A 121896-nucleotide genomic window follows, 5' to 3' on the forward strand; every position below is an offset into this window, starting at 1 on the left:
TGCTTGGGCCCCTGCACCCGTGTGGGAGACCCAGAAGAAGCTCTGGCTTCAGATTTGCTCAGCTCCAGCTGTTGCAGACATTTGTGGAGTAAACCAGTGGATGGAAGAACTCTCTCTCTCTCTCTCTCTCTCTCTCTCTCTCTCTCTCTCTCTCTGCCTCTCTCTGCAACTCCACTTTTCAAATAAATAAAGTTTTTTTTTTTTTTAAAGATAAGGCCAGGCCAGCTCTGCAGCTCACTAGGCTAATCCTCCACCTGCGGCGCCGGCACACCGGGTTCTAGTCCCGGTTGGGGCGCTGGATTCTGTGCCAGTTGCTCCTCTTCCAGTCCAGCTCTCTGCTGTGGCACGGGAGGACAGTGGAGGATGGCCCAGGTCCTTGGGCCCTGCAGCAGCATGGGAGACCAGGTGAAGGCGCCAGGCTCCTGGCTTCAGATCACCACGGTGTGCTTGCCACAGTGTGCCGACCGCGGCGGCCGTTGGGGGGTGAACCAACAGAGAAGGAAGACCTTTCTCTCTGTCTCTTTCTCTCTCACTGTCCACTCTGCCTGTCGAAAAAAGAAAGATAGAAAGAAAGAAGGGAAGAAGGAAAGAAAGAAAGAAAGAAAGAAAGAAAGAAAGAAAGAAAGAAAGAAAGAAAGAAGAAAGGAAGGAAGGAAGGAAGGAAGGAAGGAAGGAAGGAAGGAAGGAAGGAAGGAAGGAAGGAAGGAAGGAAGGAAGGAAGGAAGGAAAGGAAAGGTACGGCCAAGCTCCATGGTCAGCTAAGGATGGCACATCCCAGCAATGAGCCAGGACCAGGTGGGGGCGCCTACCAGACACGTCCTGACAAAGGGGCCCTGAGGGCGCACACACGGGGAGAAGCCCACACGGAGGGTTCATTCGCCCGCGGTGTCGCCAATAACCAGACTCCCCAGGAGCCGCTCAGGGGAAGCTTTGCTTGTGAGGGCACAGGGGACAACGGGAAGGTGGCGTCCCGAGGGCAGTTTGCCAAGGTGGTTTTGTTTTGATTTCCAGTGTCACAGGGAAGGTGGAGAGACACATCTCCTGGCCGCCGGTTCACCCTCCAAGTGGCTGCAACAGCCAGGGCTGGGCCAGCGGAAGCCAGCAGCCTGAGATTCAACCTGGGTGTCCCGCTGGGCGGCATCCCCGGCTGTCTCCCAGGTGTGCCTCAGCAGGAAGTGGAACGGGAGGCAGAATTGCGGGGACTCCAAGCTGGGGGCATCCCAGTGCTGCTGGCCGTGGACGACTTTGTCCTGGTCCCGTGGACGCCAGTGGTTTGGGGACTGCGGGAGCCTGCTCGCCCGTGGTGGGCCCCTTTCCAAGCTCCGGCTCTCTCTTGGCCCCTCCTGGCCCGAGAGCTGAGAAGCAGACCAGCCATGATGCTGTCGGCGAGGTACGCCACCCGCACCCCACAGGGCACGGCCCACTCACTCGCGGCCTCCCCGCCCACCTCCCAGGTGCTCCCCAACTTCCTTCTGTCATGACCACAGGTGCCCTGCCGGCTGCCCTACTTCCAACCCCTGACCTGGGACTGGGGCCAGGCCCAGGGGAGGAGGCTCTGCAGGAGGCCATGCTGGCTCCGCCCCCATGGTGTGGCAGCCTGGCCCCTCCCTGCACACTTCCCAGCAGGACCGATGTCACAGGACGTCCCTCCAAGACACAGGGCCTGGCTGGGTGACGCCAAGTGAGGGTGGGAGTGCCTGCCCGACACAGGTGCCCAGGGCAAGGTGGCCTCAGCCCTGGGCCTGCCTGGGGGGTGGGGTGGAGACTGGGCTACAGGTGACTGGGGCGAGGCGTGCCTTTGGCTGCTCCCATCAACAGCAGGTGAAAGGTGAGGCCACACCCGCTCTGCTCCCGCAGAAGGAAGATGGCCACAGAGCCTGAGAGAGGCAGAGGGCTGAGCAACGGGAAGCCTCACTGGCCGCCAGAAACCCCATCCATAGGACAGGCGCAGGGTCCTGAGGCCACACTGGATTTCCGTCTTTCTTCTGCTGCAAAACCGAGGAGGCCACGTGTGAAGCAGACACGGAGAAACCGCTCCAGAGGCTACAGCAAGGACCCGTGGTGGGCCTCGGGCAGGACCTCCAAGGCGCCAACAGCGAGCAGGACCCTGTGCTACACTGAGCCCTGGCTGCAAAGCCACTCCAAGACCACCCAGGCCAGCTGTGCTGGAGCATGCTCTAAGGAGTTCCGCCTCACTGGTGAAGTACAAATTCATTACCCCTGTTTCTTTAGCGCACTGCCAGTACCACTGATGATAGCACAAGCCGTGGTGGTCCTAGACGATGCCACCAGGGGGCAGTGTTGTAGCACGGTGGGTTAAGCTGCTGACTGCAATGCCTGCATCCCATATGGGCGCTGGTTCAAATCTAGATGCTCCACTTCTGATCCAGCAGTTAATGCCAAGTCCTTGGGCCCGTGCTACCCACGTGGGAGACTCAGAAGAAGCTCCAGGCTCCTGGCTATGGATCGGCTCAGCTCTGGCCATTGAGGCCATTTGGGGAGTGAACCAGCAGATGGAAGATCTCTCTTCTCTCCCTTTCTGCTCCTGTATCTCTGTCACTCTGCTTTTCAAATAGATAAATAATTTTTTTTTGACAGGCAGGATGGACAGTGAGAGAGAGAGAGAGAGAAAGGTCTTCCTTTTTGCCGTTGGGTCACGCTCCAATGGCGGCCGCGGCTGGCACATCGCGCTGAAATGAAGGCAGGAGCCAGGTACTTCTCCTGGTCTCCCCTGGGGTGCAGGGCCCAAGCACTTGGGCCATCCTCCACTGCACTCCCTGGCCACAGCAGAGAGCTGGCCTGGAAGAGGGGCAACCGGGACAGAATCCGGCGCCCTGACTGGGACTAGAACCCGGTGTGCCAGCATCGCAAGGTGGAGGATTAGGGTATTGAGCCACAGCGCTGGCCCAAATAGATAAATAAAGTTTTAAAAATCAGAAGCTTGGATGGAGACCCAGGGAGTGACTGAATCCTCAGATCCTGTGACACCAGCAGGTGCACCCAAGTCAGAGACCAAACTCTTTCTCGATGGCTTCTCTGTGAGCCGTGGCCGCTTGCTGGGTAGCTGGATGGATCTGGGCACTATTCTCTGGATCCTGATGCATTGACCTCTGGGGTCTTGGTGACCATGGAGGGACCGTGTCTTCCGAGTTAGCCAGTTCCTGGAGAGAGTCACTCCCAGGCAGCATTGTCAGTGCAAATCAACTGATTACAAAGCCACAGTCCAACCCCCTGCTTTATTAAGGTTTCACGGGGCCAGGGACCCAACAGGTAGGGCAGCCCGTGTGCCCCGATCTCCTGTGACTGTCACAACCCAAGCCTGCCACCTGCCTTGCCTAGCTCCGCCCATGGCCCTGGCCCCGAGTTCTCCCACTCCCTCCACCCCAGGGTATGCTACAGCACTCCTCTTGGGAACTGTGAGTATTCAACTCTCTCTTCAAGGCCAATCATTTCCTGACCTGCCGGCCTTATCACGTGTCAGGTGTTGTATGAACACTCTGCACTTAGTTTTATATGTTCATTTATTCATTTGAAAGTCAGAGAGGGAGAGACAGACGGACAGAGGATTGTCCACCTGCTCGTCCACTCCCAGATGCACACAACAGCTGGGGGTGGGCCAGGCCCAACCTGTCAGCCTGGAACTCCAGCAGGGTCTCCCACACAGGTGGCCGGGGCCAGGCACTTGAGCCATCAGGAGCCAGCTCCCTGGTGCACACTGGCAGGGACTGACATGGGACGCAGGTGTCTCACGGAGTCCCTTAACTGTTAGCTCACACGCCAATACGCTATACTTTGGAAGAGTAACTCTTTTCTTGGTCTTGGTGCATAGGAAAAGGCCGGGAGTTTTTTCCTGAGCTGGAGGTCGCTGGAGGTGACATGGGGACAGAGTGTGCTGCTTCTGTGTGGCAGGAGCAGGCCAGCTGTGCCAGACAGGCTGTGACGTGCTGTTGGGGGATCCCCATCCCCAGGGAGGGATCCCAGGTTGAAGCTTGTCCGGCTTCAGTCCCAGTGGCCCAGCATTTGCTGGTCTCAGTCCCCAGGATGAGGTGTGGCCCCCGGAGAGATGTGGCGGCTGCAGGGTTCACCTAGAATGGTCCTCCATCTTCTCCAGGAGCGTTTGGTCTGGGAGCAGCACCTCCACGGTGTAGCTGACGTGTTTCGAGTGAACCAGGCTGAAGGTGTTGTCAAACCTCAGGACATCTGGGGTCCAGGACAGACATTCGGACAGGAGCCCCTCCCCCACCCCAGCCCTGGGACCCCTCCCTAATGGTGGGTGGTCAGGGTTTGGGAGACACTGACTCAGCCCTGTTTGTGCCTACTGGAGGCAGTGGCCACCACCCGGCGGGTCCTGGCTGCACATCTAGGAACCCTCCTCCCACCCCAAGTCCAGGCGGGACTCCCCTGACTACACTCACACACGCCGGCCTCCGCACAGGTGAGGCTCCCGTCCTCGGGCACCAGGTGGGCGTTGTAGCGCTGGCTGGGCAGCACCGCCGTCATCTCCCCTGCCCGCTGCCGCTCCCCCATCTTGGTCTTGAGGAAGACCCCGAAGCCGATGTCCCCGCCGTCCGATGCAAACTGCCACCTGCAGGCGACGGAGCCCCACTGACGCCTCCCTGCCTGGGGTGCAGGACCCCACCCTCACCCCCACCCCTCCCCCACCGCGGGCAGGTGCGCCCACCTCAGCACACAGCCTGGGAAGAGGATCTCGTTCTCCACCTGCTGGGAGGAGCCGCGGCCCACGGACACTGTGTGCTCGTACTGCAGCCTCACCTGCTGGCGCCTGTGGTAGCTCTTGGGCACCTCGCCCCCGTAGTTGATCTGAGGGTGGGAAGGGGTGAGCCATGGACCACGCTGTCTGCCTACCTGCCTGCCCCTGCCCCGTGTCTGGGTCCCTGTACCTTGGTCAGGCACTTGGGGTTGCCGTCGGGGTCGGTCATGGTCCCCCCAAACACCGCGGGCAGCTGGTCGGGGCTGATGAACTTGTGCAGATCCTGCTTCCAGTTGTCTGCATGGGGGGGGGGGTGACAGAGGAGTCTGCATGGGAGGGTGGGGGTCGACAGAGGGCGGGGCTGGCTGAGCCAGGAGCTGTCCTGGAGCTGGTGCTGAGCGGGCCACACTTCCAGTGCCCCATTGTCTGGGGAACAGAGGCTGAGTGGCTCTGTGTCTGGTCCCTTGCTGGTTCCTCTGCCCACTCTCGCTGCTCCTCCAGACCCTGCCCCTTCTTTCCAGGGGCCACGTCCCTGGGGACTGAGACCTGAATATCCTAGGCCCTGGGACTGAGACCGGGCAAGCTCCAAGCTGGGCTTCCCTCTCCCTGCATACTGAGTCAGTTCCAGCCCTTGACTCCCAGGGCTCCAGCTGTCTCAGAACTGCAGGGCCACACCTAGGGTAGCTCCCCCCAAAACTGCTGTGATATGCGCAGGGGTCTTCCATAGATCAAGGGACAAAGACATCAGAGGAACAAAGTAGGAGAAACCAGAGATGGACACCCAGTTGGTCGTGGAGTAGGAATCAATTGTTTAAGTACACAAGCCACGAAAAAACAAATCAAAGAAAAGTCCCCCCAGGCTGGACATAAAAACATAAACACAACACTCAGTAAAAAGTCAGATAATAGACTGACTGAACTGGGGAATGTGTTTGCCAGGAATATTACAGGGACATATCTATGCACGTGATATGTAAAGCGCATTCGTAAATCAATAAGAAAAACACTTGATTAGAAAGTGGGCAGGAGATAGAAGGAGGCGATAAACAAGAAATGAAAAGAGCCGATCTGGGGGCTGGCGCTGTGGCGAAGTGGGCTAAGCCTCCACCCGTAGCGCCAGCATCCCACATGGTTACTGGTTTTGAGCTGCTCCACTTCCAATTCAACTTCCTGCTGATGGCCTGGGAAAGCAGTGGTGCATGGCCCAAGTGCTTGGAAGCAGCTCCTGGCTCCTGGCTTTGGGTCGGCCCATTGTGGCCCTTTGAGGGAGTGAACCAGGGGATGGAAGACCTCTCTCTCTCTCTCTCTGCCTCTGCCTCTCTATAACTCTGCCTTTCAAATAATAAATAAATAAATCTTTTTTAAAAAAGCAAAAAAAATCTAAAAATATAGGTGACCTAAGTTCAGACGTTGACTGAAGTGGAAAACGTTTACCCCCTGATAAGCGATTACGAAAGGGTGGTGGCATGAGCTCGTTTGTATTTTTTCAAACGAAAACAGACAGGAGGCGCTGAAGCCGCTCTCAGGACCAGACTTCTCTCCTTTCTTTCTTTTTTTGTATTTGCCAAATTTCTGTCTTTTGTTGTTGTTAGACATATTCTTTTCTTTCTTTCTTAAAGATTTATTTACTTATTTGCAAGTCAGAGTTACACAGAGAGAAGGAGAGGCAGAGAGAGAGAGAGAGAGAGAGAGAGAGGTCTTCCATCCGATGGTTCACTCCCTAGTTGTCCGCAACAGCTGGAGCTGCGCCAATCAAAGCCAGGAGCCAGGAGCTTCTTCCAGGTCTCCCACGTGGGTGCAGGGGCCCAAGGATTGGGCCATCTTCCACTGCTTTCCCAGGCCATAGCAGAGAGCTGGATCAGAAGTGGAGTAGCTGGGACTAGAACCGGTGCCCATATGGGATGCCAGCACTGCAGGCGGCGGCCTTACCCACTACGCCCCACGCCGACCCCTGAGCTGTCTTCATCGTATCATTTGGAAAACCTAGACCCTGTTCTCCCCAGCTGAGAGATTAGGAAACCGAGATGCAGCTCAGATGACGCAGCCCATTTGCGGCTAAATACTGGCAAAGCCGACCTGCCATTGGCATCTCCCAACCCCAGCTTCCGACAGCCCCACCCCGTCCCCGAGTCCTGCTGCTCCGGGACAGTCTCCCAGGCCCCTCCTGGCCCCTCTGCCCTCTGACGGGTAGGCACAGTGGCCTCCGCGATTGCAGTCAAGTGGTACACCCTGGACGCCCTCTGTGTCCCAGGGCCCCGGTTTCCGGCTGGAGAGGGGGCCCGGTGCGGCTCACTCACCTCCCAGAATCACCACCTTCTTGCGGGTCTCCTCTCTCAAGCACGCCTTGACCAGGTTGAATGCCACGGGGAACAGCTTGGGGGCTGCAACAGGCACAGAGCTGCTCCCCGAGGGTCTCTAGTGCCCCCTCCGCCCCCCGCCCCGCCCCCGTCCCGACTCACACTGCTCTCGAGCGGGTTCACTCACCTTTCACTATAATGACACGCTTCAAAAGCTCAGGGTAATTCGCCTCGAGTGTGGAGAGAAACTGGAGAGTCAAGTGCACCTGCAGTCAGTGTCTAAACACTGCCCCCTGGTGTCCCCTCTCGTCCCCTAGGTCTCCCAAGGGCGCAGCCCTGCAGTCCTCCAAGTCGTCCCCGAAAGCAGCTGCCACGAGCCCAGACACCGGGACCCACCCATGCAGTGAGCAGAGACCACCCACAGTCACCTCCCTGACAGGCAAGAAAACCCCCCATCCAGCACTCTGCAAGCTTCCCTCCCACGTGGCCCGAAGCATAACAGCTTCCAGAATGAGGCAGATTCTCTTTTAGCACAATAGGCAAAGTTGCAAAGCATGGCTCTTTAAAAAAAAAAAAAAAAAAGTCAGACCTAATTCCCAGGCTATAAATCTCCCCCTTTTAAAGTCCACAGTCCTAGGATTGCTCTTCCAGTCATAAGATTGTGCATCCGTCACTTCTACCAAGCTACAGACATTTAAAATGTGTGTTTATTTTATTTGAAAGGAAGAGAGAGAGAGAGAGAGAGAGAGATTGAGAGAGATTTTCCACCTGCTGATTTACTGGCTGCAATGGCTGGGACAGGACAGGCAGAAGCCAGGAGCTTCTTCCAGATCGCCCACACAGATGCAGGGGCCCAAGCACTTGGGCCATCTTCCACTGCTTTCCCAGGCACATTAGCAGGGAGCGGGATCGGAAGTGGAGCAGCCAGGACTCGAACCAGCATCCGTCGCAGGCGGTGGTTTAACCCATTGTATCACAATGCCGGCCCCTCCAGAACCAAGGAGCGCTCCCTCTCGATTCTGCATCTCTGGGTTTGACTGTTCTGGACACCTCCTGCTCTCGCGAGGGAGTGAGGGTTTGTTAAACCCGTTGTGAGTTGGAAACTCTCTAAGTCAATGTTAGTTTGGGGGCAGGCACTCAGTACAGCCGTTAAGATGCCGCTCAGGATGGATGCTGCAGCCCACGCGGGAGTGCCTGGGTTTGAGCCTCAGCTCTGCTCCTGACTCCAGCCCTTGCTAATGCACACCTGGGAAGCAGCGAGTGACAGCTGGGGCCCCGCCACCCAGGTGGGAGACCTGGATGGAGTTCCTGGCTCCTGGCTTTGGCCTGGCCCAGCTCCGGCTGTTGCAGGCATCTGAGGGTAAACAGTGAATGGGAGACCACTCCCCTACTCTCCTGCCATTCAAATAAATAAAATAAAAAAGTTTTAAAAAGTTTCGTTATTTCAGGACGGCGCTGTGGCTCAATAGGCTAATCCTCTGCCTTGCGGCGCTGGCACACCAGGTTCTAGTCCCGGTTGGGGCGCCGGATTCTGTCCCGGTTGCCCCTCTTCCAGGCCAGCTCTCTGCTGTGGCCCGGGAGTGCAGTGGAGGATGGCCCAAGTGCTTGGGCCCTGCACCCCATGGGAGACCAGGAGAAGCACCTGGCTCCTGCCATCGGATCAGCACAATGTGCCGGCCGCAGCACGCCGGCCGTGGCGGCCATTGGAGGGTGAACCAACAGCAAAGGAAGACCTTTCTCTCTCTCTCTCTCTCTCTCTCTCTCTCTCACTGTCCACTCTGCCTGTCAAAAAAAAAAAAAAAGTTTTGTTAAAAAGTGCATTTAATCCAATTAATGGACTGAACATCCCAGCTCAGATATGTGGTACCCTGGGCAGGCGTTATGGCTCCATGGGTTGAACGGTCCCTTTGGGACAGGTGCATCACACGTGGGAAGTCTTTGCCTTGTGTGACAACTTCCTGCCAATGCACCTGGGAGACAGTGGATGACGGTTCAACTGCCTGAGTCCCTGCCACTCACGTGGGAGACCCGGGTGGAGTTCCTGGCCCCTGGCTTCCACCTGGCCCAGCCCTGGCTGTCAGGGGCATTTAGGGGGTGAACTAGTAGATGGAGGATCTCAACGTCTTTCCCTTTGTCTCGGTCACTCTGCCTTTCAAACAAATAAAACACATCGCTAAAACATGTTTTAGGTTCTGGGCTATCCTGGGTGGAGCAGAAAGAAGGGGAAAGGTGGTGTGGCTGGCCCCAGGGCTCCTGCTGTAACTCAAGCCCCTTCCCAGAAAAGCAGCAAGTGGAAAGTCAGGGGCTAGAAGGCGAGGGCCGGCCAGGAGGAGACGGAGGGCATCCTGGCAGGCCTGGGGACCAGGCCCCGTGGTGACATGCTGGGCGTGAGAGGGAGACACTGGGGCACCACATACAGCAGTGGGAGGCTGTGGCTTTGACGATATCCCTGTGCACAAGCAGTGTGGGGGCGGGGAAACACTTAGCGATCCTGGTCCCATGGCAGCAACCGGGGACAGAGAGGAGCAGAGACCCCCTGACGTCCGGCCCTCACCTCCTGTGCAAACTCCACTCCCGGCTTCCACAGGTGCTTCAGCCCCAGCCCCTCCATATCAAACACGGTTGTAACTCGCTCCACCTTCTTCCCCAGCTGCAAGGGACAGACGGGGAGAGCGAGACCCTGGGAGGGACAGCGGCCCCCCTCCCCCGTACCCAAGATGGCGCTGGCCCTGAGCCCGGCTCACCTTGGCTCTGCCTGGCAGAGAGATTTCACACCAAGTACCCAGTGCAGGGAAGGGGGGCCCCCTCCCGGTGCTGTGACCAGGCCTGCCCCTGCCCTCCCCACCACTGTCCACATGTGATATCCCGTCCCCAGTAAGGAGGCCACAGGGAGAACGTGGCCCAGTGGAACCAGTACTGTGTGTCCCTGGCTCAGTCTCTGGATTCTCTGAGCCCTCGGACCTCGGAGCTCAGGAAGGTGGGTTCTAGGGGCAGGGATCAGGTGGTTGAGGGGTGCAGGGCAGCCTGGAGGGCTGGGAGGTGCAGGCTGCGGCTGCCAGGGCCCCCTGGCTCCCCACCTTCCGACTCTGCTCCTCACAGTCCCGCAGCAGCAGCTCACAGCTGCGAAACCTGTCTCTGAGCAGTTGCTGCTTGGAGACGGACAGGAGCAGGCCCTTGAGGTCGAAGTCTCTGATGATGTGCAGCCACACGGGGCTGCCCTCGCTGTCATGGCCGCAGATGCTGCTGGCTGTGTAGAGCTGGACCACCTGCACGCAGGCGACATGGGCTCAGCGCCTCGGGCCCCCGGGGGAGCCGGGGCGGCCAGGGCGGGCGTGAGCGAGGCTCACCTGGGGCGGCTGCCACTCGAGGATGTGGTCCAGGTCCTGTTGCTTCCGGAACTCCATGTGCTGCGGAGACATGGGGACGCCAGGCCAGGTCCTGCTGCCTGCAGCCCCCTGGGGGCTCCACCGCTTCCAAGGGGGGATGGGGACAGGATGGGAGGGAAGGGGACACGGGCCTAAGATGGACAAGGCCCTAAGACAGGGCCAGGTGAGGCCGGTGCCCTGCTGCTCCCTGCACTGCATCCCCACACGTCCACTCCTCGGCTTCCAGTTGCCCTTAGACAGAAACCTAGACTCCCTGCAGAGGCCCACAGGGCCCAGCTGATGGGGCTGGGCCACCCATGCAGCCCAGTCTCTCCCTTTCTGTACTGCAACACGGCCTCCGTGTGCTCACGGAGCACCCCAGTCCATTGCTACCCCAGGGCCTTTGCACAGCCTGCACCCGCTGGCTCTGCTCTTTTGGGGGCATTTATACCCCAGGTGAATATCCCCAGTCTCTCTCTCTCTCCCTTCCCTGTTTCATTGAGCTCTCCACCCTCCCCACTCTCAGGAACTGCCTTGTTTCTTTGTCTCTCTGGTTTCATTTTTCTCCTTGTCAGCTCTCTCTCCCAGTGTCTAGCACAGGGCCAGGTTCATGTTCTGTGAGTGAATGGACCTGAGCCTCGTTGTGGGATAGGAGACGAGGCCGGGCCAGGCCGGGGGCGGGGTGCCGTCCTCACCTTCCGCAGCATGTCCTCGCATTTCTGCAGGTCGAAGCTCCGAGCTGCAAGGGCACCACGGGCAGTGCTGAAGGTTCCAGAAGCTCGACTCCGCCCCCCCCCCAGCCCAGCTTTGCCTGCTGCTGTTCTCAACACAGGGAGCCACAGCAGGCACCCCAAGTCCCAGGAAGACTTGGGCCCAGGCCAGCTGGCTCCCCGAGCTCGGGGGTGGGGGTGGGGGCTTGGCGGTGGCAGGAAGTCTCCCCCAGGAGGAGAGGCTGTGCAGCCACCGTCAGGGGCTCAGGGCCCCTGGCCTGCTGTTCCAGAAAGGCCGTCCAGAGAGTGGGTCCTCCAAACCCGGAGGGACCACAGGGCTGAGGGTTGTTCCGATCGGCAGCTCACAGCCGTGCTAGCCTCAGGAGCCCTTTCTGAAGCTGCAGCTCCCCCTGCAGCTCTCAGAGGGAGGAGGGGACGTCTCATCTACCCCGCAACCTGGCCCCAACACCTGCTCTCCATCAGCCCCGAGATCTCCACTCGTTCCCTACTAAGTGACACCGCATGTCTCATTCCCCCGACCGCCTCTGCTTACATTATAAAAAGCAGTGATCTAACAAAGACTTGGCGGGGGGGGGGGGGTGTCCACCATCGTGGCGTAGCGGGTTAAGCCACGGTATGCAACACAGGCATCCCAGATGGGTGCCGGGTTCAAGTCCTGGCTCCTCCACTCCAATCCAGCTTCCTACTAATACACCCGGCAAAGCAGCAGAGGATGACCCAAGTCCTTGGGTTCCTGCACCTGCGCGGGAGCCCATGAGGATGCCACCGCACTGGTCCCCTCCCTTAGTCGATTTAAAACTCTCTCTGGCCACCAATATGAGAATCTCCTGCTCTCCGGTTGTCAATATCTGCCCTGTTACGCTACAGAGCCCTCCAATCAGCACTGCCCTACTGGGGACAAGAGTCTGTGAAACCCTCCTGTGCTTTAGAAACCGCTGAGTCTGGGGGCCGGCGCTGTGGCACAGCGGGTTAACGCCCTGCCTGAAGCACCGGCATCCCATATGGGCGCTGGTTCGAGTCCCGGCTGCTCCACTTCCGATCCAGCTCTCTGCTATGGCCTGGGAAAGCAGTAGAAGATGGCCCAGGTCCTTGGGACGCTACACTAACATGGGAGACCTGGAAGAAGCTCCTGGCTTTGGATCGGCACAGCTCTGGCAGTTGTGGCCAACTGGGGAGTGAACCAGCGGGTGGAAGACCTCTCTGTCTCTACCTCTTTCTGTAACTCTGTCTTTCAAATACATAAAATTATCTTTTAAAAAAAGAAAGAAACCGCTGAGTCAGTTTGTGACCCTGTCTGCTGTGTACCCTGTCACCCACATGGTGGCTTCTCTACAAATGTCTGCAGTTAAATGTCCAGAGCTGGGTTTTGTCCTCTGGGCTAAAGATTTTCTCGAGTTTTCTAGGGTTTCCCAGCACCTGGAGAAGGGAACTTAGATCTCAAGCTTCAAAACCTGTTTTAAAGTAACTACGGACTAAATTATTGCATGTTCCTTTAAAAGACATTTTCCTCTTAATTTAGATGTTTTTAGAGGAGTGCTTCAAAAGTTAACTCCTATATCTTATTTTTTAAATATTTATTTATTTATTTGAAAGTCAGAGTTACACACAGAGAGAGGAGAGGCAGAGAGAGAGAGAGAGAGAGAGAGAGAGAGAGAGGTCTTCCTTCCACTGGTTCACTCCCCAGATGGCCACAACGGCCAGAGCTGCGCTGATCTGAAGCCAGGAGCCAGGAGCTTCTTCCAGGTCTCCCACGCGGGTGCAGGGGCCCAAGGACTTGGGCCATCTTCTGCTGTTTTCCCAGGCCACAGCAGAGAGCTGGATGGGGAGAGGAGCAGCCGGGACTAGAATCGGCGCCCATATGGGATGCCGGCACTGCAAGTGGTGGCTTTACCCACTACACCACAGTGCTGGCCCCCTATATCTTTTTTTTTTTTTTTAAACTCATCTGTCTTAAAAGTTCAAAAAAAAAATCAACATTGCCTGTTTCCGTAGCTTTATGTTCCGTGATGTATTTATAAAATCCTATGCTGATGTCACTCGCTGAGGCTTTGTAATCAAGGTTCCTCTGTGTTTTCGTAACTGACCCGGATAACAAAAACCTGACGCATCTTGGGAACGCTTCCCATGCTTCCTGATTGCCCTTGTTGGGTCTGATTGCCTCAGAGAGAGACCTGAGCCTTTCCAAAGCTAACATCGGTGGCTGGCTTTATGGCGTCCTGGATAAAAAGCTGACGTTATCTGCCTGGTTTAAAATGTTTAAGTGATGCCCTTATCACTGAGTGGATCTGGCTCGCAGCTTTGTTTAAAACACTCAGGTTAAACGGATTGTGGCTTTACTTGGGCCAAATGGTTTAAACCTCCGGCGACTCGGAGGCCGCCCACTGGGGCTGGGGGTCTGTGGGCCTCTCAGACAGGATGTCGTCAGGAGCAGGCTGGAGAGCTCTGTCACCAGACCGGCACATCTCCCCCAGTGATAGCTTCTTGTGCTGCATGTGTGACCCTGCGGCTTTAAATCCCACCTCCAGGGTGGTTGCAATCTTTCACCCAGAGCTGGCAGAGGAGGGGGCTGAGCCCCTAGGAAGAGTCAGGTTGTCTCCAGGAGACCCCTCCATCTCCATGAGTTCCAAGCCAATCAATATACAGTATGTATGGGGCCGGCGCTGTGGTGCAGCGGGTTAACACCCTGGCCTGAAGCGCCAGCATCCCATATGGGTGCCGGTTTGAGACGCGGCTGCTCCACTTCTGATCCAGCTCTCTGCTGTGGCCTGGGAAAGCAGTAAAAGATGGTCCAAGTCCTTGGGCCCCTGCATCTGTGTAGGAGACCTGGAAGAAGCTCCTGGCTCCTGGCTTCGGGATCGGTGCAGCTCCAACCATTGCAGTCATTTGGGGAGTGAACCAACAGATGGAAGACCTCTCTCTCTCTCTGCATAACTCTGACTTTCAAATAAATAAACAAATCTTTAAAAAATATGTACAGTATGTGAAAGCTCTCTCTTCCCCCATCCAATGGGCACCCATAAAAGCCTTGGGCACTCTGCCTGGTCTCCTCTCAGATGCTTTTTCTGTCGCTTGCCAATCAAATAAAAGTATCTGCTTCTTTGCAAATAGTTTCCTGACACTTTATTTCTATACTGAGCCCAGGAAAAGAACCCAGGAAACTCTCTCTGGCATCTGCCCTCCTCTCTGTGACCGGTGAAAATTCTTTACATTTAAAGCTCCAAACTGGGGACTGGTGCTGTGGCACAGTGAGCCAAGCAGGAGCCTGCGACATGTGCATCCCGTATGGGCGCCGTTTGAGGTCCTGGCTGCTCCACTTCTGATCCAGCTCTCTGCTGTGGCCTGGGAAAGCAGTAGAAGATGGCCCAAGTCCTTGGGCCCCTGCACCCACGTGGGAGACCTGGAGGAAGCTCCTGGCTCCTGGCTTCGGATCAACTCAGCTCCGGCTGGTGTGGCTATCTAGGGAGTGAACCAGTCTGCAACTCTGCCTCTTAAATAAATAAATATCATTAAAAAAAAAAAAAAAAAAACACTCCAAACTGAGACTTTGACCTTGAGGCTTTTCAGTTGGATCCCTGAAACTCTCCAAGGAGACTTTCAACTTAGGAGATAAGAGTTGTTGAAGCTCATCTAGATTGTACAAAGTACATTATATAACGCAACATTGGGCTATAAAACCATGCCAGGCTTGTGTTGTGTTTACACAGAAGTCTGTTACTGTGCACACCAGAGTTCATTGCTGTTTTCATGGCGCTATGGACCCCGCTATGAACCACATAGCCTGTCCTGCGTGCTGTGTGGGTGATGACACAGTACTGGGGATGTCTGCTCTTCCTCCTCCTTAACTTGGGTGTCTGCCCTTGTCAACACCGGGGCAGGGAGCTGGCCACCCGGTCCCCAGCACGCTGCCAGCCTAGTTCACAACCCTCCTCTGCCTGCTCATCCTGCCACCCAGGGTGAACCCCCCAGGGGTGTCCTAGCACACCAGTCTTTGCCGCAGCACCACCATGGCTGGCCAAGGGAGAGAGAAAGGTATCGGGCACTTCTGCCCTGCTCAACCTGCTGAAAAGCTAACCAGGGGACAGCAGGGACCAAACAGCCCCATCAGCCCCCATTACACAGCAAGACCTAAATCAGATTAAAGGGGGCAGGGGCAGCGTCATGGGGGAACCCCAACAAATGGAGAGATGGCATACGGTGATTGCCATGCCTGACCCCAGTTCGAAGGACACAGCTCTTGTGGGCACTGTCCTAACTCATGGGAAGCGGCCATGTCAGAGCCTGCCCGTGGTACAGAGACCCGACAGGAGGGAAACAGAGGCAGTCGGGAGAGGCGGCATGAAAGCCGTCGTTAGGCCTTAGGGCTCCGAAGAGGCAGAGCAGCCCCCCAGGGGTAAAGGTAACGCGTGTGCAGAAGGTGAAGTCACCCTGGGAAGTAAGACGGCTGCGCTTCCCCGCTGTTAGAGGGGAGCTGGAGCGGAAGTGGAGCAGCCAGGGCCACGTACATCCCGGAAACCCCCTCCTGGGATGACATCACTTGTGGGAGAGGTGGGGGGCTGAGAGGTGTTTAACATGGGCCGCCCCGCTCACCGCCAGTCACGTGGGGTAGATCACCAGGCCTCATCCGCAGGCTGAGGGCAGATTCACAGCCCCAGTCCTGTTCTCAGCCCTCCTACGCTCTCTCCAACCCTGACTCTGTTGTGGGGAGCCAGCACCTCTGTACTGCACCCAGGGAAGTTCAATGACACAGCGCCTTGCCCCAATACCTGTAGATTCATACCGACTGGTTCCTCATGGAAACGAGTTGGTGCTGTTGTCTTTTTGTTTTGTTTTGTTTTGTTTTTCTTATTTGACAGGTAGAGATTTAGATAGTGAGAGAGAAACAGAGAGAAAGGTCTTCCTTCCATTGGTTCACACTCCAAATGGCTGCTACAGCCGGCACGCTTCGCCGATCCAAAGCCAGGAGCCAGGTGCTTCTCCTGGTCTCCCATGGGGTGCAGGGCCCAAGGACCTGGGCCATCCTCCACTGCACTCCCTGGCCACAGCAGAGAGTTGGCCTGGAAGAGGAGCAACCGGGACAGAATCCAGCGCCCCAACCGGGACTAGAACCCGGGGTACCAGCACCACAGGTGGAGGATTAGCCTAGTGAGCTGTGGCGCCGGTCGACTTTTACTTTCTTATTCTCTCTCTCTCTCTCTCTCTCTCTCTCTCTCTCAAAGATTTACTTGTTTATTTATTTGAAAAGCAGAATTAGAGAGGCAGAGGCAGAGACAGAGAGGTCTTCCATCCACTGGTTCACTCCCCAAATGGCCAAAACGGCCGGAGCTGCACCAATCCGAAGCCAGGAGCCAGGAGCTTCTTCTTCCAGGTCTCCCATGCGGGTGCAGGGACCCAAGGACTTTGGCCATCTTCTACTGCTTTCCCAGGCCATAGCAGAGAGCCGGATCAGAAGTGGAGCAGCTGGGACTAGACCCGGTGCCCATATAGGATGCCGGCACTGCAGGCAGCAGCTTTATCCGCTATGCCACAGCACCGGTCCCTCCCAAGACTTTTTCCACACAGTCCCTCAAGGGTTTTCTTTCTTTCTACACACAGTTGTGTTAGGACTCGCTAGGCCCCTGGAACACAAATAGTGAACTTCACACTTGGCAAACAAGCCCCAGTTAAGAACAAGGTGTCTAGCCAGCACAATGGCATAGTGGGCTAACCCTCCGCCTGCAGCACCAGCATTCCTTATGGGCACCGGTTCAAGTCCCAGCTGCTCCACTTCCGATCCAGCTCTCTGTTGTGGCCTGGGAAAGCAGTAGAAGATGGCCCAAGTGCTTGGGTCTCTGCACCCGCGTGGGAGACCCAGAAGAAGCTCCTGGCTCCTGGCTTCTGATCAGTCATGGTGAGGGAACCAGCAGATGGAAGACCTTTCTCTCTGTCTCTCCCTCTCTCTGTCTGTAACTCTGCCTCTCAAGTAAATAAATAAATAAAAATCTTTATAGGAACAAGGTGTCACTAGCAATCTTCTGGCCTAAGATTCTGCCCTCTGGCTCTTGCAGCCACACCCTGGCCTATGACTGGAGCTGATGAGGGCACAGGTTGTTGTAAATTGTTGACTCTGATAAACACTTATCAAGATTGCATTCTGGGCCCAGCCTTGTGGCGTAGCAGGCAAAGCCGCCGCCTGCAGTGCCAGCATCCCATGTTGCTGATTCGATCCTGACTGCTCCACTTCCGATCCAGCTCCCTGCTATGGCCTGGGAAAGCAGCAGGGGGCCCTGTACCCACATGGGAGACCCAGATGGAGCGCCTGGCTCCTGGTCCCTGACTTCAGCCTGGCCCAATCCAGGCCCTTTCAGCCATCTGGGAAAGTGAACCAGCAAATGTGGATTCAACCAATCCCAGATAGAAAATATTTTTAAAGTATTCTGCGTGTGCCTAACATTCACAGACTTTTGGGGTCACTTTTTCCTAGGCAGTGCAACATAACCATTATTCCCGCAGCATTTGCCTTGTATTACAGATGCTACGTCGTCTGATTTAAACTATCCAGGCTGTGTGCAGGTTATATAAAAACACCACAGCATTTTATGGCAGGTGCTTGCGCATCTGTGGAGTTCTGTGTCCACGGGGCAGGGGGTGTAGGTCCCAGACCCAATCCCAGCAGATTTCAAGGACCGACTGCACTTCCCTAGCCAGCGACAGGGACCCACGGTGCTCCCCTTTGGTGCCCTTGACCCTCAGCCCACTGCCAGCTGGGGCTTCACCTCGGAGCCAGCGCAGGAGAAACGCATCGTCAGGATTGGGCAGGGTAGGCAGCACATCCCGGATGTTCTCTCGGAACTGGAGACAGAGCAGAGAGAGACCCGGGTCAGGGGGGCTGTGCAGTGCCCCTGATGGCTTCGGGGGGCTGGCCGGCCACCCTCAGGCCTGCGGGCTTCACCTTGTCCTCAGCCAGGGGGATGTGTGAGTGCAGGGGACCTGAGTCAAGTTGTGACAGTGCCTTTGCTGTATCACATGGCTGGTGACAAACCCACTGCACCAAAGCTTAGAAGAGGACTGAAGATGAAGACGGGAGTGGAGATGGTGGAGGTGATGAGCCTAGGGCTGGGGGCGGGGGGACAGGAAGGGCCTTATGGAGGAGGAAGGTCAAGATCTTCGCCCTCAGGGAGCCTCCAAGTCCGATCAGGTGACAGGGTGAGCTTCTGATAGCCTGTGGCTCAGAGAGGTTGAGCAATAGGCCCAGCACCACACAGCCAGGAAATGGCAGAGCCTGCAGACAATTCACAAATCTGGCTTAGAGCCCAGGCCCCAGTGAGGGGCAGCTTGGCCCCACCTGGGAGAGGGTCCTCAACAGACAGATCCCTGGGGTTGGCCAGGGCCGCTCAGCTGGCCCTGTACCCATGCCACAGGTGCCATTCCTGGCGGAGTGTCATTGACTGTGCTGTCGGGGACTCAAGCCAGCCTGCAGCGCTGATCTGTCTCACCAGACAAAGGGCACAGCACGGAGCCAGCTGCCCTGGCTGTCCTGGCCTGGGTCACCCTCCTTCTCCCTGGCTCTCGGTCTCCTCCAAATGAGCCCCTCACCCCGAAAGCCCAGGAAACCTGAGCAGCGCTGGACCTCGGTCCCTAACCCAGGTGGGCAGACTCAGCACAGAACCCTGGGGGCCGCAATCCCCCACCCCACGCTCAGGGAAGGCTGGGAGCCTCTCCGAAGCCCATGCCTGCCCGGGGTTGGGGGGGGGGGTGGGTGGGCGGTCCTTGCCAGGAAGATCCTAAAGATCCCTAAAGAATTCCTCCCAGGCCAGAGACAAAAATGCACCTGGCTCCTGCATCCCCCAGGACAAGGCTGAGGTCATGACCGCCCCATGTTGGGACCGTGGCCCTCGCTCCCCTGGGCCGTCGGAGGTGGGAGCCACGGACGCTTACAACACAGCCAGTCCACGGCGAGAGCTGGTGTGGAGCAGGAAACACTCACAAGATCCCAAAGAAAGAAGACTCTGGGCTGGCGCCGTGGCTCACTAGGCTAATCCTCCGCCTAGCGGCGCCGGCACACCGGGTTCTAGTCCCAGTTGGGGCGCTGGATTCTGTCCCGGTTGCCCCTCTTCCAGGCCAGCTCTCTGCTGTGGCCCGGGAGGGCAGTGGAGGATGGCCCAAGTGCTTGGGCCCTGCACCCCATGGGAGACCAGGAGAAGCACCTGGCTCCTGGCTCCTGCCATCGGATCAGCGCGGTGCGCCGGCTGCAGCGCGCCGGCTGCGGCGGCTGTTGGAGGGTGATCCAATGGCAAAAGGAAGACCTTTCTCTCTGTCTCTCTCTCTCTCTCACTGTCCACTCTGCCAGTTTAAAAAAAAAAAAAAAAAAAAGAAAGAAGAATCTGCATCGCCACTTTCTGTGGATTACAGAGGGCAGTGCTAACCATTCGGCCAGAGTGGGTTAAGTAGAACAGGCTCAGCTGATTAAAAACGAATCCCATGTGTTTCCTTCTATTTGTAATATGGCCGCTGGAAAACTGGCAGTGACACACGTGGCTTGCATCTGTGTTGGGCTGTGTTGGCCAGAGCCGGGGGAGCCCCCCTGCCCCGGTCACCGGGACCCTTAGGATTGCCAAAGAGGTGGGATCTGCAGAGCTCAGAGGAACCCAGGGGCCTGAGGACCTGGCCCCTCTAGGACAGAAGGAGAAACTGTGGCTACTCTAGGGCTCTCTCTCCCCGCACTCACCTGGCTGAGCACCCTCTCCTGGGATGGGCTCAGGTCCCCCACGTGCCCACTCATGCTGTCCGTGGTGTGGGGGGCAGGCTCCGGCTCACCGCTCTGGGTCGAGCCCCGCTCTGTGGCTCCTTCCAGGCGGCCTGCCCTTTGCCCAGCCGGCAGCCCCTCCCACACCTATCTCTGCCGAAACTTGCCTTGCTTGTTGCATCTCAAGTCCCGACCTGGGGTGACTGGCAGGGCTTACTCCTTCCCAGGTGCCCAAGGAATTGGCCCTGAGCTCGGACTGCACAGGCTCCAAATCCTCCTTGTCTTTTGTTTAAGATTTAATTTAGGGGCCAGTGCTGTGGCACAATATGTCAATCCTCTGCCTGCAGTGCTGGCATCCCATATGGACGCCAGTTCGAGTCCCAGCTGCTCCTCTTCCAATCCAGCTCCCTGCTGATGGCCTGGGAAAGCAGTGGAGGATGGTCCAAGTCCTTGGGCCCCTGTACTCGCATGGGAGACCCGGAAGAAACTCCCAACTCCTGGCTTCGGATCAGCACAGCTCCAGCTGTTGCAGCCATTTGGGGAGAGAACCAGTGGATGGAAGACCTCTCTCTGTCTCTCCCCCTCTCTGTAACTCTCTCTCAAATAAATAAATAAAATCTTTTTTAAAAAGATTTATTTTATTCACTTGAAAGGCAGAGTTACAGAAAGAGAGGGAGATGGAGAGAGACAGAGATCTTCTACCTGCTGGTTCCCCAAATGGCCTCAACAGCCAGGGCTGAGCCAGACTGAAGCCAGTACCCAGGAGCTTCCTCCGGGTCTCCCATGTGCACGCAGGGGCCCGAGCACTTAAGTCAGCTTCCACTGCTTTCCCAGGTGCGTTAGCAAGGAGTTCTATCTACCGCCCAAGTGTCCGGAGCAACTGCCCACGATTTGTCACAGCTGTTAGGAGAGTGGTTTCAGGTTGAGAAAGAGACGTCCCAGGTCCAGACCCAAGCAATAGCCCCAAGATGAATACGCGACCCTCAGCTGGACCACAGAAAGCCAGAGCGCATGACGGGGGCGTCCAAGGTCACTCTGTGAGCGTGGGGATGGATACACCGTGGGTGCTTGGCAGGTGTTCAGACAAGTGGGCCAGGGCAAGGAGTTTGTTTTGGGAGGTGACTCTAGGAAATGCTAGCGGGAGAGTAGGGAGTGAGAGAGGATGGCAGGCATTGTATAAAGGAAGTACAGAGCCGCGTGTGCCCAGGGGACTTCTGGGAGACAGTGCAGCTGCTCCCAGCTGAAGGGGAGGGAGCTGGGGGATTTATGCATCCGAGCCTTGAGGGCTGCCCCGACACTGACAGTCTGCCTGTGCTGGGGGCCTGCTGTGCACGTGACCGTGGAGGCGGGACAGAGAAACGGTGCGGGAGATCCAAGGAGGGCGGCTTTGGCACCAGTCAGTGACCATTGGTTGGCCTCCATGTCAGGTTCAAGGCCAAAGCCTTCACGGGCTCTGTTGGGCCCCACACTGTTCTTCCTCATCAGAAAGAGCCTGCGAGAAGGAAGAAGCGTGCCCGAGGCCAGGGAGCAGCCGAGGGCCAATCAGGACGGGTCCGGACCTGGTGCTTACTCACGACACCGGATCACATGCCCCTGGCACCAGCAGGGCCGGCGTGTGGGTGACCTTGCTAAGCCCTGGACGGTCTCCCCTTAGCCTTGTGCAAGAGGAACTAGAACACATCGGCTCCTCCTCCGGGGAGGGGGCGCTCCGCAGCACCCCACAGAGCCACAGGCCGCAGGGGCCAGGCCAGGGGCTCCAGCTCTTCGGCCAGTGCCTCCCCTTCCCTCCTCCTCCTCCCCCTCTCCCTTCCTCCTCTTCCTTAGTTTCCTTCTTTCTTTTTTCAATTTGCACTTATTTTATGCCAAAGTTATTCGCACGCCGTAAGTTGTTTCTCCTCTCTGCAGCCTCCTCTTCTGGATCAGGAACAGTTTGCTCCTTGCTAGTGAGAAGCCTCTCCCTCTCTCCCCGAGCCAGGGCACTCCCCTGTGGGATAATCTGCCCGCAGGCTCCGCAGCTCAGCAAGGCATCGCCACCAACTCCGTGCCGACCCCACCGAAGGGCCCAGGGTGCACCTGCCACCTCCACCGTGGGAGTGACCGAGTGGTGGCCCTCCCTTTCCTTCTCCAGACCCTGCCGGGGCTCCCTGCTCCTCTCAAGAGAAACCGCTTCAAAAAAATGGGGTGGGGGGCGGTGTTGCGGCATAGAGGGTAAACTGCTGCCTGCTGTGCTGGCAACCCATAGAGGCACCCGTCAAGTCCTGGCTGCTCCACTTCCAATCCAGCTCTCTGCCATGGCCTGGGAAAGCAGCAGCAGATGGCCCAAGCACTGGGCCCCTGCACCCATGTGGGAGACCCGGAAGAAGCTCCTGGCTCTTGGCTTTGGATGGCACAGCTCCAGCCGTTGTGGTCATTTGGGGAGTGAACCAGCAGATGGAAGACCTCTCTCTCTCTCTCTCTCTCTCTCTCTCTCTCTCGGCAAAAAGAAAGAATAAGAAAGGATCTTGCAGAAAAGGAGGCATTTTTAAAACTGCTTACCTGCTTTTTTTTTTTTTTAAAGAATTTGTTTATTTACTTGAAAGTCAGAGTTACAGTGAGAGAGGGTGACAGACCTTGCAACCACTCAGTCACTTCCCAGATGACCACAATGGCCAGGACTGGGACAGGCTGAAACCAAAACCCAGGAGCTTCTTCCAGGTCTCCTACGTGGGTACAGGGGCCCAAGCGCTTGGGCCATCCTCCAGTGCAGGTTCATTAGCAGGGAGCTGACTTGGAGCAGAGAGGTGAGGCCTTGACCAGCCTTCCAATACAGGATGCAGCATCCCGAGCAGCAGGCTGACCTGCTGTGCCACGTGCCCGAGGACGTCTTTTTTTCTTTTATTTGTTTATTTGAGGGGCAGAGTTACAGAGAGGCAGACAGAGAGCGAGAGCGAGAGCAAGAGAGAGAGGGAGAGAGAGAGGTCTTCCATCTGTGCTTCACTCCCCAAATTACCACAACAGCTGGAGTTGTGCCGATCCAAAGCCAGGAACCAGGAGCTTCTTCCAGGTCTCCCATGCAGGTTCAATGGCCCAGGCACTTGGGCCATCTTCTACTGCTTTCCCAGGCCACAGCAGAGAGCTGGATCAGCGAGGACTAGAACTGGCGCCCATATGGGATGCCAGCACTGCAGGCAGTGGCTTCACCCACTACGCCACAGCGCTGGCCCCCAGTAGTTTCCTTTTTTTAACACTGAATTGTCAACTTTATTTTTATTTGAAAGGCAGAGAGCGCCAAAGGCAAGGATCTCCTGTCCTGAGGGTCACTCCTCCAATGCCTTTGATAGCCAGGGGTGGACCAGGCCAAAACCAGAAGCCTGGAAGTCAATGTGGATCTCCCGCTTGGGTGGCAGGAGCCCCAGCACTCAGGCCACCACCTGCTGCCTCCCCTCACGGGAAGCTGGCACTGGGAGTAGAGCTAGGACTGGTACCCAGGAGCTCCAAGAGGGGCTGCCGAGTAAGCATGTCTTCATTGCTGCCCCCAACGCCCGCCCTAAGAGGAGACATTTGAAACAGTCCATGGAGAGGCAGGGATGGGACACAGAAGGGCCTTCCAGGAACCAGAACAGAAATGAGGACGAGACAGGAGGCCTGGGCTGTGAAGGGAGAAGGGCAGGAGACGTCAGCTCAGGGAGAACCCAGGCTAAGGGGGAGCTGCGGTTTCTCTCTCTCTCTCTCTCTTTCCTTTTTAAAGATTTATTTATTTATTTAAAAGTCAGAGTTACACAGAGAGAGGAGAGGCAGAGAGAGAAAGAGAGAGAGAGAGAGAGAGGTCTTCCATCCAATGGTTCACTCCCCATTTGGCCACGACAGCGGAGCTGCGCTGAACCCAAGCCAGGAGCCAGGAGCTTCTTCCAGGTCTCCCATGTGGGTGCAGGGGCCCAAAGACTTGGGCCATCTTCTACTGCTTTCCCAGGCCATAGCAGAGAGCTGGATCGGAAGTGGAGCAGCCGGGTCTCGAACGGGCACCCATAAGGGATGCCGGTGCTTCAGGCCAGGGCGTTAACACACTGAGCCACTTTGCCAGCCCCTGCAGTTTGTCTCTTAAAAAAAAAAAAAGATTTATTTATTTATTTGAAAGTCAGAGTTACACACACAGAGAGATGGAGAGGCAGAGAGAGAGAGAGAAAGAGAGAGTCTTCCATCTATTGGTTCACTCCCCAATTTGCCACAAGGCTGGAGCTACGCTGATCTGAAGCCAGGAGCCAGGATCTTCTTCCAGGTCTCCCACACGGGTGCAGGGGCCCAAGGACTTGGGCCATCTTCCACTGCTTTTCCAGCCATAGCAGAGAGCTGGATCTCAAGTGGAGCAGCCAGGACTTGAACTGGCACCCATACGGGATGCCGGCACTGGAGGCAGCGGCTTTACCTGCTACACCAGAGTGCCCCCCCCCTTTTAAAGCGGTTTCTCTTGAGAGGAGCAGGGAGTCCCGGCAGGGTCTGGAGAAGGGAAGGGAGGGCCACCACTCGGTCATTCCCACGGTGGAGGTAGAAGATGCACTGGGGGGCCCATCAGTGGGGAAAAAGAAGGAAACTAAGGAAGAGGAGGAAGGGAGAGGGGGAGGAGGAGGAGGGCGGGGAGGGCACTGGCCCAAGAGCTGGACCCCCTGGCCTGGACCCTGCGGCCTGTGGCTCTGTGGGGTGCTGCGGAGCGCCCCCTCCCCGGAGGAGGAGCCGATGTGTTCTAGTTCCTCTTGCACAAGGCTAAGGGGAGACCGTCCAGGGCTTAGCAAGGTCACCCACACGCCGGCCCTGCTGGTGCCAGGGGCATGTGATCCGGTGTCGTGAGTAAGCACCAGGTCCGGACCCGTCCTGATTGGCCCTCGGCTGCTCCCTGGCCTCGGGCACGCTTCTTCCTTCTCGCAGGCTCTTTCTGATGAGGAAGAACAGTGTGGGGCCCAACAGAGCCCGTGAAGGCTTTGGCCTTGAACCTGACATGGAGGCCAACCAATGGTCACCGACTGGTGCCAAAGCCGCCCTCCTTGGATCTCCCACACCGTTTCTCTGTCCCGCCTCCACGGTCACGTGCACAGCAGGCCCGCAGCACAGGCAGACTGTCAGTGTCGGGGCAGCTCTCAAGGCTCGGATGCATAAATCCCCCAGCTCCCTCCCCTTCAGCTGGGAGCAGCTGCACTGTCTCCCAGAAGTCCCCTGGATTGACTTTTCTTTAGTATAAGTATATCCCATATAATATGTGGGATATACTTATACTCCAAAAAAGATTTATTTATTTATTTATTTTTTTTTAATCTATTGCCTATCAGTAATTCAAATTGAACTAGGCAGCCTGAGCTGCCGGCAATGTGTGTGCGTGGGCAGAGGCCTGGCCTGCTCTGTGGCCGGAACCCACACTGCTTATTATACTGAGCCTCAGTTTCCCCAACTGCTGCTGCTAAAGCCCCCAATGGCTCAGGGGCCCCTGCAGAGAGAGGAGATGCCCCAGCCCCTCCCTTGGACAGGAGACAAAGGAGGAGGCTGGGCATTCTGGGGAAGAGGATCTGGCTTTAACCTGTTTCATTAGGGAACCCTAAAGAGCATGAACAATACGGTAAGGTCTCCCGGCTGCTCCCACCCGGCTCAGAAATGAAAACTGTGCTTGGTCCGCGCCCCTTCCCCAGCCTCTGCCTGCAGCCCTGTGGCCGTCTCTCCCGCACGTGGTTGTCTGCCTGGCTGGCCAGGGCATCTCTGGCCCTGATGGAGCAGACACAGGCAGAGCCCTGCTGCGCCCCCTGCCGGCGGGAGCTCCCAAGGCCCCGGATCCTGACGCTTGTGCCGCTCCGTGCTGCCCCCTACAGGTGCCTGAGATGCCGCCGCCGCCGCCGAAGAAGCGCTGGGAATCCATGGCCAAGGGGCTGGTGCTGGGCGCGCTGTTCACCAGCTTCCTGCTGCTGCTCTACTCCTACGCTGTCCCCCCGCTGCACGCCGGCCTGGCCTCCGCGTGAGTGGCCCGGCGGGGGGCCGAGGGTGGGCGGATGGGCGTGGGCGGGGCCCCAAGACTGCTCACCCCCTCAGTTCCCCTCTTCCCGCGCCCTGTACCACGCTGTGCCCGACAGGAGTACCAGCAAGGGCACAACCCAGACGTATACTCATTGGGCCCATCTGTGAAATGGGCACAGTGACAGCGCCTTGTCTTGTGCAGCGGAAGCATGCCTACTGCCCGCAGACAGGGGCACGGGGCTCCGAGGCTGCACTGGGACCACCGCGGGGGTGACTTGGGCCCAAGAGCACTCAGCTGGCACAGGGCCCTGGATTCGGTGACCCGGGACCCAGGTCCTAGCCACCAGGCTGTGCCCCCTCCTCGCAGGGCTGCCCAGTGTAGACCAGGCAGAGCCGGGGCCCTTGGGTTGCTGATGTTAAATTGAACCAGGGGAAGGGGCTGGTGTCTGAGTACCGTCAGCCTACAAGAGGGCATTTCCCATGGTGCAACCTGATATAGGACAGTGCTGTGGCTTTGAATGAGACAAGAGCCCCCGTGCCTCGCCTTATGTGGTTCTCACAGCCACAGTCCAGACAGGGCCCGCGTCTGCCCCCATTTCTCAGATGATGAAACTGAGACCAGCGAGGAGAAACCACTGGCTTGGGCACCCAGGCTGGGTCCAGGCCCATGCCGTGCGCCCATCCCAGCTCTTTTTAAGATTTTTATTTGTTTGAAAGAGTACACAGAGAGAGACACACACACACAGCTCTTCCATCTGCTGGTTCAGTCTCCAAATGTCCACAGCGTCTCGGGCTGGGCCAGGCGGCTGCCAGGAGCCAGGACTTCCATCCTGGTCTCCCACGTGGGTGCAGGGGCCCAAGGATTGGGTCATCTTCCACTGCTTTCCCAGGCGCATTAGCAGGGAGCTGCTGGATCTTTAGTGGAGCAGCCGGGACTCGAACCGGCGCTCCTGTGGGATGCTGGTGTCCCGGGTGGTGCCTTAACCCTCTGCACCACAACGTCCCCCCACCCCCGCCCTCTTGCCAGCTCCCTCGCCACCACTGTCCCTCCCCAGCAGCCTCACGGGCAGAGCCCAGCCCCCCACCCCAACCTACCCCCCGCACCCCGCAGCCTCTGAGGCGCTCTCCCTCCCCCACCGCCCTGTCCCCAGCAGGACCCCGGAGGCCTCAGCACCCTGCTCCCCGCCCCCAGGTGAGCCAGAGCCGCCCACCGCGCCGCCGCCCGCGGGGAGCGCCTCCAACGGCTCGGGCGGCTGCCGGCCGCGCCGGGACATCGTGTTCATGAAGACGCACAAGACGGCCAGCAGCACGCTGCTCAACATCTTGTTCCGCTTCGGCCAGAAACACGGGCTGCGCTTCGCCTTCCCCAACGGCCGCAACGACTTCGACTACCCGGCCTTCTTCGCGCGCAGCCTGGTGCAGGACTACCGGCCCGGCGCCTGCTTCAACATCATCTGCAACCACATGCGCTTCCACTACGACGAGGTGCGCGGCCTGGTGCCGCCCAACGCCACCTTCATCACGGTGCTGCGCGACCCCGCGCGCCTCTTCGAGTCCTCCTTCCACTACTTCGGGCCCGTGGTGCCGCTCACCTGGAAGCTGTCGGGCGGCGACAAGCTGGCCGAGTTCCTGCGGGACCCCGAGCGCTACTACGACCCCGGCGGCTACAACGCGCACTACCTGCGCAACCTGCTCTTCTTCGACCTGGGCTACGACAGCAGCCTGGACCCGCGCAGCCCGCAGGTGCAGGAGCACATCCTGGAGGTGGAGCGCCGCTTCCACCTGGTGCTGCTGCAGGAGTACTTCGACGAGTCGCTCGTGCTGCTCAAGGAGCTGCTGTGCTGGGAGCTGGAGGACGTGCTGTACTTCAAGCTCAACGCGCGCCGCGACTCGCCCGTGCCGCGCCTCTCGGGCGAGCTCTACCGCCGCGCCACCGCCTGGAACATGCTGGACGCGCGCCTCTACCGCCACTTCAACGCCAGCTTCTGGCGCAAGGTGGAGGCCTTCGGGCGCGAGCGCATGGCGCGCGAGGTGGCCGCGCTGCGCTGCGCCAACGAGCGCATGCGGCGCATCTGCATCGACGGCGGCCAGCCCGTGGACGCCGCCGCCATCCAGGACGAGGCCATGCAGCCCTGGCAGCCCCTGGGCGCCAAGTCCATCCTGGGCTACAACCTCAAGAAGAGCATCGGGCCGCGGCACGCGCAGCTCTGCCGGCGCATGCTCACGCCCGAGATCCAGTACCTGATGGACCTCGGGGTCAACCTGTGGGTCACCAAGCTCTGGAAGCTCATCCGGGACTTTCTGCGGTGGTGACCGTCACCACCACTGCCTGCGCGCTGGGTCGCCCGCCCCCAGCGCGCATGCGCACTGCCAGAGCGCTGGGCAGCCACCTGCTGGTGCCGGCCTCCCCCTGCCCCTCCTGGTGCCACCCCGGATCCCCCGGGGCTGAGAGGGGGCTCTCGTGGGGGACACAGCCGGCCAGGACTGGGCCCACCGCACACCGAGAGGGCCTAACCGACATCAGTATTTGACTAATTATGTCATTTTTTATTATTATTAAAGCCTCCAAAAAAAAAAAAAACCCACAAAAAAGAATGTTCTATTTCCTGCCTCCCCTTAAAGGGGAGCCCTCAGAAGTAAAGAATTTGATGTGTTTTTGGTAAGCGGCCTCAGCGGTGGTGACTGGAGGGGCCCTGGGCTGGGGGAACCCCGGGAGCAGGCAGTGGTGCCGGTGCGTGCCCACGCGGAAGACCTGGGTGTGGCAGGGGCGGCCGCGAGCTGCCAACCCTGGGAGATGGCGCGTGGGTGTGGGGGGTTGTGTGCGTGCTTGTGATGTGTGGTTGCGTGCAGTGTGTGTGGTTGTAGGCTTGAGTGTGGTTGTGGGCATTCCTGTGCGGCTGTGTTTGATGGCAGTGTGTAGTGTGTGCGGTTGTGTGCAGTGTGTATGTGGTTGTGGGCTTTCGTGTGTGTGGCTGTGTTTGGTTGTGTGCTTGTGTGTGGTGTATAGTCGTGTGTGTGGCTCTCCGTGTGTGTGTGTCAGTGTGTGAGGTCATGTGATCATCCCAGCGTTAGGCTGGGGCCCTGGCGGGTGGCATCTCAACCCATCTTCCCAGAGCTCAGTGCGGTGGGGACGGTTACTGCGGCCCCTGAGGTACGGAAGTGGTGGGGCTGGAGCAGAGACGGGGGAAGGGGACACTGGCCTGATCAGGCCCACGTCTGTGCCTGTGTGTGTGAGAGAGCGAGCGAGCGAGAGAGCCGCAGGCGGTCACTGGGCAGCAGCCCTGGGCCCAGGCTGCCTTTGCGCAGGCACAACCACAACCCTGTTTCACAGACGCGGGAATCGACCTTCCCGGAGGCCGGGCACTCCCCAAGGTCACGAGGCAGGGCGCAGCGGGCCCAGGGCTCGCACGGCCGCCTGGGGGCCTGAATCCTTTCACGTGCCCGGTGCCCCTCTGGCCCCTGCAGGCCCCTCCCCCAGCCCTGCCCACTTCTGCCCTCCATCCCCACCCACGCTCTTCTACCCTGAAATCCAGTACAATTGAGCCAAAAGTATGTGGTGGCCGCCTTATGCCTGCGGTGCCCCCGCTCCTGCGCTGTCCCCATGCATTTGGCCACCAGCGAGATGGCCAGGCACCCTAGAGCTCACGGCCAGGCACCCAGGGCACACGGGGAGTGAGGGGGCAGCGAGGGGAAGCCCCTGGCTCGGTTCCTACAGCACCCTGGGGGCACCAGGGGCCTGTCCAGAGGGTTACGGGATTGTCAGGTTGTGAATCAGGCCTGATTGGCAGAAACTACAGCCGAGCTCCTCCTGTTTTGAGACCTACTTGTGCCAAGTTCAAGGCCAAGTGAGTGCACGCCTTCTCTGATGATCTACACCCTCTCTGCTTCGTGGATGAAATCTCAGAGAGGTTAAGTGACCCCCACAAAGTAACACAGCAAACCGTGCCAAAGCCAGAATTGAAACTGGCATTACTTAGCCATCAACCCCTCACCCGGCTTGTAGGTGAGCTTCTGGCCCCAGCAGGGTAGGGGAGACCACACCAGGATTTCAACAATGCGCTGGTTTTAGCACTAGAAGTCCCACAGTCCTGGGAACCCAGGACCAGCTGGTCACCCTTGGGGCATGATTTGACCCCTCTGGTCCCTGGGGGCCACAGCCTTCACCTCTGTGACTAGAACACCCTTGCAGGCAGCTGGCCCTGTGGTGTAGCGGGTAAAGCCGCCAGCAGCAGAGCCGGCATCCCATATGGGCGCCGGTCGATTCGAGTCCTGGCTGCTCCACTTCTGATCCAGCTCTCTCTGCTGGGGCCTGGGAAAGCAGTGGGGGATGGCCTAGGTTCTTGGGCCCCTGTGCCCATGTGGGAGGACTGGAGGAGGCTCCTGGCTTCAATCGGCTCAGCTCTGGCTGTTAGGGCATCCGGGGAGTGAACCAGCAGACAGAGGACCTCTCTCTGGCTCTCTCTCTGTAACTCTGTCTTTCAAATAAGTAAAATAAATCTTTTTTAAAAGAAGATTAGCTGTAACTTACTGTGCAATATAATAATATCCTGGGTTTGAGGACTCTCATATCATGCCAATGCTAATCCCCTTAAATTATTCATTGCTGTTTTTGGCCCTTAGGGAACCAAGAAAAACAAATCTGGCAGACAACAGGTGCCAAGAATACAAACGACTTCATTGCCCTTACAATCAGCCTGCTCTGCTCTAAGAGTGTAGCAGCCATTAACTCGCTTATCAACAGAATTAACATCTTAATAAGGAGCCCCAGCTCCATGCTATGCAGGAACATGAGCGATCCCCCCAACCCTCCCCCCAACACCCCCCCAGTGTCCCCAAGAGGCTGACCAAGACCACCTGAGCTGCCAGCTAGCCTCAGAGAGCCAGGCGGGAGGCACACTCAGACCAACCTGACACCCAGCAAGGGCTCAAAGCTTGCAGAAGCCTCAGGACTGGAAAAGGATGTGCCTGGGCTGGGGGTGGGGCTTCCTGCTGGCAGCCTGAGGCAGCCAGACTGCTCTTACTACACCTGGGCAGCAGAGGGCCTTGTGCCATCTCCAGCCCCCTGAGACTGGCGACACCCACAGCGGCCAGGCTTCTGAGCTGGATGTGAGAAAAGCAAACAGGCATCATGGCTGTGTCCTCCTGCAGTAGCATCACCTGTTCCTGTCTGTTGCAGACGGAATCATGTCCCCCCAGATGTGAAGTTCCTCTGACCGTGATCTTGGTTTCTTTTTTTTTTTTTTTTTTTTTTTTTGACAGGCAGAGTGGACAGTGAGAGAGAGACAGAGAGAAAGGTCTTCCTTCTGCTGTTGGTTTGCGCTGTGGCCGCGCACCGCGCTGATCCGATGGCAGGAGCCAGGTACTTATCCTGGTCTCCCATGGGGTGCAGGGCCCAAGGACTTGGGCCATCCTCCACTGCACTCCCGGGCCACAGCAGAGAGCTGGCCTGGAAGAGGGACAACCGGGACAGAATCCGGTGCCCCGACCGGGACAAGAACCCGGTGTGCCGGTGCCGCAAGGTGGAGGATTAGCCTAGTGAGCCGCGGCACCGGCCGTGACCGTGACCTTGTTTGGAGATGGAGTCTTTGGCAATGCAATCAAATCACAATGGGGTCATTTGTGGGCTGTAATCCACTACTCTTGGTGTCCTAAGAGGTAGAGGTGGGGGCGGCATTTGGCGTGGTGGTTGATTTGTCACTTGGGATATGGACATCGCAAAGCAATGCCTTTTTTTTTTTTTTTAAGATTTATTTATTTGAAAGTTGAGTTACACAGAGATAGAAGGAGAGGCAGAGAGAGAGAGGGAGGGGTCTTCCATCCGATGATTCACTCCCCAATTGGCCGAAATGGCCGGAGCTGCGCCAATCTGAAGCCAGGAGCCAGGAGCTTCTTCTGGATCTCCCAAGTGGGTACCAGAGCCCAAGCACTTGGGCCAACATCTACTGCTTACCCAAGCCATAGAAGAGAGCTGGATCAAAAGTGGAGCAACTGGGACTCGAACTGGTGCCCATATGTTATGCCAGCACTGCAGGTGACATTGGCTTTACCTGCTGTGCCAAATGGCCAACTCTCAGGCAGACAGTGAAACTCCATGGTTTCATGTGAATGGCTAATGGACTTACGTCAGTAGATTCAGAATGGAGATAAAATCTAATTATGGTGTTGGGAGGTCGTCAGGTCACTGGGGACGTGGCCCGGGAAGAGAGTTCTCACAAGAGGGTGGGTTATGGAAGACAGGTGCACCCCTGTCAGTCTCTCTCTGCTTCCTGCTGGCCATGGGAACGACCTTCTGTCATCTGCCGGCCTCCGGCCTCATCAGATGCCTGAACCAATGTAGCCGCTTGTTCTTGTCCGTGCACCTGTCAACTATAAACCCAAACAAACCTCTCCCTTCCTGAAAAGTTCCCAACAGGTCTTTAGCTAAAGGAGCTGAGAGCTGACTTGGGCAGCCCAGAGCTGCTCTGGCTTTCTGGCACAAGCTCTGGTGCCTCCTCCTCGTCTCTCCCCTGACACTGCGGTCTCCAGGTTGCTTTAGGGACCTCTGGGCTCCTCCAGGAACCTGGGCTTCTCTGTCCTTGCTCTGTTCTCCCTGGATGCACCTGTTGGTTTGCTCATATTTAAGCCCCTGGAGGTGGCCCCCTGTGGGACATGGACCTGGTCTTACAGGCACAGTTGGCCTCAAGGGCCTAGGCTAGTGTCTGGCAAACAACAGGTTCTTAACAAATTTTAGCAGGCTGGTATTGTGGCACAGTGCGTTAAGCTGCACCTGTGACCCCAGGATCCCATATGAGCACCAGTTCGAGTCCCGGCTGCTCCACTTTCAATACAGCTCCCTGCTAATGTGCCTGGGAAAACAGCGGAAGATTGTTGCTGTGGATTCGTTCTGAGAGGAGGAGCGTGGTGGGGGCAAGAGGTGCAGAGTCACCACACAGACCCCGCGAGTCGGGTGAAAACAGGCCAGAGGTGAACAGCCTGCATACTCGTTTATTTCAGTTGCTACAGCAGCTTATATAGCCAAGGCAGCCAATCCGGTCAAGGGGTGGTCTATGCCCTAACCAATCACACCCTGTTGCCAGGCAGTTTCTGAAGCCATCCAATCACAGCCTGTTGCCAGGAAGTTTCTGTTGCCAGTGGCCATCTTGGCATGGGCTTCTCATTCCACCACAGAAGATGGCCCAAGTGCTTGGGCCCCTGCACCCACATGGAGCTCCAGGCTCCTGGCTTCATCATAGCCCAGCCTCTACAGTTGCAGTCATTTGGAGAATGAACCAGCAAACAGAAGATTTCTTTCCCTCTCTCTCTTGCTCTCTCTCTCTGCATCTCTCCTCCTCTCTGTAATTCTGCCTTTCAAACAAATAAAAATAAATCTTTAAAAACAAATAACTCAGGCCGGCGCTGTGGCTCACTTGGCTAATCCTCCGCCTGTGGTGCCGGCACCCTGGGTTCTAGTCCCGGTTGAGGCCCTGGGTACTAGTCCCGGTGCTCCTCTTCCAGTCCAGCTCTCTGCTGTGGCCGGGAGGGCAGTGGAGGATGGCCCAAGTGGTCCCTGCACCCGCATGGGAGACTGGGAGGAGGCACCTGGCTCCTGGTTTTGGATCGGCGCAGCTCTAGCCGTGGCAGCCATTAGGGGAGTGAACCAACGGAAGGAAGACATTTCTCTCTGTCTCTCTTTCACTGTCTATAACTCTCTCTCTCTGTCTCTATCTCTGTCTAACTCTGCAGCTTGGGCTGCTTGGGAGTCTGCTTCATTATGGTCGACTCCCTCCCCCAGGCCCACCAAGGGGCGTTTCATACAGCAAGTGCTCAAGAAGAGTCCATCCAAGGTCAGGAAGGGCCCTGTCTGCTGCTTTTGGTGTCCCTACCTCTCCCTGGTGTCCCCAGCCTGCCTGGTGGCCACTGCCCACTGGCCAGAGAAAACAGCATCCGGGCCCCCGCCTCCACCCACTCCTGCCGAAACGGCCTGCCCTGTGTCCTACCAGAAGCTCCTTCCGGCGTGTGTGGGCCTTGGCTGCTGGGTAACTCCCGGGGTCCCGGGGGCCCAGTCCGTGAGACCTCAGGATGGACTTCCCTCTGTCTCCCCCTCTCCTTCCTTCCTCTTCCTTCTCTATCTCTCCCTTCCTGTTTTTTTTCTTTTCTGTCTTTCCACACTGAGTTATTTGGTTTTAAAGATTTATTTTTATTTCTTTGAAAGGCAGAATGTGGACACACAAACCAACAGGTGCATCCAGGGAGAACAGAGCAAGGACAGAGAAGCCCAGGTCGCTGGAGGAGCCCAGAGGTCCCTAAAGCAACCTGGAGACCGCGGTGTCGGGGAAGAGACGGGGAGGAAGCACCAGAGCTTGTGCCAGAAAGCCAGAGCAGCTCTGGGCTGCCCAAGTCAGCTCTCAGCTCCTTTAGCTAAAGACCTGTTGGGAACTTTTCAGGAAGGGAGAGGTTTGTTTGGGTTTATAGTTGACAGGTGCACGGACAAGAACAAGCGGCTACATTGGTTCAGGCATCTGATGAGGCCGGAGGCCGGCAGATGACAGAAGGTCGTTCCCATGGCCAGCAGGAAGCAGAGAGAGACTGACAGGGGTGCACCTGTCTTCCATAACCCACCCTCTTGTGAGAACTCTCTTCCCGGGCCACGTCCCCAGTGACCTGACGACCTCCCAACACCATAATTAGATTTTATCTCCATTCTGAATCTACTGACGTAAGTCCATTAGCCATTCACATGAAACCGTGGAGTTTCACTGTCTGCCTGAGAGTTGGCCATTTGGCACAGCAGGTAAAGCCAATGTCACCTGCAGTGCAGGCGTAACATGTGGACACCGGTTCGAGTCCCAGCTGCTCCACTTTTTATCCAGCTCTCTTCTATGGCTTGGGTAAGCAGTAGATGTTGGCCCAAGTGCTTGGGTTCCTGTACCCACTTGGGAGACCCAGAAGAAGCTCCTGGCTCCTGGCTTCAGATCGGTGCAGCTCCAGCTGTTATGCCAACTGTAAACCAGTAATGGAGTAAACCAGTGGATGGAAAACCTCTCTCTCTCTGCCTCTTCTTCTCTCTCTGTGTAAGTGACTTTCAAATAAATAAATCTTAAAAAATAATTGCTTTGTGATGTCCACATCCCAAGTGACAAATCAACCACCACGCCAAATGCCGCCCCCACCTCTAACTCTTAGGAAAAAGAGTAGTGGATTACGGCCCACGAATGACCCCATTGTGATTTGATTGCATTGCCAAAGACTCCATCTCCAAACAAGGTCACGGTCAGAGGAACTCCACGTCTGGGGGGACGTGATTCCGTCTGCAACAGACAGGAACAGGTGATGCTACTGCGGGAGGACACAGCCATGATGCCTGTTTGCTTTTCTCACATCCAGCTCAGAAGCCTGGCCGCTGTGGGTGTCGCCAGTCTCAGGGGGCTGGAGATGGCACAAGGCCCTCTGCTGCCCAGGTGTAGTAAGAGCAGTCTGGCTGCCTCAGGCTGCCAGCAGGAAGCCCCAACCCAGCCCAGGCACATCCTTTTCCAGTCCTGAGGCTTCTGCAAGCTTTGAGCCCTTGCTGGGTGTCAGGTTGGTCTGAGTGTGTCTCCCGCCTGGCTCTCTGAGGCTAGCCTGCAGCTCAGGTGGTCTTGGTCAGCCTCTTGGGGACACGGGGGAGGGGGGGGGAGGCAATCACGCCTGTTCCTGCACGGCTTGGAGCTGGGGCTCCTTATTAAGATGTTAATTCTGTTGATAAGCGAGTTAATGGCTGCTACACTCTTAGAGCAGAGCAGGCTGATTGTAAGGGCAATGAAGTCGTTTGTATTCTTGGCACCTGTTGTCTGCCAGATTTGTTTTTCTTGGTTCCCTAAGGGCCAAAAACAGCAATGAATAATTTAAGGAGATTAGCATTGGCATGATATGAGAGTCCTCAAACCCAGGATATTATTATATTGCACAGTAAGTTACAGCTAATCTTCTTTTAAAAAAGATTTATTTTACTTATTTGAAAGACAGAGTTACAGAGAGAGAGCCAGAGAGAGGTCCTCTGTCTGCTGGTTCACTCCCCGGATGCCCTAACAGCCAGAGCTGAGCCGATTGAAGCCAGGAGCCTCCTCCAGTCCTCCCACATGGGCACAGGGGCCCAAGAACCTAGGCCATCCCCCACTGCTTTCCCAGGCCCCAGCAGAGAGAGCTGGATCAGAAGTGGAGCAGCCAGGACTCGAATCGACCGGCGCCCATATGGGATGCCGGCTCTGCTGCTGGCGGCTTTACCCGCTACACCACAGGGCCAGCTGCCTGCAAGGGTGTTCTAGTCACAGAGGTGAAGGCTGTGGCCCCCAGGGACCAGAGGGGTCAAATCATGCCCCAAGGGTGACCAGCTGGTCCTGGGTTCCCAGGACTGTGGGACTTCTAGTGCTAAAACCAGCGCATTGTTGAAATCCTGGTGTGGTCTCCCCTACCCTGCTGGGGCCAGAAGCTCACCTACAAGCCGGGTGAGGGGTTGATGGCTAAGTAATGCCAGTTTCAATTCTGGCTTTGGCACGGTTTGCTGTGTTACTTTGTGGGGGTCACTTAACCTCTCTGAGATTTCATCCACGAAGCAGAGAGGGTGTAGATCATCAGAGAAGGCGTGCACTCACTTGGCCTTGAACTTGGCACAAGTAGGTCTCAAAACAGGAGGAGCTCGGCTGTAGTTTCTGCCAATCAGGCCTGATTCACAACCTGACAATCCCGTAACCCTCTGGACAGGCCCCTGGTGCCCCCAGGGTGCTGTAGGAACCGAGCCAGGGGCTTCCCCTCGCTGCCCCCTCACTCCCCGTGTGCCCTGGGTGCCTGGCCGTGAGCTCTAGGGTGCCTGGCCATCTCGCTGGTGGCCAAATGCATGGGGACAGCGCAGGAGCGGGGGCACCGCAGGCATAAGGCGGCCACCACATACTTTTGGCTCAATTGTACTGGATTTCAGGGTAGAAGAGCGTGGGTGGGGATGGAGGGCAGAAGTGGGCAGGGCTGGGGGAGGGGCCTGCAGGGGCCAGAGGGGCACCGGGCACGTGAAAGGATTCAGGCCCCCAGGCAGCCGTGCGAGCCCTGGGCCCGCTGCGCCCTGCCTCGTGACCTTGGGGAGTGCCCGGCCTCCGGGAAGGTCGATTCCCGCGTCTGTGAAACAGGGTTGTGGTTGTGCCTGCGCAAAGGCAGCCTGGGCCCAGGGCTGCTGCCCAGTGACCGCCTGCGGCTCGCTCGCTCGCTCGCTCGCTCTCTCGCACACACAGGCACAGACGTGGGCCTGATCAGGCCAGTGTCCCCTTCCCCCGTCTCTGCTCCAGCCCCACCACTTCCATACCTCAGGGGCCACAGTAACCGGCCCCACCACACTGAGCTCTGGGAAGATGGGTTGAGATGCCACCCGCCAGGGCCCCAGCCTAACGCTGGGATGATCACATGACCTCACACACTGACACACACACACACACACAGAGCCACACACACGACTATACACCACACACAAGCACACAACCAAACACAGCCACACACATGAAAGCCCACAACCACATACACACTGCACACAACCGCACACACTACACACTGCCATCAAACACAGCCGCACAGGAATGCCCACAACCACATACAACCCTACAACCACACACACTGCACGCAACTGCACATACAGCCACAAACAAAACTATATACCACACGCAAGCACACAGCCACACACAAATGCCCACAACCACACTCAAGCCTACAACCACACACACACTGCACGCAACCACACATCACAGCACGCACACAACCCCCCACACCCACGCACCATCTCCCGGGGTTGGCAGCTCGCGGCTGCCCCTGCCACACCCAGGTCTTCCGCGTGGGCACGCACCGGCACCACTGCCTGCTCCCGGGGTTCCCCCAGCCCAGGGCCCCTCCAGTCACCACCGCTGAGGCCGCTTACCAAAAACACATCAAATTCTTTACTTCTGAGGGCTCCCCTTTAAGGGGAGGCAGGAAATAGAACATTCTTTTTTGTGGGTTTTTTTTTTTTTTGGAGGCTTTAATAATAATAAAAAATGACATAATTAGTCAAATACTGATGTCGGTTAGGCCCTCTCGGTGTGCGGTGGGCCCAGTCCTGGCCGGCTGTGTCCCCCACGAGAGCCCCCTCTCAGCCCCGGGGGATCCGGGGTGGCACCAGGAGGGGCAGGGGGAGGCCGGCACCAGCAGGTGGCTGCCCAGCGCTCTGGCAGTGCGCATGCGCGCTGGGGGCGGGCGACCCAGCGCGCAGGCAGTGGTGGTGACGGTCACCACCGCAGAAAGTCCCGGATGAGCTTCCAGAGCTTGGTGACCCACAGGTTGACCCCGAGGTCCATCAGGTACTGGATCTCGGGCGTGAGCATGCGCCGGCAGAGCTGCGCGTGCCGCGGCCCGATGCTCTTCTTGAGGTTGTAGCCCAGGATGGACTTGGCGCCCAGGGGCTGCCAGGGCTGCATGGCCTCGTCCTGGATGGCGGCGGCGTCCACGGGCTGGCCGCCGTCGATGCAGATGCGCCGCATGCGCTCGTTGGCGCAGCGCAGCGCGGCCACCTCGCGCGCCATGCGCTCGCGCCCGAAGGCCTCCACCTTGCGCCAGAAGCTGGCGTTGAAGTGGCGGTAGAGGCGCGCGTCCAGCATGTTCCAGGCGGTGGCGCGGCGGTAGAGCTCGCCCGAGAGGCGCGGCACGGGCGAGTCGCGGCGCGCGTTGAGCTTGAAGTACAGCACGTCCTCCAGCTCCCAGCACAGCAGCTCCTTGAGCAGCACGAGCGACTCGTCGAAGTACTCCTGCAGCAGCACCAGGTGGAAGCGGCGCTCCACCTCCAGGATGTGCTCCTGCACCTGCGGGCTGCGCGGGTCCAGGCTGCTGTCGTAGCCCAGGTCGAAGAAGAGCAGGTTGCGCAGGTAGTGCGCGTTGTAGCCGCCGGGGTCGTAGTAGCGCTCGGGGTCCCGCAGGAACTCGGCCAGCTTGTCGCCGCCCGACAGCTTCCAGGTGAGCGGCACCACGGGCCCGAAGTAGTGGAAGGAGGACTCGAAGAGGCGCGCGGGGTCGCGCAGCACCGTGATGAAGGTGGCGTTGGGCGGCACCAGGCCGCGCACCTCGTCGTAGTGGAAGCGCATGTGGTTGCAGATGATGTTGAAGCAGGCGCCGGGCCGGTAGTCCTGCACCAGGCTGCGCGCGAAGAAGGCCGGGTAGTCGAAGTCGTTGCGGCCGTTGGGGAAGGCGAAGCGCAGCCCGTGTTTCTGGCCGAAGCGGAACAAGATGTTGAGCAGCGTGCTGCTGGCCGTCTTGTGCGTCTTCATGAACACGATGTCCCGGCGCGGCCGGCAGCCGCCCGAGCCGTTGGAGGCGCTCCCCGCGGGCGGCGGCGCGGTGGGCGGCTCTGGCTCACCTGGGGGCGGGGAGCAGGGTGCTGAGGCCTCCGGGGTCCTGCTGGGGACAGGGCGGTGGGGGAGGGAGAGCGCCTCAGAGGCTGCGGGGTGCGGGGGGGGGGTAGGTTGGGGTGGGGGCTGGGCTCTGCCAGTGAGGCTGCTGGGGAGGGACAGTGGTGGCGAGGGAGCTGGCAAGAGGGCGGGGGACGTTGTGGTGCAGAGGGTTAAGGCACCACCCGGGACACCAGCATCCCACAGGAGCGCCGGTTCGAGTCCCGGCCGCTCCACTTCCGATCCAGCAGCTCCCTGCTAATGCGCCTGGGAAAGCAGTGGAAGGTGACCCAATCCTTGGGCCCCTGCACCCACGTGGGAGACCAGGATGGAAGTCCTGGCTCCTGGCAGCCGCCTGGCCCAGCCCGAGACGCTGTGGACATTTGGAGACTGAACCAGCAGATGGAAGAGCTGTCTCTCTCTCTCTCTCTCTCTCTCTCTCTCTGTACTCTTTCAAACAAATAAAAATCTTAAAAAGAGCTGGGATGGGCGCACGGCATGGGCCTGGACCCAGCCTGGGTGCCCAAGCCAGTGGTTTCTCCTCGCTGGTCTCAGTTTCATCATCTGAGAAATGGGGGCAGACACGGGCCCTGTCTGGACTGTGGCTGTGAGAGCCACGTAAGGCGAGGCACGGGGGCTCTTGTCTCATTCAAAGCCACAGCACTGTCCTATATCAGGTTGCACCATGGGAAATGCCCTCTTGTAGGCTGACGGTACTCAGACACCAGCCCCTTCCCCTCATTCGATTTAACATCAGCAACCCAAGGGCCCCGGCTCTGCCTGGTCTACACTGGGCAGCCCTGCGAGGAGGGGGCACAGCCTGCTGGCTAGGACCTGGGTCCCGGGTCACCGAATCCAGGGCCCTGTGCCAGCTGAGTGCTCTTGGGCCCAAGTCACCCCCGCGGTGGCCCCAGTGCAGCCTCAGAGCCCCGTGCCCCTGTCTGCGGGCAGTGGGCATGCTTCTGCTGCACAAGACAAGGCGCTGTCACTGTGCCCATTTCACAGATGGGTACAATGAGTACTCATCTGGGTCGTGCCCTGGCTGGTACTCCTGTCGGGCACAGCGTGGTACAGGGCGCGGGAAGAGGGGCACTGAGGGGGTGAGCGGTCTCGGGGCCCCGCCCACGCCCATCCGCCCACCCTCGGTCCCCCGCCGGGCCACTCACGCGGAGGCCAGGCCGGCGTGCAGCGGGGGGACGGCGTAGGAGTAGAGCAGCAGCAGGAAGCTGGTGAACAGCGCGCCCAGCACCAGCCCCTTGGCCATGGATTCCCAGCGCTTCTTCGGCGGCGGCGGCGGCATCTCAGGCACCTGTAGGGGGCGGCACGGGGCGGCACAAGCGTCAGGATCCGGGGCCTTGGGAGCTCCCGCCGGCAGGGGGCGCAGCAGGGCTCTGCCTGTGTCTGCTCCATCAGGGCCAGAGATGCCCTGGCCAGCTAGGCAGAGAACCACGTGCGGGAGAGACGGCCACGGGGCTGCAGGCAGAGGCTGGGGAAGGGGCGCGGACCAAGCGCAGTTTTCATTTCTGAGCCGGGTGGGAGCAGCCGGGAGACCTTACCTTATTGTTCATGCCCTTTAGGGTTCCCTAATGAAACAGGTTAAAGCCGGATCCTCTTCCCCGGAACGCCCAGCCTCCTCCTTTGTCTCCTGTCCAAGGGAGGGGCTGGGGCATCTCCTCTCTCTGCAGGGGCCCCTGAGCCGTTGGGGGCTTTAGCAGCAGCAGTTGGGGAAACTGAGGCTCAGTATAATAAGCAGTGTGGGTTCTGGCCACAGAGCAGGCCAGGCCTCTGCCCACGCACACACATTGCCGGCAGCTCAGTCTGCATAGTTAAATTTGAATTTCTGATAGGCAATTGTTTAAAAAAAAAAAAAACTTTTTTGGAGTATAAGTATATCCCACATATTATATGGGATATACTTATACTTAAAAAAATCAATTTTCCATTTTCATCAGATATCCTAAGTGTTGTGATTGCTGTTTGTTTGTTTGGGGGAAGGAGTTCATGGCAGCTCGTTCAGCCCGTGTCCAGGAGACACCCAAATCTTCCACTGTCACTCAGGCAGAGACAAAGCCAGCGCCTGAAACTTTCCACTTCCCTGCTGGCTCATGGGGCACAGGGCCCTGAGCTCCTGCGGCCACAAGAGGTCACGCGTACAGCCCTGTCGCCACACACACACAGCGTGGTCCATCACCACTGTCCCCAGGGGCAGAAGGCAAACCGCCTTGCTGGGGGGAGGGTCCCACACTCCCTGGGAAAGTCACTCACAGCTCCGACAAATTCTTCCCCGGAAATGGGGCCCTCCAGGCACCGCCCCCTCCCGAGCAGCTGGCACCCATGGCTGAGTCCTAGAAATGTCTCCTCCTAGGAGAGAGCTATGTAATCAGGAACGTGGCCTCCTGTGCGGCAACGGGATGCCCCTGCTCACTGTGCAAGGAGGGGCCGGGGTCTGGACTGGGGAGGGTGCGGGACATTTCCAGAAAGCAGTGGTGTGAGAGAAGGCAGGGACAAGGTTCTCTGCCTCCCCACTGGCGCATGGAAACAGTCACCTGTGCAAAGTCACCTGTGTGTGCAAGGGCGGTCACAGCAGCTCAGAAACAAAAAAAAAAAAAAAAAAAAAATCAAGGCTCATCCCATAAATCAAGGCCCATCCCCAGAAGAAAGTCATCTGTAGATACTAAAAAAAAAAACAAGGTTGGGCCGGTATATGAGCTGTCTCTGAGCACTGGTTCGAGTCCCGGCTGCTCCGCTTCCAATCCAGAGCACTGCTAATGCGCCTGGGGAAGCACCAATGTCGGACCGGGATGAAGCTCCTGGCTCCTGGCTTTGGCCTGGCCCAGCCCCAGCCACTGCTACCATTTGTGGGAGTGAACCAGCAGGTGGAAGACCTCTCTCTGTCTCTCCCTCTCTGTAACTCTGCCTTTCAAATAAATACATCTTAAACACAAACAAATTTTTAAAAAAAGCTAAAAACGCACCATGATCTCTTTGTCTGGAAAAAAAGAAAGTTCTAGAACATACGCACCGCACCCCCATACATATATGCATGGAGGTAAACATTCAGATAGGCAGGAAACAGGAACAGGTCGAGTATCCCTTTTCCAATTAGGCTCAGCGGTGTTGCTGAAATATTTGAATTGGGGGCGGGGGGTCAGAGATATTTGCATATTCATAATGAGCTAACTTGGGGAAAGGACCCAAGCGTACACAGAAAATCGATGCACACCATGCACCTCGCACAGTATTTGTAGTGTGCCTGTGTTCGGACTGGGACGTGTCGCACCGAGGTCAGGGCTGGGATTTTCCGTTTTTAGAATTCTTCAGCAAGTCTCGGATTTTGGAACGTTTTAGAGTGGGGAATCTTGGCTTAGGAATGCCCAACCCATAAGAGGTCTATCGGGGATATTTCTATACACGATGCATTTCTGTCACATGACATTTTTTAAAGGCGCATATCTCTTTTAATCAGGAACAAAAAAGGCCATATGTGATACTGAACACATTCACATAATGAAATTATAAAGTTCGCGAGGGGAGGGCAGCCAGCCTGCCATGCTCTGGCCTTGGAGGGGCCTGATGTGGGGGAGGGGCACTTCAGGCCCTGTGCCTTTAGACAAGCTGAGGACCCCGGGGCATTTGCTTCTCATCTGAAAAGCGGAGCAGCTGGGAGCCCCCTGAGCTCTGGGGACCTTCCTGGGAAAGGGCCACACGGCCAGGCACAGAGAGAGTTGCTTGCAGCCCTCCTGGACCCCTGCGGGCAGGCTCCCAGCCCTGGACAAGGAGCACAAACCCACCAGCCACCAACCCGCCCTCCTCCAGCGCTCCTGCCAGCCAGCCTCCCGCCCCCTAGAGGCCCAGCAGAAAACACAGCTAAAGCCAGCCCAGAGCCTAAAACCCAGACTGAGGCCCAGGGCCCCAGTTTCTCTGCTGTTAAAATGGGGGAGGGGCTAGGAATCCCTGGGGCTCCCCCTCTGCACGGCCCAGGGCGCACTCCTGCCCCAGCAGCCCCACTCACCCGGGTGCTTTCCAGAACTCCTGGAGGCTGCTCTGTGGAGACCCTGGGCAGAGGCTGGGCAGCAGGGGGCAGAGCAGCCTCCCGACCACCAATCAGACTTCACCTGGCCCAGCCCAGGTCCGCCCCCTCCCCCGACCCCACACCTGATTACTGGTTCACTCACTTATTTGTTCTACTTGGGCTTCTCCAACCTGGGCACGCCCCTGCTGTGTTCTGGCAGGATACGGGGCATGTGCCAGCCCAGGGGTTCACTTTGCAGCTACTGCTATGAGCCGGGCTTGGGGAGGGGGCTTTTCTAAAGCGTGTGACTGACTGCCAGCCCCTACCCCCACCCCACTGTCGCTCTCACATTGCAAGCTCCAGGAGCTGCATGATTTGCCCGGGGTCAGGAGTTCGAGCCCAGGTCTGTGGACCCTGCAGTCCCCTATTTCCTGCCTGGTCCATGGCCATCCCTGCCAGGTATGTCGCAAGCCCAGAGCAGGGACGGAGGCTGGGTGTGTGCACTGCGAAAGCCCCCATCACAGAAGGCAGAGGCACACAGGGCCAGGGGCGGGCGCAGCAGGGTTTGGCCTTGGTGGGCTGAGCCGGCAGCCGGGAGGAGGGAGAGGAGTCAGAGAGGGGGGCCTTGGTGACTGGTGTCTCCTGTGCTGGCTGGTGGCTTCCTTCCTACCTGGCCTCTGTGACCTTGGCCGTGGAGCTCACCTGCTCTGAGCCTGGGTCTGCTTGTGTGGGCAGAGCCCCTGGGAGTCTGGCCTGAGGGAGAACGGTGCCTTCCGGGGGGTGTACGGCACAGGGAAATTCTATGTGCTCTGTGCTCTGGGAAGATCAATACGATTTAATTATTAATAGTGACAGCAGGGTAATATTATTATCAGCACGCGGGCATGGGAGTACAGAGACTAGTTCCCTCCTAGCTTGCCGGTGACTCATCCTCGGGCTTCCCGGGGCCTGGCACCGCGTGAATGTTTGATGAATGACCCCTGTGACTCCTCATTCAGGATCTACGGTGGCTGGGCTGCCCGGGGCGGGTAGCGTGACTGAGAGGACGCAGCCCCAGGCACCAGCTCTCCCTCCGACACAGGGATCCGGGCATTGCTGTGCGTTCCACACCCAACAGTCCACACGGACGGCGCCCAGTCCCGGGGGTCCCGCAGTCACTCAGTGAACCTGCTCTGCCACCATCGCTGGAACTGTCCTATCCGTCCCCACCGGGGTCCCAGCTGACAGCCCGCGGTCCAAGGCCAACCCAGCGCAGCCCGACCCTCACGGCCTCCAGGTTGAAGAGAGGCAGGGAGGCTGAGCCTCAGAGATGGCAGGGGCACCCTCGACGTCACACAGCACAGCCGAAGCAGAGACAGAGTAGAAGCTGAGTCTCCCGTCTATTTTAACCTTAGTGGTGGCAAGCACGGTGTAGACTGTCCCCTCTGCCAGCCCACTCCATCCATACCCCAGCCACAGCAGCCTCCATCAGTGCACAGACGGCTGGTGGCAGGCCAGGCCCAGCCATCCTCCTGTTCAAGTGCACGAAGTCTCTTTGGGGGAAAGATGAAGAACCAAGATTCGGTTCCTCCATGCTACACACAGGGACACCGAGACCAGGATGGAAAACCTGGGTGGATCACCTCCACCAGGCAGGCCTCCGCCCCCGGGTGTCCTGCTCACCCCCTGAGCCCCGTGCAGGGGAAGAGGGGACACACTCACCTCGGCTGTGGCTGTCCCTTTCCTCTGTCTGCCTGAGCCACGACTCCCAGGCTGCCTCTGGGCACTGGGAGACGGGAGCACTCCAATGACACCCAGCAGCAGGCAGGCTGGCTGGCTCCCTCTCGCTCCAGCGGGTGTGAATATTCATGAGTCCTCTCCCTGGGGAGAGCAGGTGCACCTCAGTACCCTGTAGGTGGTGCCCTGGCCCTCGTCCCCTCCTCCTCCCCTTGCCCCCCACCACTTCCACGGGACAGTAAGGCAGCTTCATTCATCCAAGGGTTCAGCAAACCCAGCGTCCTTGAGCCAAGGACGTGGCAACCGCAGAAGCCCTGCAGAGAGCCCAGGACAGGTTCCAAGGGGAAGGTGGAGGGAGGGACAGCGAGGCGGGAGCTGTGGGGGTGGGGAGGGGGTGGCGGTGCTGCGAGGACACTCATGGAAGTCTCACGGCTGCCCTGTGTGCCAAGCGCCCCCGGTAGCCCACTCCCCAGGTGAAGAAGCCAAGGCTGCAGGAGGAGAAGTCACCTGTCCAAGGTCACACCAGGCTAATAAAGAACAGACCTGCCAGACACAGAGGCTGAAAGATGCAGAGGTACCACAACGAAGAACCGAGGCTGATGCCAAACCTGCAGGGGCCCAGAGCCACGGAGTCAGCCTGGAAGGCTTCCAGGAGGCAGAGTCTCTGACCACAGCTCGAGGGTGGATGAAGCTGGTGAGATTTTACCCCGCGAGTTCAAAACCCCTCATCCAAGAGAGCGCAAGATCCCCACCTGCCGGGCCTGCACCCTGGGGTAAGACAAAGACCCTGGGCCCCCCTGTGCGGGACCAGGGCTGCCTGCCAGTGCTGGGGTCTAGGCAGGAAGGGGCAGGTTCAGGTTCAGGTTCAGGTGTTTTCTCTTGGTTTTGTCCTCTTGTGCCCAGAACACAACACCCCCCACCCCCCACCCCTCCCCGTCTTCCCTTAAGCTTGGTCCCTTGGAAGGTCCTTAGGTCACCGAGGGTGGCCCCCTTGGACAAGAGGAAAGCAGTGTTTGGTGGGACCCTGAATCGGCTCTCGTGAGATGGAGTTGTTACAAAAACCTGAGCCTGGCGCGGGTGTCTGGTGCAGTGGGTAAGACACTGCTTGGGATGCCCGCCTCCCATACTGGAGTGCCTGGGTTCGAGTCCCGGCTCCGCTTCAGGTCCCAGCTTCCCGCTGAAGGGCACCCTGGGAAGGCAGAGGATATGACTCAAGTAGAGGTAGAGCTCCCAGCTCCTGGCTTCAGCCTGGCCCAGCCCCGGCTGTTGTAGGCATTTGGGGCAGGGGATGGGCGGATGGAAGATCTCTCTCTCCCGTTTGGGGGGGCCAATATCGTCATCCATGAATCATATCCCTGTGGGCTGGACATTTTTCCCCCAACTGGGCACACTCGCCCGGGTTCCAGCCTGCAGCATCCGATACTTGCTCCCTCCCGCGGCCCTTCCCAGCCTGGGAGCAGCCCCTCGCCCCCAGCCCCCATGAAAATACCGGAGCTTGGCCCACGGGGATCCGGTGCGGGTCATGCTATGGAGTTGTTTCTTTATCTTGTTTTACCTGCTATCAGGCCTCCTGGGCTGAACCGCATGAAGAGAGCTTTATAGGGGTAAATCATGGGCAGAGCTGGCACCCAGCGGCACGGGCTGGTGCTTTACGAGTGTGGACTCTGAACCGAAAAGGGTTCAGTCCTGAGCGCAGGGCCTGCCTCGGGTGTGTGCCCTGTCATCCTCGCCGCGGAGCGCCCTTTCCCACCCAGTCACCAGGGGAGAGGTGAGACGCTCACCCAAGCAGGGACAGACAGAGCTCTGGCCCTCCCGCCCGTGGCCCGGGTTCGAGCCCTCCTGAGAGCAGTTTCTTGCTAATGAGCACCCTGGGAGGCAGCGGGTGACGGCTCCGGTATTTGGATCCCTGCCAGCTACACGGGAGACTTGGATTAAGATCCTGGCTCCTGGCTTTGGCCTGGCCCAGCCCTGGCTGTTGCATGCATTTAGGGAGTGAACAAGCAGATGGCATCTCTGTCTGTCTCTCTCAAATAAAAAACAAAATTTAAAAAAATTCCAGGCTCACTAAAAAAAAAAAAAATTCAGACAATACAGGAAAGCATAAACAAATTGATTCAGGGCCGGTGCTGTGGCATAGCAGACTATGCCTCCGCCTGAGGCACTGGCATCCCATATGGGCGCCAGTTCAAGTCCCAGCTGCTCCTCTTCCAATCCAGCGTCCTGCTAATGGCCTGGGAAAGCAGCAGAAGATGGCCCAAGTGCCTGGGACCCTGCACCCACTTGGGAGACCTGGAAGCAGCTCCTGGCTTCAGATCAACCCAGCTCCGGCTGTTGTGGCCATTTGGGGAGTGAACCAGCAGGTGGAAGTCCTCTCTTTCTGTCTCTCTCTCTCTCTGTCTATAACTCTGCCTCTCAAATAAATAAGTAAATCTTAAAAAAAAAAAAAAAAAAAAAAAAAAAAAGATGATGATTCAAATAGCCCTATCCCCAGAGGTTGCTGCCATTAAAGTTTTGGTCCGAGCCTTTTTACATTTTCTCTGTCTGTAGCTCCATATAGATAGATTATGGGAGGGATTTCTTTAGGCAGCTTTCTCATTCATTGGCTCATGTCCTCCCAACACCTGCCATGGCCACGGCTGGGCCAGGCTGAAGCTTGGAGCCAGCCAGGAACTCAGCTGGGGCTCCCACATGGGAGGCAGGGACCCAACTACTTGAGCCATCACTGTGGCCTCCCAGCAGGCAGCTGGAACGGAGGCCAGACATGCCCAGGTGGGACAAGGTGTCTTCATGACGACCAGAGCTGGGAGCTCAGGGCTCACGGCACTAGGGGAAGACAGGGGAAACCAAGGGAGTAACTGGGGCTTCCTGGAACACAGAGGAAAACCTGATCAAGCCCGGGTAGGGGATGGCATCAGGGAGACTTCTTGGAGTAGGGGGCTCCCCTGGATGGTGGAAGCTGGCTGCTGTCTTTCCAAATGAGTCCCCTTTATTCCCTGGTCACATGACTAAACTACATTTCCCATCCTCCCTTGCAGTTCAGTGTCCTCATGTGATTGGATTCCGGCCAATGGGGTGTGAGCAGAATGACAGCTGATGAGTTAGGAGGGCGGACCTTCTCTGTGGCTTCCTCTGCCCTGGGGGGAATGAATGGGGTGGTCTCCAAGGGTCTGGAAGTGGAGGTGGTGGGGTGGGGTGGGTGGGACATGAGATGGGAGGAGCCTGGATCTCTGTATCACTGCCTAAGAAACACCCATGGAATTTCAAGAAAATGAGAACTAAATTGCCATTGTGTTAAGCCCTTTGGGACTCCGGGCTTGTCTGTTACAGCACCAGCACTAGCTAATGAGCCTGTGCTGGAATCAACCAGGCAGAGAGAAAAGATGTGCAAAGGCCCCGGGCAATCGGCAAACTCACTCATGTGGCCAGGATGCAGTGTCCACATGCGTGCCAGTAAGAGCTTAGGTGGGCAGGGGAGACCACAGGGGCCAGCGGGGTGTGCAGGGGCCTTGGGAAGTATGCCTACGGGGAGCCTGGGAGGGCTTCAGCCAAGCATTCCTAGCAGGTGACAGATGAGCTGCGGGGCTGGGGAAGGAGTGGAGAAGCGGGCGGACCTGGTGGCTGTCACCCCACCTGTGCAAGTGTGAGAGCACCCGGAGCACGGGGAAGGCAGGGGCGCACAGGAGCCACCTGTAGGCACGGCACGGCACGGCCAGCATCTGGTGGGTCACCAGGTGTCCCGGAGGGGAGGCAGGGGCCGAAGGTGACCCCTTGAGCAGGGGAAGCTGAGAAAGGCTGGGCTTAGTGGTGGGCAGGGGAGGAACGGGCAAGGTCAAGTTCTGTTTTAGAACCTGTTGAGTCTGCGGGATGCATGAGATGCTCCCAGAATGCCCAGAGGCTGGGGGCCACGGGCACAGAGGTGGGATCTGAGGCCACAGGAGTATTTGGAGGCACCAGGAAAAGGGTGCGGGTGGGGAGGATGCCTGCACTCAGGGGAGCAGGTAGGGAAGAGCCTCCCCCCACCCTGCCCCGAGATGCTCAGCGGCACCACCACGGCTCCCCCCATGACCCATCCTCGGCTGATGTGTATAGGCTGAGTGGGCACACACAGGGACAGGGCTCTGGCACAGGAAGTGGGGTGAGGGTGTCCCCCAGCTGTTTCCGGTAGCTGGAGGGAAATCCCATGGGAACATGGAAGGCGCTTTAATAGCGAGACAAAAAGTCTTTCCCTATGGTGACCGCAACTCTTAACAGTTCTCATGGTGCCCATCCCTCGGGCCAGCAGGTGCCCCTGTGTTTGGAGAATAGAAGCCAACAAGAGATCAGAGATGTGTTTGGATTCTCTGATGACATATATGAGGTGCTTCAAAAAGTCGTGGGAAATGGAGTTTAAAAAATTAGGTTTATTTTTCGGTTCCAAAGAAACGGAAATCCGTGCATAGTTTTTTTTTCCATCATGTATATTTTCCACAAACTTTTTGGAGACTCCTCATACACACACACACACACACACTTTTACAAAAAGAGGCTGGATTATTTTGGAGAGCAAATAAGAATAAAGAGTAAAGGCCTTTCCATGATGAACAGCCGCACCTGGCTGGCTGGCAGAGGGACACACGCCAATGTGTGGGTCCGAGCCAACCCCCACCCTCCTGTGTGACCCTGGCGACCCAGCTGCCGTCTCTGAACCTCAGTGGGGAAGGGGTAGCAGGGGCCTGGCAGAGATCTGGAAGCTTCCGCACTCTGAACCCCTCTCCAGTGCCATGCTGGGGCCGAGATGGGGAGGACCGCCCGGGGGCGGGGCGATGCAGCGGGACCCCAACTTGCTGACTCCCAGGCCCACCTCCGAATGGCCCCTTGACGGGACACAGGAGTGCCAGGTGGTACGAGGCCTGGCAGCCGAAGGAGGGCAATGTTCTTCGATGAGTCACAGAGTTCTTTTTGATCTCGCAGGGTCACCCTCTGCTCTTACAAAGGGCAGTCACACACACACACACACACACACACACACACCCATGAGCTCAATGGACCCTCTCGGTGGCCTCTGCTGGACCCACGGGACGGGGACGGAGCAGGGAGCAGGGTGAGAGGATGGAGGGCTTGTAGAGGGGCTCAATGCCCAGGCTAGAAGGAGGGGGAGTCTATGCTTTGCCCACCAGCAAAATCATTGCCTCTCCAGGTGGCAGATTCGAGCAAGCGACCCCTAGCTGCGGAGTGGTAAGTCACAGGCTCACTCCCCTAAAGCCAGCGGCTTCTTCCCAGGCACCCAAACCCTGGATTTCATTCTCTCTCCTTTATAACATGCCTGAAATAGTTTCCAAAGAACGGCGATGGTACTTCTCTGCATATACCAGGGGGTAGCACTAGGCAGGTTTTTATGCACTACTGGATGGGCACACCCTCTGCTGGGCACCTTGTTAGGAGCTGGTCACGAATCTGTTCTACCACTCCCCAGTGGGGCGACTTTGGGCAAGTGACTTCTCTAGGCTCAGCCTGCTGCCTAAAATGAAAGGACAGAGACGCTGGTTCAGGCTTGCCACAAGGATCAGATGGCGCTGGCATACGCTCGGTGCCGTGCCTGCTGATGGCTATGGTCCCCCCAGGTCCGCACCCGGCCCAGGGAAGCAGGATCCGCCAGTGCAGACTCCTGGAGGGCCACGCACCCGTGCGTCCCACATCCGACTCCAGGAGCCCCAACCCTCGTATCTCACATCCCACAAAACTGAGACCCGGCTGGGGCTTGGGGGGTCAGGACACTGCGCCAGCCAGGTCTGGGGGAGCCCAAGCCATACCTGACCTCTGCTCTGTACCCTCCGGGCCCCCACATCCTCCTGCTGTGTCACCTCTCACCTGGCGATTGCAGCGGGTCCCCAGCCCTGTGAGTTCCGTGGGTACCTCTGCTCCATTCTGCCCTGCCCTGCCCGGAGCCCTGTAGGGCTCCCCAAAGGGGCTGTCCTCACTCCTCACCCAGTCAGAGCAAAGCAGCAGCCCCAGAGAAGCCTGCCTCCATGCCCAGAATTCCTCTATCCGTGCCGCCTTCTCCTGGGTTAATCATTGCCTTCCTCCTTGGGTGGCACACTCAATCCCTGGGAGCCCGGCGGGAGGGGACATGCTCCCCTCTCTGGCTGGGGCAGCTGGAGAGCCCTGGGCTGGCAGGGGCAGGGGATGCAGGGTAAGCAGGTGTGCTTTGTCCACGGGGCGCTTCCTCCAGGCAGCACTCTGCCCGAGCGAGAAGCGGGGATTGAAGCAGCTGGGAACAGGGCTCCTGTTGTCTCTGCTCCCGGGGTAGCAACCGGCCCAGCCCCCGAGTGTCAGGCGGAGCTGGGAGCCAGGGTGGCAAGGGGGGAGGGGTCCCAAGCTGGGTGTTTGGGGGTAGCCCAGGCACACACAAGAGGCCAGGACCTCAGAGGGGCAGAGAGGTCCTGAGAGAGGGCCCCAGCGCAAGACCCCTGTGATTCGGAGCCCATCTAACCACCTCTGCCCTGTCACAAGTCCCCAAATGTCCCCGTGCCTCAGTGTCCCTCTCTGGATAATGGGAATAAGTAGCAAAAATGCCTCCTCCCTGCAGTACAGGGACCCTGCTGGCACAGGCTTGTCCTCCTCTGTTTCCTACGTGATCCTGAACAACCTCACCTCCTCTGGGCCTCCCGCCCCCCACGCCAGGAAAGCAAGGGGTGGATTTTTCTGGGCTGGACCGTCCTCCACACCTCTTTCCTCTCCAGGATTTCCATGGCACCTGTCACCACGGCAACCAGGGGGATCGGGTGTCAGGCCGGCTGCCCTCCCTCCCTCCCCGGTGTGGGTTACAGCAGCCAGATGTGCACTGGGGCAGCCGGGGAAGGGAGGCCACAGCTATGTTCTACTGTGCCCAAGGATCTGGCCTGGGACCCAGGGGCAGACGGACCAGGCCCCGCCTCCCCGGCACTAGCCCAGGAAGCAGGCACCTGAGGGGTTTCCCAGGGCACCCCTCCTGGATACCAGGGTTTGTCCCCTAAGCCTCTCCTTGGTGGCCTTGCTCCCTCTGGGGGTTCAGGGCGGGGCCTTTCCCAAGCAAAGGGGTCCATCCCTTCTCCGGGACCCCCTTCCACCATGGGATGGTGGGGAGAGGGAGATCCCTGCCCCTCCTCCCCAGGTTCAGGCCACAAGGGCCAAGATTAATCATTAATGGGTGCTGCTCTCCAGCTGGGCCCAGCAGCCGGCTTTCTCCAGCACCACCCACCACACCTTCAGGGACTGGGGAAACCCCGGAAAGTGGAAAGCCAGGGAGGAAAAACCAAGGGTAGCCGGCACCAGCCCGCGGGGGCCTCCCTGGCCCCTTGGGACCACCCCCTGGCCTTGGCAGGGGCGCCTGGCTCCGAGAGCAGTGGCGGGCCCTTCTGCCATGCAAGCTGCCCCAATCTGCAGGATAGGCAGGGTTGCTGAGCGGGTAGACTGAGGCAGGGCGCAAGCGGGTGGTGGGGGCTGGATCCCAGGACGTACCTTGTCTCTGTCCTCCTCCGGCTCAGCGTGGCTGACTCGGCCCCGGGCCGCGCGGCCCGGGCGCTCACTGGGCGGCGGGGCTCACCCGCCCGGGGTTCCCACTCAGCCAGGCCTGGTCCATGCCCCCGCCCCGCCGCCGCCGCGCCAGCTCCGGGGCAGGTGCGGCCGCCAGCTCAGCCCGCCTGCGGCGCTCCGGCCAATAGGCGCCCCGGGCCCTGGCCCCCTCCCGGACCGGTCCCAGCCCCTGCGCGCTCGCCCAGGACGCACAGAAGCCGCATTCAGCGCGCCAGGGCGCACAGCCGCGCCCCCGCCGCCTGCCCAACAAGGCCCGTTTGTCCCCAACGCGCCAACGGGGCCATTGTCCTGCCGTCTCTCTGGCTCTGCCGAGCCCCCAGCCTCGTTCGGGGACTCGAGGGTGCCTGGGCCGTGGTGGTGGTGGGGTGGGGAGCCGCTCACAGCTCTGGGGATGAGGCCGCAGGACAAGAGGCTTAACTTTTGGTGGGGAGACTTGAGGATCCAATGGAAGGTATGGCGTCCTGCTCCGGGCCAGTGCAAGCTGGGGACACTGTTGGCACCCATAGGATGGGGATGTGCCAGGAACCCTGAAGGGAGCTGAGCTGGCCGGCCACTAAGGGGTCTCAGCAGAGCCCGCCTCTCCAGGGCACACACCAAGGCGGAGAGCAAGGCTGTAGGATGTGGGTGCCCCATCCGCACCCTTCTCCAGGTCCGGGCTGGGCCTTTTCTCTCTCACCCAAGAGCCAGGATGCCTGCCTGCAGCCAGGATTCCTGGGCTCCGGCTGTGGGCAGTAAGCACTCAGCTGGCCACCCGTGGAGCCTGGGCCACATCAGGGCCGCGCTGCCCCCGCCATCCCGGGGCAAATTCCACATCAGCATGGCTGCCAGGCGTCCCTATCTGATGGGCCTGCTCTCCGGCCCTGCCCCCGGGCAGCCTGGGCCATCCCCCAGGTCCCTGCCTCAGTGGGCACGCCCGAGAGGGCATGAGGCACAGCCCTCTGTTCCCAGATGTGCGAGGCTCGGCCGGGATGGGAACCTGGGCACCCTGCTTCCCACAGAGCCTGCCAGCCCTCCCAGCTCTCCCTTGCACAGGCTGGACCTGCAGCCACTGTCCCAAACCATTCTCCGCCTATAGGGAGACAGGCAAGGCAGCGCCCAACGGTGCCAGGATGCAGGGAAGGGGGGACCCAGTTTCCCAGCCAGGTCCCCCCTGCTCTTGGCAACACTCAGCTACCCAGGGGACCCCTGGGGAGGCTGCCCTGGGAGGGGTCGGAGCTCCGGCCTTGGCTCTGTTGTGATGCATTGACAGTCGCCGCAAGAGTAAGAGGCTTGAGTCGGGCTATGGGCAAGCTTGCCCCCCTACCCCTGGCCCCGAAGCTCTGCTCAAGTCCACCAAGGAGAGCCAGGGAAGCCCCTCCTTTCGGGCCCCACAGACCCCTGAGGTGTGGCTTTTCTGGCTTTAGCAGGACACAATGGAAACTCTTTGCTGGGTGTTCCCTGGGCACCCGCCACACCGGACGACCCACACTCCCGAGTGATCTTGTGAACCTGACACACCCCTTTGAAGGAGCCTTGGAATTCACCTGTGACTCACCCGGGAGCAGCTGCGCAGGGGCAAGGGCGCACTGGCCTAGGATGTGAACCAAGGCCAGGCCCCCTGCCCAGCCCACACCTGCAGCCCTGCGCCCACCTCAGTCAACAGCCAGGGCCCGCCCAGCTGCAGCACAGGGCGCGAACGGTCCCTCCCCCGGCCCAGCAAGGCTCATGAACACAGGCTCCAGGTGGCTGCAACAGTCAGCCATTTAATAACAGATGCTCCCCCGCCCTCTGCCCCATCACAGCACCCTGAGAATCAGGGGTCCAAACGAGGAAGAGGGGAGGGAAGCCAGCGAGGAGCGGAGCAGGTGATGGGCCGGCCGGGGCCCTGGCCCTGCGTCCTCTTCTGGGCCCGGCCACAGGCAGGAACTCCAGGGGAGGCCGGCGCTGCCTGTGGGCCCGGCCAGGCAGCGAGACGGTGCCAGGGCCGGCCGGGGGAGGGAGGGCGTGAGAACAAGCGCCTCTGCTCCGTCACCAAGCTCAGGTCCTGGGCCCGCCTCCGCCCTGTGCCGCGGCACTCACACCGGCCTTGCCTTCTTGGCCTTCCTCTCTGACCGCAGTGCCTCGTCGTGGGCTCTCCGCTTCTGCGCCAGCTTGTTGGCCTGTGAGGAGGAGGGAGAGCTGGGATCAGCTGCGGTGGCTGCGGCTGGCAGAGCAGAGCTGCTACCAGGTGAAGCTCCCAGGTAAACACCACGGGGCTCGGACCCGCCGCTGCCTCTCGCCATAAGGGGAGGAGCTGGCCCTGGTCTTCACCGCTCTTTATTATTTTATGGTCCCGAGGATCTCGAGCTGAGAATCCCAGGTTCCTGGAGCTGGCGGGAGCCCTGGCAACCCGTCCACTCGGGAAGGCTGGGCGCCGTCCTAACCTGCCCCAGACGCCGAAGACCCCTTGGACAATGTCAAGCTCAAAACTGCAGCAGTGCCTGAGCCTCAGTGCAGCCCGCAACTCCCCCGTGTGTGTGTGTGGGGGGGGGCCGCAGGGACAGGCCCCAGGGGAGTCTTCTAGGCACGGTGACAGTGGCCCTGTGGGCCGGGGCCAGCCAGTTCTGGCTGACGTGGTAGGACTCCCAGATTCTAGCCAGTGAAGTGGTCCGCACCAGGCTGTTTATCTGCGGTGCCCCTAGACACGCGCTAGCATTCCAGAGGGAGACTGGGCGGCGCTTTCACACCACCTGTTTTGTTTTTCATCTAAATGAGCGCTTGCAGGGGGTGGGCATTTGGCCGAGTGGGAAAGAGTGCCTGGGGTCGAGCCTTGGCCCTGCTGCTTGCTGCTAAAGCACACCCTGGCAGACAGCAGGCAGCGGTTCCAGCAGCTGGATCCTGGCCACCCGGTGGAGGCCCAGAAGCTGGGCTCCCCGCATAAGCCTGGCCTAGCAAATCTGTCTCTCCCTCCTGCCTTTCAAATAAAATAAAAACAAATGAAATTTATCAATGAACCTACGTGGCTTTGTACAAAACAACAAAAAGACAATCTCGATGGAAGCCTGTCACAGCCCCAGAGGCTGCTGGGACGGCAGTCGGGGCAGGAAGCAGACAGCTGAGAGCTCGGCCCCGTGGCTGGGCCGGGATGGGGGTGACCTCAGGGAAAGGCTGGGAGAGCCCGGGCCTGCCCCCACGGCCGGGGGCCTCCAGGTTCCCGTGGGCGGCGGCGCACTCACCTCGCGGATCTTGCGCCTCTTGCCAAACATGATCTTGTTGTACAGGTACTTCTCCCGCTTCCTCATCATCATGATGGCCAGGCGCTTGGCCTCGCTCTCCTCCTCCTGGGCCAGCCGCTGCTTGTCCTCCAGCTTCAGGGTGCCCGCCGTCACCCTGGGCTTCTGGGGACACAGCACGGTGGCCTGGCTCAGGGCCCTGGCTCCTGCCCTCGGGGCCGGTGGGGCTGTTCCCAGGCTGCGCCCCCAGGCCAGCTGCTCCGTACCTTCCCTTCCATCCTCTGCTCCTCCAGGGCTGCCAGGCGGGCCTCTCCCTCCTCCTCCGAACCAGCCGCCCCATCTTCCTCCTCGCCTCCATCTTCTCCCCCTTCTTCACCCCCACCTTCGGCGTCTGCCTCCTCCTCTTCCTCCTCCTCCTCTTCCTCCTCCTCCTCCGACTCTTTCACATCTCCTACAGACAGCCAGTGACTGGTGGCGCCGCAGACGCTGCTCTTTCCTAGCGGGGTGAGCACGGGCCCCAGGACCAGCCATCCGCCCCGCCACTGTCAGCCCCGGGCCCGAGCTGCCACTGACACTGAGACAAACACTGGGACACTCGGGACCACTCCGCTGTCACTCCACGCGGCATGGAACACGCGACTGCACGGCACACATGTTCCCCTCCCCCGAGCCGTGCTCCCCGGTGGGTTCACAGGCCTCTGGAGCCGGCCACCTCTGAGGCCCACCCCGCCCCGCCCCTCCTGCGCACCTGGCTCCTCCCCCCGCTGCAGGGCCAGCAGCTTCAGCTTCTCAGGAGGGACGTAGTCGCCTTCCTTCTCGGACACGAAGGGCGAGAGGTGCGGGGGCAGCTGCACCCCGGGGAAGTACTCTGCCACGGGGAGCAGGAGCCGGGCGTTCACGCAGTCAAACACCCACTGGGGCTGCACGTAGCTCCTGGCGCAGAGCGGCGGGGACAGAGGTCACGGGTGTGGGGGCAGCCCAGGGGCTTCCGAGGAACATCTCCACACCCAGAATCCAACAGGGCCGTGGGAGCCTACCTGCCAATGACGGGCGTCTGCTGCCCAGGCCGGTCGACGATCTGGTGGGTGATGTGTGGGTCTGTGACGTCATAGGTGGCTCCGATGCACAAAGACTTGTCCCAGGACACATCCCCCCCAAAACTCCTACAGGCAGAGATCCCAGGAGGGCACCCAGGCATGAGGTGCCTGTCCTGGCCCCCGCCCACACACTCACACTCTCGGGATGCGGCCCCCCCTCCCGTCCCCAGAACCTGCCCACCCTCTGCCCTGAGCTGGAAACAGGGCCCCGGCCAGAGGACGGCTGAGGCAGCGCTGCTGGGCGGCTCGGGCCCCCACCTGATGACGAAGGCCAAGGCCTCGCGGGGCACTTCGCGGTTCAGGAAGAACTTGAGGCCTTCAAACAGCTTCCTGTGCTTCTCCTGCGCCTCCAGCTCCTTCCTGCGTTCCTGCTCCTGGGCCGCCACCTCCTGCAGGGCGAGGGGCCAGGCCTCGCACCACCCCCAGAGGGGACCGTGACCCCTGCCCGGCTCCCTTCTAGGTCCCAGCCCCCAGCCCCCTCAGCCCTGCTTCCAGAAGCCAGCACAGTGCTCACCCCATCAGCCGGAAACTCGTCCACCTCGGCCTCCTCTTCCGCGGCAGGCACCACCACGCGGGCCAGGCTGGCGCTGAGGGCCGCCAGCTTCTGCGAGAGCGCAGGTGGGGGTCGTGAGCGGGGACGGCCGGCTGGGAAGGGTAGCAGCCGTGCCCCGAGACCGCCCACCGCCTCTCACCTCCATCGAGCTCTCCGAGTCCAGCGCATAGGTGTCCTCGCTGACCTTCCTGTCTGTGTGGGCCTGACCCTCGAGCTGGGAGGCAGGGGGAGGGTCAGTGGGAAGAGTGTGATCCCTGCCCCTTAGGAAGAAGGGGCCAGGCAGGTGCTACCTTGGGCGGGTACTGGAGGTTGAGCGACTGGTAGAGACGGAAGTTGACAAAGCCCAGCAGGGTGGTGTAGAACTCAGTGAAGGTGGCCATGACCCTGTAGTCCACGTCTGTCGGGTGCTGGGGGACACAAGAGGAGCGTCAGCAGTAGGCCCGGGAGCAGGGGCTGTGTGGCACAACCCTGCCTGGGGCACTCTGAGAACAGCCAGGCTCTAGGTCAGAGGCCCACGGAGACACTGCCTGACCCCGCGCCGTGCAGGGGGAGCCGGCAGTGAGAAAAGGCCTGTGGGTGGCCAACCCCGCCCTCTCCCGCCCCAGAGCTCCCCGCAACCCTCCAAGCCCCGGTCTGACTTCTGTCCTGAGGGCGATCACTCTCCCTGACCTGGAGCTGGTTGGCGCTCACGCCTTCTCCATCACCCACCCCACAATGCAAGTTTCACGTGTGCTCTGGGAGTGGCCCGTGCAAACCAGGAGCACAGCCCTCCCAGACCTCCGCTGGCCTGGCTCCGCCCCAGGGGAGCTCATGGGAAAGAGTAGGCAGGGAAGTGACTTGCTGGGACCAAGCCCCAGAGCCACCCTCATGGGCTGCCAACCCGCAAGCAGGGCACAGGGAAGAGGGGACAGCAAGACAGGGCACAGATCTGAGACAGGAGCCAAGCACATTCATTCGGCAAGGCACCCTAGCGCCCTCCGAGTCCAGGGAGGCCAACCCCGCGCCTGCGCCCACAGCTGGGAGGAGTCCCTGGGAAGTGCCACCACGCGTGGCCGTGCCCACGACCTAGTGCTTCCCCTCCTTGCTGTCCGGCCCCTTGTGCTGTGGGCCTGGCGGGCACACCTGAGCATGGAGCAGCCTGGGTCCCACGGCCGGGGGCCCAACACTGTTCACGGGAGAGGGCGCGCCAAGGCCTCTGCTGAAAGGAAGCAGTGCCCATGTGTAGCCCGGCCGGCTCCCTGCCCCCAGGGCAGCTGTGTGGAGGCTGGCCTGCCCGGGGCCCTATTCACCCGCAGGATAACACAGAGAGACACAGAGAGAGCAGTGCGAGCGGCCCGGGGGTGGGACATCAGAGCGGAAGGCAGGGGGAAGAGAGGAAGAGGCGACAGCCACAGGCTCTGATGACCCACGCGTGCACCAGGGAAGGGGAGTGGCAGCTGCTGAGGGCCAGGCCCACCTGGGACCCCCGTGGTCAGGGCGGGCCCAGGCCTGGCATCCAGGACAGCAGCCAGGGGCGCGGACCCCTGCTGGACCTGGAGCACCCAGCAACCTGGCAGCAAACCCACTGCTCGGCCAAGACGGGAGCACCTGCTCACCACAGGAGACGCCAGGTCCCGCTCCGGAACAAGCAGCAAGGTGGGCCAAACGCAGGCCCCCGGGGACCAGCAGCTAGGAATGGTCCACACGAGCAGCCCTGCCCACCTCGCCAGGAGGAAGCAGTGCTGCACGCTGGGTGTTCCCTGCTCCTCAACCCCGCCCTGCCCATCCCCCCCGGACAGGGGAAGGGAAGCAGAGCAGTGAGAGGCAGCACAGTGTGCACGCGCTGGGCTCTGCCCCCGGCCAGGCAGTGGCTGTCCCTGCTGTCCAGCCAGCAGCCCAGTGGCCAAGCAATGGCCTTTGGAGACTTTCCCCCAAGTCCTCTCGATGAGGTCTACAAGGCAGAAGCACCTGGCTAACTGCAGCACAGAGGCCAAGGAACATGGCCAGGGTCACCAGCTGAGGGGGCTGGAGCTGGGCCAGTCTGGGGCCCCCGAAAGTCCCCTCTGCTCAGAAGCTAGCACACAGCAAGCCCGTGTCACTTATTCCGCTGGGACCAACACAAGCTCCTCCCACCCAGGGCAAACTCACGTCGTGGGAGAAGGTGTAGGGCGTGATCCACACGATGGGCTGGCCCAGCACCTCAGCCTGGTAGTAAATGCCTTTGATGGATAGGAAGACCTGGAGCCGGGGAGATAAGACGGAGCAGAGTGAGGACCCTGGGTGGCAGGGCAGGGCCGGGGCGGGCCGTGGCCGGGTGCTTCCGGCTCACCTTGCGCAGGGCGCGGGCGGCGATGACGTAGTGCAGGAACTCCACGGTGAGCCGGCGGCAGAGCTGAATGGTCTGCACGTGGCACTTGCCTGTCCGCGGGAACGTGGAGAAGAGGAAGCACATGGACAGGGCGTCGTCCAGGTCCCGCAGAGCGTCGATGAACGTGGGGTACCTGCGGGCCACAGGGCAGCCCCCGCGGGCTCACTCGGCCTGTGCTCCAAGGGGCCCCCACCACCCCGGAGGCGCCATGCCCCGAGCCAGGTCTCGCCACTGCCACCTCCTGACCTGGAGGTCCCAGAGCCACCCAGCCAGGACGTGCACGCCGAGCCCTGAGGACAGAGTCCTTATGAGACCCCTGCTGGCCACAGACCCGGCCCTGCCCACGTGCACATGCGCGGGGAAGGCAGGCGGGCTGAGGCAGGGGCGGCCACAGACCCGGCCCTGCCCATGTGCACATGCGCGGGGAAGGCAGGCGGGCTGAGGCAGGGGCTCAGGAAATGGACCAGCAGGTCCCAGATGGGGAACACACGGAACAAAGGCACCGAACAAGCTGAGGCGGCGGCGGGATCTCGGCCTGGCCACAGGCCGCCTTCCTTCCCCCATCACCCAGACCTGTCCAGCCGGCAGGGCCCATTAGAGTTAAAGTGCTGCACCTGCGGCTGGGCCACGAGGAGTACAGCAAGACCACGTAGCAAAAGAGGAAGCCGGGGCGGCGCTGCAGCGTGGTGGGTGAAGCTCCTGCCTGCAGCGCCCGCGTCCCACATGGTGCTAGTTCCAGACCCAGCTGCTCTACCTCTGCCCCAGCTCCCTGCTGTGGCCTGGGAAAGCGGAAGATGGCCCCAGTCCTTGGGCCCCTGCACCCATGTGGGAGACCCGGAAGAAGCTCCAGGCTCCTGGCTTCGGATCGGCTCAGCTCTGGCTGTTGCAGCCATTTGGGGAGTGAACCAGATAGACAATCTCTCTCTCTCTATGCCTCTGCCTCTCTGTCACTCTGCCTTTTAAATAAGTAAAATAAATCTTTAAAAAAAAAAAAAAAAAAAAAAAAAAGAGGAAGCTAGTGAGAGTAGGGAATCTGATACTGCACAGCTGCCCTGTTCAGGGACAAAGGCATCGGTCCTGGGGAAGACACTGAACCACGGGTACGACACCTGGATCCCACTGCATTCTCAACCGTGACCCTAACCCCCTGCGGGGATACAGGGTGTCAGCTGGCCCCAGCTCCATCCAAAAAAATGACATCACTGGACCAGACTGCTGGTTTAATTCTGGGGCTCTGGGGGCAGAATTAGGGCACAGGTTAAGCCACTGGGTGTGATGCCAGCATCCCAAATGAGCAGTGGTTCAATTCCCAGCTGCTCCACTTCTGACCCAGCTCCCTGTTAATGCGCCTGGGAGAGCAGAAGATGGCCCAAGTGTTTGAGCCCCTGCCACACATGTGGGAGACCTGGATGGAATTCTAGGCTCCTGGCTTTGGCCTGGTCCCGCCCTAGCCATTGCAGCCACTTGGGGAACCAGCACATGGAGGATCCCTCTCTGTCTCTCCCTTTCACTCTCTGTAACTCTGCCTTTCCAATAAATACAAACAACAACAACAACAATCACAAAAAAGACAACTCTAGAAGCCACAGGACCAGGTGTTGTCAAAGTTCTTTTAGCCCCGACGGCAAGGAGCCAGCAATGGCTTGCCAGGTCTCACACGCTGGCCAAGAGAGGACGTGCCAGTCCCTCTTGTGAGGGTTCTGGGTGTGGGGGCAGGAACCTCACCTGGCTACCCTGTGCCTCGCAGATTCCGAATGGTCCATCTGGCCGATAAACCCAACACTTTCTAGAAACAGCACTGGCCATTGCTGGGGCACCTGAGTTTCTTTAAGCTCTGGTTGAGGTGACAGGGGTAGCAGTGGTGTGTGCCCGAGTCCAGACCCTGGCTTTTCCCATTGGTCTCACATGACAGCTTTGTGCTGGGCAGGACAGGAACTCTCGTGGTTTCCTGATCAGAGCTGGGGCGAGCAGACGCACTAACATCAGGGTCAGGGCTCCTCCCGTGACAGCCCATGGTCAGCCTCAACACAGCGGAGCCCTCTCACTCTGGTGCTGCGTGTCCAGCCCCCAGGAGAGGACTAACGTTCACTGGGGCCCACGTTTCTGAACCATCAGACGCCTGGGTCGTCCTGTGTATTGTGTAGTGTTTGCTACTTTCCTGGCCTCTGCCCACTCCACCCAAGACGTGAGAACAAAAGTGTCTCCAGGCATTACCAAATGCCCCCCCAAGGGGCAAAAATCACCCTCGGTTAAGAATTATTGATGTGGGGCCGATGCTGAGGCATAATAGGCTAAGCCTCTGCCTGTGGCACCAGCATCCCTTATGGGCGCCAGTTCGAGTCCCAGATGTTCCTCTTGCGATCCAGCTCTCTGCTACGGCCTGAGGAAGCAGTAGAAGATGGGCCATGTGCTTGGGTCCCTGCACCTGCATAGGAGACCTGGAAGAAGCTCCTGGCTCCCGGCTTCAGATTGGCTCAGCTCCGGCCATTGCAGCCATTTGAGGAGTGAACCAGCAGATGGAAGACCTCTCCCTCTCTCTCTGTAACTCTACCTCTCATATAGATAAGTAAAATCTTAAAACAAAACCCAAGTCACTGATGTGGCCAGTGAGTGTCGGCTGAGAAGGCCAGGGGCGGCCAGGTCCGCCAGCCCACGTGCAGCTCCAGAGCTCCACCTCTCCTCGCACAGGGCCTTCGCACGTGCTGCCGGGAACGCGCTCCCCACAGCTGGCCCACAGTCGCCCTCTGCCAGGCCTGTAGGTAGCACCCCCCCACACCAGTTCTCAGGCCGTCTACGTCCCTCACGGTGCTTGCAGCAACTTGCAACCACTCTAGTGAGTGTCGGGTCGCTCTGGTGTGCCCCTCCCAAAGCACGCAGGCTCGCCCAGCCAGGCCTTGGCCGGGCCGCCCGCCGTGCCCCGGCGCTGGCAGCCTGGTGTGCCCCCTCCCAGCCAGGCCTTGGCAGGGCCGCCCACCGTGCCCCGGCGCTGGCAGCCTGGTGTGCCCCCTCCCAGCCAGGCCTTGGCCGGGCCGCCCGCCGTGCCCCGGCGCTGGCAGCCTGGTGTGCCCCCTCCCAGCCAGGCCTTGGCTGGGCCGCCCGCCGTGCCCCGGCGCTGGCAGCCTGGTGTGCTCCCTCCCAGCCAGGCCTTGGCCGGGCCGCCCGCCGTGCCCCGGCGCTGGCAGCCTGATGTGCCCCCTCCCAGCCAGGCCTTGGCCGGGCCGCCCGCCGTGCCCCGGCGCTGGCAGCCTGGCGGCGAGGGGCTCACCGCTCCTTGACGATGTGGTCAAGCTTGTAGCTGGGCTTGTTGTCTTTCAGGCGCTCCACTGTGTTCCACTCGCTCTTCCCGTAGGCCTTCCGCAGCTTCCGGACAAACACCTGGATGCAGGAAGGGACCTCGGATGCTGGTCTCCCATGGTGACAGCCATGGCAGGCGGGGGCTTCTCAGTGCCTCCCGAGGTGGGCGCTGCCATCTGCCTGTGTGGCCAGCTCCTGGTCCCAGGGTCCACAGACCAGCGCCCTCCACGGAGCATCACGCCCGGCCTATGCAGATGAGCAGAGCCAGGCCAGGGAACCACTCACGGACGGGCTGACGCTGCAGGCTGATGGGGAGGAAGCCAGGGCATGCCAGCCCCTCTGCCAGGCCACCTGCCCCTGAGGCAGATCAGGGTTGGGAGGGCTGGCCTTGGCTCCCAGCTCTAGTCTGTCAGTGCGATGTGTGCGGCAGTCACCCAGAAAAACGCAGCTGGGGCCAGGCCCTCCAACCCACCCGACTTCTTCCCTCCAAGCACTTCTCGGGCTTGGTGCTCCTCTGCGGGGACTAGCCACAGCAGCTCTGGACAGCCGCCTCCCTGCGGGCCCTCGGAAGAGCAGAGGCAGCCTGCTCTCCTGTGCACCACCAGGTGGCGCTGCCCCCCAATCCCGACTCCAGCAGGGGCCTCATTGCCCATCAGGGCTCCGCAGCCAGCAGCTCCTTCCCATTAGTCTGCCTTGAATGGCCGCTGCTAGCAATATCCAGGTGTCGGCTTTCCCCGTGGTATGGGACCAATCTCAATGGCAAACAACAATGCAGAGGCCCCTGAGCGTTTCCCGGGTTCCACGGCCACCAAACCCAAACACGAAACGGCCCGGAATCCCTGCGGCTCGTGCCCCGCCCCCGCTCTGCGCAGCTCCGCGCCCCGGGCCAGCCTCACCTTGTACTCCCGGAACTTGCTGACAATGGGCTCGTGGAGGAGGAACTTGATGTCTTTGAGGAGGTAGAAGGTGCGCGCGGCCGTGGAGCCCTTGTTCACCTTCTTCTTGTGCTTGGGCTCGTGCGGATAGATGCCCTTCAGGATGCAGAGCCGCCTGCAAGCAGACGCCGCTCGTCCCACGGCACAGGGGCAGAGCCCTGGGCGGCGACAGGGCCCGGGGCAGTGCCCCCTCTCCCCCCAAGCAGGGCTCTGACGGCTCCAAGCGTGCCAGGACCAGGAGGGAGATGAGCAGGGCGGTGATGGGGTGACAGGCAGGCAGCCCTCGCGGCTGGGGCAGGTGGGGCAGGTCTCGCGCAGAAGTCAAGATTCCCACCGTGCAGACAGTGGGAGAAGACGACCCCAAGAACGGGGAGAAAGGCCGCGTACGTGGAGAGGGCTGGGCACGTCCAAGCAAGGGGCCTGGCGGGGCCGCAGAGGCTGAGGACGCCAAGGGCAGAGCCCGCGGGCTGCAGACAAGTCCGGATTCGACTCAATGACGCTGCAGCATCGGGGGTCTCATGCAGCAAAGACCCAGTCCAACCTCGCTGGCCCCTCCCGAGGCCCCGGCTCCCTCCCCGCTTCCCCCCAGGCCACGCCGGGCAAAGTGGGCTCCCCGGAGCCAGGCCAGGGAGACAGAGAAGGAACGCCCGCCTCCCGGACAGCCCGGCAGCTCCAGCTCGGGGAACACAGGCTGCGGCTGAGCCTCCGCGGTGCGGCCCCCGTGCGGGCTGCCCAGGGTCCTTGCTCCCCTCCCCCCTCACCTGAAGTCAGCCAGGCTCAGCTGCAGCTTCTTCCGGGCTTTGTTCCGGGTGATGTAGTTGGTGGCGGAGCCTCGCTCATACTTGGGGAGGGAAAACCGGCGCTCCATTAGTGACGGCGGCAGGGCAGGGCAGGGCAGGGCAGGGCAGGGCAGGGCGAGCATCCAACTGGGCCGAGCAGGCCGGAGGCTTCTGGGCCCGGAAGTGCTCTGGGGAGGGCGCTGGCCTGCCTGGCTGAGCTGCGCGGTCCCTGCAGCTGGCAGCGTGGAGCACACAGACGTGCAGGCTGCTGGGGGCGGGGCGCGGGGCCCCAGCTCCACGTGTTGGCTGGGACAGTCAGGGGAGGCGGCTACCGCTAGAACCCCCATCTGCTACGGGGGAAACAGGCTCAGTGAAATGACTGGCTCCAGTCACACAGCTTTCGTCAGAGCTGGGGCTGGGGTTTGAACTCAGGTCTGAGTCCAGAGCTTGAGTGTAACCGCGAAGCCGCGTTCCCCTCTCTCTCTCAATTTGAACTTCCGTACCACCACCGGGAGGCGGGACCTCGGGCTCTCCCCGCAGCCCCGGGAAGCGCTACCTCCAGGGACACACTGTCGACCTGCATGGCGACACGGCCGCTCCGCTCACGGCACATCACAGTGCAGTGTGAACGCCTAAGGGGCCTCTCGGGCAACCGCTGCTCCCTGGCGGGTGACCGACCCGGGCTGACAATGTCTGCCTCAAGCCCAAGCCTCCCCCCACCCCATGGACGGTAAGAGGTCATCTACCACGCTCGATGCGGTGAGCCAGAAGCCGCAAGGATGAGAAAGCCGGCACAGAGGCCCGGCCTCTACTGCTCCCGACGAGCGCGTGGACGCCGCCTCGCTCTCACCATTCCGCATCCCACGGCCCCGCACCCGGGCCCACACACCCTGCCATGCTAAGCTCTGTTCTTCCCCAGTGTTCAGGGGGCTCGGCCAGGTGCAGATGGGCAGGGTCCAATCGGAACCTCCTGGAGGGTGCTCCCACTCATGGATAAACAGGCAGGACGCATAGCCGTCATCCACTCTGTGTTTATTTACTTTCGAGGCAGAGAGGGAGAAAAGCAAACAGGGAGCCCCCACCTGCTGATGCACCTGGGAAACGCCAGGCCAAAGCCAGAGCCAGGAGCTCCACCCAGGGCTCCCACACCACGTGGGTGGCAGGGACCCGATATTTAAGCCACCACTCCTGCCTCCCAGGCTCTGCAGAAGCAAGCGGGCTGGAATCAGGAGCGGATCCAGTAACTGAACCCAGGGACCCCGATGGGGGTCGGGGGTGGGTGCAGGCTCTTTACGCCTGCCCCTCCCTCACATACTAACAGTGCATCCGGGATACTAAGACCACCTCAGATGGTTTCAGCAAGTTGGGTGTCCGGGCCGGTGCTGTGGCACAGCAGGTGAAGCCGCTGCCTGCAATGCTGACATCCCATTTGGGTGCCGGCTTGAGTCCCGGCTGCTCCACTTCCGATCCGGCTCCCTGCTAATGCGCCTGGGAAAGCAGTGGAAGACGGCCCAAGTCCTTGGGCCCCTGCACCCACAGGGGAGACCTGGAGGAAGCTCCTGGCTTGGGCCTGGCCCAGACCTGGTTGTGGCAGCCATTTGGGGAGTGAACCAGTGGATATGAGATCTACCTCTCTGTTCCTCTGCCTTTCAAGTAAACAGATATATATGTTTGTATATTTTAAATGAACACACACATACACATACATTCATATAAAATATATTTTAAAAAGGAATCGGAATGGCGGGGTGGGCGTTCAGCCTGGCGGCTATGATGCTGCAGCCCATACTGGAGCACCTGGCGTCAATACTTGGTTCTGGCCCCTGAATCCAGGAAGCAGCGGCCATGGCCCCAGTAACTGGGCTCCTGCCCCCCATGCGCCTTCATCCTCACCCCACCACCCCAGCCATCAAAATGACTCCCCACACAGCCGGGGCAGCTCCCGGGAAGCTCCATCCTACAGCATTTAGAATGAGATCCAAGCTCCTCACCGCGGCGCACAGCCTGGCACGATCAACAGCCTCTGTCCAGCCCCAGCCTCGCTGCGTACCCCCCATCCCCCTTCCCTAGGTCCACCGGACCCCAGCCATCCCGCGACCTCTCCCACCTGCTGGTCTCCCACCCCCACCCCCACCCCAGAACTGATCTGAGATGTTCTGATTTCAACGGAACAATTCCGCATCGAAGACACCCCCCCCCCCGAGGCAACACGAACTAAAACGGGGATCCGTGGACAGCCTCCATGGGGGATCCCGGAGTGCTTTCTCCACACCCCGTTTAGCAACCAGGGATCGTTCCGTCTGGTTGCTGACTTTCGTGTCCGTCAACCCCTCTAGAACGTGAGCCCAGGGACGGCGCGGACCACATCTTGGTCGCTTTAGTCGCCATCGCCAATGCCCAGGGCGGGGCTTGGCTCAACAGAAAAAGGGAGCACGAATTCCAGGTAGACTTTTTCAGGGAGCAGTTGTCCCACGCCACGGGCCAGCCTGCTTTTGGATTCAGTCCCTTCCACAGAAGAAATTCATAGTCCCTCACTGGACTTCAACGGACGACTACTACTGTCCCCGCCCACCATCGGACCCCTTCTCTCGGCTGTCTCCCGTCGCTTCCACCCGGCAATTTCCGGCCTCACAATGGCCCGAGGCCGGAAAAGGTGCCGACCCCAGACTCCGCTGCTCCCACTCCCACCCTCTGGAACCCGAGCATCTTCCCCACTGACCTTCTTTTTCTCCAGGCCTCCCATGGCTCCACGTTGAGGGACCTAGCAGCGCCGCGCGGATAGACAGCGCCACTTCCTTCCGCACGTGCGTTTCCCAGGACCCCTAGGACCCCTCGCGCCGCGGGTCTGCGTGTGCTGCCCCACAAGGTGCCTGTTCAAATCCAGGGGGAAATTAGGGATTTTCCCCTCGTAATTTACAGATAAACTCATAAAAAACCACCACGGCCGTCACTTCTAGGTCTTTCCCTGTCATCAGCGTGCTACGGAGATTTTAAACGTGTTCACGAATGCGAATATTCAGGCACTTCTATAACTACCCTACTGACGAATGCCTGACTGAGAGCCCCATTGCACGTTGGGAAGGAGGGGCGGAAGACGTCCGAGTCTGCGCAGTGCGTTCTGGGATGCAGCGTGGAAACACTGCGCAGGGCATGGCGGGAGTTGCGTTGTCGTGGTAACGGTTGCTAGGCGACGTCAGAACCCGGCAGAGACGCGGCGGTGGTGGGCGCCGCTTGAGGTGTCTATGGTGGGTTGGCTGAGCCTTCGGCTTCTGTTTGGCTTATTTGCTCTAATGGGGGTAGAATAGAGGAAAAAGTAGATATTTTTAAATTTTTTTTTTATGTTTTCCTCCCTCAGACCGCCAAACGTATTTTGGAGATGGCCTCAGAAGCCTGGATTTGAGGCCCCCCTGAACGCGGCCTGGCCTGGGGTCCCGGGCATAGAACGCACCCCTTAGAGGTGTGGACACGGCGGTGAAGCCTGGCGAGTGCTTGTTTTAAATTAAATTTAAAAAAAATTAAGTTATATTTCAATTCCATTTTCCGGTGAGGTTTTTGGAAAAACCCCCTATAGGAAACGCATTTACAAGGCAGGACGTGGGTTGTGGGCCGAGGTCACCCATTTGCTTAGTGCAGAAGGGCTTGTCACCAGGCAGGCGGGCTCCAGGCTGCTGCTGGACTCGGGCCACGACGCCCTGAGTAGTGGCCAGGCCCCGGCACGCAGCCCGCGGCTGCCGCCGCCACCTGCTGAAACGTGGGTGCCTCCAGTCCAGTGCCAGGCCGATGTGAGTTCCCGGGAAGGGACGGGGCTTTTTTTTTTTTTTTTTTGACAGGCAGAGTTAGAGAGAGAGACAGAAAGGTCTTCCTTCCATTGGTTCACACCCCCCTCCCAAATGGCCGCTATGGCCAGCGCACCGTGCTGATCTGATGGCAGGAGCCAGGTATTTATCCTGGTCTCCCATGAGGTGCAGGGCCCAAGCACTTGGGCCATCCTCCACTGCACTCCCTGGCCACAGCAGAGAGCTGGCCTGGAAGAGGGGCAACCAGGACAGAATCCGGCGCCCCGACAGGGACTAGAACCGGAGTACCGGCGCCGCAGGTGGAGGATTAGCCTAGTGAGCCGTGGCGCCGGCCAAGGGACGAGGCTTTTAACCATCGGCAGTGTCCACGCTGTCACGGCATCCCGGTCTCCGCAGACAACACCCCTGGTTTACCCCAGGCCCTGGACGAGCCACCCCCCCCCCACCTGACCCAACTGTCTCCCTCGTTTGTACAATGAGGGCGCCACTAACTGCAGAGAGTATTGTTGCTTTCCGTATTTTAAAGTTGTTTTCATTTTTAAAGATCGATAGCGGTGGGGCCAATGCCGCGGCTCATTAGGCTAATCCTCCACCTGCGACGCCGGCACACCGGGTTCTAGTCCTGGTCGGGGCGCCGGATTCTGTCCCGGTTGCTCCTCTTCCAGGCCAGCTCTCTGCTGTGGCCAGGGAGTGCAGTGGAGGATGGCCCAGGAGCTTCTTCCGGGTCTCCCACACGGGTGCAGGGGCCCAAGGACTTGGGCCATCTTCTACTGCTTTCCCAGGCCACAGCAGAGAGCTGGATTGGAAGTGAAGTAGCCAGGTTTCGAACCAGCGCCCATATAGGATGTGGGTGCTTCAGGCCAGGGCGTTAACCCACTGCACCACAGTGCCGGCCCCATCATGTGTGGATTTCAAAAATATTTTGCAGCAAAATAAACTTGCGGATCCATTTCCCACCAGCGTTTTGAAGTGCCCTGGTATTTACCAATGGGCAGTATATACACAATATACTTCTTGATACTGAAGGTTTCTGGCAGCTTTATTCACAATCGCCAGCCATTAGAAGCCACCAAGGTGTGCGTCAGTGGAATCCATGGGTTAACACGCGGCGGCACATCCCACACTCAGGAACTACCCCGATAAACAAGGACTCTACCTGGAGTCCTAGGAGTTGCAGCTCAGGAGAGACAGATTCGCAGAGCTCAGGCCGGGCTCTGAAGAAGGCGGGGGAGGTGGAAGCTCCCGTGTGACTTACAACGAAGTGGTGGGGGTCTCTGGTGGGGTTGGGAACAGTGGCCAAGCAACAGGAGCTGTGTGGCCAACAGGAGACAAAGAAAAGACTGTGTACCCTTGGTAAAAATATCCGTAAGTCGAGAGTCTGATAACCTTTTTTTTTTTTAAGAGATTTATTTTTTTTTATTTGAAAGAGAGAGAGAGACTATTCCATCCTGTTGTCCGCTCCCCGGGTGGTTGCAGTGGCCAGGGCGGGGTCAGGCAGGAGCCAGGAGCTTCATCTGAGTCTCCCATGTGGGTGCAGGGGCCCAACCACTTGGGCCATCTTCTGCTGCTTTTCCCAGGCCATTAGGAGGGAACTGGATAGGAAATGGAGCAGCTGGGACTTGAACCAGCGCCCATATGGGATGCCAGTGTCACAGGGGGTGGCTTTACCAGCTGTGCCACTCTGCGGGGTGGCTGATAACCTCTTGGTGTGCATCCTGTGTGTCTGGGCACATGTCATTATCTGTTCTAGTGGCTGCAGTTGCAGGGTGAGCATAACCAAAGCTCAGGCTCACAGACAGCAGCTGGAATTCTGTGTTAAGTCCTGTTTCCCACTAGCCCGCTGGGCCCGGCTTATGCTTTCTTTTTCTTTTTTAATTATTTACTTATTTATTTGAAAGTCAGAGTTACACACAGAGAAAAGGAGAGGCAGAGAGAGAGAGAGAGAGAGAGAGAGAGAGGTCTTCCATCCAATGGTTCAATGGTTCACTCCCCAATTGGCCGAAATGGCTGGAGCTGCACCGAACTGAAGCCAGGAGCCAGGAGCTTCTTCTGGGTCTCCCATGTGGGTGCAGGGGCCCAACCACTTGGGCCATCTTCTGCTGCTTTCCCAAGTACATTAGCAGAGAGCTGGATTGGAGTTGGAGCAGCCGGGACTCGGACCGGTACCCATATGGGATGCTGGCACTGTAGGCTGGGGCTTTAATCACTACACCACAGCACCGGCCCTGGTGTATAATTCCTTTAATATGCTGTTGGATTTGGTTTGGTATAATTCTGTTGAGGATTTCTGCCTCTATCCGGAAGGATATTGACTTGTATTTTTTTCTTCTTGTGACACTTTGGCTTTTGGATCAGGATAATACTGGCCTCACAGAATGAGTTAGGAAGTGGCCCTTCCTCTTCTGTTGTTTGACAGTTTGAGAATGATGGGTGTTCATTTTCCTTTAAATGCTGGTAGAATTTACCAGTGAGATCATCTGGTCTTGGATTTTTCTTTGTTGACAGGTTTTTGATTACTGATTCAATTTCTTATTTTATCATAGGTATGTTCATACTTTCTTTTTTTAAAAAAGAGATTAATTAATTAATTGAATAATTCAAAAGGCAGAGTGACATAGAGAGAGAAGGGTCTTCCATCCACTGGTTCAATCCCCAAATGGCCACAATAGCCAGGGCTGGACCAGGCCAAAGCCAGGAGCCCAGAACTCCATCCGTGTCTCCCACAAGGGTGGCAGGGACTCAAGTACTTGAGCCGTTCTCCGCTGCCTCCCAGGGTGTGCAGTAGCTGGAACTTGAACCCAGGCACTCTGATTCGGGGTGCAGGTGTCCCATGTGCTGTCTTAGCTGCTGCACCAAACTCCTGCCCCAGCCTGTGTTGTTGACTTTCCACACACGTGTTTCTGTAGACTTGATGATTCGGCCTCTTAGGATGGCTTTAATTTCTCTCTGAGTTCACAGCTATTTCCTGCTTGTAATTGATTTGCATGTCTGTGCTTGCCCCCTGTTTTCCCGATAGGTTATCTGCTGGCTTATCTATTTCGTTCCTTCTATTTATTTGTTCTGGGTTTTACAGGATTATGGTCTGTATGACATGACTAGAACTTAGCACGCTCCCTGCCTGTGATCGTGTTCGGCCTCCAGCCACGACTCTTCTTGTCCTTCTTCTCCATCCTCTGATCACTCCAGCGGCAGCAGACGTCTATCAGAGTCTGGTGGGCCAGCTCACCGTGCAGGGAATTGGAAGCAGCGTGAACTTTGGCGTGAAGTGGTGCCTGGTGTGTGTCCGTGAGCAGTTGCCACCCTCCCTACACCTGAGCGCCCCATCTGTGAAAGATGGCCGCGTGGGAACCGGTTACTCTCTGTGTGTGTCAGCTTCTTGTTCCTTTAACTGACAAACCTCACGGGAGCCACTTAGGAGAGAAGAAAGTTTTCTCAGCTTCTAGTTTGGAGATTCACTGTCCAGGATGGACGGCCTCACTTGTCTAGCATCTGGTGGAGGCTAGCGATAGCAGCGTGGGTGTGGAGGGACAATCGCAGGGTGAACCGAGAAGCAGAGCCAGGTGCAGGAAGCACGCTCGGCTTGCGTAACCGGCCCTTTCACGAGAACTGGCTTCCAAGGGCTCCGGCAGGCCCCTTTCTCAGATGCCATAGTTGGATCAGGTGTTCACCCTTACTCCACAGCGGTTATTTTTTTTTTTTTAAGATTTATTTGTTTGTTTGAAAGAGTGACAGAGAGAGGGAAAGACAGATCTACTGTCTGCTGGTTCACTCCCCAAATGCCCACAACAGCCAGGGATAGGCCAGCTGAAGCCAAGAACTCCATCCATGTCTCCCACCTGGGGGACAGGGACCCCAGCACTAGGGCCGTCTTCTGCTGCCTTCCCTGGCAGATCAGAGTGGAAGTGGAAGAGCCAGGATTCAAACTGGCCACCAGCAGGGGATACAGACATCCCAAGTAGCACTTAGCCTGCTGTGCCATGAGCCTTGCTTCCATGTTTGGGTTAAATATCTGCATGAGTCTGGGAGCCCAAGTCCTGTCCAATCCATAACACTCCTTCTCAACCTTGAACTTCTTTGACTTTTATGCACGTTGGCTTTGTGAAAAGTCTGATCCTGTTTGTGTGTGTCAAATGGACACAATTACAATCCGGGTCTTGTCTGAAAAATACTATAATTTTTTTAAAGCATCTAGCATGGTGCCAAGTACATAGTAGGAACCCAAGACACTGTATTGAAATTGAATAGGAGGTTTTTTAAAGAGGGAATACGTATGTGTAGAACCCTTGTGTGGGGAGCAACCCGGACTGGACTGAGTTACTGGAATTAAGACTTATTCTATGCATCTGCTCTCCCACAATATGGCGCTGGGAGAGAAGAAAACAGCTTCTACACAGCTGCCTCCAGTTCAGCCAATAAACTGTAGGACTTGCTCCTGATTGGAGGAGAGCAGCGTACTCGGCGTGTGGGCAGCCGAGTTGGGATTGGCAGAGGAGGACTATAAAGGAGGAGAGAGACGGCATGCACCAGGAACATCTAAGGGGAACACCTGTGCAGCCCCCGAGAGAGCCGGCCGGCGGTGTGCCGCTCCCCTGCGGAAGTGGGGAATGTGGCCAGGGGGAACTGCCCTTCCACGGAGGTGGAAGGGATAGTAGCCAACCTGGGAAGGACCAGCAGCAAACCCGGGGAGGGCCGAGCAGACGAAAGAACAGCGCAGGGTCCTGTGTCGTTCCTCCACGAAGAGGGGGAGCGACACCCTTGTTTCTTAATGAATTGCAAATCAGAAAACACTGCTTTTGCTAAACAATGAGACTGCACTGTGGCATCGAGTAAAGGGCTGGGCACAGCCAGGCAGGGGTGGGATCTGAGTGCTCAAAGCTTGCAGCGTCCAAGAAAGCCAAATTCCTGCCAGGGGTGAGGGAAGCAGAAGCAGAGGGGATCGTGTGAGCATTTACCTGGGCGAGTTTAAAAAGCTGCAGCATGGCCGGCGCCACGGCTCACTAGGCTAATCCTCCGCCTTGCGGCGCCGGCACACCGGGTTCTAGTCCCGGTCAGGGCGCCGGATTCTGTCCCGGTTGCCCCTCTTCCAGGCCAGCTCTCTGCTGTGGCCAGGGAGTGCAGTGGAGGATGGCCCAAGTCCTTGGGCCCTGCACCCCATGGGAGACCAGGAGAAGCACCTGGCTCCTGGCTTTGGATCAGCGCAGCGCGCCAGCCGTAACGGCCACTTGAGGGGTGAACCAATGGAAGGAAGACCTTTCTCTTTGTCTCTCTCTCTCACTGTCCACTCTGCCTGTCAATAAATAAATAAATAAATAAATAAAGCAAGCTGCAGCATGATCTGCCTAGCCAGGCAGGAAGGGTGGAGGCCCTCCAGCTGCGAAGTCCCTTCCTTCCCTTCTCTGCCTTTCCATCTCCCCGCATTTGTTATGAGAATCATGGAACAGACAGAAGCGGAGTAGGTTTTGCTCATGAAGAACGCCGCTCTTAGAGCTGCATCATGCAACAGGGTCGCCACTTGTGAGTATTTATATCTAAAATAATTAAGTTTGAGTAGGAAAGTTGATCAGTTATGGTAGCCATGTTTCAAAGGAAGCGTAAGAGAGATCAATCAAATCTTATAAAGCACCTGGGAGAAGTCAGGATTCCTGGGGTGCAGGGTTCTACTGCGTCTGGAATCCAAACTTGCTTATTTTTTTTTTCCAATTCTTTCTGAAGTCCTTACTGATCCAATACTGGCTCACTCTCGGTTTGGCAAGGAAAGAGGGTGCCAGACTTGCTAGTAGATGAGGCACCAAGAGTCCATCCACAAGGTGGCAGCTGCACTGTTGGTGAGCTGGGAAGAGGCAGGAAGCCCTGTGGCAAGTGCCCTCATTGGAAGCTACGGGCCAGGGACGTGAACGATGCCTACCGGAACAAGAGAGGGAGCGGGCGATGGCTGAGTTGCACGGATGCCCTGCGGAGGGATCTTGAGAGACCAGGGTCGTCAACAAGCAATGAATGGCTAGTTGGGAAAGCCGGAGGGCCTCTGTGTATCCTCCAAGGTAGATGTCGTCTCCTGCAGTGGAAGCGAAGGCGCACTGAGCTGCAGGCTGCAGAGCTAAGGGTCCCAGGAGCAGAGAGCCAGTGAGGTGTGAGTGCTCAGCCCGGGCAGGCCTGTTCTGCTAAGGGCCCCGTGGGAGAAGACTTGGGACCCTGGAGCATGCGGCACGGGCATCTGCATGGGTGCCTCTGAGGATGCGGGCACTGCAGAGTCTCCGGAAGTCTCTGGGCTTGCAGAGGGGAGACTGTTCCTTAGCAGGAGCTTGCACTGTGTGGGGGGCTGGTGCTGTGGCACAGTGGGCTACGCTGCTGCCTGCACACCAGTGTCCTGTGTCAGGGCCCTGGGCTGAGTCCCGGCTACTCTGCTTCTGATCCAGCTGCCTGCTGATGCGCCTGGGGAAGCGGCGAACGGTGTCCGAGACCCAGGTGAAGTTCCTGGCTCTTGGCTTGTTACAGCCATTTGAGGAGTGCACCAACACTCTCTCACTCTGCCTTTCAAATCAGTCTTTTCTCAGAGCTCACACTGTACTGGAAGAAGTTGTAGAGATTCGCGAATGTTCTTCAGAAAGTTCCCGGAAAGTGGAAATAAAAGATAAGTTTGTTTAGGTGCAGAAAAAATTGAAATCCATGCATACAAGGGTCTTGAAAAAGTTCGTGGAAAATGCATTATGAAAAAGCCGCGCTGTGCCCGTGAAGGCCAGTCCAGTGTTCTGTGATGCCGGATGCCTCTGGAGAACCAACTTCCCCACGCGGCCCTTGGGTTCGGGAGCTGCTTTCCCCCAGCCCGTCCTTTGTGTGTCTGATCCTGCTTCTCCGGAGGACCTGAACCAGTGCAGCCGAATGATTTTCCACAACCTGAACACAACTGTGGGACCAGCACTGAGACCAGGAAACAGAGCATGCGCAGCACCCCCCAAAAAAAACCTCAGCTACTGCGCTCCCTTTCAGTTTCCACCCCCAAGGAGGGTCCTAACCTCCCTCCCCACAGCTTTCGCTACGTTTGCGTGTTTCTGAAGGGTTGAATCTGAGAGTCTTCTTGTCAAGATCTGTGAAGGGGTTGTTACCCCATTCCTACAAAAAGGCGATTTGTATATAGGAATTTACATAAAGGCGATTTGTATATAGGAATTTACATATATGTAAATAGTGCAGAAGCATGAGACTTCCGGATTAGGAAAAAGAGTTCTTGATAGTCACAACCCGGTTACCAGCAGACCAACCAGCTGTGTTGGTTCCCCGTTTCTAGACCCACAAGCAATGTGATGACAGCCAGTGGGAGTGAGAAGTGCCACACGAGCGCCAGGTTGTATCCGATAAGTGAGGGATGGAGAACCAAGGGTTTCGTCCACGTAGGTATACGGGAGAGAAGCAGCTGCCTCCTCCTCTCTCAGAAAGGGAGCGGGTCAGGCATTTGGCCTAGTAGTTAATATGCTGCTTGGGATGCCTGCATCCCATAATATCGAAGTGTCGGGGTTCGAGTCCCAGTTGTGCTGCTGGTTCCAGATTTCTGCTAACGTGGGCCGTGGGAGGCAGCAGTGATGCAGAACTTGGGTCCTTGCCACCCAATAGGAGACCTGGATTGAGTTCTTGCCTCCTGGCTTTGGTATTTGGGAAGTGACCAGTGGGTGGGAGCTTGCTCGCTCACTCGCTCGCTCGCTCTCTCAAATAAAGTAAAATCAGGGAGACAAACCTTCCGTGCCTTGGCGAGAGACCGGAAGGGTTTCTGGTTAGAAGGTAGATACAGTCATTCATGGGGATGCTTCCTGGGCAGGCCTCCCTCTGTCTTCTCCCACCCCCAACCGGGATATCAGCATCCGCAGGACGCTCAAGCCCTGTATGTAAAATTGGGTAGTATTTGCCTGTAACCTGCCCATGATATGGGATAAGGCAGCTCGCTCACCTGGAGGCTGCAATCCACAAGGCCCAGCCCCGTGCCATTCTAGCCATCCCACAGGACGCTTTATTTTCATCCGGGACCTGGGGAAGGGTCGCCATGTCAATCTGTGTATTACGCGCCACTGGAGCTTTATGGAGGTGGCATCACCTCATAAAAGGAGGCGCTTGCTCTCTTCCGTCGGAGACAAGGACGAGAGAAGGTGCTGAGGGTGTCCCCCCTCGCCACGTCCCTTCCCCCACCCCTTCTCTCTCTGGCCCGTGTGTGTGTGTGTGTGTGTGTGCTTTCTTACCTTCTGAATCAACTTTATCCTCTTGTGCACTGTGTTGGCGCCTGTACCTAAAATGCTTTTTAAGTAAAACGCAAGCACCTGGATTAGTAAAATTAGACCCCACGTCTCCCACATCACACGTGGCCTCCTGGAGACTTTACATCGCCTCTAGATTACTTTGTCACACCTCACACAGTGTAATACAATCCACGGTTGGTTGAATCAAAACATGTGGAACCCCGTATACGGAGCGCCAACTGCCCGTCACTCCCAGCGCAGGAGAGCTGCAGGGTTTCTGGCTGTCATGGTGTAGGGGTGTTTCCAGAACCCCAGCTTCACCCCTTTGGGTAGGCAAATTAGGGAGATGGTGCTCAGACCTTCTGGAACCTCTGAAGCTTAGCCCAGGACCTAGTGTGGGCTGTATTTGGTCTTCTTAAGGGTACCATTTTTTTCCATTTTTTCTCTTTTTGGATACAGCCAATTAGCTGGACAGGTGGGGACAGATTCAAGTCTCACAATAGAAGAGTCTTAATGTTTGTAGGGGAAATGAGAACAAATATTTTCTGCTTTTATATTATATATAGCTTCTCAGGAGGCTAGGCTTAAAAATTATTATTTTTTTAATTTGGGGGAGGGAAATAGAGCATTCCCATCTGATGATTCAGTCCTTCAATGCTGGGGCCAGGCCAGGCTGGAGCTGGGAGCCAGGTATCCCATGTGGGAGGCAGGAACCCAATTGCTGGAGCCATTGCCACTGCCTCCCGGGGTCTGCGTCAGCAGGAAGCTGGAGTCAGGACCCAGAGGTGGGAATTAAACCCATGCACTTTAACGTGGGATGCAGGTGTCTTAATTGCTAGACTTTCTTGGCTAAGGTTTTGTGTGTGTGTGTGTGTGTGTGTGTTTTGAGATTTATTTATTTATTTGAAAGGCAGAGTTAGAGAGAGAGAGAGAGAGAGAGAACGCTTCCATCTGCTGGTTTACTCCCCAAATGGCTACAACAGCCAGGCTGGGCCAGGCCAAAGCCAGGGAGCCAGGAGCTTCATCCAGGTCTCCCTTGTGGGTGCAGGGACCTAAGTACTTGGGCCATCTTCTGCTGCTTTCCCAGGTGCATTAGCAGGGAGCTGGATGGGAAGTGGAGCAGCTGGGACTCGAACCGGTGCCCATATGGAATGCTGCACTGCAGGCAGCAGCTTTACCCACTACACCACAGCGCCGGTCCCTGGCTAGGGCTTTTACAAAAAGGAGCACTTCCAGGGAAGTTTAATGAGTATAGTATACAAATTTCATGAAAAAAGTGCATATTACTAAGAAAACTATGTGCTGATTTCAATTTTTTGTACCAGTATAAACATCTCTTAATTCCATTTTCCATGAACTTTCTGAAGTTCCCTTGTTAAGCCAGCCCAGTAGGTGTTAGCCTGTGTGTGTAAGAAGGACCGAAGGAATTGGGAAGGACATAGATCTACAAGCCATGGAATGCGGAAACAGGCCCTGAACACAGAGGAGCAGTCGCACCTGAAGGCATTGCTCTCGTCCTGGAACACTGCCAGACAGGGTCCAGCCCCCAGGGAGGGGCAGCTCGGGGGAATCCCCCTGCCCTGCACCGAGGGGGTGATTAGGTCCTGGGAGGGAACTCCCCAGAAGAGGGAGGAGGGGAGAAGAAACGGGACACCCACACTCGTGTCCGCAAAACTCGCGTGTGAATGCAGGCTTTGCTGCCAGGGCTTTCCTGCGACGCCCGCCTGCAGTGTCGCGTGCACTCCCTTCACTGAACGCAGCTGGCCCGCTCACAACCGCTGGCTCGGGTCTGAACTGTTCTTGTGCAGACAAGAACCTCCAAGCAGCTGATCTTCGCTCACACCTTGAGGGTCCCTGACTGTCTTTTTGTTGGTTGGTTGGTTTGTTTTGCAGCTTTCACTTGACATCATCTCCGTCAGCCTCTCCCGTTCTCCTCACTGCTCCGCAGAACCCGTCGTAACTTGCCCCGTTCTCTTTCCGGTGGGGATCCATGATGGAAAGTTGACCCTAGGACTACTCTCATTTCTGACCCAGCTGCGAGTTCAGGGATTCTAAAGGCCGTCCTCAGGGTTAGTAATGGTCTATAAGGTTTTTTGTTTTTGTTTTTGTTTTTTTTTTTTTTTTTTAGATTTATTTATTTATTTGAAAGGCAGAGTTACAGAGAGGGAGGGGGAAAGAGAGAGAAAGAAAATCTTCCATCCACTGGTTCACTCCCCAAATGGCTGCAAAGGCCAGAGCTGGGCTGATCCAAAGCCAGGAGCCAGGAGCTTCTTCTGGGTCTCCCGCGTGGGTCCAGGGGCCCAAGGACCTGGGCCATCTTCTACTGCTTTCCCAGGCCATAGCAGAGAGCTGGATGGGAAGAGGAGCAGCCGGGTCTCGAACCAGCGCCCATACAGGATGCCAGCACTGCAGGCAGCAGCTTTCACCTGCTATGCCACAGCACCAGCCCCCAAAATTTTAAAAAATAATTTTATTCTTAAAAATTCATTTACTTGTTTGAGAGACAAGAAGAGAGAGAGAAAGAGAGAGAGAGTGCCCCCTCCTGCTAGTTCACTCTCCAAATGCCCACAATGGCCAATGCTGGAGTTTAAGTCTCTCACATGGGTAGCATGAATGCCATCACCACCACTGCTGCTCCCTGGAGCCTGTGTTAGCAGGAAGCTGGGGTCAGACGCTGGAACCAGAAGCTGAGTCCAAGAACTCCAATACAGGATGTGGGTGCTTACCCCCCAGGCCAAACACCCACTCACGGTTTCAGCGGGTTAAAAATGTGTGATGGGGCCAGGGCCGGCGCCGCGGCTCACTAGGCTAATCCTCCACCTTGCAGCGCCAGCACACCGGGTTCTAGTCCCGGCTGGGGCGCCGGATTCTGTCCCGGTTGCCCCTCTTCCAGGCCAGCTCTCTGCTGTGGCCAGGGAGTGCAAAGGAGGATGGCCCAGGTGCTTGGGCCCTGCACCCCATGGGAGACCAGGATAAGTACCTGGCTCCTGCCTTTGGATCAGCGTGGTGCGCCGGCCGCAGCATGCCAGCCGCGGCGGCCATTGGTGGGTGAACCAACGGCAAAGGAAGACCTTTCTCTCTCTCTCTCTCTCTCACTGTCCACTCTGCCTGTCAAAAAAAAAAAATGTGTGATGGGGCCAGTGTTAATGGCCAGGCTTAAGCTGCTACCTGCAACAGCAGCATCCCATATGGACTCGGGTTTAACTCCAGCTCCCTGCTAATGCACCTGGGAAAGCAATGAAAGACGGCTCAAGTGCTTGGGCCCCGGCACCCACGTGGGAGATCTGGAAGAAGCTCCTGGCTCCTGGCTTTGGCCTGGCCCAGCTCCAGCTATTACAGCCATTTGGAAAGTAAACCAGTGAATGGAAGATCTCTCTGTTTCACTGTGTGTGCACGCGCACATGTGTATGTGTGCACACATGTGTGCGTGTCTCCCTCCCTCCCTAAATCTGCCTTTCAAATAAATAAAATAAATCCTTAAAAAAATTGTGATGGGTAGTTCTTCCTCGGGGTCTTTTATATGAAAGCTGGAATAGTGGGGGACTGGAGAAGCTTGGAGCTGACTGGATCCCCTCCCCTCTCTTCAGGTGGTCTCGGGGCTTCTCCATGTGGCTTGCCATCATGGACCAGTTGGGGCTGCCTCTCCTTGTGGCAGCCTCAGGGACACTGGGCTGTTCTCTGCACAGCTCAAGGAGTCACCCCAAGTGTTCTGCGGAGCAAGGTGGAGTTGCATTTGTTTTCTGACCCAGAGTCACATGCCATCACTTCTGCATCTTGCTACTTAGAAATATGTCACCAGGCTGCCTGAATTCAAAGGGAGGAGAATTCGACTCACCTCTTCAGGGATGAGTGACAAGTTAGAGAAGGCTTTGTGAGACGGAGGGCACAGTTGCATCCATCTCTGACAATGGAGTCTGACTTCTGCTCCTTATCATAGTTAATGCTTTTTGTCTATGATTATTGGATATGATGTTAATATACGGAAACTAGGTTTATTTTTATTGGTATTTATCCAGTATATGTTTTTCTTAACTTTACCTTTCAGGTTTTTTGTATCTTTATGTTATGGGCAGGTCTCTACAAAACAGAACACACCTGGGTTTTGAAAAAATCAGTCTTAGGGCCAGCGCTGTGGCATAGCAGGTAAAGCCAACACCTGCAATGCCGCATCCCACGTGGGTGCTGGTTTGTGTCCCAGCGGCTCCACTTCCTATCCAGCTCCCTGCTAAAGCAAAGGAAGATGGCCCAAGTGTGGGAGCCCCTGCTGCCCATGTGGGAGGCCTGGAAGAAACTCCTGGCTCCTGGCTTCAGCCTGGTCCAGCCCTGAGCTTTGTGGCCATTTGGGGAGTGAACCAGAGGATGGAAGATCTCTCTCTCTCTCTGCAGTTCTGACTTTCAAATAAATAATTAAATCTTTCTTTAAAGAAAAAAATCAGTCTTAATCTTTGCCACCTAGCAGGATGGTTTCATCCGCTTCCATGGGGTTTCATGGCTGGCATATTTTGATTTATGTATACTTCAGATTTTCATTTTATCTATTCGCTTTTACTCTGTTCCCCTTCCTCCATTTTGTTTCCTTCTGGGTTAAATTCTCCACACACTGATTCCGTTTTCCCCTCTACTAGTTCACAGCTATGTACTCTGTTTCTGTTCTTTTAATAATTGCCAGAAAATTTTAACTTGCACATTGATATAGCAAATCCTGAATTTAATCATTGTCTTTGCCCTCCTCGGGAACCATGCACGGATCTTAAAGCATTCACACTCACATCTGCTCCCTGTAGGCCTGACGTACAAGGGTTGTGCTGTATTTTTATCATGTTACATGATCACTTAGATTGTACGTTAGTGATCTGGTTTAATGGAGTCAGGATGTGTTTGATTCATCCCTGGGCTTGTCGTGTTTTTGCTCCCTATTCTTTCTTGCCCGTTAGATGTTCCTGTTGAGATCATTGTCTTCTTCTGGAGGTGAGCTAGTGCAATGCTTTGGATGCGGTTTGTTCCCCCCAGGTTTCACGTGGTGGAAGCGTGGTCTTCAGTGTGGGAGTCGTAAGAGGTGGTGGAACCTGAGAGGTGGAGCCTGGTGGGAGGTGGGTGGGTCGTTGTGAGTGTTGTCCTTGGAAGGAGTTAGGTCGTTCTTGTGGGACCCCACGAGTTCCTGTGGGAGTGGGTTGTTGTTGTAGAAGAGCCAGACTACTTGAAAGACCTCTCTCTGCTTAGGGGCTTCCTTTGCCACCGCTGCCGCTCTGAGGCCTTCATCAGAACCAAACGGATGGCAGTGCCCAAACTGCGAGCTGATAAACCTTCACGTGTTTTATTACAGCAACAGAAAACAGACTAATGCAGTCAGTAAGGTTCCGTTGCAATGAAACTCTCCATTTTTGGTTGTCTGAAAGCATTCATTTGATTCTTATTTTTTAGTTTTAAGAATTTTTTATTTTAGAGGCTTATTTATTTATTTGAAAGGTAGAGTTACTGAGAGATGAGGGAGAGACAGACAGAGATCTTCCATCCGTTGGTTCACTCCCCAAATGGCCACAATGACCACGGTTGGGCCAGGCCATAACCAGTAACCTGGAATTCCAGCTGGGTCTTGCACGGGGGTGGCAGGGACCCAAGTACTTGGGTGATCTGCTGCTGCTGCTTCCCCAGGTGCATCAGCAGGGAGCTGGATCAGAAGTGGAGCAGCTGGGACTCAAACCAGTGCCCATATGGGACGCCACCATCACAGGCAGTGGCTTAACTGGCAGTACCACAATGCCAGCCCCTTAGTTTTTCTTTTTGAGTGACAGTTTCCCTGGGTGTGGAATACAGGTGGCTGGTACAGTGTGTAGACACAATGAAGACATCGTTCTGATGTGTTCTGGCTTCAGTGGTAATGCCAGTTGTTGGAGAGGTCTGTCAGTAGGATTATCTCTTTGTAGATACTACGTCTTTTTCTGACTTCTTTTAAGACTTTATTTTTGTTGTCTTTTGTGTTGTTATGATGTTTCTGGCTTTAGATTTCTTTTTATTTTTTCTGGCTTGAGATTCCTCTTTCTGAGAATTAATGTCTGTCCTCAATTCTGGAAGACTCTTACCCATAATCTTTTAAATGTTGCTTTTTCTTCATCCTCACCAGTGGACTAACTCCCATTGGGCGAATGTTGGACCACCTTATGCTGTCTCCTGTACTCTCTTAACTGTTCACATTTTTGAAATCAGATCTTTAATTTACAAAAAGGAGTACAAAATTAGCATAGACAAAAAATTAGCATAGATATACTGAGACAAAATTGAAATCAATTCATCATATTTGGTATGGTGTCACAAAAAGAGGATGTGAACATTTAGTTTCTCCTAAGACATTTAAAATAAAGCTGTGAGCTCTTGAGCAACTGGTCAGTGTGCTGCTCCTACCACATCTGGTTTACTTCACCCAGCCCTGACTAAGCCCCCACCCTCCATAGTTGCTTAAAATCAGTGCAATCTCTAACACGTAAGGTAGTTTATTTAGGAAATTCAGAATAAATACCTTCCATGCTCATGAAAATGATGAGGTAACCATTTTTAAAGAAATGTTCCTTTTTAAAAAAAATAAACTATTTTGAGGCTGGTGCTGTGGCATAGTGGGTAAAGCTGCCACCTGCAGTGCTGGCATCCCATATGCGCACCGGATTGAGATCCAACTGCACTGGTTTGAGACCCGGCTGCTCCGCTTCTGGTCCAGCTCCCTGCTGTGGCCTGGGATAGCAGTAGAAGATGGCCCAAGTCCTGGGCTCCTGCACCTGCGTGGGAGACCCGAAGAAGCTCCTGCCTCCTGGCTTCCGATCGGTGCAGCTCCAGCTGTTGCGGCCACCTGGAGGGTGAACCAGCGGATGGAAGTCCTCCCTCTCTCTCTCTGCCCTTGCCTCTCTGTAACTTTGCCTTTCAAATAAATAAATAAATAAATAAATTTTTTTTTTAAAAAAAGAGACTATTTTAAGGAAAGCTTTAGAATCACATAAAAATCAGCTCTAGTACAGAGTCCCCGTGTGCCCACGGCCAGTTGTCATCGTTAGGAAACATCAATCAGTGTAGTGCATTTGTTACAACTGAGGAACCAATATTAGTACATCATGACTGGTTAAAGTCCTTGCAGTATTCGTACGTCTGAGTTTTTATCCATTATCCTTTCCCCGGCGACCCTATTGCACTCAGCCGTCTCACGGGCTTCTCCCGCCTGGCAGTCCCTCCGTCTCCCCGCCTTGACGGCTTGGAGAAGTCCAGCGCAGGCGTGTTCTAGAACGTGCCTCCCTTCTTTGGCGCGTGGCGTGCCTCTCCTCGTTGCACTGGGGTCTGGGAGAGGAAGACCACAGAGGTCAAGCGCCATGTGCATCCCACCCCCGCGAGGGCAGACGCCGCCCCGTGACTTAGCCGTGCTGATGTTGACTTTGACCCTGTGGCTGAGGCACTGTTTGTCAGCTTTCTCCCTCGCAAAGGCACTCTTCCCTCCCACCCGTTTTCCATCCGGTGCTCTTCGGAAGAAATTCACCATGCACACCCAGACGCAGGGAGCAGGGAGTTCTACGCCCCCCCTCAAGGGCTCAGAATCTATGTAAATAACTCAGAATTCTTCTGTCTGGGAGATGTGTCTCTTCTCCGTATCAATCACTTCTCCTCGTGGTCAGCCATCTATGTATAACAGTATAGACTCATGGATATTTGTTCTTTCCTTTGGGTTATGTTATAATGCTATTGGATTTGTTACTCAGTTTGATACAACCCCAGGTTCCTTGACTCCCTTGTAATAGAAATTGACCAGGGGCCAGCCCGCAATGTAGACAAGGCTTATTGGGGGTTGCATCAGGCACAAGGAGAGGGCCCGGCTGAAGGGGTTCCACCCACTGGCTCACTGAGGGGAGCGGGGCAGGGGTTTTTATCAGCTGGGGAAGCGTGGGCACTGGGCTTGGTGTTCTGTTCAGGTTCTGTTCTGTACACGACATGCCCCGAATGACTGCGTTACTCACCAGTGCCTCCCCAGGAAGGTCACACATTGGTGGTACTGGGATATTCTAAACAGGTGTGAGAGTGGGGAGTCCCTAACAGGGCAGTGAAGGGGTGGGTTCTTTCACAGTTAGGGTGTGGGTGATCCTTGCTCCTGATTGGTTGAGAGCCTGGTGGAGTGACCTGCAGTTGGAGATGGATACAACCTGGGGTGGGAGATGGATACGTGTCAGGTCAGGAGGGTCCTGCTTTTTGGTTTTGTGAATCCTACTTTTTTATTTGAAAGTGAGAGAGAGAGAGAAAGAAAGAAAGAGGTATCTTCCATCTGCTGGTTCACTCCCTTATGACAACAACAGCCTAGGCTGGTCCAGGTCTGTGTCTCCCACATGGGTGGCGGGGGCCCAAGTACTTGGGCCATCATCCGCTGCCTTCCCAGGTGCATTAGCAGGGAGCTGGATGGGAAGTGGAGCAGCCAGGACTCTAACCAGTGTTCTACTATGGGATGCCGGCACCCCAAGTGGTGGCTTAACCCACTGTACCACAGAGTGGGCCCTGTGAGTCCTACTTCTGTCCTGCCTCAACATTGCTACAGCTTTGGCCATTGGGAGATTCTTCCAGCTGGCTCCTGTATCCCTTTGACACACTCCGCCTGTGTGTGTTGAGGGTGGGGGACATGCGCACACACGCACACGCACACACACACACACACACACTTTCATCCTTTGTGGAACCCAAGATGCTCCAGTTTGTATATTTCTTGTCCTGCATAAGAGGAACCAGGGCTCCTGGGAGAAGTGCATGAATGGTATTGTAAACCAAGGTCTGGGCGGTAGGCGTTCTCATCGCTGCTCAGGTACTGTTGCCTCTAGACCCTCTCAGCTGAAAGAGCAAGGAAATGTATGTATGTGTTCTGCTGTATACACACATCTATAAACACCCCCACGTGTCCCTCTCTGCATCCGTATCAAACTAAGCATGAGTCTGTGCTGGAATCTCTAACTCGAATCTGTTATGACATGGGTCATGCTAGCTTCCTCCCCTTGCCTGTCTGTAAACTCACTCCATTCCAGTGCACATGTCTAGTAGTGTCAGACTTACTGACCCGTACCTCACAGTATGCAACCAGAGCATAGTGCTCACGTACAGATACTTTCCCCTTTATTCTTTTTGTAATTTTATTTGTTTTCATTTTATTTGAAAGGCAGAGAGACAGAGAGATTGTCCATGCTCGGATTCACTCCCCGAATACCCTCCACAACCGCCGAAGCCAGGACTCTGGAACTCCATCTGGTGTCCCACGTAGGTGTCAGGTACTCAAGTCCTTGAGCCGTCTCCTGCTGCCCCCCGACATGTACACCAGCAGGAAGCCGTACTGGGGACTTGAACCCAGGCACTCCAGTAGAGGATAAGGGCAACACAAGTGGCCACTCAGCTGCTGTGCCAAACGCCCACCCCTTCCTTTAGTCTTATAGACCTCGCTCATTTTCAAAGTCAACCCCTTCCCCCTCCCCATTTCCCCTACCCATTCCAGCAAGGTTGTTTCTTGCATTCGCAAGACACATTTGTCAGGTCCTGCATTCCTCCATAGGATCCTTTGATCTAAATGATTTTTTTAAAAAAAGGTTTACTCTGTGCTGCACATTTCCATAGACTGTGACAAACGCACGGCATCATGTGTCTGCCATTACACAAGGGTCCTTCAAGATGTTTCTGGGGAGATGGAATTATAATTTTAGTGCAGAAATTTTTGGAACTCATTCAGAGTGTTTTCGTAAGTTGCGTTTGCCATAAGCTTTTTAAGTACCCTTGTATGAGCTGACTACATTTGTAGGGATGTATTTCTGGACTCCGTTCTGTTTCATCAATACCACCACCATTTTGATGACTAACTTTATAGCAAGTCTTTTTTTTCTTTTCTAAAAAAATCTATTTATTTGTGTGTTTTTTTGACTTTTTAAATTTTTAATTAGTTTTTAGCAGATTCAATGTGATTTGTAGATACCATTCTAAGAACACAATATTCCCTTCCTCCCTTCCTCCCTCCTTTATAGCAAGTTTTGAAATCAGGTGTTGTAAGCTTTCTAATTTTGTTCTTCAGTATTACTTTTAAGATATATTTTGTTTGTTTTAAGGCCGGTGCCGCGGCTCACTAGGCTAATCCTCCGCCTAGCGGCGCCGGCACACCAGGTTCTAGTCCCGGTTGGGGCGCCGGATTCTGTCCCGGTTGCCCCTCTTCCAGGCCAGCCCTCTGCTGTGGCCAGGGAGTGCAGTGGAGGATGGCCCAGGTGCTTGGGCCCTGCACCCCATGGGAGACCAGGAAAAGCACCTGGCTCCTGGCTCCTGCCATCAGATCAGCGCGGTGCGCCCGCCGCAGCGCGCCGGCCGTGACGGCCATTGGAGGGTGAACCAACGGCAAAGGAAGACCTTTCTCTCTGTCTCTCTCTCTCACTGTCCACTCTGCCTGTCAAAAAAAAAAAAAAAAAAAGATATATTTTGTTTGTTTTAAAGGCAGAGTGACAGAGAGAGAGAGGGAGAGACAGAGATAAAGACATTTCCATCCACTGGTTCTCCCAGTGTTCATGGGCAATAGTTTTCTTTTCTTTTCTTTTCTTTTCTTTTTCTTTTTCTTTTTCTTTTTCTTTTTCTTTTTTTTTTTTTTTTTTACAGAGTGGACAGAGAGAGAGAGAAAGGTCTTCCTTTGCCGTTGGTTCACCCTCCAATGGCCGCCGCAGCCAGTGCACCGCACTGATCCGATGGCAGGAGCCAGGTACTTCTCCTGGTCTCCCATGGGGTGCAGGGCCCAAGTACTTGGGCCATCCTCCACTGCACTCCCTGGCCACAGCAGAGGGCTGGCCTGGAAGAGGGGCAACCGGGACAGAATCCGGCACCCCGACCAGGACTAGAACCCAGTTCTAGGCGGAGGATTAGCCTGTTGAGCCGCGGCGCCGGCACGGGCAATAGTTTCGAGACCTCCTGGGATTCCTGAATCCGTGATGCTCTAGTTCCTCTGTATGAGACGGTGTAGTCTGCGTGCGCACTATGCAATCTTCCCGTATACTTCAGATCCTCTCTAGAGTATTTATAACAGCAAATACAATGGAGATGCTAATGGAGGTAAAGACCCTACATTTGTTACAGATACAATTTTCCCCCAAATGTTTTCAATCCAAAATGTTGGTTAAATCCGTGGATGTGGAACCCATGGAGTTTGGGAGTTGTCTGTAATTTTGAACTCATAAATCCCAAAAAGGATCCCAGAAGCTGCCAGGCTTCCAGGAAGAACATTTTGGAAAACCGCAGCCCTAGCTGATGGGACCATTGATGATTTTCTTTTTTTAAAGTTTATTTATTTTTATTTTTCAAAAGATTTATTCATTGATTTGAAAGGCAGAGTTTTACAGAGAAAAAGAGAGGGAAAGACAGAGGTCTTCCATCTGCTGGTTCACTCCCCAAAAGGCCACAACAGCCAGGGCTGAGCGAGGCTGAAGCCAGGAGCCGGGAGCTTCTTCTGGGTCTCCCACATGGGTGCAGGGGCCCACGCACATGGGCCACCCTCCACTATGTTTCCCAGGCACATTAGCAGGGTGCTGGGTCGGAAGTGGAGCATCCAGGACCCGAACTGGCCCCAGGATGGGATGTCAGCATCCATCACAGTGCCAGCCCCTATTTTCCTTTTTATATGAAAGACAGAGATAGAGACTGACAGAGATCTTCCACGTGCTGGTTCACTCTTCAAACACCTGTAACAGCTAGGGCTGGGCCAGGCCAAAGCCAGGAGCACAGAGCTCAGTCCAGGTCGCCCACGTGGGTGGCCAGGGTGCAACTACCGAAACCATCGGCTGCTGCCTCCCAGGGTGTGCGTTGGTGGGTAGCTGGAACCAGAAGCAGAGCTAAGACTTGAACCCAGGCATTCTGATAGGGGATGATGATGCCCCCCTTTTAGATTTATTTATTTATTTGAGAATCAGAGTTACAGAGAGAAGGAGAGACAAAAAGAGAGAGAGAGGTCTTCCATCTGTTGGTTCAGTCCCTAAATGGCCACAATGGCCGGGTTTGGGCCAGGCAGAAGCCAGGAGCCAGAAGTTTCATCCGGGTCTCCCACATGAGTGCAGGGGCCCAAGCACTTGGACCATCTTCCACTGCTTTTTCCAGGCAATTAGCAGAGAACTGGATTGGAGTGGAGCAGCCAGGATTCCATCTTCGAACAAGATTTATTTGTTTATTTGAAAGGCAGAGAGAGAGAGAGAGAGGAGAAAGAAAGGGTTTTTACCCACTTGTTTACTCCTTAAATGGCCTCAATGGCTGGGGCTGGGTCAGGCTGAAGCTGGGAGCCCAGGACTCCATCCAGGTCTCCCATGTGGATGGCAGGGGCCCCAGCGCTTACACCATCTTCTGCTGCCTTCCCAGAGAAGGCGTTTTCAGGGAAATGGGGTGCAATTGGAGCCCCCAGGACTTGAAGTAGCACTTCGGTATGGGATGCTGGCGTCACAAGCAGCAGCTCAACTCTCTGGCCCTCCCAAGTGATGTCTTTTTTTAAAAGATTTTATTTATTTAGGGGCTGGCGCTGTGGCACAATGGGTTAACGCCCTGGCCTGAAGCCCGGCATCCCATGTGGGCGCTGGTTTGAGACCCAGCTGCTCCACTTCCTGTCCAACTCTCTGCTATGGCCTGGGAAAGCAGTGGAAGATGGCCCAAGTCCTTTGGCCCCTGCACCCACATGGGGGACCCGGAAGAGGCTCCTGGCTTCGGATCCGCACAGCTCCAGCTGTTGAGGCCATTTGGGGAGTGAACCATAAGATGGAAGACCTCTCTTCTCTCTGTGTGTGTGTAACTCTTTCAAATAAAATAAATAAACATTCTATAAAAAAGATTTTATTTATTTATTTGAAAATCAGAGTTACACACACAGAGAGAGAGAGGAGAGGCAGAGAGAGAGAGAGAGGTGTCTTCTATCCATTGGTTCACTCCTCAATTGGCTGCAAGGGCCAGAGCTGCGCCTATCCGAAGCCAGGAGCCAGGAGCCAGGAGCTTCCTCCGGGTCTCCCACTTGGGTCCAGGGGCCCAAGGACTTGGGCCATCTTCTACTGCTTTCCCAGGCCACAGCAGAGAGTTGGATTGGAAGTGGAGCAGCCGGGATTCGAACTGGCACCCATGTGAGATGCCGGCACTGCAGGAGGAGGCTTTACCCGCCACACCACAGCACTGGTGATGTTTTAACCACTGTGCTCTACACCCACGCCTGGTGAGTTTCTTTTTCTTTACTTTCCCCTCTTTTTCCTCCTCTTTCCTCCCTATCACACATGTATTTTCTAGTTTTCTGTGCAAACAACATATGTTCCATGTATTTTAAGCTTAAGATTCATTATCAACATCATTCCTTGTAAGTGGTTTCCAAAGTAAGATTTTAATATGTGTACTTTAAATTTTAATTTTCTTCCCCTCAACATTTTAATTATAGAAATCCAAACATACAGCCAAGTTGAAAGAATTTAGAGTGAACACCATGTACCTAGCTTCTGTTAAACATGTACATTTTTTAAAAAAGACTCATTTATTTTATTTGAAAGGCCGAGGGGCCGGTGCTGTGGTGCAGCGGGTTAACACCATGGCCTGAAGCGCCAGCATCCCATATGGGCACCGGTTCATGTCCTGGCTGCTCCACTTCTGATCCAGCTCTCTGCTGTGGCCTGGGATAGCAGTAGAAGATGGCCCAAGTCCTTGGGCCCCTGCACCCACGTGGGAGACCCAGAGGAAGCTCCTGGCTCCTGGCTTCGGATTGGCGCAGTTCCAGCCGTTGCAGCCAATTGGGGAGTGAACCATCGGATGGAAGATCTCTCTCTCTCTCTCTGCTTCTCCTCTCTCTGTGTAACTCTGACTTTCAAGTAAAATGAATAAATCTTAAAAAAAAAAAAAAAGAAAGAAAGGCCGAATTAGAGAGAGAGAGAGAGGTCTTCCATCCACTGGTTCACTCCCCAAATGACCACAATGGCTGGAGCTGGGCCAGTCTGAAGCCAGGAGCCAGGAGCTTTTTCCAGGTCTCTTACATGGGTGCAGGGGCCCAAAGACTTGGGCCATCCTCTACTGATTTCCTAGGCACATTAGCAGGGAATGTTGGTTTTACCCACAATGCCACAGCGCTGGCCCCAACCTTTTTTAATTCCTAAAATGAGTATTCCATATAAAACCATATCACAGTGTGTTTGTTATAGGCATTTTTCTTATGCTCTTGTCATGTACATAATTTTATTTTTTTCTGTTTTTTGAAAAAATTATTTTCATTTTATTTGAAAGGTGGAGAAAGAGAGAGAGGGAGAGACTTAGTCCACTGGTCACTCCCCAAAATGTCCACTATAGCCAGAATTGGGCTTAGTCCAAAGCTAGGAGCTTAGGACTCAATCTGGGTCTCCCACATGTTGAACCATCATCTGCCTCAGGGTGTGCGTCAGCAGGAAGCCGGAGCAGAGCCTGGAGCAGCCAAGACTCAGAGCAGACACTGCAGTACGGGATGCGGTGTCCCACGAGGCCCACCCCTATTCTTCCCTTTTGGATTATTTCTTAGGCTGTGTCCCAGCCTACTCAGCCTGAGACCACCAGCAACAAACCAAGCCATGTTTGTTGACCCATTGCAACGAGAGGCACAGCCCAGCAGAACTGTGGGGTCTGAGCCAGGGAGGGGAAGGCTGCAGCAGGTCTGGGGGAGGCGGGAGTCAGGCGCAGCGTCAGCCGAGCAGTGCTGGTGTTCAGAACAGTCTTATCTGAGGCAGCGTCTTTGCATCGTATCTGACTTAGCCTCTCCAGGCAGGAGTGGAAGTTTCATTCTGTTTTTTTTTTTTTTAATGATTTATTTATTTACTTGAAAGTCAGAGTTGCACAGAGAGAGGAGAGGCAGAGAGAGAGAGAGAGAGAGAGAGAGAGGTCTTCCATCTACTGATTCACTCCCCAAATGTCTGCAATGGCCAGAACTAGGCCCATCCGAAGCCAGGAGCCAGGAGCTTCTTACGGGTCTCCAATGGGGGTGCAGGGGCCCAAGGACCTGGGCCATCTTCTACTGCTCTCCCAGGCCACAGCAGAGAGCTGGATCGGAAGTGGGGCAGCCGGGACTCGAATCTGCGCTCATAAGAGACGCTGGCACTGCAGGCAGAGGCTTTACCCACTGCACCACAGCATCACTCGGAAGTTTCACTCTTACTGGTAAGAAAGTGCCAGCCCCGTCACTCTGTTTCTAACAGCTGTGGGAAACTCATTCCTCCTCTGGGGGCTGAGTTCAGGCAGCGGGGTGGGCGGGTGGAGGAGGGTGCCGGTAGGTGTTTGTCTCCTTCACAGAGGCACCCTTGCACCCTTGGGGCTCAGGAGTGACCCCCCTGAAAAAAGCTGCTTGTCACTAGAGGCAGGTGTCAGGGAGACTCTCAGCCACGGCCACCTCCTCCAGTCTGCCCTCCTGGACATGGCAGGAACCAGAATTGTGGCCATCCAGGGCCAACCATTGCAGGCAGAGGGGTGTGTGTGTGTGTGTGTGTGCTGGGGGAGGCGGTGCTAGGGCAGTGGCTCCATTGCACACCCCACTGTGGTATCCTGGAGATCCACAGCCACACTTCTGCAGACGCTGGGCCCCCAGGTGGCCACGGGAAACCTGCCTGCCCTGCACAGCCTGTCTCCTGTTAGCTCCAGGTATTATGTAAACAGATGGACATCTCTGTAGTCATCTGTGGGAAGCTTTGGCTTGTGATAAGGCAGATGCAAAAATAGGTTGTGCTGGAAGAACGACCCTTGGCCGTTTGTCCCAAAGCAATGCCGTAAAAAGCCAGTTTGGAAATGAGTAGAGATGGTCTAAAGCTGTGACAGCTTTGCAGGTGGCACTGGAAGGGAGCTGTCGGAATGATCCTGCCCAACCTTCTATTCTCACGCAAGGGGAAACCAACTCAACTCAGAGAGGGTAAGCAGTGTGGCCCAGGTCACACAGCTCAGGCACCTTGATTCTCCTGGGGGGCTGGGCAGGTGAGGAGAGGAGTCTGTTATTGTTATTGTCTCTGATCTTTGTTATTGTCTCTGCTCTTGGCAGAGACTTTTTCTTTTAGGTTGCTTTCCTCACTCTGGCAAGCAGCCCAGCTTCCCGTGGTGACTCAAACAATCCAATCTCATTCTTTAACTTGTTGTTTTGTCTCCTGGAGGCTCCCTCCCTTGGCTTTTTGAGGGCTGGCTGAGAAAACTGGCCTGCCTAGTCTGGACCCAGTGGCTCCACCCCCCACCCCCCCACCCCCACCCCCAGCGCTGGGCTGGCCGGGGCCAGGACAGCTGACTCCAGCACTCTTGCTCACGTGATCACCACCGCTGTTCCCTGTTGCGCTCAAGAAGTGTCCCGGGCCAGGGTGGGCGCTTCCCAGGGCTCCTGCTGGGAGGGGAACCAGGTAGGCACCCGCGGCCTGCTGATCTACTTGGGAACAGCTCTGGGGACACCAGGCAGGCGCAGCCGGGCAGCCTGGGGGCAGATCAGCCGTCCCCAGCTCTTTAAGCAGTGGGGCCCGGAACGTGACTGGTGTCAAGTTGGTGCCTCCCTGCCTTCCCCTGTCCCCCGCTCTGCCCTGCCTTCCTGTGCTCTTAGGCCCTCTTCCTCCCCAGCCACAGATGTTCCTTCCTCCTGATTGCTGACTTAGCAGTGCACTGCCGGCTGCGGGCGTGGAGGGATTAATCAGTGACCGGACGCGGCCCGTGTCGGAGCAGTGACCCGCTGTGGTCGAGAGCACCTGCGAGGCCAGCCCCGCGAGGAGTGCGCCCATTTCCCGTCCAGTCCCCTGCTGCTCAGCCCCCTGCTCCTGCCATGGGGTGCCTGGGGGCTCTGATCTTCCTGCTGGGGGCCCTGGGGGCTCGTGCTGAGATCTGTGGTGAGTAACCACCCCCCTAGACCCCACACCTCTTTCCTGCTGGGTTCTTAAGCGGGAGGAGTGTCCTGTGGTCATTGTGTATCTGGGGAAACTGAGGCTCGGGGCGGAAGGAGGGCACTTATCTGTCCCCCTGGGCCGCCACCGACCCGGGCCCATCAGGCGACCCAGTACGGTGAGGTTGAGCCCACGCCTTGCTCCCCGACAGGCAAGATCTCCCCGACGGAGCCACGCATTTGTTCTCTTGTTTAGCCCATCGCTAAAGGAGCCATCTCGTGCTTAGGCTTTAGGGCCAGAAAGAGCAAGCAGGACAGGTCCCATCGCTGCCCTCCTCAAAGCTGGGCTCCGGGAAGGGGTCGGACAGGAGAAATCAAGGGACAAGCAGGGCTACCTGAGTGCCACAGTGGCCGCCAGCCACGGGGGTACGGGAGAGAGCCACAGGGGCCATGGCGGGGGAAGGGAGGCTGGGGATGGACCTCCAAGGACCAGCAGGCACCAAGGGAGCAGAGGAAAAGGAGCAGGGACAAGCATTGCAGGCAGAGGGAAGGGAGTGGTCGGAGGCCTTGTCTGCTCTGGTTCTGCACCCCAGGGGACCTCTGGGACTTCCCTGGGGTCTCTCGGGACCCGGCTGTGAGTCTCAGAGCACAGACAAGGGCCTCACACACACGCACTGGGGCCAGTGGGAAGCAGAGGCGCCGCTGCCTCACCTGTCTTCTTCCCCCCTGTGCTCTGCGGTGGTCACTGCTGACCCTGGAGAAACCCCGAGAGGCCGGCATAATCGTGTCCACATGGAGGAAGAAGGCAGAGGTTGAAAGGGCCGTCAGCCTGCTCAGAGGAACCTTGCCGGACTTGGTTCTGGAACCCCAGGCCAGGTCCTCCCCGGGTGCCAGGAGCCTCAGCCCCGTGCTCTACAAGAGTAACGAGACCCCGGGGCCCTGGGCCCTTGGTTCTCGTCCAGTCGGACTCCCGGGGAGACCTGGGTTCAGCCAGCCAGAGCTTCCCTTCCTGTTGACCTGGCTGCCTGGTACTCAACTTTGGACAGTGATCCTGTAAGCCCGGCGACCCCTCAAGATTCCTCTTCCCTGGGGATGCAGAACCTTGGACGTGACTTTGTGGGATGCAGCCCACTGCTGCCAAGTCACATAGTCTCTCCCACCCTCACTTCCTCCCCTGCCAAATAGACTAAGGATGCTCCCATGCTGGGGGCCACAGCACCTGGTTCGCCAGCTTAAAGTTCTGCATGCCTGTGACACGGACAGGGAGTGCTGCCCCCGCGCACCTGCGAGATGGGCTCCCGGGCTTCTGAACGTCAAGGCCAGTCCCTCCCCAGCGGGAGGGCCGGGCGCCCCTGAGAGCAGGAGGCCCCGTGCTGAGGAGAGTTTGCCCCAGGTCTTTCTCGTTACCCTGGGTGAATCTGCCCAGCTTCTTCCTTCTACAGAGATTGGATTGCGGTCATCAACCTCCCTTTCAGCCAACTCCTCCCCTTATCACTTCTAACCCAGGCTGACTCATCATGCCACAGGTCAGAGCCCACGGTAGAAGCTTCAGGAAGGAAGAGAGGGAGAGACAGGTGCGGAGGGACAGGTGGCAGGAAAGACAGAGGCTGGGACAGACCGGGCAGACAGACCCAGAGACCTTGAAAGAGAGGGACAGACAGATACAGGGAGAGACCTGCAGAAACGGAGACAGAGGGGCCAGTGGTGTGGTGTAGCTGGTTAAGCTGCCACTCTTGACACCTGTATCCCCTATCAGAATGCCTGTTCAGGTCCTGGCTACTCTGTTTTGATTCAGCTCCCGGCCAATACAGCTGGGAAGGGAGTGGAAGAAGGCCTACGTACTTGGGCTCCTGCCATCCACATGGGAGTCCTGGGTGGAGTTCCCCACCCCTGGCTTTAACCTGGGCCAGCCCTGGACGTTGTGGGCATCTGGGGAATGGACCAGTGAATGGAAGATCTCTCTCTCGCTTGCTCTCTCTTTCTCTCGCTCTCGCTCTCTCTGTCTCTTTATTTCAAGTATATGAAAATAAATAAAAATTTTCAAAAATTCATTTTATTTATTTGAAAGGCAGAGTTACAGAGAAAGAGGGAGAGATACAGAAAGAGAGAAATATCTTGGGTCTGGCACTGTGGCATAGCAGGTAAAGCTTTCTCCTGCAGTGCCGGTATCCCATATGGGCGCCGGTTTGAGTCCCGGCTGCTCCACTTCTAATCCAGCTCTGTGCTATGGCCTGAGAAAGCAGTAGAAAATGGCCCAAGTCTTTAGGCCCCTACACCCACATGGGAGACCTAGAAGAAGCTCCTGGCTCCTGGCTTCGAATTGGCACAGCTCCGGCCATTGCAGCCATTTAAGGAGTGAACCAGCAGATGGAAGACCTCTCTCTCTCTCTCTCTCTCTCTCTCTCTCTCTCTCTCTCTTTGCCTCGCCTTCTTTCTCTGTGTAACTCTGACTTTCAAATAAATAAATAAATCTTAAGAGAAAGAGAGACCAGTGCCGCGGCTCAATAGGCTAATCCTTCGCCTGCGGCGCCGGCACACCAGGTTCTAGTCCCAGTCAGGGCGCCGGTTCTGTCCCGGTTGCTCCTCTTCCTGTCCAGCTCTCTGCTATGGCCCGGGAGTGCAGTGGAGGATGGCCCAGGTCCTTGGGCCCTGCACCTGCATGGGAGACCAGGAGGAAGCACATGGCTCCTGGCTTCAGATCAACGCAGTGCGCTGGCCACAGCGCGCCAGCCGCAGCAGCCATTGAGGGGTGAACCAACGGGAAAAAAAAGGAAGACCTTTCTCTCTGTCTCTCTATCTCACTGCCCACTCTGCCCGTCAAAGAGAGAGAGAGAGAGAGAGAGAGAGAGAGAGAGAGAGATTTTCCATCTGCTGGTTCATTCCCTAAATGGCCACAACAACCAGTAGTAGACCAAGCTGAAGCCAGGAGCCTGGAGCTCCACCTGGGATCTCCCACGTGGGTGGCAAGGACCCAAGCATGTGGGCAACCTTCCGCTGCCTTCCCAGGTGCATTAGCAGGGAGCTGGAGCAGAAATGGAGCAGCCAGGACTGGAACCAGCACTCACATGGGATGCTGGCATCACAGGTGGAGGCTTAACCCGCCACACCATAATGCCGGTCCCAATAAATAAGCATTAAAAAAAAAGAGAGAGAGACACAGAAAGGCTCCGAGCAAGAGAAAGAGAACAGAAAAGCAACCCTGTGTCCAGATTCTCTTAGTGAACATTTGGTGAGAAACCAGCCACGTGTTCTGGCGGAGCCCACACAGCAAGGAATTATTTAGGGTTTTGCCTAGCGATGGTCACCTCATAGCAACAGTTACCTATAACTTGTGGGGAAATAGGCATGACCCAGGTCCTGGTTCCGGGAGGCCCAGGAAACACTTTGTTTCATCCTCCGGTTGGAGTGTCCCCCAGCATCCTAGGATGTGGCACAGTGGAGGCCACCGTCGGGCAGTGGAGCCCACAGGGGACAAAGTGCTCTAGGGCCACCCTGGTTGAATCTGACCAAACTGAGGTCCCCTTCGCTCATGCAGAGATGAGAGGAAAAGCATGATTTTGAGATCTGCACAGTGGAAGCTCCCCAGGCAGCCGCAGTGTGCCAGGCGGTCTGTGGGGTTTGCAAAGTACATGAACTTTGAACTTCTGTCCCCTCTTTTGTGCAAAGTGTTGATGACAGTGTCTGCATCACAAGGCTGGTGTGAGAGTGGCATGGCCTCCAGGTCTTGCTGTCGCTGCTGATGGATGGATCAGTTGCCTGGCAACAGCATCCTCTGATCTCCACCATGGACCACCTCCTCTCCCCATCTCACTACAGCTGTGTGTGTGTGTGTGTGTGTGTGTAAGAGAGAGAGAGAGAGCGCGGGAGAGAAATAGAGATCTTCCATCCACTGGTTTACTCCCCCAGAGATCTGCAATGACCAGAGCTGGGCCAGGCCAAAGCCAGGAGCCAGGAGCTTCTTCTGGGTCTCCCATGTGGGTACCAAGTTCCAAGGACTTGAACCATCTTTCACTGCTTTTCCCAGGCCATTATCAGGGAGCTGGATTGGTAGTGGAGCAGCCAGGACTTGAACTGGGGCCCAAATAGGATGCTGGTGTTGCAGGTGGTGGCTTTGCCTACTGTGCCACAATGCCAGCCCCTCTAACTGTTTTTTGGGGGGATACTTGCTTCCCTTTTTGTCCCCTGTCTTCCAGGGTGGCTGTATCTCCCCATGCAAGTGGGCTGTGTGCTGGGTGGAGGTGGGAATGGGTGGAGGTGGACGCAGGCCCTGGTAAAGTCAAAGCAGTTCCTTGCTGGCAGCCTGGCTCTGCCACCTTGTGTCTTTTCTTTCCTAAGGTGTGCCAAAAGTGGACAGCCAGCTGGTGGAGAAGCTGGGCCAGCGCCTCTTACCTTGGATGGACTGGCTCTCCCTGGAGCATCTGAACCCCAGCATCTATGTGGGCCTGCGTCTGTCCAGTCTGCAGGCTGGGACCAAGGAGGACCTCTACCTGCACAGCCTCAAGCTGAGCTACCAGCAATGCCTCCTTGGGTATTTCCACACTCTCTCTTCTTGGTCCATTTCCCAAGAGGCAGGGTGCCTAGGTTCTGGTTTGGGCCTGACGCTGCTTGGTTGGCAGACCTCATGCAAGTTCTGTCTTCTCTGGGCGTCTCTCCACCTGTAGAATGAAGGAGTCACAGATGCTAACATAGGGCCCTTGGGCTGCTATTACACCATTCTGTGCCCATGGCAGACATCACTAATCTATGACCACACTCTCATACTGAGCACAGAAACAACACCTGATTCTTCCCATGCTTCCCTCTGTGCCTGAGGCAGACATCACTAATGCATGACCGCACTCTCACACTGAACCCAGCAGCAGCACCCGATTCTGTGCTCCTCTCCCATGCCCGAGACAGACATTACTAATCCATATCCGCATGTTTTTTGTACTGAGTCTAGAAGCAGGCTTTCCCTGTGCTCACTTTCCAGGGGGACTTTAAGGGGAGGCCCATTCGGGTGAAGAGTCAGGAGCCGGGGGGCACCTCCAACTGGGACCGTGTCTCAAGGAGACGCAGGCTGGGGAGAAGGAAAGGAGAGAGTGCGTGGGCGAAGCGTGGGGCAGGCCCAGGAGCCCTGGGGGTTTATCCTCGGCCCTCGTCTTCCATCTTTAACCAGTTTTCGTGTTGGGGTTTGTCTGCACTTTGTGACGTTGGTGGGGGTGCCCCCGGCCAGCCTGACCGCAGACCTGTTGTCCCCCGGCCTTTCCCCAGCTCGGCCTCCGGCGACGACACCAGCGACTGCCAGGCCAAGCCTTCCATGGGCCAGCTGGCCCTCTACCTGCTCGCCCTCAGAGCCAACTGCGAGTTCGTCGGGGGCCGCAAGGGGGACAGGCTGGTCTCACAGCTCAAGTGGTTCCTGGAGGAAGAGAAGAGGAACATTGGTGAGGGTTCGCCAGCGGCCGGGGCGGGGAGCTGGGAGTCTGGTGAGGACCAGAGCTTGGGGGAGGGCGCTCTTTCCCCGCCTCCATCCCGCCCTCTCCCTCTCCACCGAGAGGCTGTGTTTGCTCCAGTGGCCGTGCCTGAGCCACCCTTTCCTGCAGCCCACAGCGGGTGATGCTCGGCCACACTGACTGCCCTGACCACCCGCCTTCCTAACGTGCTCTTCCACCTCTCGGCGAACTCCTCTGCCCCCTGACGCGACCCAGCACGTGACAGCCCCGGCAAGCCTCTTCGGCGGGCACGAGTGCCGGTGGAGGCTGTGAAGGGTCCCAGGCCCAGAGGCGGCTGCTGGGAGGTGCAGGCCGTGGGGTCCCGTGTGCCGATGGGGCTGGTTGCTGGGACGGGGCAGGGAGGCCGCCCCTCAGGCGCAGCACGATGCCCACACCCCGCGTTTCTCCCTGCCAGGTCACGATCACAAGGGCCACCCCCACACCAGCTACTACCAGTACGGCCTCAGCATCCTGGCCCTGTGTGTCCACCAGAAGCGGGTCCCTGACAACGTGGTGGGCAAGCTCCTGTACGCCGTGGAACATGACCAGCACCTCCACCGGGGCCACTTCTCCGTGGGTGAGTGAGCCAGAGCCTGCCGAGGCCCGACTGGCGCGCGCTCAGCCCCAGCCCCAGCTGAGGGTCTCCGTGTCCTGGCTGCACGTTCCCCTTTCTTTGGGATCCCTGCTTACCGCACCACCATGCAGTGAAGGGCTGAGGGCCCCGTGTGGGGCCGTGGGGCTGGGCTGAGGTCCTGACCATGGCCCATCACTCGCTCACTGTGGGAATGACCTCCCAGCAACGTCTCCATGAAGGATGACTGACAGGCAAAGGGCCCTGCCCTGCGCCCGGCGTGGAGAAGGCTCTGCGTGCTGTGACCTTGTCGTCACACTAACTGGGAGGCCTGAGACCTGCAGTCTGATTGCTTCCACTGTGTGACCAGGGGCCTCCACTTCCATTTCTGTCTTCCTTTCAGATTTATTTATTTGAAAGCCACAGTTAGAGAGAGAGAGAGAGAGAGAGAGAGAGAGAGAGAGAGGTCAGTCTTCCACTACTCAGATGACAACAACAGCCAGGACTGGGCCAGGCCAAAGCCAGGAGCCAGGAGCTTCCTCTGGGTCTCCCATGTGGATGGCAGGGGCCCAAGCTCTTGGGCCATCTTCTGCTGCTTTCCCAGGCCATCACTTGGAGCTGGATTGGAAGTGGACATGAACCAGTGCCCGCAGGCTGCAGCTCTACCCACTATGCCACAACGCTGGCCCCCTCCATCTCCATTTCTGATCACTGTGATTCAAGGTCTCTCCTGGGCCTGATGTTCATGCGCTATGTGTATGGGCCTCACCTAGGCTTGGCGGAGGATGGAGCACGTGAGGGGAGGGCAGGTGCCCAGAGCAAAACATGCGATAGGGCCCCAGCCAGCAGGGAGCTTCTTCTACCCCAGAGGCCTGTAGAAAACCCGCTGTGGATGCACTGAAGCCAGCTGGAGGGGTTGGCGTTGTGGCTCAGTGCATGAAGCCACTGCCTGCAACGCTGGCATCACAGCATCCCACATGAGCACCAGTGCAGGTCCCAGCTGCTCCACTTCTGATCCAGCTCCCTGCTAATGCACCCGGGAAAGCAGCAGAGGATGGCCCAAGTGCTTGGGTTCTTGCACCCTCGTGGGAGACCCAGAAGAAGCTCCTGGCTCCTGTTTTTTTGTGTCCATCTGGGGTGTGAACCAGCAGATGGAAGATCTCTCTCTATGTCCCTCTCTCTCTCACTGTCATTCTGCTTTTCAAGGAAATAAAAAATAAATAGCTCTTAAAAAAGAAAACCATCTGAAGGAGAGGGAAAGGCTTAAATAGCTCCAGCGCCCTGACATCTCCCTGTGCCAGTCAAATCAGATTAGCTAGGGACAAACCCAGGCATCTCTTGGTTTAAAACTCCCTGGGAGAGGCCGGGGTTATATTGTAGCAGGTTAAGCTGCCACTGTGGTACTGGCATCCCATGTGGGTGCTGGTTCAAGTCCTGGCTGTTCCACTTCCGATCCAGCTCCCTGCTCATATGCCTGGGAAGAGCTGTGGAAGAGGGCCCAAATGCTTGGGCTCCTGCCACCCACATGGAAGCTCCTGGCCCCTGACTTCAGCCTGGCCCTGCCCTGGCCATTGGGGCCATCTGAGGGAACAAACCAGCAGATGGAAGATCTCACTGTTTGTCTGTCTATCGCTCTCTCTCTGTAATTCTGACTTTCAAATTAAAAAAAAAAGAATGTTTAAAAAAAATTCCCAGGGCTGGTGCTGTGGCGTAGCAAGTAAAGCCGCCACCTACAGTGGTAGGTGGCACTGGTTCAAGTCCCGGATGCTCCACTTCCCATCCAGCTCTCTGCTGTGGCCTGGGAAAGCAGTGGAGGATGGCCCAAGTGCTTGGGCCCTGCACCCACATGGGAGACCCAGAAGAGGCCCCTGGTTCCCTGGCTTCGAATGAGCACAGCTCCAGCTGTTGTGGCCATCTGGGGAGTAAACCAGCATATGGAAGATATCTCTCTCTCTCTCTCTCTCTCTCTGCCTCTCTAATAAATAAATAAATCTTTAAAAGAATTCCCTGGGAGAATCCAGTGTGCAGCCAGGTTTGGGAACAAGCAGTATAGGATGCAGCCCTCTCTGGCCTTCCTCCCCTAGTCACCCTCACCAACCTCTAGCCCCCAGGGAGTAGAGTGACCAACCAAATCAGTCCTCTGATGACCAAAGGGTTTCCCGGGTGTAGGACTTGGAGTGGCCATAGCAGCAAGACCCTGGACAAACCAGGCTGAGTTGGTGCCCCAAGCTGATCTGACCAGCAGTCTCCCTCCTTCAATCCTTCCGTGGCTAACCCCCAAGGCCCTGCTCTGCCTGGCCTTCTTGACTGTCCAGCTCGTCACAGGCCCTGTCTCCTCTAGATACGGTGGCCATGGCAGGCTTGGCCTTCACCTGTCTGGAACGCCTCAACTTGAACCCGGATCAGAAACAACGGATCAGCATGGCCATCGGCACAGCACGGGAGAAGATTCTGGGGGCCCAGACCCCCGAGGGCCACTTCGGGAATGTCTACAGCACCCCGTTGGCTCTGCAGGTAGGAGGAGGCCCTTGGAGCCCTCGGGGCCAGTGGGGAGTGGACTTAGCAGGAGCTGGAAGGCTTGGCTGTAAGACCCAGTGCACGCCGGCTGACCTGCCTCCTCCGCACCTTCCTCACTCTGTCCCCAGTTGCTGATGGCCTCCCCCGTGTCCGGGGTGCAGCTGGGCGCGGCGTGCCTCAAGGCCAGGGCTGCTCTGTTGGCCAGCCTGCAGGACGGAGCCTTCCAGAACGTGGTCACGATCTCCCAGCTGCTGCCTGTCCTGAACCATAAGACCTACGTGGACCTCATCTTCCCAGACTGCCAGGCACCAAGAGGTAGGGGCGCCTTTGGTGGAAGCACAGCTGTCTCTCGTCTGCCGAGCGCGCGTGGACGCCTGAGGGGCCCAGCGAGGGGAGGTGGCTTGCTCTGATTTGCTGAGTCAGCACGAGGTTGTGGGTGTGCGTGGGACACAGCAGCTGGGCTTCTAGAAGCTCACAGTGTGGGGAGGAAAAGACCACAAATGGAGAGATCTGGGTGGGCCCCTTATGTGATACCCAGGGCAGAAATGTCTCAGTGAATGGATGGATGGTTGGATGGATGGATGGATGGATGGAGAGAGAGAGGCACATCTTGGTTGAGTCTGAGAAACTGTGATCAGAATTTGAATCAGCTGCGTCTGAGAGAGGGGCGGTGAGTGGGAGGTGCCAGTAGACAGGAGGGCAGGGTGGGCGGAGCGGAACAGAAGGCAGCAGAACACAGGCATGGGGGTGACAAGAACTGGGGGGCGTGGTCTTGCAAAAGAGTAGGGTTTGGGAGAATGAGCAGGCAGGGGGGTGGGAAACAGACCCTCAGCGGTGACAGGGGAGTGGTGAGCAAGTGCCTGTTCTAGAATGAGCCTTTGCAGTGCTGTGTGGCTGACCGGGGGACACTGGTGTCAGAGAAGTCAGTGGAGGGCCTGGCGTTGGGTGGTGTGGGGGACAGGGACACAGGGGTGAGGGACAGGGAGCCGGGGTGGCCCCAGGCTTCAGCTGAGCAGATGGTGGTGGTGCTGGCTTTCAGTGAGCTGAGAACCCGTGGAAGGACGGGGCCCAGAGGGGAAGAAGGGGACCCCCAGCTGGGCTGTGTGTCCTGACGCCAGCTGCCTGCCCTGTCTCCCCGCCACAGTCACGTTGGTCCCAGCTAGCGAGGCGCCCTCACTGAGCGAAGTCCCAGAGATCATCACCGTCTCGCTGAGGGTCCCCAGTGTCCTGCCGCCCTACGAGCGATCACTCTTTGTCCTCGCCGGGTCCTCTTTGGAAGACGTCCTGAAGCTGGCCCGTGAGACTGGAGGATTCACGTGAGGCCCCTCTCCCCACTTCCCAGCCTCCACCCCTCCAAACCCCGCGTGCCTAAAACAGGGGAAGGAACAGGGGACAGAGACAACGGCCCAACTCCTTTTTCGCCCGTGCTGTCATGGCAACAGAGCCGTGGGCCAGTTGTCACCAAGCGAGCAGGCTCGGGAGACAGAGCCGCTGCATTGGAATCCCAGCTCTGGCGCTGTCCAGCCAGGGGGCAGAGCCACGGACGGACACGCAGCTCAGTGAGGGCATCCCACGTGCTCGTCTCTTCCTGGGGCCTGTGTGAGGGGCCCAAGAGTCCAGGCCATGTGCAGACGGTGGCACCGGCTTTTTGTGGGTGCAGGAGCTAGCTGGCACATACAGAGTGGAGTGCTCCACCCAGGCTGGCTTTCCTAAGGATCAGAATTTTTAGCGTTGATATCTTGGTGCAGAGGAGGCTGGGCAGTGACCTTAAACTTGCTTCTCGGGCCGAGATCTGCCCTGAGGACGAGGCCCTGTCCACACCCACCTAAGATGGACGTGTTGCTCCTGGGGACTAGGGCACAGAGAAGCTGAGTGCCTGCCACCTGGGGTCATCCAGGCCAACAGATCTCAGATATTTGGAAAGACCCTTTTAAAAGACAAAAATGTTCCCAGACTTCAGGTTAAGTTGCTCCATTTATAATATGACTTCTATATGTTTATTACGTGCAAAGGCCTTTCTGTAAAGAATAGACCTACGCAAATAGGGACCGTCTGCTGAGGGGCAGGTGCAGCTGCCAGTGCAGGGCGAGCCGTGTGCTCTCAGCACCCCCTCAAATTTGAGGCGCCCTTGGACCTGAGTCTGTGCAGGCTGCTCTGACTTCCCCGCCCCTCCCCTGGCCTGAGCACTCCCTTCACTGTTCAGCGCATCTCGGTTCTCGGCGGGGTTGGCTGCAGGGCCGCAGCAGAGTCAGAGGAGGCCACGGCCACCCCGGGGGCCCCCGGCAGAGGTGGAGATCACCTGCACCTGCTGGCATGCGTTGCTGCGGCCCCTGCCCTTGCGTTTTGGCGTCCTGCGTCATCCCACAACTGCTCCCTCTTGCAAACACACCACCATGATGTCACCCACTACTACTTATTACCTCTGAGGGCAGCACCCCAGGGACCGCCCCTCTCCCTGGGCTCCACCACCTCAACACCCCCACACGGAGGACCAGGCCTCCAGATTCACCCCTGGGGACAAACCACATCCAGACTGAGACAGAGTCCATGGCCGCGGTCAGCGCAGGATGTATCAGTGGGACTGGAGAGGAGGCGGGCAGAGCTGAGGCCCGCGGCCCCCTGGGGAGGTGGCTCAGGAAGGGCAGAACTTGTCTGCGGGGTCCCTGAGCTCCTCTTCCTCTCCCGGAACAGCAGTTGGCTCCCCTTCTCTTCTGCAGGTTTGAGACACAGGCCTCCCTGTCAGGCCCCTACCTGACCTCCGTGATGGGAAAAGTGGCTGGGGACCGTGAGTTCTGGCAGCTCCTCCGAGCCCCCGACACCCCTCTGCTGCAAGGTGAGCCTGGGCCACCCCCGGACCTGTCCCCTACCCCAACCTGACCCCCGGGCAAGTCTGCACCCCTCACCCCGGCTTTCCCCAGTGCAGCCTGGGCCACCCCCAAGCTGTCCCTACCCCAGCCTCACCCCCAGCAGTCTGTACCCCTCACCCCGGCTTTCCCCGCACCGGCCTGGGTCACCCCTGAGCTGTCCCTACCCCAACCTGACCCCCGGGCAAGTCTGCACCCCTCACCCCAGCTTTCCCCCGCACCGGCCTGGGCCACGCCTCATACAAACCTTTGATGCTCAGGGGTGCACTTAATCGATTTAACAGAATGCAGAGCCCTTTCCTTGGAAGCAATTGTGGGAACTCCAGGAAATCAGCTCGATTAAAAGAGGAAGAAAGTGAGAATCAGCTGTAATTCAGGACCTAGAAATAACTTCTTTTAATTTTTGGTATAATTTCTTCCAGAAACACTTTACAATACCTTAAAAAAAAATTAAAGGAGCCATAGTTTCTCTATCAATAGGAAGGAAGTGTCAGTCACATGTGTAATTTAAAATCTAGTTAGTGAAACCAATCTTAATAATATCTCTTTTAACTGAATGTCTAAAATATCACTCAGATTGAGTGACTGTAGAGCTATTAGTGACATATTTTACATGCTTTTTTAAAAAAATGGAATTTTCATATTCTTTTTAAAAAAAGATTTATTTATTTAAAACAGAGTTACAGAGAGAGAGAGAGAGAGAGAGAGAGAGGTCTTCCATCTGCTGGGTCACTCCCCAAATGGCCACATCGGCCAGAGCTGAGCCCATCTGGAGCCAGGAGCCAGGAGCTTCTGCCAGGTCTCCCATGTGGGTGCAGGGGCCCAAGGACTTGGGCCATCCTCCACTGCTTTCCCAGGCCATAGCAGAGAGCTGGATTGGAAGAGGAGCAGCCGGGACTTGAACTGGCGTCCCTATGGGATGTGAGATGCTGGCGCTGCAGGTTGGGACTTTAACCTGCTGCACTGCAGTGCCAGCCCTGGAATTTTGATTTTCTTGATTCGTTTGATACAGAAAGACAGATAGGTGCACAGAGAGAGAGAGAGAGAGCACTCCCATCTGCTGGTTCACTCCCCATCTACCCTAAGGGGGTCAGGATCGAAGCTGGGAGACGGAGCTCAGTCTGTGCCCCCAACCTCAGTGGCAGGAACCTAAGCCCTTGAACCCCCCAAGGACTGCATCTGTGGGAAGCCGGCGTCAGGAGTCTGAGGCAGGCATTGAACCCAAGTCCTCCTGTGCGGGATGTGGGCATCCTATCCGACAACTCAACTGCTAAGTGCAGCACCTACCCCACGTGCTTCTCCTGTGTTTGTACGAGGATTTCAAATGCTAGCCCGCACACTTACTGTTTTGCAACCGTATTCATTCTTACTATGTTTGTGGCCATCTCTCCACATCAGCCTGTGTAGATCTTTCTTTGTAGTCACCGCGTGGATTGCTAGATACAGAAGGGTGCTCTGGGCTGCAAAGAACAGAACTCACGGCGCAAAGTTCTTTCCACCACGCGACATCCCTTGGCTCCTGGGACCGGACTCAGAGGTGGCGAGAGTTCCAGGACCATTGCAGCCAGGGCTCCGGTCCCGTTTCCTTGTCACTCACGTGGCTCCGTTCTCCTTTCCTTGTGGCTTCTTCCTCTTCCCGTGTCTTCCTGGGGCTGCTTCCTTCCGTGACTGAGGAACCTAGTCTCCCAGTCCCTCAGCCACTGCTGGCTTCTCACGTGCATGCCGGGACCCATGCCTGTTGCTAGGGTTCTGACGGCACCAGTGACTGGGGGAAGAGGCGACCACGAGTGGAGCAGGCCCCAGGGCTCAATCCTGGGGCTGGGCTGCTGCATCTGGGGCGTCGGGGGTGGGGGTGGGGGATGGATGGACCACCACGTGTCAAGTGCTGTCAGACCTGTAGAAGTCCTTATGCCTCCGGCTGTGAGAGCTTTCTTGCGCATCGGCCCTGACACTGGGTGGCCTCCGACAGGTCATCTGTTCTTCCTGTTGCTACTTGCACACCCTGGAACGTCCACGGGGCACTTACCAGGCATCAGGCTTCCTGCCAGGTGCTTTGAGGAAGGCGGGACTTCCTCTCTGAGGGAGCCCAGTGAGAAGCATTCTTGTTTCCTGCCTGTGTTCTGAACAAATGGAGATGTCAGACAAAGGGGCGGCGATGGAGACCCCGAATCTGGTCTCCATCATGGATGATGACCTGGGCCAGAGGTTGCGGCTTAGGATGAGAGCCGGATGGATGGAACATGAGGCAGACCTGGGCAGTTCTACCCCTATTACCACATCTCCGCCCCCAGGTCCAGCAGGCACCCATTCCTGGGAGGCGCAAGGAAGTCCTGGGCCACCCTTGCCTGGCTCAGTGGTCCCAAACCAGCCGACCGTGGGAGTCACTCCTCTGCCTTCCTGGGGGTGGACGGTGGCTGGGAGTTGAGGTCATTGGCTCCCTCCTGCCTTTCTACGTTTGGGCGGCACTGGAAACCGTGTTTCTCATGGTTCTGTAGGCTGGGAAGTCCAAGTTCAGAACACCAAGGTACGCAGTCCTGGCTCACAGATAGCCCCTTCTCGCTGTGTGCCCACCCGGTGAAAGGCACAAGGGGACTCTCTGGGTCCTTTTTCTACAAAGACACCGACCCCAATCCGCGAGGGCTCCACCCTGCACCTCCCAAAGGCCCACCCTGAGCCTAACACCCCCCACTCCCGGGGGCTCAGTTTCCACCTGAGTGGGGGAGGGGAGCAGCAGACATTCCGACCACAGCACCTCCAGAGAAAAAGAAACCCCCCACCCCCACCCCCTGGGGGCAGTATTTGACACTGGCTAAGCGGCCACTTGGGACGTCCACAGCCCACGTTGGAGAGCCCGTTTCAAGTCCCAGCTTCACTCCCGATTCCAGTGTCCTTCCAACGCACCCGTGGGAGGCAGCAGGGATGGCTCAGGTGTCTGGGTCCCTGCCACCCACCCTGGGAGACCTGGACTGAGCTCCCAACTCCTGGCTTCAGCCTGGCCCGGCCCCAGCTGTTGTGGGCATTTGCTGATTGAACCAGCAGATGGACGCTCTCTCTCTCCCAAATACATTAAGACAACAACAAACTGCACCTCCCAGGCTTCAGGGTGGGGGTGGGGAAGATGAGGTCCAGGGCTCGGATCCACCGTGTTAAGCGCCCTTGCTCTGCTTCCACAGGGATCGCTGACTACAGACCCAAGGACGGGGAGACCCTCGAGCTGAGGCTGGTCAGCTGGTAGCCCCGAGGCCGCCTCGCACACCCCCCGGGCTTTCCAGGCCTCCCTCCCCATGTCCTCAGTGTGGGGCCCCGACCTCGCTGCCACGTCCTGTGCACTTGGAGAAATGTCACTGGATCACCCCGGCCACCACGCCAGCCAAGGCCCATGCAGAGGCTCACCCTGGAGCAGGGAGCAAGCATGTTCCCCAGGACGCCCGTCGGCCCAGGTCTGGCCCAGCGTGGCCCTGCGCGCCTCCCGGGAAGACCACGCCAGCATCTGAAGGGCACGAAAGCATCTCGGGCTCCTTGGGAGGAGGAGGACAAGCGTGGTGACTGCCGGTGTCGTGAGTACCGCCGCTCTGAGTTGGGGAACCCCAGATCTGCACTCCGCTGTCGGAAGTGGCAGCCCCAGAGCTGGCCATGTGGCACCCGATGCCCGCCTTGGAAGTGATTAAAGCATTGATTGTCCGTGCACCTGCCGTGGTGTCCTGCTGCCTCCAGTGTAGGAACCGGGAGCAGAGAAGGGCGAGGTGCCCCGGGCGGGAGGGGAGGAAGGTGCCAGAGCTTTCTCTGAGGCATGGGGGGGAGCAGGCTTCTGGCTTAGGAGCCCGACAGACCTGGCCTGGGGTGCCCTGCTGCTGCTCCACCAGAACACTGGAACCTGGGGTTCCGCGATTCAGAGCCCCGATTCACGCGAGGCCCAGGGCCCTAGGGTCGGGTCTCGCTGCTGTTAGGGTCCCAGTCAGGCTTCGGGAGCCAGGATGTGGGGACCCTGTGTGTGCGAGAGCCTGGGGCTCTGTGCTGTCCCCTCGGAAGTGGGGCTGGGCCCAAGGAGGTCAGGAAGGGGGCCTGGTGGATGACACCAGGGGGCTGGGGCCCCTGTGCCTGGGAAGTGGGGCAGACAGACCCGTGCGTCTTCCTGGAGTGCCAGCCCCAGATACTCAGGCCTGGGCAGCCAGGGGGAAGGGGAGGTGAAAATATTCTTTTGTACCAAGGACTACCTGGAAGTTCCAGGAAGCCAAATACAAGGGGACTTCAGACCGTTCGCGGACACATGGAATTGAAAGAGGAGTTAATTTTGGTGTAAAGCATTTGGAAATCCAGGCATGGTTTTCGTCATGAGATGCATTTTCCACAGGCATTTCCAAGACCCCTTGGTACAAAGTCAACACCTGGATTCTAGAATTCTTATCTATTTACTTATCTCATGGCAGGGAGCTCCAGTCTGCTGGGTTCACTCCCCAGATGCCTGCAGTGGTTCAGGGCGCGGCCAGGGCCGAAGATGGGAGCCATGAACTCAATTCCTCCTGGCCCCCTGGCCCCCCGCAGGGCAGGAGGGGGCCGCCCCCTGGGTGGTACTGGAAAACTGACAAAATCCGCCCTCCCCTTTCCAATGTCACCCATATGGAGAGGTTGAATTTCTCCTCTACAAGAAGTGGGGGAGTGGGCTACCCCCTTGGCTGGCTCAGTTTCCCCCCTACAACCTTGCTTCTAAATGCCCCCATTAAAAAAAAGTCCCTATAGTTTAGTCCTTAGCCTGCAAATCCTTCTGTCTGCACCCCCTCCCCTGCATTTTGGGGTCGTCAACAGTGCTTTGCGGCCTTCAGCAGGCATGAGAGGTGACAATCCAGATTCCTGGGCCCACCCTCGGTTTCCAGCGTCTGACTCAGCAGGGAGGCTAGGAGGCTCTTGAGGCTATTCCACCGCATGGCCACCAGAGGGCGCCGCAGGACCGGCTAAGCGGTCCCCCTTTGCGGCTCGGTCCTCCAGCCTGCAGACCAGGAGGGGCGAGCCACGTCCCAGTGGGCAGAATCTTCCGCAGGGGAATCTCGATGACAGGAAAAGGGCACGTGGCCAGTTCTGGGCCTAGATCTTTATGCACCTGGACTCCAGAGCTCAGAGAGGCCAGGGATCCTGGAATCTAGGCCGACCTGTCCTGCTCCAGGCGAGCCCGACCCCCAGCTCTGAGAGCGTGCGCTCCTCAGATGGGAGAACCAAGGCCCAGACAAGGCACGAGGGCTCAGTGGCAGCTGCTCCGACCCCCAGCCCAAGGCTCGTGTCTTGCTAGGGCTGAGGGCAGAGGGTGGACCCCAGGAAGGCCAGCTATGAGTCAGCTCCCAGTGCCCAGGGGATGGGACAGGGGCCGCCGCAGGCTGTGGGTGATCCTGGTGATTCAGCTTTGCTCTGTGGGCCGGGGGTGGGGTGGGGGTGGGGTCGCCCCCCTGGGCTGGGAGGCGAAGGGAAGATTGCTGGGGCTAGGAAGGGGCGACGGTGGGGGCTTCAGGGTCCGGGCTCCGGCTCTGCTGGATGCTGAGGTCCCAGCAGATAATGGTGGCCGGAGCCCAGGGGGATCCGAAAGTGGTCCAGGGCTGGGGGCTTGGGGACCCCTCTCCGATGCCTTGCTCCTTGAAGATCTTCAGCACTATACATTGTCCTTTGTGGGGGCTCGCCTGGGCGCTGGGTGGGGAGGGGCCTGGCCCCCACGGACGGCGACGGGGGGTCTCCACTGCGCCAGCGAGCGGGCCTCCTGATGGACAGAGGGGCAGGGCGGAGGAGGAGCCTGCGGGAAATGCCAGGCGGCCGGGGCGGGGCGAGCGGGCTGCGCGGGGCGGGGCCGGCCAGGGACGGGGCCTGGAGCTCCGCCCAGTTTTCCGGGTGGGGCGCGGGAGGCGGCGGCGGCGGGGGCGGCGGAGGCGGGGCCGAGGGCGCGGGGCCGCGCCCGCGCGGGGCTGGGCCGGGGTAGAGCCGGGCGGGAGCTGCAGCCGAAGCCACAGCCGCAGCCGCAGCCGGAGCAGCCGGGACCCGACGCTGGAGCGCAGGCTGTGCTGGAGCCGAGCCGAGCTCGCCGCCTGGTACCGGCCGGAGCGCAGGCCGGCCCATTAGCCGCACCGCCCGAACGCTGCGCGGAGCCGGGACCGGCCGGATCAGGAGGCCTCCGCACGGCCTGAGCACGCAGCAGGTCCGGAGGTCCGGATTCGCCCCTCTCCAGCCGCCTGGGAACAGAAGAGGAGACAAGAGAGCGGCTTCCATCCAAGCGCCTGGCGTGGGCCTGGGCGCACAGGGCAGTGGAGACTTCGCCCGGGAGGAGGTGCCTGGCCCTGACTAGGCCAGGCTTGGCCACCGACGAGCCCGGCATCCCGGCAGCCACGACCGCGAACCGGCTTCTCAGGTCTCCGCTGGCCCCGGCCTGGCGCAGGGAGCTGTGCCCTCACCTGTCTGAGTCGGGCCCGGGGGCCAGGGCAGCGGGATCTGGTCTGGCCCAAAGCTCTGGTGGCCCGGAGCTGGTCGCAGGGGAGCCGCCTCCTGCTCCAGCCCCGCTGGCGCGGATGTGCCACTGTCCGCTGGAGCATCATGAAGGCAGGATGACCTCCGCCGAGGCCGCGGCCGCCACTGGCGCTTCTCGGGCGGCCGGACCTCCTGAGGGGTCGGCCGGCAGCCCCCAGGCCCTCGGGCAGCCTGGCGGGGCCCGGGTGGCCGTGGCGGCCCTGGTGTGGCTGCTGGCAGGAGCCACCATGTCCAGCCTCAACAAGTGGATCTTCACTGTGCATGGCTTCGGGAGGCCCCTGCTGCTGTCGGCTCTGCACATGCTGGCCGCGGCGCTGGTGTGCCACTGGCGGGCCCAGCGCCCCGTGCCCGGGAGCACCCGCCGCCGCGTGCTGCTGCTCAGCCTCACCTTCGGCACCTCGATGGCCTGTGGCAACGTGGGCCTGAGCGCGGTGCCCCTGGACCTGGCGCAGCTGGCCACCACCACCACGCCGCTGTTCACCATGGCCCTGTCGGCGGCGCTGCTTGGCCGCCGCCACCACCCGCTGCAGTTTGCCGCCATGGGCCCGCTCTGCCTGGGGGCCGCCTGCAGCTTGGCCGGGGAGTTCCAGGCACCTCCTGCCGGCTGCGGCTTCCTGCTGGCTGCCACCTGCCTTCGAGGGCTCAAGTCCGTGCAGCAGAGTGAGTACGAGGGTTGAGGGTCGTTGGCTACAGGAGGTGGGAGGCTGGGGCGTGGTGGGAGGGATGTGGCTGTTACCCCGTTTTACACATGAGGCCACTTAGGCTCAGAGACAGCTTGTGAGTTCCAGGTCCCCAGAATTTCGGCCCTGGGCACCCACGCTACAGTGATCTGGTTCCATTATTGTCCCGTTGGTTCCCTGGATGGCCCCAGGTCGTCCCCATTTGATGGAGACAGGGAGAGGTTTGTCCTGGGCCATGTGTCCAGTGACAAATGTCGGCACTCACTGTACAAGTGATGTGGTGTCTGGTTGTAGACCTATAGTGGGACCGGAAAGTGTGGCTTGGGGTGGAGGGGGGAGGGCAAGGCCTGGAGCTGGCTTTGGAAGGCACAGGGTTTGACTCAGAGCGGGAGGGGCTGGTGTTTACTCTGGCGAGACAGGCGCAGCTGGGTTGTCATGGCAACAGGCACCTTCATCCCATCCCAGAGATGAAGGGACTGAGGCTCCATGATTGGCCCAAGGTCACACGGTTCCTAAAAAACCTGGAAGGCTGGTCTGCGTGACCGTGACCTCTGACTGCTCTGAGGGGCTCTGAGGAGGGGGGACTAGGGCGAGGCCCCAGGCCCAGCCCCTGCGGGATCCCTCCCTCTGCCTGAGGGTGGGTGGAGGCTGGCTTCCCGCCTGTTACTGCTGAGGGGCGTCTGAGTCACGGCCCCCACCCTCTGGCTGTCTCAACCCCAGGGAGACCTGGGGGAGGCCGGGGTGCCCACTCCGCGGGGTCAGGTGAGGCCTGAGCTCCGGCCATGCTGTTGTCACGTTCATTGTGTGACCTTGGGCAGATCCTGGCCCTATCTGGACCCGGGGAGGGAGGTCCGAGGGGGCCTCTTGCTTGGTCTCCCCCCTCGCAGCTCTGAGATCCTGGGACCCCTGGGAGGAGGAAGGACACTGAGCAGTCCCAGGGTGGTGGGAGGGGCCGGAGGTCAGCCCTGCCCTGGCCTCTGTGCATTGGGACCCAGAAGCCTTGTCCCCGTCCTCCTGGGTTCTATTTATGCCCTCAGGCCATATGAGATCTGGGGAGTGAGCTCCACGGAGGGAGGGCCAGCCGAGGGCAGGGCGTGAGTCAGCCCCAGGAAACCTGAGCTTGTGGCTTGTGGCACCCTGGTAGGCGGGGCCCCAAGGCGGGGCAGGTCCCAGCTCCCGGGCACCGCAGCCTGCCGAGTGACGTGCAGGTGCCTTCACTTCTGCCAGCCCCTCCCAAGGCGGAACTCTCTGGCCCCCTGGGCAGGTTGGATGCTGGCTCCAGGCTCCCACAGCACCCTCAGCTCCCTGCCATCGTAGCTCTGAGTGCCCTGTATTTGAGCCACTTGGTTCCTGGTCCGTGTTCCACGAGACAGGCTTTGGGGCTCTTCCCTGTCCCCAGCACCTGGCCCAAGCACCTTATGTGGTGCACTGGTGGGCTGCCCAGCTCAGGAGGGAGCCTGGGAGCCTGGAGGCCCCACCTAGCAGAGATGAGGAGAGGAACAGGCTGGAGCCGGAGGTTGAGATGGGATTTGAGCAAGAGATTTCTACTGTCAAAGGTTCCGGAAGAGGCCCTGGGGCCAGATTCAGACTAGAGTGTAAATGGCTGCCACCAGCTCCTTTGCTAAGAGCAGACTCTGTGGGTGCTGTGGACAAGAGTTCAGGCAGAGGAGAGCCGGGGGCGCTCCAGGGGAGAGGGGTGATGCCGCCTTCCTGCCCCCAGGGTGCCAGCCTGCAGAGCCAGTTCTCAGCTGTACCCGCCGAGTCAGAGCAGCCTCCAGCCCTGTCCACACACTCAGGGGTGCAGGGAGGCACGACAGTAAACACTTGGCGAGGCCTCACGAGGTGTCCACACCATGCCCAGCTCTCCATGCGGGCAGAGCAAGAGGGAAAATTCAGGAGACTGGAAGTCGGTGATGGGTACCAGGCAGCGGGAACAGAGTGGGCGGGATTGTGCCAGCCACCATGGTCTCCTACGCACTCAGGCCATCTCCCAGCTACCTTAGCAGTGGAAGTGGAGCAGCCAGGACTCAAACTGGTACTCCAATATGGGATGCCAGCTGCGGGCCCCGTGTTCAGCACCACACGTGCCCCTGCGCACAAGGACGGGGTGACTTGGCCTTAGGTCACCCAGCCCGTGAAGGACAAAGCTGGGACAGCCCCGAGTGAGGGTTTAGCAAGGGGCCAGCTGTTGTCTGCGTGTGGCTGAGGCTTGGGCCTATGCAGAGGCAGGGCAGCTGTGGATGAAGTTGAGGGTTTGGGGGTGCTGGCAGGGGAGCAGCCAGGGCAAGCTGGCATCTGGGGGGCCCTAGCGGGAGGTGACTCACCTCTGACAGAGGCTTGCTGTCCTGCCCCTGGGCTGCAGGGGATGGAGGTGGGGGTGGGGCAGGATGTAGAGCAGGTGCAAGAGGATGGCTAGGGCAGCCGTTTGAGCCTTGCTGCCCGCTGCCTCGCTGAGGGTGAAACGTGCCCAAAGCAACGCTTACCTGGAGACCCAGACGCCGTCCTGTGGTGGCACCTTGCACGTGCAGGCCACAGGCAGCTCACGGGGCGGGGCGGGGGGCGGGGGGCCACTGGGAGCTGGGGAGCAGGCTAATTGCACCGATCTGCTCATTTCTAGAAAGGCTTGGGCGGGAGGCATTGTTGCCTAGAGAACAACGCCAAAACATTGGAAAGACATCGAGCAAGAAAGAAAATTTCCTCTTCTCCAACACAGCCTATGAGCAAGCGTCCCCAGGGCTCTTGGGAAAGTCTGTGTCAGTAGAAGCATGGTGGCTCGGCGTGGTGGGCGGGAGGGGGGGCTCTCGCGATTACTCATCTCTCTCCACTGACACTGACACTGGCTGCCCTCCTGCCAGCATGGTCATTTCCCCTGGAGGTCTGGCTGACACGCTGCCTCCTCCGGGAGTTGGCTGGGCAGAGCACCGGCATACACAGGTGCACACAGCACCTGGGTAAAGGTGGCAGGAGCCCCGCTTTCCTCTTGGCCCTGGGTTCGTCTCCACAGGCCCCGGTATTGCTGGCAAACAGGATAAACGGTGGGTGACCGCCCAGCCCGGAGCCAATGCTAATTGTTCCTGGCTCTTCCCCAGTGATCACAGAGGAGAATTTGTTTGTTTGTTTGTTTGAAAAGCAGAAAGCGAGAGAGAAAAGCAGAGACAGAGAGATCTTCCATCTGCTGGTTCACACCCCAAGTGCCCACAGTAGCTAGGGCTGGGCCAGGCCAAAGCCAGGAGCTCAGCAGGGCCTCCCACGTGAATGGGGGGACCTAGGAAGTGAGCACCACTGCTGTGTCCAGGCCGTACATAGGCAGGAAGCTACACTTGCTCTGTCCCAGGCTGCGCATTAGCAGGACGCTGCGTCAGCAGCAGAGGAAGTTTGTTGCTTTCAGACAATTAAGATTAATTAGTTACTTGATTTTATTAGTTTGAAAGGCAGAGAGGTAGAAGGAGCTGGGCACCTGCTGGATCACTCCCTAAATGTCCACAACGGCCAGAAGCCAGGAGTTGGGCACTCTGGGCCCCCCTGTGGGTGGCAGGGCCCCAGCTGCGTGAGCCATCGCCGCTGCCTCCCAGGTGCACATTGGCGGGGAGCTGGAAACCGAAATGGGGCTGGGACTTGTGCTCCATTAGGGGATGCAGGTGTCCCAACGGGGTCTTAACTGTGGTGCCAGATGCCTGCCCTCCTCTCTCTCTCTCTCTCTCTCTTTAATGTAAAGGCTGCATAGTTATTAAGTGATGGAGTTGGGGCCCTTTGCTGGCCTGGCCCTACTGTGCAGGCTGGAGCTTTGTTGTGGTGGGGGTGGGGTCTTGGTGGGTGTGATAAGGCCTGGGGGGTGGGGAATAAAGGGGCATTGGGGTAGTTGGTGCAGGATCTTCCAAGCTGGGTTAAGAACCCAAGGAGACCTCAAGAGTTTTGGGGGAGGTGGCACTTTCCACGTTATTTGGACAGCGTAAGCAGATCGGCTTGAAATGAGTAACAGTGGGCTGCTTTATTTGTGTCAAGGTTGGTGGGGGGAAGAGAGAGAGAAAGATTGATTTTTTTTAAGATTTATTTATTTATTTGAAAGTCAGAGTTACAGAGAGAGAAGGAGAGGCAGAGAGAGAGATCTTCCATCTGCTGGTTCACTCCCCAATTGTCTGCAACAGCCGCAGCTTGACTGATCTGAAGCCAGGAGCCAGGAGTTTCTTCCAGGTCTCCCACATGGGTGCAGGGGCCCAAGGACTTGGGCCATCTTCTACTGCTTTCCCAGGCCACAGCAGAGAGCTGGATTGGAAGTGGAGCAGCCAGGACTCGAACCGGTGCCCTTATGGGATGCTGGTGCAGCAAGCGACGGCTTTACTCGCTACGCCACAGCGCCGGTCCTAAGAAATCTTGCATCCTCTGGTTCACTCTCCAAATGCCCACAACAACCAGGACTGGGTCCAGAACTCCATCCCGGTCTCCCCACGTGGGTGGCAGGAACCTAACTCCATGAGCCCTCACCTGCTGCCTCCCAGTTGCAGGTGAGCAGGCAGCTGGATGGGAAGCAGAGCCAGGACTTGAACCCAGGCACTTTGTCTTGGGATGTGGGCGTGGAAACTGACAGCTTCCCTCCTGCGCCATCTGTAAGCAGTCACCTGTACAATGGCTTTCCGTAAGCTACATTAAAAAAAAAATTATTTATTTGAAGGGCAGAGTTAGAGAGGCAGAGGCAGAGAGAGGTCTTCCACCTTGCAGCTACCTGTTTTTAGGGTTTCCTGTTTCCCAGCCTTCCAGGTGAGGAAACCCAGGCTTAGGGAGATGAAGCGCTGGTAGTCGGGGGTGGATGCAGCGTGGGTCTGGGCAGCCTGAGCCTGGTGCATGACCCGCTGGAGGGCCACGCTGGGCTGGCGGAGTCGGGGGCTGTGAGCGTCCCGGGGCTGACGGCCTCTGTCATGTTGCGCCCCGGGGCTGACGGCCTCTGTCCTGTTGCAGGTGCCCTACTGCAGGAGGAGAGGCTCGATGCGGTGACCCTGCTGTACGCCACTTCGCTGCCCAGCTTCTGCTTGCTGGCCGGCGCCGCCCTGGTGCTGGAGGCGGGGGTGGCCCCGCCGCCCGCTGCCTCCGACTCCCGCCTCTGGGCCTGCATCCTGCTCAGCTGCTTCCTGTCTGTGGTCTACAACCTGGCCAGCTTCTCCCTGCTGGCCCTCACCTCCGCCCTCACCGTCCACGTCCTGGGCAACCTCACCGTCGTGGGCAACCTCGTCCTGTCCCGGCTCCTGTTTGGCAGCCGTCTCAGCGCCCTCAGCTACGTGGGCATCGCGCTCACCCTTTCTGGAATGTTCCTTTACCACAACTGCGAGTTCGTGGCCTCCTGGGCATCCCGCTGGAGACTGTGGCGGAGAGACAAGCCCGGCAAGGGTCTTTGAGACCTGGGGCGGACCCACCCTGAACTCAACCTTGGCCAGCGGCCGTGGGAAAGGCAGAGGGCCGGCAGTCCCCGCCACCAGGGCCGTGGAAGGGGGCGGCACCTTCCGGGAGGGCTGCCTTGGAGGCTGCAATGGGGGGCTCCCAGAGAGACGTGCGTCCCGTCCAGCCTGCCTCGCCCCCTTCACGGACGCCCCCACCACTGGATGGTGGGCCCCAGCCTGGCCCAGTCGCTGTCCTTGTCGGATTGATTCTGGCGACGGATATCAAGCGCTACGCTGAAAACTGGGCACACTTTGTAAACCTCCATGTGTTATATGATGATGATGATGGCGACAACTCTGGGAGATTTCACAGTCCTTCCCCGAGTCGGGGAGGCAGCAAGGGGGCCCAGGGAAGGACTTCCTGGCAGCTGCCCCCACCCCCACCCCCGCTGCCGGGAATTGGGGTAATTGGTGCCAACCCCAGGCAGCTGGTGCCCTGGTGCCCGCCAGTTTTGAGTCTTCCGTCCTCAAATACACTATTTTTGCTTGGACACCTGTGTGAATCCCTGGGGGGGAGGGAGCAGCCATGAGAATGTAGGGCGCACCAAGTGTCACCGTCGCCGGAACCAGGCCATTCTCCCTGAGCCACCGCAGGCCGTGCTGGCCCCTAGCCCGGCCCCGCACCAGCCAGGCCACAGGCCCTGGAAACACCTTCTGGAGGAGGGACAGAGTGAGAGCTCCCTACCCAGACCACAAGGCCCTCAGGCTCGGGCCCTCGTGGGCCTCCCCGGGCTCCTGGCTCACTTTTCTTCCCCTTGGCTCCACCCCCCCACCCCCCAGCCTCAACTTCCTTCAGATCCCCATGGGCACCTCCCTTGTCATGGTCCAAACCCAAACCCATGATTCCTCCAGAGAGAAGGGCGGGGCGGGGCAGGGGTGGAATGCCCAGGGATGGGGGTGCAGAGGAGGAGGGATGGGGTTCAGGGGAGAGGGAGGGCTGGCCCCGGGGCCTTACAGGGAGCACGGCTGCCTTCCAGCAGACAACCTCTGGTGGGTGTCCCCACACCTGGAGCTAGCCCAGAGCCTCCCTGGCCGGCTGGCCCCACTCGGCTTGCTTACCTGGCCTCTTGGCCTTCCCCGGCCTGGCTACCTCACCTAGGGGGTCACCTGGTCAAAGTCCCGGATGGGAAAGTGCAGCAGGTCAGACGCTGCCTGGGACGCCTGCAGCCCATAGCAGAGTGCCTAAGGCTCAGGCCCGGCTCCGCCTCCCATTCCGGCTTCCTGCCGATGTGCACCCTGGGAGGCAGCCGATGATGGCCTAAGTACTTGGGTCCCTGCCACCAACATGGGAGACTGGGTGGAGTTCTTGGCATTTGTGGAGTGAACCAGTGAATGGAAGATCGATTTCTCTCTCTGTCTTTAAATAAAAAATGAAATTAAAAAAATGATAGGGAGACTGGGACCTGATCCTGCTCTGCTGCCTCATGTGTGCCTTGGGTAGCTGCCCTCCCTTCTCTGGGCCTCAGTTTCTGCATCTGCGAAATGGGCCTGGTGCTCCCTTTGGGGAGGTTTCAGATCAGGAGCCTGGTGGGCAGGGCCAGGAATGAGGAAAGTAGTGATGGTGGTGACCCTGCTGTCCCTCTCTGGTCCACCCACCTTCTCTGAGGTTCCAGATTCATCTGGGAAACATCCCCTTTGTGTGTGAGGGTGAGGGGCGGGACCAGGCTGAGGCTGGGGTGCAGGGAGCTGGGATTCGGAAAGGAACCATTCCCTGGGAATCCACCAGGGACCACAGTGCCAGGCAGGGAGGGCCTGCAAGGTCACACACAGCTCGGCCCAGCCTTGCAGGAGGGGAAGTGGGCCGGGGCTGAGTCACCCGCCACCCCCCTTCCCTGTGACTCAGAGATGCCACAGCCCAGCCCAGCCCAGCCTGTGCAGCTCAGCCACTGCTGGACTGCCGTGTTGTTCAGGCCCAGCAGGCTGGAGGGACAGGTGGCCTGGCACAGGGCCCTTTCCCCATTCCAGGGAGCCCCGCCACAGCAGGAGGCCCACTGCTCCACCTTCACCTGGGCTCCTGACCCTCGTGGGGCCAATGAGAGAGCCTCCTGTCAGATCTAAGCCTGCTCTTGGTTGTGGTGGGGGACAGGGCAGGGGGGTATTAGAGATGCACTTGACCTAGGACTGGCTTCTCACCAGCTTCAGGGCCCTCCGACATGGAGGCGATTCCCCAAGTTCACAGCCAGAGCCCCCCTCGGCACTCCTCCCAGCAGTGGGAGAGCCGGGCTTGGAGTCCTGGTCCCTCCTGCTCCCTGTGTGACCTCAGGCTGGTTCTTCTTGCCCAGGATCACAGCAGTAATTAGAGGTCTCAGCGTGTCCTGGGCCAGGGAGTGTCCCACTGAAACGTCAGCGTCCCTCCTGGCTCTGCCTCTCACTAGCTGTGCTGCCTCGGACAAGTGGCTTCACCTCTCTGAGCCTGGGCCTGCGATCCGGCCCTGCTGGGAAGCCCTCGCAGAGTGACAGATGCCACCTTCCTGGGGAGGCTCCCCCTCTCCCACGCACGCCAGGCTGAGAAGCTCCAACTAAAGGTCACCCCAAGTCCCTGTGCGTCTCTATCTGAAAGGTAGTTAGAGAGAGAGAGGGACACAGAATCTTCCACCCGCTGGTTCACTTCCCAAATGGCTGCGATGGCTGGAGCTGGGCCAGGAGCCTGGAACTGCATCCGGGTCGCCCACGAGGGTGCAGGGGCCCAAGCACTTGAGCCACCCTCTGCTGTTTTCCCAGGTGCATTAGCAGGGAGCTGGGTCAGAAGTGGAGCAGCCAGGGCTTGAACAGGTGCTCCGTCCGATAGGAGCTTGCAGGCAGCACAGCTTAACCCTGTGCGCCACAGCGCCGCCCCCGCGCCGCTGATGAAGTGGGGGCAGCTGTTGGACCTGACCCCCGGGCGGCCAAGGCTGCGGGAATGGGCTGTGGGAAGAGCTCAGCCACTGGGGGTCCTCGATCAAGATGGGCGAGCTGAGTCTCATTGCCAAGACTCCTTTGTGACCTGCCCCGCCCCTCAGCCTTGCGCGACCTCCCACCCCGCCCCGCCCCGCCCCGCCCGGGGCACGTTCCTGCTGGAGCTGAGCAGGGGGGAAGCTGAGCTGAGCTGGGCATCCTGCCATTGTGGACGGCAGAACAGAGCCGGTCTCAGCGCCAGCCGCTGGGGCGCCCTCTGCCCTCCACTGGTGGCCCTCGGGGGCCATGGGGAAATAAGGACTTCTCTTGTCCCCCCTCCCCGGACTTTTACCCCCCAAATCAGCCCAGGCACGCCAGAAACCACCCCGGCTGGGCCCCTCCACTTCTAGAGTCCCGGAAAGCTTGGAACAGCTAAGAACCACGGTCCTTTTGCTTTTTAAATTTTGACTGTGGATTTCATTTATCTGCGAGACACAGAGAGGGACAGACAGAAGTCACCCATGCACTGGTTCACTCCCCAAATGCCTGCCACAGCCAAGCCCAGGCTGGAACTGCCTCTGGGTCTCCCGTGGGGGTGACAGGGACCTGAGTACTTGGGCCATCACCTGCTGCCTGGCGCGGTTTGCATTAGCAGGGAGCCGGAATCAGGAGCTGGAGCCAGGGGTGAAACCCAGACTCTGATACGGGATTTGGAGTCCAACCTGAGTGGTAACTGTTGTGCCAAAAGCCCGCCCCTGATTTCTTTATTTTTCCGGACTTTTTTTTTCTATTCTTAGATGATTTTTAAAAAATAAAAAGTGTTCGGGGCCAGCGCTGTGGCGCAGTGGGTTAACGCCCTGGCCTGAAGCGCCAGCATCCCATATGAGCGCTGGTTCTAGTCCTGGCTGCTTCTCTTCCAATCGAGCTCTCTGCTGTGGCCTGGGAAAGCAGTAGAAGATGGCCCAAGTGCTTGGGCCCCTGCACCCATGTGGGAGACCCGGAAGAGGCTCCTGGCTCCTGGCTTCGGATCAGCACAGCTCCGGCCCTTGCAGCCAGTTGGGGAGTGAACCAGCAGATGGAAGACCTCTCTCTCTGCCTCTCCTTCTCTCTGTGTAACTCTTTCAAATAAGTAAACAAATAAATCTTTAAAAAATAAATAAATAAATAACAAGTGTTCACAGTTCACTCTCAAACTCTTCTGTGATTATCCCTCTTTTTTTTTTTTTAAAAAAGATGTATTTTATTTATTTGAAAGGCAGCATCACAGAGGCAGAGTGAGAGAGAGGTCTTCCATCCGTTAGTTCACCTCCTAAATGGCTGGGGCTGAACCAGGCAGAAGCCAGGAGCCAGGAACTCCGTCCGGGTCTCCCACGTGGGTGCAGGGGCCCGAGCACTTGGGTCATCTTCAGCTGCCTTCCCAGGCGCATTAGCAGGGAGCTGGATCCGAAGTGGAGCAGCCGGG

The 121896-nt window shown here is 57.9% G+C and overlaps 6 protein-coding genes across 21 annotated transcripts; 3 read left to right on the plus strand and 3 right to left on the minus strand.

Moving 5' to 3' along the window:
- Nucleotides 1-3217: 3217 nt before the first annotated feature.
- On the minus strand, nucleotides 3218-19987 carry SEC14L6 (SEC14 like lipid binding 6). 2 transcript variants are annotated; one of them, XM_002719707.5, is made up of 12 exons: nucleotides 19809-19987; nucleotides 17857-17932; nucleotides 11069-11112; nucleotides 10356-10415; nucleotides 10086-10274; nucleotides 9563-9658; nucleotides 7196-7256; nucleotides 7009-7092; nucleotides 4902-5008; nucleotides 4682-4821; nucleotides 4416-4585; nucleotides 3218-4200 (listed from the first exon to the last, which is right to left on the minus strand). In XM_002719707.5, the coding sequence occupies exons 1-12, from the start codon at nucleotides 19860-19862 to the stop codon at nucleotides 4082-4084; spliced, it is 1200 nt and encodes a 399-aa protein (XP_002719753.3). In that variant the 5' UTR covers nucleotides 19863-19987; the 3' UTR covers nucleotides 3218-4081. The 2 variants fall into 2 exon arrangements, with proteins under 2 accessions (XP_002719753.3, XP_069921918.1); XM_070065817.1 differs by lacking the exons at nucleotides 11069-11112; nucleotides 17857-17932; nucleotides 19809-19987 and having other exon boundaries at nucleotides 10356-10940.
- Nucleotides 19988-25635: 5648 nt separating this feature from the next.
- Nucleotides 25636-28459, plus strand: LOC138847380 (galactosylceramide sulfotransferase). Of its 2 annotated transcripts, none has more exons than XM_070065818.1 (2): nucleotides 25636-25797; nucleotides 26948-28459. In XM_070065818.1, exons 1-2 carry the CDS (start codon nucleotides 25664-25666, stop codon nucleotides 28107-28109), a joined length of 1296 nt encoding a protein of 431 aa, XP_069921919.1. In that variant the 5' UTR covers nucleotides 25636-25663; the 3' UTR covers nucleotides 28110-28459. The 2 variants fall into 2 exon arrangements, with proteins under 2 accessions (XP_069921919.1, XP_069921920.1); XM_070065819.1 differs by having other exon boundaries at nucleotides 26951-28459.
- A 9241-nt stretch (nucleotides 28460-37700) lies between these two features.
- LOC103351708 (galactosylceramide sulfotransferase) lies at nucleotides 37701-52585 on the minus strand. Of its 7 annotated transcripts, XM_051826511.2 has the most exons (4): nucleotides 50778-51667; nucleotides 44916-45074; nucleotides 40369-40511; nucleotides 37701-39171 (listed from the first exon to the last, which is right to left on the minus strand). In XM_051826511.2, the coding sequence occupies exons 1-4, from the start codon at nucleotides 50831-50833 to the stop codon at nucleotides 38051-38053; spliced, it is 1479 nt and encodes a 492-aa protein (XP_051682471.2). In that variant the 5' UTR covers nucleotides 50834-51667; the 3' UTR covers nucleotides 37701-38050. The 7 variants fall into 7 exon arrangements, with proteins under 7 accessions (XP_051682471.2, XP_051682473.1, XP_051682476.1 ...); XM_051826513.2 differs by lacking the exons at nucleotides 44916-45074; nucleotides 50778-51667 and adding an exon at nucleotides 52407-52585 and having other exon boundaries at nucleotides 37701-39212; XM_051826516.2 differs by lacking the exons at nucleotides 44916-45074; nucleotides 50778-51667 and adding an exon at nucleotides 52407-52581 and having other exon boundaries at nucleotides 37701-39209.
- A 1612-nt stretch (nucleotides 52586-54197) lies between these two features.
- PES1 (pescadillo ribosomal biogenesis factor 1) lies at nucleotides 54198-67544 on the minus strand. Its single transcript, XM_008272136.4, has 15 exons — nucleotides 67397-67544; nucleotides 64660-64739; nucleotides 63860-64013; nucleotides 62935-63044; nucleotides 59631-59802; nucleotides 59450-59539; nucleotides 57613-57729; nucleotides 57462-57536; nucleotides 57284-57373; nucleotides 57028-57158; nucleotides 56710-56835; nucleotides 56421-56605; nucleotides 55939-56123; nucleotides 55676-55837; nucleotides 54198-54619 (listed from the first exon to the last, which is right to left on the minus strand). The coding sequence occupies exons 1-15, from the start codon at nucleotides 67418-67420 to the stop codon at nucleotides 54536-54538; spliced, it is 1785 nt and encodes a 594-aa protein (XP_008270358.2). The 5' UTR covers nucleotides 67421-67544; the 3' UTR covers nucleotides 54198-54535.
- A 6349-nt stretch (nucleotides 67545-73893) lies between these two features.
- Nucleotides 73894-108640, plus strand: TCN2 (transcobalamin 2). 7 transcript variants are annotated; one of them, XM_070065826.1, is made up of 15 exons: nucleotides 73894-73988; nucleotides 78587-78762; nucleotides 85860-85968; nucleotides 89755-89900; nucleotides 91719-91849; nucleotides 92509-92591; nucleotides 93281-93537; nucleotides 97866-98058; nucleotides 98784-98953; nucleotides 99417-99578; nucleotides 101914-102086; nucleotides 102218-102404; nucleotides 103234-103405; nucleotides 104807-104922; nucleotides 108127-108640. In XM_070065826.1, exons 7-15 carry the CDS (start codon nucleotides 93474-93476, stop codon nucleotides 108186-108188), a joined length of 1299 nt encoding a protein of 432 aa, XP_069921927.1. In that variant the 5' UTR covers nucleotides 73894-73988; nucleotides 78587-78762; nucleotides 85860-85968; nucleotides 89755-89900; nucleotides 91719-91849; nucleotides 92509-92591; nucleotides 93281-93473; the 3' UTR covers nucleotides 108189-108640. The 7 variants fall into 7 exon arrangements, with proteins under 7 accessions (XP_069921927.1, XP_069921929.1, XP_069921926.1 ...); XM_070065828.1 differs by having other exon boundaries at nucleotides 85860-85957; nucleotides 92501-92591; XM_070065825.1 differs by having other exon boundaries at nucleotides 85860-85957.
- Nucleotides 108641-110838: 2198 nt separating this feature from the next.
- Nucleotides 110839-121654, plus strand: SLC35E4 (solute carrier family 35 member E4). 2 transcript variants are annotated; one of them, XM_017349591.3, is made up of 2 exons: nucleotides 110839-112111; nucleotides 119002-121654. In XM_017349591.3, the coding sequence occupies exons 1-2, from the start codon at nucleotides 111493-111495 to the stop codon at nucleotides 119163-119165; spliced, it is 783 nt and encodes a 260-aa protein (XP_017205080.1). In that variant the 5' UTR covers nucleotides 110839-111492; the 3' UTR covers nucleotides 119166-121654. The 2 variants fall into 2 exon arrangements, with proteins under 2 accessions (XP_017205080.1, XP_002719741.1); XM_002719695.5 differs by lacking the exon at nucleotides 119002-121654 and adding an exon at nucleotides 117085-118051 and having other exon boundaries at nucleotides 110853-112111.
- The last annotated feature ends 242 nt before the right edge of the window (nucleotides 121655-121896 follow it).

Source organism: Oryctolagus cuniculus, chromosome 21 (genome assembly GCF_964237555.1).
Source record: "Oryctolagus cuniculus chromosome 21, mOryCun1.1, whole genome shotgun sequence".
NCBI classification, from domain to species: domain Eukaryota; kingdom Metazoa; phylum Chordata; class Mammalia; order Lagomorpha; family Leporidae; genus Oryctolagus; species Oryctolagus cuniculus.

Bases quoted from the DNA above. Each gene is read 5' to 3' on its own strand.
- SEC14L6 (XM_070065817.1), bottom strand. From the start codon at position 10,592: ATGCAGTGCAGGGAGCAGCAGGGCACCGGCCTCACCTGGCCCTGTCTT. The intron at 5,009-7,008 runs GTGAGTGAGCCG...CCCCCCATGCAG, and splicing joins GAAGGTGGTGATTCTGGGAG to ACAACTGGAAGCAGGATCTG. The intron at 4,586-4,681 runs GTGGGCGCACCT...CGTCGCCTGCAG, and splicing joins TTCCCAGGCTGTGTGCTGAG to GTGGCAGTTTGCATCGGACG.
- TCN2 (XM_070065826.1), top strand. From the start codon at position 93,474: ATGGGGTGCCTGGGGGCTCTGATCTTCCTGCTGGGGGCCCTGGGGGCT. The intron at 93,538-97,865 runs GTGAGTAACCAC...TTCTTTCCTAAG, and splicing joins GGCTCGTGCTGAGATCTGTG to GTGTGCCAAAAGTGGACAGC. The intron at 102,087-102,217 runs GTAGGAGGAGGC...CTCTGTCCCCAG, and splicing joins GCACCCCGTTGGCTCTGCAG to TTGCTGATGGCCTCCCCCGT.
- LOC103351708 (XM_051826511.2), bottom strand. From the start codon at position 50,833: ATGGAGCAGAGGTACCCACGGAACTCACAGGGCTGGGGACCCGCTGCA. The intron at 40,512-44,915 runs GTGAGTGTGTCC...CGCCCCCTACAG, and splicing joins AAGGGACAGCCACAGCCGAG to GTGCCTGAGATGCCGCCGCC. The intron at 39,172-40,368 runs GTGAGTGGCCCG...CCCCGCCCCCAG, and splicing joins CACGCCGGCCTGGCCTCCGC to GTGAGCCAGAGCCGCCCACC.
- LOC138847380 (XM_070065818.1), top strand. From the start codon at position 25,664: ATGCCGCCGCCGCCGCCGAAGAAGCGCTGGGAATCCATGGCCAAGGGG. The intron at 25,798-26,947 runs GTGAGTGGCCCG...CCCTGTCCCCAG, and splicing joins CACGCCGGCCTGGCCTCCGC to CAGGACCCCGGAGGCCTCAG.
- PES1 (XM_008272136.4), bottom strand. From the start codon at position 67,420: ATGGGAGGCCTGGAGAAAAAGAAG. The intron at 56,836-57,027 runs GTGGGGGCCCGA...CTCTGCCTGTAG, and splicing joins GCCTTGGCCTTCGTCATCAG to GAGTTTTGGGGGGGATGTGT. The intron at 56,124-56,420 runs GTGCGCAGGAGG...GGCTGTCTGTAG, and splicing joins GCAGCGGGGGGAGGAGCCAG to GAGATGTGAAAGAGTCGGAG.
- SLC35E4 (XM_002719695.5), top strand. From the start codon at position 111,493: ATGTGCCACTGTCCGCTGGAGCATCATGAAGGCAGGATGACCTCCGCC. The intron at 112,112-117,084 runs GTGAGTACGAGG...GTCCTGTTGCAG, and splicing joins GCTCAAGTCCGTGCAGCAGA to GTGCCCTACTGCAGGAGGAG.